This window comes from Prionailurus bengalensis, chromosome D1 (assembly GCF_016509475.1).
Source record: "Prionailurus bengalensis isolate Pbe53 chromosome D1, Fcat_Pben_1.1_paternal_pri, whole genome shotgun sequence".
In the NCBI taxonomy this organism is placed as follows: domain Eukaryota; kingdom Metazoa; phylum Chordata; class Mammalia; order Carnivora; family Felidae; genus Prionailurus; species Prionailurus bengalensis.
In genome coordinates, this window is record NC_057346.1 from 17060102 (window position 1) to 17199696 (window position 139595).

The 139595-nt window shown below is 57.1% G+C and overlaps 2 protein-coding genes and 1 long non-coding RNA gene across 4 annotated transcripts; 2 read left to right on the top strand and 1 right to left on the bottom strand.

Annotated features, from left to right (window-relative positions):
* Nucleotides 1-1542: 1542 nt before the first annotated feature.
* Nucleotides 1543-94789, bottom strand: NECTIN1 (nectin cell adhesion molecule 1). 2 transcript variants are annotated; one of them, XM_043579632.1, is made up of 9 exons: nt 94256-94789; nt 48419-48769; nt 47585-47887; nt 47053-47170; nt 45469-45620; nt 12461-12608; nt 11391-11466; nt 10809-10925; nt 1543-2926 (listed from the first exon to the last, which is right to left on the bottom strand). In XM_043579632.1, the coding sequence occupies exons 1-9, from the start codon at nt 94332-94334 to the stop codon at nt 2786-2788; spliced, it is 1485 nt and encodes a 494-aa protein (XP_043435567.1). In that variant the 5' UTR covers nt 94335-94789; the 3' UTR covers nt 1543-2785. The 2 variants fall into 2 exon arrangements, with proteins under 2 accessions (XP_043435567.1, XP_043435566.1); XM_043579631.1 differs by lacking the exons at nt 1543-2926; nt 10809-10925; nt 11391-11466; nt 12461-12608 and adding an exon at nt 32740-37052 and having other exon boundaries at nt 94256-94729.
* Nucleotides 12941-33075, top strand: LOC122483069. Its single transcript, XR_006297291.1, has 4 exons — nt 12941-14281; nt 15233-15333; nt 16346-16546; nt 32829-33075. It is a non-coding gene; the product is annotated as an uncharacterized LOC122483069 (long non-coding RNA).
* LOC122483920 (translation initiation factor IF-2-like) lies at nt 94581-95282 on the top strand. Its single transcript, XM_043581470.1, has one exon. The coding sequence runs from the start codon at nt 94581-94583 to the stop codon at nt 95280-95282; it is 702 nt and encodes a 233-aa protein (XP_043437405.1).
* Nucleotides 95283-139595: the final 44313 nt, after the last annotated feature.

A 139595-nucleotide genomic window follows, 5' to 3' on the forward strand; every position in this document is an offset into this window, starting at 1 on the left:
TTTTTTGAATCCCAAGTGCTGGGAACTTTCCAACAAACACAGCAGCCTTTCCAGCATGGGGCTCTGGCCGAGAATGTGCTTCCTGGGGTGCTGGGATGTGGGACTCTGGCCTGTCAGGGAGAGTTATGGTCTAAGGGGGGGTGCTCCTGGCAGAGCCTGGTCTTTGATGGGGGAACCCAGCTTTGATCTCCTTTTGAAGTCCTGGCCTCTGGAGCCGGCAGCTTTAGTGGGGTGAGCTCCAGGAAGGGGGAGATGAAAGGGCGGGAGAAGCTGGGGTGGGAGAGAGGAGGGAAGGTTGGGGGAGGGGGCAGTGAGGAACAGATGTGTGAATGAGAACCGGGAAGAGAGGAGCTGGTGGACGGGACAGTGAAAGGCTGGTGGGGAAGAGACACTGGGGGGGAGCCCAAACCAGAGACGCTGGGGGCAGACAGAGACTGGCCAGGCCCGGGGCCGGAGAAAGGGCAAAAAGGCTGAGTTTGCCTGAGGACCGGGGAGGGAGGCCTGGGAAGGGGGTGCGGGCCGTGGGGCCCCAGGTTTTGGCCTCTTCTGCCCACTGCCCCTCACCCGCCGTGCCCCCTTCTTCCAGGGGAGGCACCTCTCTCTGGGTACTTCTGTCACTGGCTGATTGTTGGTTTAATGATCCAGAGGTTCCAACACGTTTCTGGCCTCGTGGAGGGCATCAAATGGTCCAAGGGGATGGGGTGAGGGGGAGGTGAGGTGCTCACCCCTGGGCTTCTGGGGTTCATGGCCCAGGCCTGCTGGGAGGGGGAGGGTCTGCCCGAGTGGCTGTGCACCTGTTCCTGTCTGACATCCCAGTTCCTCCTTCGGGGCTGCTCAAGCTGGCAAGTGAGAACACGTGGTGGGAAGGGGCCAGGCGCCGGGGGCTGGGGGTTGGGAGCCGGCTAATTCCCCAGCTGAACAGCCTCCTTCTCCCCCCAGACCCGCAGCTTAGAGCCCGGCCCTGCCCTGTGCCTTCTGTTTCCCAGAACCTGGCCCGGCACCTTTCAGACCCAAACAGGGTCCCCTCCCACAGTGGGATCCAGGCGACACCCCTTAGCTCTGCTGGCAGTGGGAATGTTGGCGGGGGGGGGGGGGGTGAGGGGGGAAGGGGTGGCAAGTGAGAGCTGATGAGGGAGGTGGCACAACCTCTCCCTGTCCTGGGTTTCTGCCAGGAGCACCCAGGATTATAACCGCCCCAATTCCCTGTGCTTCAGAGGGGCTGGGACGGCTTCCAAATTAGGATTTATGGGATTAATGCCTTTTTTTTTTCCTGCCCCCTCCCCACCCAAGCCGGTCTCTCTCTCACTACGCCCTCCTCCTCCCTGTGGGCCTCCCGGGGCCCAGACCTCACAGGAAGGCTCTGAAGTAGCCCTCTCATTATGCCCGCAGCACCCCTTCCTCGGTGGGGTGGACAAGTCAGAGGAGGGAGATGGCCAATTCCAATGCCAGGATCTCCAAGGACGGCTGTGTGGGGGCCTTTGGGAAGACTCTGCGTCCCTTTGGGTCCTTGTCCTTCCCACACTAATGCGGGGTTTGGGGCCAGGCGAAATTCTGTCTGTAGAGGTGGCTGGGGGATGGCTGATGTCTTGCAGGAGTGCACGGGGGTGTTGAGAGGCAGGGGGGTGGAGGACAACGGGGTTGGCTAGGGAGCAGAGTCCTGGCCCTTCTGGGTCCCGAGACGCAGTGGAGTAAATGTGCCGCGGGGGCCACCAGTGAGTCCCTCCTGGGTCCTACCCCCTCCAGTGTCAGCCCTCAGCGGCCTTGTGGGACTTTTCTCACACTCAGCACTGCCATCTCTCCCGGCTAATCCTGACCTTCTCCATCATGTCTCTTTCTCTGTCCTCCCTGACCCTGTGCATCCCCACACCAGCCCGTAGCACAGGGCCTCGAGCTCAGGTTTCCTCACCTGCTGCTGGAGCAGTGAACCCTTGGACCTGAGTCTCCAGCCCTGGGATTCTAGCTTCTTAGTTTGAGGGGTCCTGAGCTTCCTTTAACTTCTCAGGGAGGCTCATGTGTTTGGTGACTTTCCTTATTGTCTCTCTGATTATCTGCTCTGTGACCTCCATGTAACTCCAGGATCCAGGCTGTAGAGAGAGCCCTGCTCACCACCCCCTGCAGAGCCCAGCAGTTCCTCTTTCAGTCCAGGAGCTCAGGACCCTCCCCTCTGCCGGGAGCCCCCTGGCAGGACCTTGCTTTGGGCGGGAATCTCTGAACCCTGAGCCCTTAGCACAGTGCCTGGCACAGAGCAGATGTTCAGTAAAGGTTGGTTGAATCCAGCTGCTCAACTGAGCCGAGAGAGGTCAAGAGGAGATGTGAGCATGCAGCCCTGACCTTGGGGGCCCCGTGATTAGAAAATAAAGTGGAGCACCCAGGTGCCGGGTGAGGGCTAAGAGGTCACCCGTGATGTCGGCAGTGAGGCAGCCGCTGGGAGAAATGTATCCCTATTGGAGTCACAGAAGGATAATTGGGGACCGTTGGAGCAGGAAGGAGCCCTAACGATTCTTGGTTCCAACCGCCTTGTTTCACAGACGGGGGAAACTGAGTCTCCAAGGGGGGAAATTATACGCACGAGGTAACACAGTAAACTCACGGCAGAAATGAGACTACATTGCAGACCTCCCAGCCCCTGGTGCAGGTGCCTTCTGCACCTGTCTGGCCCACCTCCCCTCCCCTTTTTGTCACAGTTTCTCTCCAGCCCTCCATGCGTTTGTCTCACTGGGAAGAGTGAGGAGGGCTGAATGTACCTGTTGTCCAGAGGCAGGGCTGGGTGGCTAGGGGTCATGTGCTAGGGTGGGCTCAGCTGGATGGTGGCATATTCCACAACCTCTCCAGGCCCTGGCACGGTGGTCCATGACCCTGGCACCAGTTCCAGGGCTGAGGTGTCCAGTTCTGCATAGCGGAGATCAGGGTCCTTTAGGCCAGAGCCCTAGAGATGAGGCAGAGGTGCAGGAGGGGGCGAGGTGGGTGAGGACAGGGACAGAGTGCCTCAGGGCCAGGCATCGGGATGAGATGGGGAGGTGTGGGGGGTGAGGTGGGTGCATGGGGGAGAAGAAGGGGCCGTGGAAAATTGTGAGGTATGGAGGGAGAGAGAGAACCAGAAAAGCAGTCTATCAGTGGCAAGAGAGAAAACAGGGGCTGGCAAAAGCGTTTACAAAATTGGTCACAAAGCATTTATGTGCTGCTCTGCGAAGCTGTCTCTACCACCTGTAGATCACTGGAGGGCTCTGGGGTGAGTGGAGGCAGAGTGGGTCCTGCCCCCAGCCCCCCGTGCTTGGCTCCGGGAGATTATTTTGGCCAACCATCTCATTTTGCGGAGGGCGGAGACCGAGGCCCACAGAGGGGAAGCGATGTGCCTGAGGTTACAGGGAGGATGCTGGCAGAGCTGTGGGGGCATCAAATGAAACCTGAAGTCAGAAGACCTGGCTTTGAACTTCAGCTGGGCTTCTTGCGGCGGCCGGTCAAGCAGGCGAGCCAACTGAGCCTAGTTTTTCATTTGTAAAGCGGGGGACGAAAATTTTACGTGAATTAGCACTATCATGGAAACCTAGGGCTCCAGCTCGTACCTGAGCTCTGCAAGGGGCCACTGCATTACTTCTGACTCTTACTTGGATTGGGGGCTTATTAGAACAAGAGTCACCTGAGGGCAGGGGCTGCTGCTCTACTGTTTACTCCCGCTGTGGCTGGGCCGAGCCCCTCCCTCTCTCTCTCACCTGGCCTTGGTTTCCCCTTCAGCAAGATCAAAGGGTCTCTCAGTGACTTCTGAGGCCCGGCCAGCTCTTAGCCCTGGAGCTTGCCTCACCAGCGCCTCCTCCTAAGCTCAGTGCCAGTGTTCAAGCAGACAGACAGATGGTCCCGTCAGCGGAACAGGGGTGGAGGAAGAGGTGACTTTCCCAGGGCCTGCAGGGCAGGAGCCTGGGGGCAAGGTGGAGGGCTCCGCGCCATGGGAGGCCGACCCCCTGTGACCTAGGCTGGTGCCCGTTTTCTTTTCCTTGGCTGGGCTGCTTGCATGGCAGGAAGGCTGAGTGTCCTGATTTCATCTGCCTTTCAGCAACGCCCATCCCGTGCCCATCAGTGACCATCGTCAGGGACACATGGCAGGGCTAAGATTAGAGCAATTAGCTCCTGATTTCCCAGAAGTGAAACTGACACCCTAGCGCCTTTCCTTCTGCAGCCCCCAGTGTTTCCAGAGCCTGCCTGGAGGTGAGGGAGGAGGTTGAGGGCACAGGAGGCTAGAGGCAGAAGGAAGGGGGGCGAGGCTGAAGAGACAGGAGGTCTGGCTCCCAAGCCCTGAGCTGGAGGGCCGGGAAGGTGGGCTCGAGGCAAGCAGGGCAGTGTGTGAGCAGCAGCTGCTGAGAGGAAGGGGTCTCCTGGAGGCAGCGCAGACTCGCTTCATCCCCGAGAGCCCCTGAGGCCAGAGGAGCTGGGACTCCACAAGTGGGGACTCCCCCAGATGGGAGGGGTGGCCGCCTCCCCGGATGGTGTGAACGCCATCCTGCGGAGGCAGGCGATGGACACATCGATGGGTGTCCTCATTCCACACGCCAGCGGTGCCACGGGATGAATGGACCCTGCCTCCTGTCCTTCCCGTCATCATGAAGATGCCTAGGGATGGGTGCTTCAGGTGGGTGGGAGCCCGGGCGCGTTCCCACCGAGGCCGTCTGCTCAGAGACCAGCATGTCCACAAAACTTCTCTATGTGGACCCTTCCCGACCGAGTGCCGTCTGTTTGGGGCAGCCTTGGCTCTGATCCCCACCGAGGCCTGGGAGATTGGGGGTGATGGTGAGAAGTGGTTCCGGGCGGTCTCACCCAGGGGAGTTCTCCAGTTCATTCTCTGGGTTCCGGGGGGCGGGGAGAGGTTCCCCGGACACCCTGGATGCTTCGCCTTCAGCCTTGATAGAACTTTCTCAAAGATGCAAAGAGCAGTGACCTGAGCCCTGCTTGGCACGAGCACCTCGTAGGCCTGGCCCTGGCCACCAGCCCGTCCCGGAAGGCACACGCCTCCCGGGGTGAGTTCGGAGAACTGGTAGCTGTCACACCCTGAGATGGCCCCTGGGAAACCTGACCACCGGCTCCATCCCGAGGTCACCCCAAGGTCATTCATGCCCGGGACGTCCCATACTCCGTTTGGGCTGAAACTGTAGCAGCCCTGGAAATACGCTACTTGGGTCCACCGTGGGGAACACTGCTGGGTGACCTGTCAGCTGTCAGCTGTCACCTGCCGGATCCACCATGGCATTTGTGGTGAGCGCGCTTCCCCTGCTGTTCCTGTCCCTGAGCAGCAGGGCCAGGTGCTGGCGTAGGCCGTTCTGGCAGGACTTCTCCGACTCCGGCTGGAGGGTTCCCCACGGGCCCAGCGGCAGCTTTCACAGAGCTGTGCCGCAGCCTGAGATTTGTCCCACGTGCTCCGCCCTTCTTCCCCACTCCTTCTTCAGGGCCGGACCTGTGTTGAGGCCAGACCTGCCTTCTGTCCCCTCTGCTTTGGCCTCCACAGGCCTTCCCTCCCAGGGAAGCTCTCGTCCATCACATCTTGTCATCTCTTCCAGGAGGCCTCGAACTAGCACCAGCGACACCGGGAATGGTCTGAGAAGGATAGGTGGCAACAGGTAACCTGGGCATTGGGGCCTGGCAGCAAGGAGGACCCACCGCGTGTGGAAAGTAGGCCACAGAGCCCGGTGGTAACGCTCTCACCCGTGAGGACCTGGGAGAAGCGCCCTGGCGGAGGGGATGCTCTGTCAGGCTCGGTGATTCAGCCTCTGGAGACGTGCAGGAAGCAGTGTCAGGGAAGTGACGGACTTGGCTGGTTATTTGGTGATGTTGGCACTTAGGGATAATGAGAAGCTGGGAGTCACCGACAGCGAGGGGCTCAATGTGAGAGCCGGAGGCCCTTGTCGGGGGTGATAGAGAGGTCCCACCTCCACCTGCAGCCGACCCAGCAGAGGGGCAGACCCAGGATTTGAGAATAAGCATCACAGAGCTCCAGAGATGCTTGGCTAAGCCAGGTGTACTATGCTAGGGCTCCGGCTGGGAGAATCTGGAACTCGGGAACTGAGGTGACAGTAAATGGATGTGTCCCCTCAGAGCACGCAGGTGGCCCACCCATCCCCGGCAAGAGTGAGCACCATCCCAGGCCGGAAGACGCTGCGGGGGTCTTCCCCCTGCAAGGCAACAGGTGCCTCCCTCGGGAGCTGCCCCACCTCTGTTCTGGGCTGCCAGGCTGATAACTGAAGATAAAGTCTGGAGTGACCCAGCTGGGGACAGCTGGCCTGACGAAAGAGGAGAGATGCCACCCAGGGGGAATGCGGTGGCAGGAATTAACTGGCATGTCCCGGCAGAAACCAGGCTAGCGCTCCTGGGTTGGATTTGGAAGGTTCTGGATCAAAGGGGCCAGAACCATGGCTGGATAGGCAAGAATGCTTTTACTTGGGGGTGTCTTCGCAGGACATGGGATTCAACACCCTGGCAAGGACCTCAGAGAACAGGGCAAATTCATTGCTAGGGGGCATGGCATTTGACTTGCTCATACCTCATTGGACCCTTGGTCTGTGGGACAAGAGCCAGGTGGAAACCTCTGGAAATGCCCCCACCAGCCAAGAGGGCAAGTCAAAAGTGATGTCATTGCTGAGGTCGGGGAGAGACTAATGCTGTCATGACAGCCCAGAAGGATACAGGGGTGGTCTCTGTCTTAGTTCCGTTTAACCCATAGTCTCTGCCCTACAGAAACTGGATGGAGCCCAGAGAAGGATTGTTGACTACCAGAGGCTTAATTGAATGGCAGCCCCATTTGTAGCTGCTGGACCATCCAAATGCCAGCAGAAGTGCTAGCTCGGTGGCAATACTTTGAAAGCCTCCATAGGGTGCCGTGTCCCCAGCAGGGAAATACACGGGTCCGAAGACCCAAGGGAAAACAGGGGTGGCCCCACTGACCATCACTCCCAGTGGCTCAGCGGGGGAAGCTGTGTTTCCCAGCCTCACAACCGTGGGCCCTGGAGGGCAGAGGGCCCCACTGCACATTGAGCTCAGGCTACTACCGGGGCACTTGCCTGCTGGTGTTCAGGCACCCTTCTTGGTGGAGCCCTTCTTGGTGGAGCTAATTGGCTCTGATCGGCAGGAGGAGGCGGGGCTGCTGTCACACAGGGAGGGATAGGTGCAGGGCACAGGTGACTACTGGGACTTCTACTTTAATGGTGAATGGACACATGCAATGGCCTGGGCTGAGCAGGGTGTGCTGGCCAAGGGCTCAGACCCGTCAGGAATGAAGATTTGGGTCGTAGCACTGGGAAAGCCACCGAGACCTGCTGAGGTGGTAGCTGAGGGAGAGGAATCTAGAAGGGGTATGGAAAGGACAGATGCGTACCAGCTGTGACCCTGAGATCTTCTGGAGCAACAGGGGTTACGTCCCTCAGGAAGAGGGGCCCGCGTGGCATGGAGCAGACCTCCGTGGTGCCAGGGTGGACCATGGTGGCCGTGGACATGCGCCACTCAGGGCTGCTGTGGGCAGTGTGGCTGACGCAGCTGGAGCTGGATCCCTCGCCGTGTCTGTGCTGAGGTCACAGCCCTCCGGCTGCTCCCACCAAGGACTGAGCATGGCGGGGATCCCGTGTGGGACCGTTCCTGCGGGGGCAGGACTTTGCTAGCAGTGAATGAGTGACTGTGGCTCCAGGACTCTGTGGCCTGCCCCAAACTTTTGTAGAACGTGAGGCAACCCGAGACTCTTCCCACCCAAACCTCCTTTCTTCCCCACCCCCTTCCCAGGTGTCAGGCCTGAAGCAGGGGCTGACAACTCTCCCTGCCTGCTCCCTCCTTGGTCCCTCACAGCTGCCCCCCCCCCCATCTAATCCCATCTGGGTGGCTCCTTCTTGAGAGACCCGAACCGACACAGTAGTTTCAGAACTCCGTCCCTCCAAAGGTCGTTGTGTCCAGTCTTCTGCTCCGAGCCTGGGCTTTGTCTCTCCTTCGAGACAAGGCAATGTCTCCTCCTCGTGGCTCTCCTAGAGTTCGTGGCTCTGCTCTGGAGCCTCTGGGAGTCCTTCCTGAGTTCTAGCCTCCGGAGCCACCAAGCTCTTCAAATGGTACCTGCCAGGTGAGTAGACTCCTAGCCCAGGAACCTTGATAGAAATTGAGGGCTGTGCTGCCATCTTGGTCAGTGCCCTTGGGTGTGTGTGCAGCACGGGGACTGGGCCGCCCAGGCTCTAGTTGCTGGGCCCCTAGACCCCCTGCAGCCCTCTCACTCTCCTCCCCAGCCCCTGCTTCTGCGAACAGTGCATGCTCTCTGCCTGGCTCCCTCTCACCACTTGTTGGGAAGGAGAATTGATGACGACATCAATAATGTGACTTGTATACAAGCTGCACTGCCAACAGACCAGAGCGCCGGGGATAAATCCTCTCCCGGCCCGGTAATTGCTCTGTGAGCCAAAAGGAATTACACTTCTTTTGGCGACAACACCACTGCCTCCCCAGGACACCAGAGTTGACCTCCCTACGCCACCCTACAGGCCATTTTCATGCGCACGCATCCACCCCAGTGCCCTCGTCGCGTGGCCTCTGGGTTCGGGACCGTAGATGTCCCCATCATCTGGCCCCGTCTGCGCCGTGGCTGATGGGTAGAGGTTGGCTCGCTCTGTTCTGTGTCCCAAGTGGTCTTGTTGTGTTTCTTGAATGCACAAGCTCAGTCGGGGTTTCCTTCAATCCGATATGAGCAGAGGCCGGGGAGGGAGGGCTAGAAGGGAGGGGACAGGGTCGGAGCCACGTGCCGAGGCCTGGAGCTTATAGGAGAGAGGTTGCAGGGGGAGTGTGATTGGGGGTGCGGGGCCGAGGCGGGCTGTCCTGGGGTGAGGGGCTTGTACGAGAGAGGGCGTGTGTGTGTGTAAGTGTGTAAGTGTGTGTGTAAGTGTGCTTTGCGGGGGGCTGAGGTGGTGGGGCTGTCCTTGAGCTGTCCGGCCCCTCCTGTGCCCCCAGGGAGGGCTCTGCGTGCCAGGCTGAGGGGGCAGCAGTCAGAGCGCAGGACTGGGAAGTCGTTAGTGGGGACTGGGGCCAGCCAGCTGCAGCTGTCCCGTTACATCACAGCGATTTTTATGCCGAGCCTGGGCCCCTCTTCAGGGGATCCCGTTGGAGGCTTCCGTGACTTTCTAAATCACTAGCCTCTCCCCCCCTGTGCCTCAGCCCTCCCCCCACCCCCATTTCTGCTTATTTCCCTCCCTCCCCCCTTCTCTGTCCACCCAGGGCTCTGACAAGTTTACGGATTCTTGGCTAGGGCCTGAGCTGAGGAGCGAGGCTGATTTGGAGAATCCTAAACAGGGCATGGCTTTCTCCTTTCTGGAAATATCAGGGTCCCTGCACTCCCTCCTACCTTAACCATGCTCAGTCCTGGGAAGAATGTCCTTTCTCACCGTCTGGAGGAAGGGGTGGGTGAGCTGAATCTCTGTGTTTGTGTGGCCCAAAGTGACACCCAGTAATGAACTCAGAACGCCAGACCCAAGCTCTCAGGGGCTGGCTTGTGTGCTCTCTGGGTCCCGGGAGCTGAGGGACAGCCAGGCAGTAGAGCTGGGCATTCTGTTTCAGACAGGAAGCCTGGGGCTGAAGGATGCTCTGCATCAGCTGGTTCCCACCCGGAGGCTCTGCAAGTCTTGAGGCTCCTGTTTTTAGGTGAACTCCCCACCGGTCTGCTCATCCTAGTGGCTGCTGCGTCGTTAGGGCCTGGACTTGGGAGCCAGAGGACCAGGGGTTTGAATAATGCTTTTCCCAGTGCTCTCTGGGTGATGTTGGACAAACCTCGCAACTCCACTGAGCCTCAGTTTCCTCCTCTAGAAAATGGGGCGATAACAGGATTTAACAACGTAGGTTGTCGTGAGGGTTGAACAGAATAGTGTTTGGAACCTCTCCACATAGCAACTGCTCACGCCGCCATTATGATCCCTTCTGTTGGAACTGACAGGACCACGCAATGCAGCCTGGGACACAGGGTTGGGCGTGCACCCTCACTTGGGAAGGGGCTGTCTAGCTGCTGTCTAAGGAGCGGACTTTGTGTCCCCAGTGTGTCCTAGCTCGCTTCCAAATCTCTAGGCTGGTTGAGGAACAATAAATGGCTGGGGGTCTCCTTACCCCCTGCATAGAATCAGAGGGTAGGGGCTAGGTTGGTCCTCTGGGCTTGGCACCCTGGGAACGCTACCCCCACCAGGGGCTGGATTTGGCATCTCAAGATGGGCTCACTTTGGCTCTCCCAGCCGAGAGGGAGGATGGCTGTGCCCTGAAGACAAAGGCCTGGTTCTCCCACCAGTGCCAGGAGAGAATGTGTTATCTTTGGGCCCAGGTGGTCTGGCCTGGGTCTCTGGGCTGGTGCCGTCTAGGTGCCGCCCCAGCCCCCATGTCCGCTGAAAGGCAGAAGCTGTGGGCAGAGATGGCAGCCATTCAAGTGGACGCTGGCCCTCTGAGCGGCTGGGAGTGGGGCCAGGAGGAGGGGCCGCTGCTGGCTTTTGGGTGGTCGTTGGCAGGACGGAGGACTGGGGTGCAGGACGCAGAGATGGAGGGCGGGGCTTGGGGGAGAGAGAGTTGGGCTTCAGGTTGGGGTTCCACCCCACTGGAAGCCCCACTCTCCTGCCCTGGTCTGTCAGCATCCGAGACCCCGCTTTGCCCAGGGAACCCGCTGCCACCATGAAGGGCCACCCCTCCCCTCCCTAGTGGGCTGACCTGTGCCCTCCCTGCCCTATCTCCTGGGCTTCCTCTGCCCTCTTTCCCTCTAGGCAGCTGGGCTCGTGGCCAGGCTGAATGGAGCTGGGTTTGGGGAACCCTCCCGGAGGTTCGGTGGTCCTTACCGAGGGGCAGTAGGAGGGGGAGGTTCCCAGGTCATAGTAGGGGGTCTGCAGGACCAGCTGTTGCATTTCTTTTTTTTCCGGCTGCACCTGCTGCTTCCCTGGCTCCAGGTGGAGAATCTGGAAGGGAAGGAGGCCAGCGGCTGGCTACCCGGCCTATTCCCTGCACCTTGCTCCCTGCAGCCGTCTTGGACCCCCCCAGTCTGGTTCCCATGCATCCCCATCCTGGCACTCACCACGCTCGTGGCTGTCTGGGAGGCACAAGTGATCAGCACAGGGTCAGGCATCTGCTGGGTACTTGATTTTTTTTTTTTTTTTTAATGAATGAATGCACCGAGCAGTGGAGGAAGAGCTTCCCCTGTGGGCCGTGGGCAGGGAGGGAGGATCCTAGTTTGTCATTTCTGTAGGGGGAGGGGAAAGCCTGGGCCACGGCCTCTCACCCAGGCCTGGCCTTTTGGGAACTGGCCAGGGCTAGCACCGTGCTGGGGACTGGTTAGAGGCCCATGCATGTGGGAGGGCTCTGCCTTCAGGTGGCCATCTCCCAGTTTTCCTCCCCAGCCCCCCATTCCAGGGCCTCAGGCCCACCTGGATGTCCTCAGGTGCAAGGTGGCTCTGCCTGTGGTGGGGAGGCTCCAGCTTCTGGGAGGAGGGCATTGAAGTCCTGGGGGAACAGAATAAGGCTCACATAGGGGGTTCTGTTCCAGGCAGGCCATCTGACAGTCCTGGTCCCTGACGGCCCCCCAGTGCTCTGCTCCCAGGCAGCTTTCCAGATGGTCTGAGCTTGGGGTGCGGTTACTCAGCATAGCTGGGTAGAGGCTGAGAGTGCCCCTCCTATCTCCCTGGGCATCTCTGCCCCCAGCCCAGCCTGTCCCTCCCTCCAGCCCGGGTATGGGAACCGTGTGAGACTCCGGTGTCCTGGCTTGGAGGACAGTGGGAAATCCCGAGGATGCATGTGGGCTACGACCAGGGTGACGGGAGCAAGACCTCAAGTGCAAAGCTTATGGGGGCCCCCGAAGTCTTGGTCATCATGATAAATAATAGTTGAGTACAATATATTTAAAAATAAAATTAATGCAAAAAAGTCCAAGACGAACAAAATACCAGCATTTTAAAATAAGGTAGGAGAGGGGCGCCTGGGTGGTTTAGCTGGTTAAGTGTCTGCTTTCGGCTCAGGTCACCATCTCATGGTTGGTGAGTTCAAGCCCCACCTTGGACTCTGTGCTGTCAGCACAGAACCTGCTTTGGATCCTCTGTCCCCCACTTCTCTCTGCCCTTCCCCCTCTCACGCGCGTGCGTGCGCGTGCACGCTCTCTCTCTCAAAAATAAAAATACTTAAAAAAAAATAACATAAAAGTTTAAAAAGTAGGATTAGAATTACTGATTTTTCCTTTCACCTCATGCTCCAAAATAGCTTGCATGATACTATTTCTGATCCTGTCTTTACTTAACATGTTGACGTTCCGTTCATCATGGACTTTTGCCTTCACCCTTTGTCAACGGCTGGGGTAAACGTGTGTAAAGCCTCTAACCTTGTGTGCCTCGTTTCCTCATCTGTGAACCGTGGATTAGAATCGCACACCTACTTCTCAGAAAGGGCAGCGGCAGCTGAAAGGGGGCGTCCGCGTGGGCCGATGGGTGGGCTTGCCAACACTCACCCGCCACAGTCCGGCTCCATTTGGTTCTTCTGCTGTCGGTGATGCAGTGTGAAGATGGCAAGAGCCACGCCAAGGATGAGGACAATGGTCACGGTACCCCCTAGAAGCCTGGCCACATTTCCAGGGTCTTCCTGGGGGAGGGGCTTTTCTAGAGCCGAGAGAGGAAGGTGGAGAGAGAGGTTGAGAGAGAGAGAGAGAAAGAGAGGGAGAGGACTCTCGGAGTCGGAGAGGTGGGCACAAAGCAAGAGAACCAGACCCTGAGGCAATGCCCCAGCCTGGTCCCCCTCCCCCTCCCCGGTCGTGCCCCTCCTCCATCCCGCTCCAGTTCTGGGAGGGGCTGGCCCAGTTAGGGTGGGGTAGACCTCCTACTCTGGCTCCCCAGGGCCCCATAATCTCAGACTCTGATCTGGGGATCTGGGGCATGGAGATGGGGGTGGGGGTGGGGGAGCCAGGGCAGGAAGAGGGGTGCTCAGAGATGGGGGTCCCCACCCCCTAATTCTATCTCTGGCCCTGCAGGGAAGATTCCTGTTGAGGAGTTTAATTTTCTTCCCCTCCCGACCCAATTAAACAAGCAAATGAACTAATTGGTGCTTTGCCCTCCCAGCTCTGGAGAGGGAGGGAGGACCGGAGGGAAGGCAGAAACACCGAGATTGCAGGGGGACCCTGGGTTGGTGGCAAACCAAGTTTGTCCAGCGTGGAAGCTGAAGAACTCAGAGGGCCTCCGTCTAAGCCCTGGGGGCTGTCTGGACATACCTGGCTGTTCTCCCAGGAGCATTAGCCCCACGGTCAGGAGTGGGGCTGGGGTGCAGGAGCTCCTCGCCACCTGCTCTGTGGTGGGTGGGGCAAATCACTCAATCTCTCTGGGCCTCGGAAAGCAAGGCGTCCTGGGGGCTTGTGAAGGTTTGTTGACTGATTTCTCAGCCTGAGCCAGAGCCACTGGCTGTCCCTGAGGGCGAAGACGCCACGGGGCTGCTGGAAAGGCGTCTATGGCAGGAAAGTGGGGAGCACACGCTGCTTTCTGGCCCGGCCCTGCTGCCCCAGGTTGGCATGCAAGGCCACGGCCACGCCAGGCTTTCTTTTCCCTCCCTCTGCTGGGCTCCATTTCTCACCTCTGACCCTTACATCATGCAGGGAGGAAGGGACTGGTGGGAAAATCATAAATGCTTCCTCCCCTCTTTCCTCCCCGCACTGTATTATATATAATTAAACACAAGAGCACCTGAATAGGGATGCTAAATTGCAGTTTGCAATAAACATCACGGAGCCAATTTTCCCGAAGCGGGATTGACAAGCACCCGCCTCTCTCTGCTCCATCCCAGTGCCCTGACTGAGGCGGTGCCCGGGGGAGACCTCAGCACCAGCCTGGCTCCCAGCGAGTCCGCAGCCCCTCTCTGGCTGGGCTCCTGTCCATCCCCAGCCGGTGGGCTGTGGCCCCATTGGGAGGGCGGTGTCTGTGTGTATCATGGGGACTCCAGACACCCTGGACCCTGTGCCAGCACCGTCTCTTCTTGACTGTCACAGCCCCCTGGGTGGGGACAACTGCCATCAGTTAAACAAACCTGCCCCCTTTGCTCCAAACCGTAGCATCTTAGTACCCACCCCACCCTCCTTCCTGGCCTTTCTTCTTTATCCTCAAACCTTCCTGCTTCCTCCCCTGCCGTCTTCCAACTCTGCTTCTCCTTTGGTTTTGCAGGCACTTCTTTGCTCCTCTGCTGCGTTCCAGGCACTGTTCTGGTGCCGGGCAACAGAGAGGCACAGGCCCTGCCTCTGAACGCCGCTGGGTCCCATTCATCTTCCTTCTGCCTCGTGGACAGTTCGCAAGTACGGCTGCGCCTCCCTGGCTCCGGTGCCTCCACGCCGGTCCACACCGCCAGCATCCGGACCTAGCCTCCCTGCTCCCAGTCTTGTCCCCTCTGAGCCCTTCACACCGAGCCTGAGTGATCTTTCTAAAATCAAAACTCATCAGGCTACATCCCTGCTTAAAAATTTCCAAGAGGCCCTCGTGGCCCCAGCAAAGTGTTTGAGCTTCAAGGCTTTGACCTGGACCCTGCTCATTCTGGAGGAAGTGACTCAGTGCTTCCCATGGCTCGGCTTGTGCAGCCCACCCAGGCTACTTGCAGTTCCCAGTGGCGGTGGCGAGGCGGGGGTGGGGGTGGGGTGGGGGGCGCGTCCCCTGCTCCCTCTCTCCGCCAGGCTTTTTCTCTCATGCACCCTCCTTGCCAGGCCAACCAGTCCTCTGGGGGAACCCTCCCTTCTCCTTGGCTGGAATGGGCATCTTCCTTTTCTGATATGACCGTGAATGCGTGTCTGGTTAGTCTCTGTCCCCCTAGTCCTCTGCACAGCACCTAGTATGTGGGAAGTTCTCCGGAAGGGTTGACGAATCAGTCAATGCTCGCTTGAACAAAGGCAGCTGGCAGTTTCTGAGCCCGCCTGTCCCTTGGAATCTCCGCTCCCACCAGGGGGTACAGAGTCTTCAGCCCCTCTGCGCTGGACCTGGGAATTCTGTTTCTGGGGGCACAACCCAAACCTATCTCCCCGTTTCCTCTCCGCACAGCGGAGGCAGGCTGGCACTTCAAAGGACTGGGTGGGCAGAGCAGTGGGGGAAATGAACAAAGAGGCATTAGCACAGGTACCGGGTCTGGCTCACACGGTTCAGGTTTCTCTCCTCCCACAGCCCGCTCACCATGGGGCTTGGGGGCAACCCCATGGGGGAATCCGGGCAGGAGGGAGAGACAGTTTCACATCGGCCCTGCCTCGGCTCCCTGCTTCCAGGTGACCTCCCCCTGGAACTCTGGAGCCACTTTAGCAGAAGAGGGAGGCAGCTGTCCTTCTAAGGGGCCTTCTGTCGTGCTTACAGTACAGACAATAACATGGTAAGTGAGATTGTGAATGCGCCAGTGTGGGCATCGGGGAAAGGATCATAATGGGTGGGATGCTGTGGGCAAGGCCTCAAAGGTGCCAGGACCAGAGTGGATAACTCTGGTTTTGTTCCCTCCCAGCTGCCCTCTCTGCATGTCCCACCCTCACAAAATAGGAGTGCAAGATCCCAAGAGCCCCTGGGCCCTGTCTGATCCCCCTGGAGGGTGCCCTCCTGGTGGAAGAAATAATAGCAGAGGAAGAATGAGAAATGGAGACTAAGGAAAGACAAGGAGAAGAGATTGGCCTGAAGTCTGGGCCAGGCACCTGGGCTGATGTGGGGTTGGTTTGATCCTCACATCAAGCCTGTAAAATTCGATAAATGTTACTCTCAAAGAGGAAAACAAGACTCAGAGAGGTTAAGTAATTTGCTCAAGGTCACCCAGCCAGTCAGTGGCAGGGTGGGCACCGGAACCTGCATCTGTGTGACATTCTCTGATGAGGCTGCGGGTCTTCTTAGTAATCCTGGTCCCTCGTATGGCAAGAAGCGGTTCCCCCACCCCCCTCGGCAGACACATCCCTACCGACCCCCTCGCCTTGGGTTGCTTTGTGTCTGAGCCTCCCCTTGACAGCTGTGAGGTGGGGGCCCAGCGCTGGCCCCAGCTGGAGCCCTGGCACTGAGCCCTCAGACATTCTCTGGTTACACCGGGACGAATCCGCTCCCCCAGCCCCAGCTCCAGCTCCACAGGCTTGAGGGCAGGGCTGGTCACCTACAGGCAGCCGGGCCTGGCTGGGGCTGGAGTGCAGGGCCTGGGAGAGCGGGGATCAGTGTTCGAGGGAGGAGGATCCGGAGAGCATCTCCTGGGAGGCGGGCTGGGTGCTGGGCTGAGGCTGGTTGTGTTGGCCTTATCCTACCGAGAAAGCTCACAGAGGTCAAGTTGGTTGTCCAGAGTCCCACAGCCAGGAACACCACAGCTGGAATCGGACAAGGTCGACTTCTGAAATCCCTCTTTCTCCTTTTGTCCGCAGGGGCTGGTGTCTCTGTGACCCAGGAGCCCCTCCCCAGGCAGCGCCTTCTCTCGCCCTGGCTCAGGCCCCAAGGACCACCTGCCTCTGGCCTGTATCTAGGGCCACGCCAGTGACATCTCCAAGCCTCCGTGTTCTCACCTGTCACATGGTGACATCACACCTGGCTTTCCTGCCCTCTGACTGAGCAAGTGAAATCCCCAGGTAGGACATAAACACAGACCTAGTTTCCAGTCTGGGGGGCTGCAGGCCAGGGACGGTCAGGGGCTTCTTGGCTCTTCTTCAAACCAGATCTGCCCTCCGCCCTGAGGCCCCAGGGTGGGGAGTGTGAGGAGCTCGGATCCCACCCAATGTTCAATAATCCCAGCCTGCTTCTCCCCACCACGCTGACTCTCAGCCAGATCTCGGCGGTCCTGAACACCCGCCCTAGGTCAGTGACTTCACAGCGTGCTCGCTTGCTCCGCCCCCTGCCCCTCCTTCAGTTCAATAAACTTGTCCCGAGCACCTTCTATGGTGCCAAGCGCTGCGACAGGTGCTGGGGGGCTTGCCCCTGGCTCGGGGGGGGGGGGGAGGAGTCAGAAATGTACACAGATAAGCACCCCCGTCTTTTGTGATTCCTCAAAACAAGTCTGTCCAAGGCCCAGGACAGGTGTAGAGAAGAGAACGATTAGCTCCGGGAGTTCATGGCTTCACACAGGAGGGGCCTTTTGAGCAGGGTTTTGAAAGCGAACGAGGAGTTTACCAGGAGAAAAGGAGACGAGCATTGAAGGCAGCGCGAGGAGCGGTGCAGGGACGCGTGTGTGAAACGTGGGCCGTCTGAGGGAAATTCCAAGGACTGGATCTGCTGGGAAATGGGATGCAAGGGGAGACGGGCAGGACAGGAATCTGGGGCAGGGGAGGAGGCAGACCCCACTCAGAGGTTTAGATTTTACCCGGAAGTGATGTAGCACCTTCTCTCCTGCTCCCCCTGCCTGGGGACAGAAACACTGCCTTCTCAGGAGCTGGACTGACCAGGGCTCCCTTGTGGTTGCCTCTTAATGAGCCCCTCGGGGCAGCACCCGGCCCTTCTGCTCACAGAGCTGTCCTGGGGGGGGGGGGCCACCCTCAGCATCCTGTGACGCAGGCACAACAGGTGTTTCTGGGGGACCAGGAGTTTAGAGGAGGCTGGTGTCTGGATTTGGCCCCAGTGCCCCAAGGTAGGACAGGCCGGTGGAGGAGGGGCTGTTTATACTGCCTAGGGCCTGCCTGGTGGGTCAGAGTCCATCTGGCTATTTCCCCAGCCCAGGTGTGCAGGAGTGGCTCCTTCCCGATGGCCAGAGGCAGGTGGCAAGGGCTTGAGCGAGGGCGCTCCGGACCACTCTCCCCTCTCGGGAAGGTCTGAAGGCCCCCCAGCAGTCTCATGGGTACCCCGCATTTCTAAGTGCCAGACGGAGGCAGGGCTCCCAAGATCCGTTTTAATCTTGTCGCCGTATAGAATATCAACTGTGAGAATACAGGTCCTGATCCACAGGCGATAGGGGGCTTCTGACCGCACAGGCCAGGGCACCACTGAGCCTGGGACAGTGAGGGGCAGGGAGCTTCTGGCACAGCCCTCTACACTAGGGAACCAGCACTGGTATCCCTGTAGCCCTGTGGCCTTGGCATCGAGACCAAGCTCCCAGCCTGCCCTCCAGGGCCCCGCATGAACTCCCTGCCGGGCCGCACATCCCTTCCGCACAGCCCGGTTGTGCGTTCCGGCTTGCTCCAGCTCTCTGCGTCTCTCTTTCAATTCTTCCTTCCCGGGACTCCTGGGTGGTTGCTGTAGTGCCCCACTTAGAGACTGTGGAAATCTCTTCCCCTTTGCCCGGGAGCAGACGTATCCCTCTCTTCTCCAGTTCGGCCCCTACGGGAGGCACTTTCCTCTGACCCAGGGAGGTGAGGGAACCCACCCAGAGGCCTGGAACTGATGTAGCCAGCCAGTGGTTACCTTGGACTCAGCCAGGCCTCTGCCTTGGCCTTCCCTTGGGCTATAGAGGCAGGAGGCCTGGCCCGTTAGCTTATAGCCTGAGGTGGCCCTGGGCTGGCGCTGGGGTTGAAGCTGGGGGAGTCCCCCACCTGCCTCTTCCCTGGGGTGGGCTCCGGGTCGCTCCCTCTGCCTTCAGCCCCGTATCTGCCCTGGTGTGTATCAGGATTAGCGCAAATAGCCTCTTCTCTTCGGCCACAGAATTTGCTAGGTTCTGAACCCAGGTGGCGGTCCCTTTGCGGTCACCTTCTTCAGACCTCCTAGTTGGAGCCTGGAGGCTCCAGGTTGTTGTAGCCCTCCCTCTCGTCTCCCTCACCCCTGACTTCCGTTCCGCCTGTCTCGAGCAGACGCGGATTATGGAAGGTGCTCGGCACAGTGATTGGCACATAGTCGGCACGTAATACGTGGTCAGTAGTTTTGTTATTACTATTCAATAAATGTAAATTGATGGTGATGATGTGGTTGCTGACGGTGATGTTGGTGCTGATAATGACAGTGATGATGTTGGTCCCTGGAAGCTTGGCGTCTTTACCCAAACCCCATGGGCCCCGTTACCCCCGAGGCCACACTGGCATATCACTTTTATCGTACGCATGCACTTCCACCCCTTTGCCTCTGTTGCCAGGTGGATAAGTGGAGGCTCAGAGAAATTTAGGAAAATGCTCAGGGTCACGCAGCTCACTGGTGATGGATATGGGACAGGAACCCAGGCATCCCCTTCCTCAGGGCAGTGCTCTGACCCGCCCCCTCGAGGACCCTGACTGGGGCCTTTTTCCTGCCCTCTGCTGCCTCCATTTCTAGGTCTATCTGTGGAGGAAGACAGGCCAGCTGTCTTGAGTTTGCCGCTTACGTAGCTGTATAATCTTGGGCAATTATGAAACCTTCTGAGCCTCAGTGTCTTCACCTGTTAAATGGGAATAACAGGGTTGCTGTCAGGTGGAAGTGAGGTAATAGATGTTCAGGCCGTTAGCCGGTGCCTGGGCCTACTTACTGCTAGGAAGCTTTGTTTCTAGGAGGGCAGGGACATGTCTGCTCCTTGGGCAAATCCCAGGCAGCCGGGGCTCCGACCTCTGCTCTAATCCTGTCTGTTGGCCTCCTAGCCTTGCCCTCAGCTTTCCCTATACTTTGCCAGTCGTGACCCACAGACCCCAACTTGCGTAGGGCCGTGCGCGGGCTCTAGGACAAGGGGTCAGGGCCTCCCACTCCGGGTGAGCATGTGCAGTGTGAGAGACTATGGCACTCGGCACACCATGTTCGGCCATCTGGAATGTTCTCCCCCGTGTCACCAGGCCTCCCAGCCCCTCCCACCGGCTCTTCACACCTTGAGTTGTCATTAGGAGAAAAAAGGATCCCGAAGAGGCTCACTTTCCCAGAAGCTCACCCCCACCACAGGGTTTGTCAGAGCCGCCTCCAAGGTCAGGACCAGCTGGAGAGAGTTACTGAGATTTCACGCACATTCCTAGGGGGAGGAGGACTATCTCTCTGATGGGGATCCTGCCAGGCAGGGACCTGACCCCCATCCCTCTCTGAGGGAGGGGATGAGTGAGGGGTATGCAGCCAGGGGGTAGGGCTGGGGGCACAGGGAAGCCATTTATCTGCCTCCTCCCCACAGGGCACGGTTGGTCTGCGGTGTAAGTGGTGGTGGGGAGGGCGGGGGGTAAGAAACAGTCTGACTGCCCCTCCCCCACTCCAAAATACACACTACCCCAGGTCTCAGAAACAGCCTGTCCTCTGAGCCCCCTGCTGCCCGTTCAAGGGGGCCCATCACTCCCTCCCAGTCTTGGTGGTACCCAAGGAATCCCTCACCCACCCCACGAGGCCCAGGGCTTCCCCCGTGTGGATTGAGGACGGCCTGTGAGGGGCTGTACCTCTTACAGGCTCTTCTCTTCCTGATGCCCCTCTCAACAGGCCCTGACTCTGGGGTGGGGGTGGGGGTCCTCGACCCCCTCCCCCCACGCCACGTGGCCCTGCCAGCCTGAACTTCTTGCCACGCCAATTACTACCCGTAGGGCCAGGTCATTCTGTCGCTTTATTCCACTGGGACAAGCTGAGCATTTTTCAAAAGGAACGTTACTAGGAAAATAAGAACACGCAGGCAATAGGGGCCCCTGGGTGGCTCAGTCGGTTAGGCGCCTGACTTCTGACTGCGGCTCAGGTCATGATCTCACCCTTCTTGAGAGTTGGAGCCCCGCATCGGGCTCTGTGCTGACAACTCAGAGCCTGGAGCCTGCTTCAGATTCTGTCTCGCTCCCTCTCTCTGCCCCTCCCCGCTTGCACTCTGTCACTCTGTCTCTCTTTCTCAAAAATAAATAAACATTAAAAAAAAAAAAAAAGAACAGGCAATATAAGAACACAGGAGTGGCCAAGTTCACGGAGAAGCTATTTCTTCTCCTAATGTAATTTGTCATCCAGCCACAGACTCACTAGGAATCTCCGAAGGTCAAGTGCTGCTGGCAGAAAGCTTGGGCTTCCCTGGAAGGAAGTGAGGTCCCTGTCATTGGAGGTGTTCTAGCAGGGCCCTGATGGCGCCTTGGTGGGAGGTGATTTTGAAAGGTCAGTACATAAGGAGGATTCTTTACATCCACACTGAACTTCAGGGTTTACGTAGGGCTTTCAGCTGTTTTCTGATGTCTTTGGTATAATCCTAGAAAATAGAATATGGATCACTGTCACTCTTTTACAGGTAAGAAAACTGAGGCATAAGGGAAAAGTGGCTTTTTCAAAGGTGCCTCGAGGTAGTGACCATCCTGGCTGGGATTCACATGGGGAGGCCCCTGGGGTACAACTGCTTCAGCTTCGGCCCCCCCCCACTCTTGTTCTGCCCCCATCAAACTGGAGGTAAGGGTGGCCCACATTTGCAAGATACTTAGGAGGTGGCCAGAGGTGATTCTGGAATTAATGGCCTTCAGCAGGGACAGTGCAGGCATCACTTCCCCCAAAGGGCATATTAGCATGACAGACTGGGGTGGGGATGGGGGTCTCAAGGCTCCTAGGAGGGGCTAGGAGGGCAGGGGACCAGAAAGGGTAGAACTCCCAAAACAAAGGCAGGAAGCCGAGGGGCAGTCTCCCTGGGGGTGATGAGTGTTGATGGTCTAGCAGTCTGTCCATCCCAGGCAGGGGGCCCTCCATCATCTCAGGACCCCACATCACAGCCTCTCCTTGTAGAAAATCTCCCACATCAAATGTAGAATGAGAGTAACCACAGCACCCTGTGGAGTTATTGAAACGAGAGGGGATTTAGATGTGAAAATGCTCATGCTAAAATGTAATGACCCTTAATGGCTTTTCTCTGGGCCTTGCCAAGGTGGCAGGCACAGAACCCCTACACTCAGGAGGGGCTCTGGTTCTTAGAGGGGGTGTGTTGGGGCAGGTTGGCGATGAGCTTCGAAACCCTAGGGGGCGCAGAAGACTCCAGAATTCTGGAGGACTCAAGACCTGGACACATCCAGGAAGGCGAGGAGGAGCAGGCCAGCTTAGTTCCAGCAAGTTCTATGAGCGACACCATGGGACGCCTCAGAGAGATGATTTGAGTCATCTGTTTTCCCCAGGGGAAAACAAGCTGAAAGAGAGAAGTGGGGACACCTGGGCTCCAGGTCCTTCCTGGAAGAGACGCTGGAGGACGTCTGATGGGGACTGGGCTGTGAGACTTGGGTGGGGGCGTGGGGCTGGGTGGGGGTGGCACGGAGAGGGTATTTCCTGTGCATAGGTTCCTCAGTTTTTCCCTACATACCTCTCACGGTGGCCCTTGAAATAGGGGTTCTCATCTCCGTTTTATACTCCTGGTCTCAAATCGCCAAGCTAACACGACACAGATTTGGTGGCTGCACCCGGGCCTGTGTAACCCCAGAAGCAGGCCTGCCCACCAGTGTTCGCAGGTGTCTGGGCTGTGCTCTAAGGCCCTGGAGCACGACCTCGGATGGGACTGTGTGTGTGTTCAATGTGTTTTGCAAGTTACAAACCATTGCGAAATCGTGAGGCACGGTGGCATTTTGGTTCTTTTTAATGTGAAGTTCGGTACGTTGCAAAGAGCACTTGGCTTGGCGTCAGAAGGCCTGGGTCCAAGTTATGAGTCGCCTCCTCACCACCTGTGTGACTTTGGGCAAGACACTGAACTTCCTGAGCCTCTGGTTAATCATCAGCTAAATGGGGCCGGGAGGACCTGCCTCCTGCTTGCCTCCCCAGCTGGCCGTGAGAATCCTGGGGCACAGAGCTTCCCTTCCTGCAGCCCAAGGGGCCTGGCCTCGTCTGGTCGATTCCTGCTGCACACGTTTGCACGGAGGTCCTCCCGGTGCTGGGTGTTTGACGGCTTTTGCAGATCATTTCCGCTTTGCAACGTCATCTTTGGAACTATCTTTTTCCAGGAAACCTTTTCCCGGGAGCCCCGCCTGCCTCGGATGACTCCATCTGATAGCAAACATGGTTCCCACAAGCCTGGTTGTACCCGCCTGGGGCACTTGCTGCTTTGTGGGCGTCCTGAAACTTGTGTCAGGCCCAGGACCCCCCCGTGCGTTAGGCTGGTGTGGCCCCTTCTCCTGGCCCTCCTCCTACCCCGTCGTCAGGACGTGGCTCTGATCTTCAGGGTCTTGATGGTGGCAGGCAGTGCGCACGCTGTAAAGCGGTTAGAGACACAGCTTCTGCGGCCAGGCCGCCCCCTTCCCGTGCCAGCCGGCTCTGTCACTCAGCAGCTCCCTTCATGTCTTCGTTTCTGTGTCTTGGGATGATGGCATGAATACTACCTTACCTCCCGAGGCTGAGGTAAGGACTTCTTATCATAAAGTCCTTTGAACAGTGCCAGGCACTTAGTGAGCGATATTGTAAGTCTTAGCTAATCAGTAGAAGCCCTTGGGTCATTCTGTAATTTCCAAACATTACGTAACGGTAAGGAATTCTTACGGTTATTAGCCTTCTAGGACTCAACTTCCCCATTTGAGGGTTGGGGCAAATAATCTTTGAGGTTCCTCTGGTGTTAGTGACTTACAATTCTAAAACAGGTAGGTGAATGTCTTGCTTGGGACCCGCATGTGTTGCGCTGTAGGGACCGAAGCACAGGGCACGGGGGTGACACCCAAACGCCCAGGCTTCGGGACAGAGAATCCGGTAGCTGGAAGGTGATGGCAGAAAACACGCAGGAGGAGGGGCAGACGTTAGATGGTGAGCCTTCCCAACCAGGGCGGCCCTGTGTGCTGTCTTTATCTGGAGACTGTAGGAAGGCCAGGACCAGCCAGCTGGGGGCCCCAGTTCCCAATGGGAGGCTGGGATGCCTCCTGAAAGAGCTGTTTGTAAGGGACCAGCACTTCTCACTGATCAAACCCCCCAACTTTTTCCTTCTCTGGAGGAAAACCCTGGAGACAGACAGACAGCAGCCACAGTCTTTCCTGGGGTTCTGGCCTTCCCCCGACCCTGGTACTCCCTAAGTGGGTTGTCAGAAGAGACATTCTCACCCATTCTCATTGTGATCTTCTCTGTTGGGGACCCCTTCTCTGCTCTGCTCAGGTAGGTCTTTGCTCTGTTAGCAAGGCAGATTCTTCACTTCTGTGCAGAGGAGGGCAGAGCAGGGAGGCTCAGCAGCAAGCGGGGTGAGAATGGCCCAACGGGCTGCTGTCCGCCCTCCCACACGCTCCCACTGCTGCAGCAGGCCGGACTCTTCTGGAAGCTTCCCTGGCCACTATCACCCTGGACACCTGGTCTCAGGATCACTTGCAGTAGATAGAGGTGATGGATGGGGTGTGGTGACTCATCACTGTCCTGCCGGGGGGCTCTGGGGGACCTGCTACCCCAGCCCCACTTGGTGTCCGGGAGAGGCTGCCAAGCTCCCGTCCTCCAGGCTCTTGGTTCTCCATGCAGGTAGGCATGGGCTCAGGTGAAGAGCCTCGCTGGGGAAGTGGCCATGATGGAAGGAGAGCCCCAGTCCCAGTCCAAGGCTCTTCCCAGTGTCTACCTGCCTCTTGCCCGTCCTCGGGCTCTGACATCCCTCCAACCCATCACAGCCATCAGTGAAAACTACATCTGGGTGTGGCTCACCGTCCCCTGCCCTTCTTGTGAAACCCCAGGAAGCCCGCATTGCTTAGGAGTCAATCCAGGCAGCAGAGGAAGGTTTCCCAGCTGGCCTCACCCAGCGTGGCCATTATGGCACCTCAACACCTCATCGTGGCCACAGGGCATCACCCTGTTTTGTGTCAGGATTGGCATTTCCTGATCGCTGGCCCTTCCTTCCCGCTACTCGGGGGCTTCTCCAGAGACACACCATCCTCCCTCCACTTCTGGCTCTCCCCATCCTGTCCTGCCTCCCCAGTGCCTCCTGGGCCCCCCAGAACAGGGACCTGAGGCGGATCACAGCGTAGCTGGATGGACACCAACCCCTCCTCCTGGGAATGCATGACAATGCATCTTCAAGCTTTTTTTTTTTTTTAAGTCCTTTCAAAACCCCAACTATCAGATAGTCATCCGAAAATGTGCTTGACATTCTTAGTCATCAGAGAAAGGCAAATAAGAATCACAATGGGATGCCACTACGCCCTTGCCAGAATTGCTACAACAGAAAGACCAGATGGTATCATGCCTAGGCAAGGAAGTTGAGTAACTAGACCCCCTCATATTCTCCTGATGGGGGCATATATTGGCACAACCACTTTGGAAGACTGTTTGGTTGTATCTGCTAATCCTCTTTCTACTCCCAAGTATATACCAAAACAGCAATGAACGTCGTGTGCCCGAAAGTTACATATAAGAATGCTGTAGCAACTTTATTCATAATTGGCCCAAACCGGAAACAACACACACGTATCTGTTGATGACAGCATAGAAGTAATACATTGCAACATATTCACACAATGCGATATCACACAGCACGCAAAAACACTCCACGTGGATATATCTCACAGATATCATATGGAGCGAAAGAAGCCAGACAGACAAGTAATTGTATACTTTGTACGATTCCATTCATGCAAATTTCCAAAATAGGGGTATCGTCTGGGAGGGAGCTTGAGTGACCGTCTGTGTCTTGTCTGAGGGGGTAGTGACGTGGGTGTATATGGGTGCAGCTGTACCCTTAAGACGGGTACACTCTAGGGTCACCTGGGTGGCTCAGTCAGTTAAGCGTCTGACTGTTGGTTTCAGTTCAGCTCATGATCTCACGGTTTCCTGAGTTCGAGCCCTACGTCGGGCTCCCCGCCGACAGTGTGGAACATGTTTGGGATTCTCTACCTCTCTCTCTGTCCCTCTCCCACTCACGCTGTCTCTGTCTCTCTCAAAATTAAAAAAAAAAAAAAATTAAGATTGGTATACTCTATTGTTGGTATGGTATCCCTCACCTTAAAAAAAAATACAAAAAGTTAAAAACAACAAAGAACTAAAACCTTACATGGAGCCTTGGTGGGTAAAACAGGTGGAAGCCAATACCCATCCTCTTGCTTCCCACATCGGGAGCCTCCTGGGGCATTTCTGCAGATACCACTCTGGAGGACACACTGGAAGCTTTTGCCCCGGAGTAAACATGGCCTCAGGGGCCTCAGTCAGGGTCCTGCCTCTGAGGGACACATCCTAGCTTCTCCATGCCCTTGTCCCTCCCACAAGATGGCAGGTATTATGGGACGATGCCAATAATGTCACCACCGAGCCAGGAAGCCCCAGAGCTGGGCAACTAGCTGGGACTTGGCAAGTGTCCTAAAACCTGATGTCATTTCCATGACAGGTTCCGTTTCCCTGCTGTAGTTTGCTGCTTAGGGCAGATAGGCAGGGGTGGAAAGAATAGTAAGAGATAATTCTATCCCCACTTAACTTGGCTGAGCACTCACTCTGTTCCAGGCATTGTGTCAAGTGCTTTACAAAGGGATGATTCTCCTTTAATCCCTGCAGCAGCCTTCTGTGGTAGGTGCCACTATTATCTGCTTTACAAATAACTTTCTCTATATACAACTGTTTTTATTCATCTCAGCAGTCAATTCATGTAGCTTGAGTTATAAAGCTCAGGGAAGGCAAGCAACTTGCCTTAGGTCCTCACAGCTGACAAATGGTACAACTAGGGATGGAATCAAGGTCAGTTGGACCCTGAAGCCTTCCTCTTTCCTTTCACCAGGGTTTCAACAAATGTCTGCTGTGAACTGAACTGATGATAGAATCGTCTAAAAGGACCACAATGGGCTGAAATACTGACCCAGATCATTAAGATAAATGGATAGCAGAGAAATCACCACATTTAGAGGGAAAAATAGACAGTACAAGTACTGAATAAGAGAGATCTGCTTAGAAATAGAACACATGAAAAAGATTCAAAGGTTTACTCATCCATCCATCCATCCATCCATCCATCCACTCACCCATCCATCCACTCACCTATCCATCCACTCAGCCATCCATCCATCCACCCATTCATCCATCTGTCCGTTCATCCAAACCATCCATCCATCCACTCACCCATCCACCCACCCATCCACCCACCCATCCACCCACCCACTCACCCATCCATCCATCCACCCATCCACCCACCCACCCACCCACCCAGAAACTTAACCACCAGGATGGAGCCCATGCCACCAGGTGTTTCATGTCACCACTATTATTGAGGTCAGCTGGGTTGGGTATATCCACGGTGTAAGAGGAATAGGCCAGGTTCAGGGAGGACACTCAGACAATCCTTCCACCCCTCCATCTCCCATCCCCTGCTGGTCAGATCAGTTCCAGAGAAGACTATTTTATCCCTGGTCCTCAGAATGAGAGGGAGCTGGTTATGTGTTGTTTTTCCAAAGAGCTGGAGTATCAGATTATGTTTTTTTTTTTAAAGACAATTTTTTAGGAGCAGTTTTAGGTTCACAGCAAAATTGAGTGGAAGATATAGATATTTCCCATATACCCTGTGACCCCATTATGCACAGCCTCCCCTACTACCAAAATCCTGCACAAGAGTGGTACATTTGTTATGATCCATTTTGTTACAATCAATAAACTTCTGATACATTATGACCACCCAAAGTCCATAGGTAGAGGCAGGTGGGGGGATGGGTTAAATAGGTGATGGGGATTAAGGAGTGCACTTGTGATGAGGACAAAAGTCCATAGAGTCCAAAGTCCATAGGTAACTGGGATTTTTAAAATTTATTTATTTTTATTGTTTTTTTAAACATTTATTTTATCTTTGAGAGAGAGAGAGAGAGCGTGAGCAGGGGAGGGGCAGAGAGAGAGAGAGAGACACAGAATCTGAAGCAGGCTCCAGGCTCTGAGCTGTCGGCACAGAGCCGGATGCGGGTCTTGAACTCACAAACCATGAGATTATGACCTGAGAAGAACTCGGATGCTTAATTGACTGAGCCACCCAGGCGCCCTGGTACCTGGGATTTTTGATGTGGCTTTGAGAGCTTGCTCTATGCTGGGCATTGTGATAATGCTTTTCTACAGCTACTGGTCACCTGAGCCAAGACTTGAACCCAGGTTTGCCTGACTCAAGTCCAGGCTCCTAACAGATGTGTTGCTAAGTGGCCTGATGTTTCGAGCAGAGGGATAAACACATGGGGAAGAAGTTTGGCCAGGACTAACCATCTCCAAATATTTGAAGGACTGTCCTAAGAAGGCCAGGCCAGCTTCTCAGGGAAATACTTGGACCAGTGGGTAGAACTTAGTGGAGGGGAATTTTGTCTGAGTAGAGGAGTTGCCATATGATGGTGGGGCTTAATTCGAGAGGTAGTGAGCTGCCCGTCCCCAGAGGTACCTGGGACGCTTGAAGCAAAACCCTGCCTTAAGGGAGGTTGGGTCATTCCACCTACAAGGTCTTTTTGACTCTCGCTTTGATAACATTTAGTTGTGTTCAACCTTTATTGAGCACTCACTGTGTGCCTGCCCCGGGCTAGGTGCTGTGGATGAATAAGCCCTGATTCTAGCCTTCAAGGGGCTTCCAGCCTATGGGCAAGGCAGCTCGTATGGTTCAAGTACTTGCTGACTCTTGCTGACCATGGAGGCTCTCTCAGGCCTGAGGATCCTGGGAGCATGGCACAGCAGAAAGGAGCTGGGCACTAAGTGAGGGGAGAGTGGGTGTGAGGAGTTCAGGCTGAGGGGACCCCAGCTTGCTGGGCTCTGAGTCAGCCATCCCCCAAAAGGCCTGCTTCCTGGGGAATAGTATACCCTGTTCAGAGAGGGCCTCCAGGGGTCCTCGGGGCCAGTCCTCAGGCAGCGGGAGTAAAGGGCTTGCAGGGCACAGGCCTGCCATCCTCCCCTCTGCCTCTCTCAGCGTGTCCCCCTTCATCTAAGGGGGCTGTTACTGTCCTTCATGAAGCACACCCACTGCTTCCAAGGTGGTCACACTGTGGAGCAAGAATCTCCATTCAAGGAGGGCCTGTTGGACCTCCTGTCTGGGCTTTTAACTCAGAAGCCCGCTTGGCCTTCTGGCATGTGCCCAGAGACCGGGTGCCCAGGAAGGGTCTGAAACCAGAAAGCCTGCCTCATGAGGACTACAGGTATGGCTCCCTCCTGGCTCTGTACTTGCCTCCAGGTACTGGCCTCCACTACAGTCACTAGCGTCCAGGGTCCCAGGTCTCAGAGGTGATGATGATGGCGATGATCTTGTCATGACAATAAATAGCGTATTTGGCACCCCAAGCTCTTAAGTGCTTATCCACTGCATCGCCCACCTAGCCACCCCTGGATCCAGTCTCCTATCTCAGGACCTGCTTCTTCCTCATGATTGACACCTGGGGTGGCCTCTGCCTCCACACCATTAGAATCTCCTGGGTAGCTTGTTGAGAATACACCTGTCTGGGTCCAACCCCCAGAGGCTCTGACCTTCTTCATCTGGGGTGGGGCCTGGATATTTGCGTTTTTAACCCTCCAGTGATTTGGGTCTGTTCCCTGGCCCGATGGAGCCAGTGATGTGTGCGGATGGTGCCCTGGAGCTGGTTCTCGAGCCAAACAAGGCTATCCCTGTGCCCTTCCTAGCGGAGTTCAAGATGAGCTTGGATGCACCAGGCCGGAGGGGCCAGCTTGGATGAGGCCCCAGGCAGTGGAGTGTGTGTGCGGAGGGGAGGGAAGAGGGCAGGGCCTGCAGCTTCTCATCTGGAGGTTGAGTGTGGAGCTAGAGTGAGGATTGGCCTGGCTCTCCCATCAAGCCTGCAGACCAGGGGAGAAAATAGGGCTTGGGGGGCCACAGAAGCCAGTACCAAGGTGGTGCCCAAGGATTGCTCCCCAAAAGTATCTGGCCCTGGGGGCAGGGCAGAGGTGCCTCCAGGAGCCGGGGCTCCCCTCCAGCTTGCACAGGAGGCCTTGCCCCTGACCCACCTACCTCCCATTCTTCAAAAGCATGGCAGATATCACCCGTGATATTGATTTATAATAAGAAGCACGCATTTGGTCTTTGTCCTGGTTCCTGGCACAAAGCTCCTACAACCCTTGGAATTTCCTAAGCGATAAGCGCCATAAAAGGTGTCTTGATGCTCAGAAGAAATCCTTTCAGCCACACCTGGGTTTAAGTTAACGAAGTTCGGAAAACACCTAAGAATGGGGGCTGGCTGCCAGGGGAGCCAACCACGTGATTAGAAGTTTGGAACTTTCCGCCCCACCTCTGACCTCCAGGGAGAAGGGAGGGGCTGGAGACTGAGTTCAGTTGCCAGTGGCCCATAAGTCAGTCAATCAGGCCTGTGTAACGAGGCCTCCATAAATACCCGAAGGGATGGGATTCGAGAGCGTTCCGGGTTGGTGAACACCCGCAGGTGAGGGAAGAGAAGCTCCCAGCCCCTTCCCATGAACCTTGCCCTAGGAGGCTCTTCCATGAGTTACAGCCGTTTATAATAAACAGGTGGTCTACTGAGTTAACTGGCTTCCTACGTTCTGTGGGCCACTCTCGCAAATTATTGGAACCCAAGGAACCTCTCTGATTTATAGCCAGTCGGTCAGAGGCACAGGTGGCATCCTGCAGTTGACCCTGGCGTTGGAGTCGGGGACAGTCAGTCTTATGGGACTGAGCCCCTGGCCTGTGGGATCCGATGCTCCTTCTGGGTCCGTAGTGTCAGAATTGAGTTTATTGCTTGGTGGCGTGGAAGAAAATGCACACGGGAACTGGAGCCAGAATTGTACCATCTTTTCCACTGAACACACCAAATGTGGCGCCCACGAGCCCAGCTGATCACCCGCGGGGGTTCGCTCTGCTCCGTGGGTGAATCGAAAGTGGTGTCAGCTCTAGCATTCTCCAGTCAGGGGGGTGCCACCCCCTTCCCTGGCTTCCTCCCCCCCCACCCCCCACTGCTCTCAACACCTGGCTCTGGTTCTGGCCCAGAGCATGTTCAGCATGTGCTCTCTGCTGGTCTGGTCGCCAAGCCTTAGTTTCCTCCTCTAGGCTTCTGTTCTCACCGTGCTAAGTGTGTCGGACTGAATGATCTCTTTTAGAACAACTGATATAAGATGCTAAAGTCTCAAGTTAGCCTGGGATGCTCTTAACACACCTCTGGTCTGGAGAACTCCTGCACATCCTTCAGGCCCAGGGGGAAATCGTCACATCTTCCATCAAACCTTTCAGACCTTCCCAAGCAAAATGAGCCATTCCCGTTCTGTGCTATCATAGGGCTTCGCACACAGCTCTGCTCCAACCTGTGGCCAGCAGGCACTGGCTGTTTTGGAATTTGGGACCCCTAGAGCCTCTGAATTCTTCCAAAGCAGGGACTCTGGGTGGGACTATCACAGTATCTTACAGGGCCTGGCCCAGAGTGGCCAAACGAATGAATGCACGCGTGAGTGAAGGATGCAACCCTCAAGTTCTTCAAGTTCATGCTCTTAACCGTCGGCAAGCAGAGTGGTCAAGGTAAAGAGGAAGGGAAAGAGGCCTCCACGGTATCCAGAAAGCAGCTCTGGGTGCCCAGCTATCTTAGTCCTGTTCCACAGCTGAGGTAGGGCAATGGTGGGCACACCCAGGGGGACCTTAGCCACCCGGACAGGTCCTGTCCCCAGGACCCCAGGACCCCTGTCCCCAGCGTTTGGTCCTCTGCTGTGCTGAGGGTGGGGAAGCGGGGACAGGGCTGAGGGTTGAGGTTGGGGCAGAAGGACCCTAACGAGCCAAGTTCTTCCCGCACCCAGCTCAGCTAGCACCTAGAAAGCTAGGTGTTCCCTGGACTCCCGGGACCCTGGGGGATGGGGCCAGATTGGGCTCCTCCCGCCAGGAGAGGCTGTGCCTGGGACTAATTGGCTTGCCCTCCTTCCGATGCCGGAGAAAGTCTTGGCTAATTTGCCGGAACGCTCTAGTTAAATGCCAATTAGGACGTTCTGTCCACTGCTCTCTTCCAATATATTAATAATGTAATTAAGCATTTATTGCCTGCGCAAATTAAAAATTAACTTGAATGGACAGCCTGGAAAACTGAGGAAGTGACCACTTAAACAACCAATTTGCATCTCGTTCGCGAATTCGCATCTAAACACAGTCTAGGGTGCTGGGTTTGGCCTTCCAGTGAGGGGCCCAGCCAGCTGCCAACAGCTGCCGGCTGCTTCTCCTGGCCCGATTCCGCCTGATTCCTTCTGGCCCTGGCCTCCCCACCCCGATCCTAGGAAAGGAGGACGGGGCTTCCCCCCACATGTGCAGGAGGGCTTTCCGCTAAGTGGCCACCTCGGCTCTCAGCATCCCTACCCCCTTTTCTCAGAGGTGTATGGTGTGGATTTCAGGGAAAAGAGGCTACCGGGGGTGACTGGGGGAGGTGAAGCCCCTGCCACTCCCACCTAGGATCGATTTGTCCTGCATTCCAGCCCTGGAGATGGGAAGCAGATGGTGGTGGAACGGGGAGGGGAGGTAAGCAAGGAATGAGGACACCCTCCCCGCACCCAGCCCCGCTCCCCCCACCCCTGGAGATGTAGGGCTGGGTCTCTTGGAGAGACCTGGCAGGGGACAGAAGATAAAGCTCCCCATCTCTTCTCTGTCTGACACGGCAGGCGATAACTGTTGGCTTTCCTCTCCAAAAGACCACAGGAGGCGAACTGGCAGGAAGGAGCAGGGCAGCAGGGAGTGGGCGAGAAGGGGGAAGGGAAGAAGACTGAGCTGTGCTCGGCTGCTGGAGGGCAGCAGAGGCCTAAACTCAGGAAGGCAGGGACTCCCGGCCAGCCCGGGGAGGGCCCTGCCTCCTCCCTGCCTGTGCCTGTAGAGGCCCAGCCTTCCCGCCTCTGCTGCCCACCAGTCTTCCCGGGTGTGGGTGCTACTTCCTGGCAGAGCCTGGGAGCTGGGGTGACATTTCAGGCAGGACCCTGACCGCCCCCCACCCCGGGAGGCAGCCTCCTGCAGGGGTCGGTGTCACTGTCCCAGAACCATGGGACCTGGGCACCGGCCAGAGGCTCCCTCCCCTTCGCTACCGTGCTGGCCCATCTCTAGCTCTCCCCTGTCCCCGTGCCCCCAGCACGGCCACCGCAGGGAGACGAGCGACACAGGCAACCAACGTTGTTTTAAACACTTTATTTATAAAAAAGTACATTTTTTTTTCCCTCAGTACATTTTTCAACTCATCATTTTTTTTTTTTTTATACAAGTAAAAGGGGGTGATGCAAACACCCCCTGGGTCAGAACCAGGAGAATCTGCTGGGTCGTCCCGGGACCAAAGACGAACACGGTGACGAAGAAACTGATGCCAAGGTAGCGCATCGCACTCGGAGGTGAGGGGTGGCAGCTTCTCCTGGATTTTGCTTCCATTTGTACAAAAAGAGAAAACCGTTTTTTTTTTTTCTTTTTTCCGGCCAAGAATCCCGTTCCTCACAGCAGGAGTTAGAAGAACAGCACCGGCAGGCAGGGGGCTCGGCTGGGCCTTACGGTCGGGGCAGCAGCAGCAGCAGCAGCAGAGGCAAGGCCTCGGGAGCCCCTCACGGCACCCGTAGCCACAGCAGGTCTCTTTGTGGCCTGGGAGGGGCCCACGTGCTCCTTAGCAGGAGAGGGCTCCTGGTGGCTTCAGAGGTCTCTGTCTGGGCCCCTGTCCTCCCAGGCGGGTCACCCACATCCACCTAACACAGTTCCCGATTCCTCTGCTTGGAGGGTGGCAGAAAAATTATTGCACCAGTGACTTGGGCACATGGAGGGGGCTGATGAGGGGGGGGGGTTGTACGCCCGGGAAACGAGGCCCCCGTGAGTCTCTCTTACGGCCCGAGCACTGGGAAATCACGTCTCTGCTGCGGGGCTTTCGGCAGGACCAGCCCGTTCCTCTGCCGTGTCTGCGCGTCTGTGCGTGTGCACCTGTCGGAGGGGAGCGTGCCCCGTGTGCGCGCAGACTGGGCCCGAGGGGGCCGCGCTTGCCTGCTCGTGGTCACCGATTCCCTGCTGCTGCTTCTCGGCTCCTTCTGATGAAAGGGGACTCGGGATGGTTCGCTTACACGTTAGAACAATATCAAAATCTTAAAGAAATAAGGGGAGCAGGGGAGCAGGGTCGGGGGCAAGAAGAAGGAGGGTAACAAGAGGCAGGGTGACAACGGGGGAGGCCTTGGCACAAGGAATACCAAGTTTATTTCATCTCCAGCAAAGGCAGAAGGCTCAGCTCATGCTGGGGGCACAAAGGAGAAGCGAAAGATCCTCATCTCTCTGTCGGGCCAGACCTCCCCTTTGCCCGCTGGCTGTGTCTGTGGGCCCGGCGGCAGTGCCCACCTTCCCGCAAACTCGGGGCGCAGAAAGCCCCATCTCCGCAGGCCCAAGCGCCGACCCCTGCCTGCCCCCGGCCTACCCTGGGCCCCTGAGGAGCGACCGCCCTGCCGGGTGTGCTGCTGCTGGACAAGGTAGGCAGGAGCCTCCCACGCGGCCCACGCGTGTGGCATGGACCCCATACTTTGTGCTTTGCTTGGGGGGAGGGCATGGAGGTGTCTTAACGGGGACTCAGGGCTTTGGCTGGGCCCAGGGGCCCTCCTAAGTACATCACATAATGAGGAATAGGGGGTGGCAGGAGGGAGACTTTCGGTTTCATGGTTTCAAGGGGTCAGAGAATGCCTCTATCAGGGAGGCCCCTGGGATTTCCTCCTGCCAGGGGGTGCGGGGGGTGGGCAGGAGACCAAGCAGAGGGGCCAGAGTGCCGTGAGGTGGAATGGGGCAGTGATGTAATATGGAAAAGGTCCTCTGCCCTGGGGTGACACTAATACTGCTGGGAGAGGCAGCCCGGCTCCTCCACCCCTCTCTGCCCTGTGGCTTGAAAGACCCCAGAATTTTCTCCCCCATCTCCACCCAATGCCAAGAGGGGAGAGCTGCCCCAGGGCTGGCATGGCTTCAGACTTCTGCTACGTGGCTACTGGGCAGCCAGGGCTGGGGCTGGGGCAATGGGGGCCGGGTGAGGGTGGCCCAGCTGGTGGGCCCAGGGTCGCCAGGGCAGAGACGGGGCTGGTGGTGGGGGGGGGGTTAATAGCAGCACCAGGGAGGGGAGGGGAGGGAGAGGGCTGGGGCCTGGGGCTCCCTTGGGAAGCCTATGGCAGGGTAGGTCAGTGCCCGTGGGGCACAGAGTGGTCTGCTTCCCTCCCCCCGCAACACTTGCCATCCCACAGAGCCCCTGATGGCCTGGGTTAACCGGAACCCTACTGGGCAGGCTTGAGCCTGCTCTCCCATCCCAGGGTCTTTCCTATCTAGAGTGCCCGGGGGGGACCGGGGTGGGCAGATGAAGGAACTGAGGCACTTTGAGCTGGGGGAACTGAGAGAGCTGGGAGGGGCCTGTCCCCCACTGTACAGACAGGAAACCCTCGTCTTGGGTGACGGATGGGCCCCGGAGCCCCATTCAAGGAGGGAATCTGTAACTCAAAGGGAAAGCTTCCCCAAGGTCCCTCCCGCCCCATCCCAGAACGGAGACCAGGGACAGCTGAGCGGGGAGTGGAGAGCAGGGAGCAGGAGCTGCAGAATCGGGATTCCTGGCTCCCCCATGCCCCTTGCACTTTCTGGCAAGCCCAGAACATCTGCATTGGCCTTGGCGGGTGAGCCACCACCTACACTCTTCAGCATCTGTGTCTGCAAAGCTTCTACCCGGTGCACTCCCTTCCCCGTGCCCTCCATGGTGGTGCTCAGTCACCTGTGACTCCCGGACAGCCTAGGGACCCCCTGCCCTGACTCCCCCGGAGAATCCAGACAGAGTTGCTAGCACGTGATAGAGAAGGGAGAAATCTGAGAACCTCCCATGCTGAAAGAAGCAATTTAGGGCCAGCCTGAGCTCCTAGGGTGGAGGCTCCAGGGGGCCCTGGTCTCTGCCGTCCCTGGCGGCTTCCGAAGGCTGTCCCCATCCTCAGCTGGGAGGGAAGAGGTGGGGCAGGGAGCGGTGGGCCTCGGGCAGTGTCCGGCCGGGGAGGGCCTGTGACCCCAGGGGAACGAGGGGCAGACACGAGTGGTGAGTGTGCATGTGGGTGCGTGTATGCGTTGGTGGAGGCGTACGGGAAGTGTGGGCCACCTAAAGTCCCACTATGTGGGGAGCAGATAGGGGTCAAGAGGACAGACACACCAGAGCTGGGCCAACCTCACTCTCTGCTGGCCAATGAGGACAAAAAGTGTAAAACCAACCTCACCAGGAGAACATACTGCCCAAGGCCCCCCCCCCCCCCCCCCCCCCCCCCCCCCGGTAGGGACGTCGATTCGATTCGCTTAACAAACAAGACAACCCTGGGTGCTTTGGAGAAGCCTCTCCCTGTCTCCTGGGTGCAACGACTGTCTAGAGCGGGGTCCCCAGCTCCTGGCTGCTCGTGGCAAGGGGTGTGGGCTCCCCCTCCCTGGGAGAAGAAGAGCGGCATCCGGGGGTGGCTTGGGGCTTTTCCTCTCGGAGCCCCTCAGCCCTCCACCCCCAGTGGAAAGAACACAAATTCCAGTGTCGGGGGGCCGGGGAGGGCTGGCTCCCCAAACCCTGGAGGGACGCCCAGGTACACAAGACGCGAACAGGGCTCCCCACAGAGAGGGCAGGCAGGGTGGGGGCGGGGGGCGGGTGGTGGCGGTGGTCAGGGGAGGGAAGGTACAGCGACACCAAAGCCACAGTGAACACAACACCACGGGGAGGGCGGGGGACAGGGAGGAAATCAAAACAAAGCCAGGTCGTGTCTGCCCTGGGCTCCCCGCTCCCCGGCAGTGCGGGGCTGGCTTTGGGCAGCCGGGCGAGTCTCTGTCGAGCTCCTGGAGGAGTGGGCGAGTGGGGGAGGGCAGGGGGCGTGCGGGGGGGGGGGGGGGGGGGCGGGGAGAAAGGGGAGCCGACAGAGGCTCCGGAGAGGGAGGCTACACGTACCACTCCTTCTTGGAAATGAAAGACCCGTCGTTCTGAGAAACCATGTTCTCGGCCAAGTCCAGCTGCTCAGGGTCATACTGGTAGCCCAGAGTCCGGTCCCCGTAGCCGTCCTGACGGGCCTCTGCCTCATCCACCGTGAAGTAGGGCCGCTTGGCGTCCTCGTCGTATTTGGGGTGGGGGCCGCCCACCTTGCGCTCGCCCCCTCCGCCGCCCTCCTCCTCCTCTTCTTCCTCGTAGCTGCTCCCGCCCAGGGGGCCAGCCTTCTTCTCATCGTCCGAGTCATCAGGGTACTGCAGGTTCTGGGCCATAGGCGGGTGGTGCTGGGGGATGCCCGCCTTGCTGTAGCCGTTGCCATATACGTGTTTCTTGGTGCTGTAGTCGCCCTTGAAGGTGTGCCTGCGCCGGCGCAGGGCGACCACGATCCCGCCGACCACGATCACCACCAGCAGGATGCTCCCCGCCACGCCCCCAATGATGGCCGTGGGCACCGGCCCGGCGCGCCGCCCGTGCTCGGGAGGAGACGGGGTGTAGGGGAATTCTGGGGGAGGAAAAGACACGGAGGGGGACAGTGTCAGTGACTGCTCCTGGGGTTGGGGGCGTCAGCAGGGATGGCAGGGAGGGAGCGAGGCAGGGGGGAAAGGCCAGGAAGTGGGCCCAAGGCCCAAGGGAGGCTCCAGTTCCACAGGCCCCTCGGTGCCCCAGCCCTCCAGTGCGCCGCAGTATTGTGGCTGAAGCGGGCGAAGAGGCAGAGAGTCCCGGAGCCCCGGAGGCTCCATGCTGGCTTTCTCCTTGGCTGGGGTGCCAGCCTGGATCACCCCCATTAGTGGAGCCCACCGTGGACCCAGTGTCCCCTAGCTGCCAGTCACCATCACAGCACCTTGAGAAACAAGTATGCTGTTAATTTCTAGCCAATGCACCAGGCAACAAGTCTTAGGTTAAATAGCTTGCCTGTGGCCACCAGCCAGTGATTGACATTGGTTCTCTTGCACGGAAACCCTGTGCAAACGTCCCCAAAAGTGTCCGACGCCTGCTGCTCACTGGGTACCCCACGCCTGATTTCACCTGCTCCCAGGGCACAGGGAAGAGGGCGGGTTCCCAGGCTGGCCCCATAGATGCCCGGTGAGTGCCAGAAACCAGGGCTGTGGCTCTCGGCTGCGGTCCGGCCCTGAAGGGCAAGGTGGGTGCCAGGGGTGCTGCCAGCCTGGGCTGTGAGCAAAAGACACTCAGCATGGCTGTGTAGAGAGGGGGCACGAGCGCACGTGAGTTCACGGCCACGATGACGAGTGGCGTTACCAGGGAGCGCGTGCCCGGGCACACCCTGGCCCGTCACGGCGAGCCTGCATACCTGTGCTGATGCGATGAACGTATGTGTACGACCATGGGCGCGCTGAGGACAGGGTGGAAACAAGAAAGCAGGAAAGGTGGAAAGGAGGGAAAGGAAGTAGGTGGGAGGGAGGGAAGGCTGGGCGGGTGACTGCCCGCGCTGTGGTCAATGCTGCCCGGAGGGGAGACTGAGGGAGGCGGTTCCCAGCACCACCACAGGGTGGCACCGGAGACCACGGTTGGCCCCGGTCAGGAGGCACAGGTGGGCAGGTTTTCCAGGGAACCTGGGAGGGCTGCTGGGCTATTCTAGGCCCTCCTCTCTTTAGGCCAGGGTAAAGGTGTATGGTTTGGGCATTTGTTCCGGTCCCTGGGAATCGGTTTCTGCCAGCTCACTCCCTGATTGAGCATCACTCATTCCACGGGAATCCTGTTCCTCCTATGGGCCCACTCCCTCCTCCCAGAGGTAAAGCCGGCCCACTCCGGCCATGTGTGTGAGTGGGTGGGGTGCTGGCAGCAGCAGGCAAGAGCAGGGCAGAGGCTCTAGAAGAGAAGAGGAAAGGACTTCCGGGAGTCCAGGCTGGAAGGGCTGATGAAATCACGGGGGCCCCGACAAGGGGAGGCGATTTGCCTGTAGTCACATGGCTGAGCAGGGACCACCCAGATGCTCCCGTTCCCGGCCTCTCCACATGCAGGAGTTGGCAGAGAAACACAACCACTTGTCACCACTGTGTCCTCAGTGTAGGTCACCGAGTGGCTGCCCAATAAATATTTATTGAATATTTGTCCTCACCGCTCACTTCCAGAACGGTTTCCGTGGAACCTCAAGCTTCTCCTGCTTCACCAGGTCTGTTTACTGCCTTTAAAAGGGCTGCACACCTGCTCCCCAGGAAGTGGGAGCTGCCTCCACAAGGCACACCCAAAAGGCAGCTAATAGGAACCTGGCCTCTTCCATACTTTCTACTCGTCTGCTCCCTCTTCAGTTCTCACCCCATATCTGAGTGCTCTCTCCTCTGTACAACTGCCTCATTGCTTCACCCATATACCCACCCATCCACTAATCTGTCCATCCATCTATCCACCCACCCACCCACCCACCTGTCCACTTATCCATCCATCCATCCATCCATCCACTCACTCATCTATCCATCCATCCACGATCCATCCATCCACCCACCCACCCATCTATCCATCCACCCATCCATCTACCCAACCATCCACCCATCCATCCATCCATCCACCCATCCATCCATCCATCCATCCACCCATCCATCCATCCACCCATCCATCCATCCATCCATACATACATCCACCCATCCACCCACACACCTACCCATACATCTATCCCCCCACCCATCTACCCATCTGTCCATCCATCCATCTATCCACCCATGTACCCATCTACCAATCCACTCATCCACCCACCTATCCAATCAATTTGCTAGTCACAGGATACAAAAAACTCACAGCCTATCTGGGGAACCAAATGACACCCTTAGGGATAAAGCCGCCCGCAGACAATCAAGGACAGTGGCAGAGAAGTGCCTCAGGAATGCAGGGGAAAGAGGGCACTGTGGCCTGGAGTTAGAAAATGTTTCTCAGAAAGACTTAAGCCAAGCCTTGAAGGATGGCAAGGACTTGGAGAGGCCAAGAGAATAAGAAAGCTATCCAAATGGAGGGAACTACGTTTCAAGTCTTTCCATCAAATCTTGTTGACTTCTCCTATTCAATTGCTTACCACTTCATGCCAGGTTTTACTGTAGATTCCTGAATCTCCCACCTTCATTTGGTCTCTGTTCTCTTTCAGTCACCATCCACAGTCACCAGGTTAATTTCCATTGCATACACACTGCCACTCCCTTTCTCAAAGACTAGCAATAACGTCCCTCCCCACTGCCTGCTGGACCACGCCAGTCTGGGCTTCAGAGCTTTCATCACGCCACTTGATCTTGGCCTTGGCTAACTCACCATCCTTGCTGTCCAAGTTGATTCTTTCCTTCAAGCCTTTGCTCATGCTGTTCACTCTGCCAGGAATGCCCTTCCTCATCCCCTTGTGCCCATTTCCATTCTTCAGTCCTGTCTTTGTGCGGCCTGGCCTTCTCCAGCTCACACTTCCCTGTTCTCTGTTGAACTTTCATGTATTAATGGTCTACACATCTCATTCTAGTAGAAACAATACCCAATTCCATTCCATTTGTCATATACTGATATATGATGGTAAAGCCTCTGATGAAACACCCTGTAGTAAATGCAAATCAGGATCCACCACAATTGGCTCTGGTCCTTCCGCCAGTTTTCAAATGGCTAAAGTTCTCTCCCGAAGGAGCGAGGAGAAGAGCTGGGGAGATGGCGGACTCGTGACAATTTGGGACTGCTTCCATTCAGTGTGTTACAGTTGTGTGCAGCACACGTTCCATTATATTTATTCTTACGCTTTTTGCGCCAGCAGAGACCCAATGAAAATAAAGCTCTCCTACGTTTTATTTGACTAGACTGAAGTTTTTGGCCCCCACTACTCACAGTATGGTAGTTTACTTCCCGTTTCATGGGCGTGGCTTGTGTCCCAAATTAGTGTGTAAGTTTGAATTTAAACTAAATCTAGAATCTGACCATTTCCCACCATCACCACCTCTCTAATCCATGCTACCATCATCGGTCACCTGGATTATTGTAGTAATTGCCTAACCGGCTTCCCCGATTCTACCTTTTGCCTCTAGAGATGATCTTGAACACAGGAGCCACAGAGATCCTGTTACGTCTGAAGAGCTTCAAATGCTCTACATGACCCGTGCCTCTGCTCTCCACCTCTGATTCCATCTCTTGCTTTCCTCCTGGCTCACTCTGCTCCAAACTTCCTCAGGGCCTTTGCACTGGCTGCTCTCCACCCAGGAAGACTCTGCTCCCATGTCTCAGGTTACTCCTTCACCTCCTTCAGGGCCTGGATCAAACTTCTCATTGACATCACCTTCTCACCAACGCCTCCCCTGACTGCCCTGTCTAAAACCACAGCTCACAAACCCCACCCCTGTACTTGGGACCCCTTGACCTTGCTCTTTTCTCCAAGTCACCTTCAAAATGACTGTAATTTTTCAAATGTATTCTATCTGTTTGCTGTCTGTCCTCCTTCTGTGCTAAAACACAGACTCCAGAGGGACAGGGACAGGCCACTGCCTGGCATGTGGCCGGAGTTCAAGAACACCTGTTGAATGAATTGTGTCAAGGCAAAGCTTGTCTTAGAGCTGAGCCTCTGGGTTTTCCTCTAGGTCCTTCTGTTTCACTTTTCTTCCCCGAGTCCTAAGGGAGTTTACTCTTCCCTGGGGTTCTTTTGGGACCAGAGGGGACCCTGGTTATCTGCTTTAGGGCCAGGTCTGCCTAGAGGTAGACAAATGGCTGAGATGACTGTCCAGCATTGCAGACTTCCGTGTGAAGATGCCATATGGGGACCTCATTCATCTGCAAGGAGAGGCGGCTGCTTGGTGTGGAATGAAGCACCCGCCCGCCCCCTCCGTCCTTCCAGCTGTCACGGTCAGCTAGTAGTTCCTGGGGCGCCAGAAGCAGAGCCTCAAGGGCCTCTGCTGGCCGGGGAGAGAAGAGCTGGGTGGTGGGGTCTCACAGGCCTCCCTTACATCGTCTTACAAAGCGGGCAGCTCAGCCCCCTTTCCTGCAGCCTCCACTCCGGGATGGCAGGCTGGCCGGGACCCTGGGGGCAGTGGGAGCTCTGCATTCCTTTGGGGCCAAGGTTTCCTGACTGGGACGGGTGGGCTGGTACAGGGGCTTTGGGTGGATCTGAGGTGGAGGGCAGGTTAGGGTTTATGGTCTGGTTCTGGGATCTGGAGGAGTTTTAGCGTCAAAGAGGATGTTTGGGCTTGCTTCTAGAACCAACGCCTGGTGCTTCCTCAGGCAGGCGGGAAATGCTCTAGCATCACGGGATGAGGCCGGGAAGCTGCTGGAACCACAGCTCCCAGTGTGCAGGGCAGGGGCCGCAGGGAGAGTGGGAAGGCCCGGGGTCAGACAGCTGCAGCAGCTGTGTAGGCCACGGGGCAGGGCTTCGTCACGCTGGAGCAGGACCGAATCCTCCCAGGGGCGCAGACACAGCTGTCTGTTCAGGGGCTCCCCGACACACCCTGCCATCTGCCCGCCTGCAGAAAGGCACGTTTGCCCATGGCACAGCCAGGGTTCCCGTGTGCCCACTCGGCCTGCACATAGGCGCTCGTCTGCTTGCGTTTACACGCTCAGAGGCATGCGCCCTCCGTCCCAAAAGGACCCCGAAGCCCCACCAACACGCGGTCACAGGAACACCCGGTCTAAGAGGGAGGAGCCCTGTTACCTTCACCTTCAAGTGGTTGTCCCCAGTGGATGAACCTGGGGCTTCCCGGAAATGGGATCTGGGCCAGACGCTTGCACCACAGTGGCCTCCCTGCTCTGCTCCTAGAGCAGCCTGGATACTCTTTTCCCAATAGCCCCCGTCCCAGGGATAGATGCTGCCCCATTTGGCCTTTTTCATCTGGTCAAGGCCGTACCCTGAGCGCCCATCCCCACCTTTCACATTACCCCTGGAGGGAGAAGGGAAGGAAGCTCACTGGGTTGTTTTGTGACTGTTGGGCTAACCCCATGAAATTGCTCTCAGTACTCAGATCTCAAAAATGGGCCTGTGTGAGGGCCCCGGGCCCCATGGACACGTCCACGCCAATTCTGGGGAGTCTGTCTCTTCGTCCTCATGACCACAGCCGAGGCCTGTTGCTTCCTCACTGTACAGCCCCTCCCAAACGCTTGGTCTAAACCACCTGCCTCTCTGCTGAGAACCCTCGAGAGGCTCCCCTTTGGCGACACAGAGAAAGCCCCACTCCTTCCAGTGCTCCCACTATTCTCCTCCCACAAGCTTCCCCTGCCTGGGGACCCCCACCCTCCATCACTGCCCACTCATCCTTGTAGGAACAACTCAAATGCCACCTTCTCCAGGGTCCGGGGCCCTGAGAAGCCTGTGCAGGTGCAGTGCCCCGCACACGTGTGCCCTGCACACGCACGTGTCTCTGGCACACACCCTGCGGCCCGCCTCCTCCCACCCCTGCCCTGGCTTCTCTTCATTTTCCTCTCCAGATGCGCCCAGGGCAAAGCTATTACCCGAACGGATGGCCAGAATGAAAAATTAAATTTCCACTTATCCGTCTCGCTGATGCATTCCCTCCTGACCAGTGGGGCTTGGAGCACAGGGCATGGCTGCGCCCCCACAGTGGGCCCCCAGAGAACGTGATAGGCACCAGCTGATGTGGGACAAGGGCCGGTGGTGTCAGCGGCTGCTCGGAGATTGGCCATGAGTGCCAGAACACATGGCTGTGAAAAGGCTCAGGCTTCCCGGCTGAGCCGTCTTGCGGGCCCGAGAGGTCCTCCCTCGGGAGGGCGGGCTAAACGGCTCCCGGGCCCATCAGTGATTCAGTGGGCACCACGCGTCCCTGGCCTCTGCCTAACTGGGCTGTCAACAAGAGTGTCCTCATGCAAGTCACCTGCGTGTGACTTTGCTTACCAGCCCTGTCTCTCTCTGTGCCTCCGGGGAGCACGGGAGGCTATGCCGCATGCGTCTTCCAGCTGGAGCCCTGGGCAGCTTGGCCCGCCTGCCCACAGGCCAGCTAGGCCTGACCACAGATCCCACGCGGGGCATCCCACTGCTGCCATCAGCCCCAAGGAGACGGCCCGCCTCCACGGCTGGCTTCGCGTCCTCCCTTTCCTCTCTTTTCTTTAGCCTGGGCCTGGGAAGTGCCCCCTTCCCTTCCTCCTTGCTCCTGGATGCCATTGAGTCCCTGATGAGCCGCGTGCATTCACAGCCATCCTGCCGCCTCTCGAGCTTTGGGAGAAGGGAGGCCCCGACTTAGCTGGGTAGCGCCACCTGGCCCCATTAGCCTAGAAGGGCCTCTGGCTGGTCCACTCATGCCAGGGGTAGGATCACGGGAGATCACTGCTCCCGTTTCTTGGCCCCCTCCCCTGACTTCCCAGTCAGCAGTGTCTCCAGCCAGCAGAGTATGCATCTGGCCTGAGATAAATATATGATCTCTGTCACGCAGACTGGGAAGCTGAGACTCTGAGACGTGAAAGCGACACAGCCAGGAAGAACCGCTACGTGACCACACTCAGGCCAAGTCTGACATGGCCCCCGTACGACACGCCTCCCTGTGGCGTGGTTATGCTCCCTTATGAATACTCCTCATCCCTGTCTGTCCCATGGCCCCACGGCCAGAGCTCGGGCACCCGTGAGGCTCTTACTGAGCTTTGCCCAAATTCTCTCCAGGAGGGGACAAGTCTGTGCTTCTGGCCCTCCCCCTCCCCACCGCCCCCAACCCTAGCCTGGAGGACGGGCTGCCGTAGCTTTTCCCAGGCTCCACCTCGGACGCTTCTATTACTTCTGGTTCACGGGCAGGGAGTTGACCAGTGTGAGCGCCACGGGCAGGGAGTTGAAGAAAACAGCAATCGACAAGTGACTCCACCTCCCCCTGGTGAGAGTGGGACGGAACGGCCCCGAGTGTGACTGGACAGCTCCTTTTGCCGCTGTGCCTCGGATGGACCCACACATGAGGTCTCCTACTTCTGGGACGCGGACCCGGAGCCGATGTGTCTGTAGGGCTTGCCCAAGTCCTGTGCCTGGAGTCCAGCAACCACTTCCCAACTTCCCAGACTCCGGAGCCCGGCTCAACATCTCCCTGAGGTCACTTCCTGTCCATCCCCCCAGCCGCATGACACCCCTGCCCGTCCCAGGTGTTTCTTTCTGTCACTTTCTTTTCCTGCAACTGCCTCAGCCACAATGTTAAAGACACTCCCTCTTCTGGCTGTGAAGCTGTGATGGCAAGTTTACCCCTCTCTTGGCTTGTTTTGATCCTCCCATTAATAATGATAATGACAGGGGCCAAGATAATGATCATAGAGCAGGGGCCATTTATTGACAGGCTCGTCTGCACTAGGTCCTTGGCCCACATTACGTATATTCCGACAAGAAGCTTTCAAGGCACCTCGAATTATGCCCATTTTCCGAGGAGCACTTGTCCACATCCCTGCTGTCTGACATTAAAACCCATGCTCCCTTCATGGCCCACATGAAGGCTCCCCCAGGACATCCTAGCTCTTTGCTCCCTTTGCCCTGAGAGGGTCAGGCGGCCGAATCTCTTCATCTGCACCGACACAGAGAAAAATGCAGGGAAGACAGCAATTCAGGGCACACGACCACCATGGCTCTGGGCTGTCTCCTTGTGTCTCCTCCAGTGTCCCTGCTTGAGGACAGCCTCACCCTCCCGCCTGTCTGTGCGGGTTTCCTGAACTGCAGGAGCAAATGAGCTCCACCTCCAAGCCCAGCCCCACCAAGCCGGCATCACAGGACCTGGGCAGGCTCTAACACCTGTCCCCGCACCGTTCCCCCACCCGCAACAGCACCCACTTCCTCTCTGCTGGAACCTCTCTCTGATCCCTCTCTGATCGGGGGTCACCCTGTTTCACACACAGCCTCAACAGAGGAAAGAGAAAAGCAAAGCAAGGCCAGTGGCCAGAGCTCAGGAGAGAACCAGAGGAAGGGGAGATAGAAACTTCCTGCAGTGACCTAGCCCCAAAGGCAGAGCAGTGGGTGGGGAGAGGCAGGACAGGGGACAGCTTCCTACCTGTGATATTGACCTCCACCTGGCCCGAGCGGGTGCCGATGGGGTTGGTGGCCTCACACACGTAGGTCCCTGCCAGGCTGTAGTTGATAGGCCCCCTGAAGAAGAGGGTTCGGTTCTGGGCCTCCACGCCCTTGGGGAGAGAGCCATTCAGCCTGCAGGGATGGGGAGACATGGCAGTGGGTTATGACCCTCCAGCCCAGAAGCTTCCCCGGGTGTCACCCAGCCTCCAAGACTCCCAGCCCTCTTGCTGAGTTGATAGGTAGGGTCTGTCTTGGACGGAGTACCAACAATAACCACGACAATAATCTCTTGCGTTTGGCAGATTCCCATTATTCGGCATCTCACGCTCACGTCCCAGCACTGAGATGTAGACAGGCCGGAAAGGGACTGGTCCCACTGAACAGACGAGAAGCTCTTTGAGTTCAGGGTCAAAGAACACAGCTAGTAAGTGACAGAACTGGGGCTCTAGCCAGGTCTTTGGCTCCTGGCACAGTGCTCTCCCAACTACGCCAGGTTCCTGGTGGTTGGTCGTTGGTTTCCTGGGTTGCTAGTTGATAATATAGATGTTCGGGTTCTCACCCCAGATCTACTGAGGTTGAACCGCTTGGGCCACGGCTTGGAGATCTGTATCTTAACAAGCTGCTCAGGTGATGAGATGTGACCCATGTGGAGGAATCGTGCTCCGGTACACTATCTCATTTTCTTGCTGGGCATATCCTAGGCCATTTTCCTGGGGGAGACACAGGGGAGCCTCCTCCTGATTTTCGATGTCACAAAGCTATTATTCTGTTGGACCTAGCAGCTCCCTGGTACACAGAGCCGAAACTGGTCACTTGTACCTTCAGATAACACTTCTGGCTCCAGAAAGTGGAGGGTGAGAACTAGCTAGGGCAGGCCAATGCCTTCTACTTCCAGGAAACAGAGTGTAGACAATGTGGGCAGCCATCTCCTGGCCATCCACGTCAACCCGCTTCCTGGCTTCCCCCATATCCTCCTTTCTATGCGTCCCATCCAGCTTTTCTCTGGGAAGAACCTTGGCTCAGGCCATCAGAGCCGGCTGGAGGGGCAGACAGGACCCTTCAAGAGCCAGGCTCAAAGACTGTGAAGCCAAGAATGGCACGGCAGGGTACGGGGCAAGCACTCCACGGACGCAGGCATTCTGGGGTGACGGCTGCCCCCTCCTTGAGAATCTGGGGGTGCTGGAGAGAAGGAACGGGAACAAAGAAAGATCTGGGATGCTCCAGAAAGCCAGCTTCCCTGGGGACACCTCGATAAAAATAAATACCGGGGGCTGGGGTGGGAGTGACTCAGACTGAATCACCAAAGGAGAACGACTAGATTCTTTATTAGGGGGAAGAAGGCAGGCGGTTGATGAGGGGATCCCCCTCTGGCAGAATGGTTTGTCCCACTGACCCTGATGTTGTCGTGGCTGGGGTCTCTCGCAGCCCCTCCCCTTCTCACTGAGAATCCTGAACCAAGACCCTAACTTTCTCCCCACGTAATGCTCCTGGAGGTGGGGTGGTGTGCCTCCCTGTGACCAGCTAGGCACCCTCCAAGGCGACCAGCCAGCCCCAGAGCACTTACGTGGTCCAGTGGTAGTCGGTGGCAGGGGGGTTAGCATCGGCTTTGCACGTGAGCTTCACATCCGTCCGCTGCAGGTACCAGTTCCCATCAAACCCCTCGATGGTCACCTCGGGCTCGTCTGTGGGGCAAGGGACGATGTTTGAGAAGGGTGAGGTCAGGAGAGCAGAGCTTGGGGCGAGGGAGTGAGCCTCAGATGGGGCTGGGGTGGAAGGGGCAGTGACATGGAAAGAGCTGGAAGATGGGGAGAGAGGGGGGAGGACCCTCGGAGCAGAAGCAGCAAGGGAATGGAGGAAGGAGGAGGACAGATGGGCACAGGAAGGAGATGGGGAAAAGAGAGGGGGGAGGACAACGCACCCCCGAAAAGAGAAAGGGAGGGGAAGGCTGGGGGGCGGGCAGGAGCAGAAAGGGGGCAAAGGAAGCAAAGGAAGAGAGATCGGAGCAAAGGAGGAGGGAGGGCTGGCCAGAGTGGGGCGGTAGGAGGGGACAGCAGCACCCCCCACCCCGAAACCCGCCTGCGCTGCGCCCTGCTCACATTGCACGTTGAGGGTGAGGCTTTCCCGGAAGCGGTCCATGTGGTAGTTGACGATGCAGGCCAGGGTCTGCTGGTGGGCTTCCCGGCTGGGCACCAGGCGGTAGCGGCTAATGACGGTCACCGTGCCGTTGGGGTTCCGGATCTCTTGGTACTCCGCCTCGCCCTTCAGGCGCGTTTCCCAGGACACCACGCTGGGAGGCTTCCCGTTGGCCGAGGTACAGGTGGCCACCAGGACCTTGTCATCCTGCCCCTTCTTGGCTCGAAGCACCGTCTGGGTGCCCTCTACCCAGTTGGTGGGTTTGGCTGCGGGGAAGCAGAGGGAGCCGTGGGGCTAGCGCTACGGCTTCATCCAAGGTGTGCTGGCCCAGGAGGTCACCCTGGCCATCCCTGCCTCTGAGCTGTGCCCAAAGCCCCTCCCAGCCCTTCTCATGGGGACTGCTTCCTGTCTAACCTGTGTCCTTCCTGCCCTCCCTGGCACCCCCTTTGGTCAAGCGGAGGCCTTCCTGGAGTCTTGGCGTGCTCAAGGCCGGCGGCTCACGTGGCCCTTTTCCTTACCGTGGTGTCGGAAGCTTCTGCCTGCTTCCCGGTCACCCACGAAGTACCCTGTGGTGGGGCTTCCAACCCGAACCGTGACCCTCAGCTCTGTGCACAGCTAAGGCCTTGCACCCAATCCCGAGTGAGCTGTGGGACAGCCTGGCCGGAAGGGACCGGAAGCTTTGGGAGCATGCCAACCAAGGAGACTGTCTGGGGCCACCGAGGCACACGACGAGGGTGGCCAAGCGCCAGGCCACGGGCCTCTGCACGAGCAGGGAGGGAGGGGTGAGGCCAGCTTACCCATTACAGTGAGGTTGAGCTGGCTCTCTCGATTGCCGGCAGGGAAGGTGGCGAACTCGCAGATGTAGACGCCCTCGTCCTCCAGCTCAAGGCGGGAGAGGCGGATGGTGCCGTCGGTGAAAGAGGGCCGCAGGAATTCTACGCGCTCACGGTAGGGAGCCAGCACGGAGACGCCCATGGCGGGGTTGTAGATGGCCACATTCTGCTTGGAGCCGTTGGTGGCCTTCTGCCACGTGACCTGGGTGATCTTCACGCCGGGCAGCGGGTTGGCGAAGCTACAGTGCAGGACCACGTCCGTGCCGATGAAACCGTACATGGAGTCGTTCACCTGGACCACCTGGGCGTGGGCGCCTGGTCAAAGGAGCCGGCGGGGGACTGGTCAGTGACAGGCACGGCCGCCCGCACCCCCCGCCCCCGACTCCCTGTGCACTGTTCTTTTCTTTCTACCTCTTGTCACTCTTGATTCTGATCAAAGGAATAAATAATCGCTTGTTACTAAAGCACTCTGGAGGATGCTGAAAAAGACCGTGATCCCCACCACTCAGAAGGACCACTGATCGTCTTGTAGGAAATCCCTTCTCTTATTTTTTTCTCGCTATATTAATTTCTCGATCTCCAGGTTTCTCTGCATAACCATCTTTTTTTTTTTTTTTAAGACGAAATCAGAATGATACTGTACGTATTGTTCCATAGCTGCCTTTTCGTCTAGCGATGCATTACCCATAGTGCTCCACTGGGCAGTAAATATATACCTGCACCCTTATTTTTAATAAGGGGCGGGAGTCGAATGCACTGCTTTCCCTAGGGGCTATCAACTGCCTCACCTTCCCGGGCCTCAGTTCCCTTCTGGCAAATGGGGCATAGAATCCAGTCCTCCACCTCACGGGGTTGCTGGGAGAACCAAGTAAGACTAACGAGAAAGTGTCAGGAGGCAGGAGGCGCTGACCACGCGGGCTCACGGTGGCCACCATTATGCTCCCCGCCGTGGTCTTCTCCCTCAAGGCGGAGTGCCCGTGCCCTGGGGTGCGCTGGCTCCGTCCCTCTCACGGGGCCCGGGCCGCTTCTCAGAACATGCCATGTTTCCATGTTCCCTTCCTCTCTCTCTCCCTCCTCCTATCACTCCTAGACTCTTGCTCGTGCAGCTCCCTAGAAAGCCCTAGAAGGCTCTTCCCCCTCCTTCCCCTATGGATCTCCCACTCAGGCCACCTCCTTTGGGAAGCTTCCCAGATCTTCCCTGCACGTGTGAATCCAGCCACTTCTATCACAGATCTTTTCTGCCTCCGGATGTGGTTGTTCACGCCTGTGACTTCTCCGCCAGCACAGGGTCTGTGTCTTTCCCAGTCGCCCCAGCCCCAGTGCCCAGCCCAGCATCTGGCACACAGTAGGTACTCAGTAGATAGCTCTGGCCAGGCAGACTGCAACGGAACCCATGGGAATAGAGATTTGCAAGAAGGAGGGAGTGATCAGTGGCGTTGGATGAATGAATAAATTCCCCCCAGTCTCCTTACTGATTGCTTTGTTTCACTAGAATGGCTTGTTTGAGCTTTTCCCTGATCCTGAACGCAGGGCAGAGACCCTCCAGCGGGTCTCTCTGGCCCAGGCTCTTTCTTGAGCTCTGTTATTGGCCACGCATCTGTACCCTTCATATTGTCGTATCCTTACTTCACTCAGTTTATTGAGCACCATCGATAATATCAATGCCAGGTCCCGTACTGACCTAGAGGCGGGGGGATGGCCTCAGTGGCTCCCCAAGGGAGTGGAAACTCGGGGCTCACCTTAGCCTCTGCATGGCGGAGGCACAAGAGCAGGGCACACTCCTCTGAGGGCTTGGAAGCCCATGATAGGTGACGGCTGTCCCCCCCCACCCCTCCCCTAAGGAGGGCACGGGCTGTGTCCCCAGGGTCACTGCGGTGTCCTCTGTGTGTACCATACAGCAGATACTCAAAAATTTGCTGAATAAATAGATCTTTGGCCCCTTGTCATGCCCTGAAAACTTCCCCAGTGCTCCCTCCTTCTTTATGCCTATTCACATCCGTGCAGCCCTTCAAGGCCCACCTGGGAGTGCCCCCATTCCTACCCCTCCAGTTGTCCCCCTGGCCGGTGTGTGGGGTTCTGACATGTCCTTGGGCAGAGAGCACTGTGGGCTGGTGGGAGTACAGGAGGAAGCACCCACCAGGGAGGCAGGAGGGTTGGGTTCTGCTCAGCCCTATTTTGAGCTGAGACCTTGGCCGGTCACTTCCCCCTCCCGAGCCCTATCTTCCTCCTCTATAAGAGAGCGGGCTGGACTCCCCAGTCTTAGTGGTCCCTTCTGGGCCTGAGTCTGATCCCCTGAACCGCAGCCCAGCCTCACTGAGGCCCCACCCCAGATAGAGTCCCATGGTGAGGTCAGCGGGCCAGACAGCCCAGTGCTCCTGCTGACTGGCCAGCTGGCAAGCGGCTAAGCCCCAGGCCCTCCCAGGAGGATAAGTGGGTGCTCCCCCCCCCCCCCCCCCCCCGCCTCCACTCACCAACCTGCTGGAGGTTGCCCAGCAGCTGAGATAATGTGGGTATAATTGGGGAACTTTCACCACACAAAGCCAGAAACAGGAAAAGCCAGTTGGGAGGGCTTGGGCCATAGGTTGTGTGTGTGTGTGTGTGTGTGTGTGGTGGGGGGGGGGGGTTGGCGTGTGGGCACTAGGAACCATCTTGAGATTGGTGCCAGGGCATGGGGGGGCCTATAGCCGGACATAGCCCACCAAGCCTGCCGCGACCCCCTCCGCCTCCCCACCCCCCGCTCCCCGCAGGTGTGGGGACAGGCAGGCTTCAGCGGCCGGCACACACACACTGCCATTCATTTGCTGCGTCTTCAGCAGTGACCTCACCCTTCAGAGCTGTGAATGCCAGGAGCGAAGATCGCTGATAGTGGCCTGGGCGTGGGGGTGGGGCGGCCGCTGCCAGGGGCTCGGGCACCCTAGCGGCCCCGTCTCATGCATCGGTGCCTCACCAGGCCAAGGAGGCCTTCCCCACCCTAATGTCTGTTTTGGGCTTAAGGCCCCTCTCTCCTCTCCAGTGTGGCTCTCCCAGAAGCAACCCCACAGGGAGCAGTAAGGAGAGTGCCTGGGGTGTCCACCCACTGCGCACAAAGTGGGTTCTCCTGGCCCTTGCCCCTTTTGTGCTAGTGAAGAGTGGGCAGGCCAGAGTGGAAGAGGACCTCTAAGGTGCAGGCAGACTTATTCTGGTGTTCACCTCTCCATCCACAGCCTAGTGGGCACAAGGGAGCTTTTGGAGCATAGGGTTTGGGGCCACTCCCTGACCCCAGAGGAAGTGGGAGGGGCTGGGGCCACCGGCAAGGTCTGAAGACCCTCCCTTAGCCCTCCACCCCACTCTGGGCTAAGGGACCCAGAGCTCTTGCTTCTGGCTTGGGGCTTCCCGTCTTTTTTTTTTTTTTTTTTTTTTTTTTTAATGAGAGAGAAAGAGAGAGAGAGCGCGCTTACGCGTGTGTAAGCACAAGCACGAATGGGGGAGGGACAGACAGAGAGGGACAGAGAGGATCTCCACGCTGTCAGCTCAGAGTCTAACTAGGGGCTCGAACTCACCAACCGGCCGATCATGACCTGAGCCGAAATCAAGAGTCGGACGCTCAACCGGCTGAGCCACCCAGGTTCCCCGGGGCTGCCAGTCTTGGACCGAGGGTGCAGGGTTGGGGAGAATGTCCCTCATTCTTTAGACTGGTCAGGTTGGGAAACTTTCAGAGAAGGGGGGCAGACCTCCAGGGTCTGGGTGCGGCAATGAATGGGAGAGTGGGGATCCCCACTGAAAAGGCAGAGAAAGGGCTGGATCAGGGCAGGAACCCAGGAGGAGGCCCCTCCTCTGTGCAGGAAGAGGTGGAACCATAGGCCTCGTCTGGAAGGCCCGGGGCCAAGGGGCAGAAGCAGGAGGGCAGGCTGGTCCAAGTTGGGTCCAAGGTCCCAACCCCTTGGGCCCAGATGACCTGGAAGTTGAGCTCGCTGCCCGAGCTCCTCCCACCCTCTGAGGGGCTGCCCCCCCCCGCCCCCCCCCAGTATGCATGGGCTTGTGAAGAGCCAGACGGTGTGGCTTTGCAGACTCCCTCTGTCACTTACGGGCCGAGAAACGTTGGGCCAATGACTCGACCGCTCTGTGCCTCAGTTTGCACTGAGATTTCTCGTCTGTGAAGCGGGGATCACAACACCACCTATCCCCTGCAGTGGTCCTAAGGATCAAATGACCACACGGGAAGCTAGAGAGCAGCACTTAGCACAGAGCGAGACGGTCAGTAAGTGCTGGCTGCCATCATCATCCTCCTCCTCCTCACCACCACCTTCGTCGTCGTCTGTATCCCTTTATTTTCTGTTTTCCTGGCATGCACGTCTAGCGTGTTTCTTATTGTGTGTCCCCCGGCTCCCAACAGATCGCGACTCCCTGTGTGCAAGGGAAGGCACCGGCGACACCTCGGGTTTTGTTGGCCACATCGCGGCTCCCTGGCAGGGTCTAGGGCCTGGAGACTACCCTGCTAACTTTCTGTGGTTCCCCGGGCACTTAGGGTGGTCCACACAAGGCATCGTCTCTCCTTCCTCACAGGCCCCCTCTTCCATGAGAGGCAGGGGCTGTCCCAGATGTGGAAACCAGGACCACTCAAATGGTACCGTACTGGGCCTCAGTGGAACACGTGATCCATGGTTTTACAAAGGAGGAGTCCGGAGTCCACGAGGGGCTGGGTCACTTGCTTGGCGACAAGGAAGGGCAGATCCAACCCAGTGCGCTTCCCACCCTGCCTTTTTATAAGGGACTCACGTTCTCAACCTAACCCCCCAGGGCCTCCCTCCCTCTGGGCGGTGTCCCTCCTGGAATAAAGCTCAGAGCCTCTCTTGCTCCTTTTGATAAGTGGCAGGAATACCAGTTACATTACCGTAGCCACAGTGCCCGCGGGCTGCCCTGCAACTGGGCTTGGTTGGGGGGTTGGGGGGTTGGGGGCCAGGGGTAAAGCGCAGTGCAAGCCAGGTGGGGGCACCTCCAGGAGGCTATGTACAGAGGAGGGAGGAGCCGGAGAGGTGGGGAGTGAAAGGTAGAGAAATCCATGGGAACCTCTGCCCTCAGTAGAGAGGTTCTTGCATCCTAGGGATATCAAGAAATGTTTTTCTTTTTGACCTCGAGCACTGCCTGTATTCTCCCTGACCACCCTATGGGCTCCACGGTCTGGGACTCAGGCCCCTGGGGCCTGTGTGCCAGTGCCTCAGTTTCCCCATTGGAGCTCCGGTTGGGCAGTTTGGGCTGCCTTCGTGGCTGCCCAGAAGTGCTGAGCCAACAAGGCAGGCGTCGGGCCGGCCCCCCGAGACGTCACAGACGTGCAAAAGCCCGAGCTCAGCAACAAAACACAAAGGCTCCTCAGTTGTGGCCGACAAACCTGCTCCCCAGGGCCCTGCCCGCCTGCCCTGCCCGCCATGGAGCTAATCTGAGGCTGGGGCCATGGGTTCCCACGCAGCGGGGTGTGGCCCAGAATGGGGGGGGCACTCTGCTCCCCGTACCCACCTCAAGCAGTTTCTCTTCCCGCCCTTTGAAACTTCAGACCCTTCTCGCCCTGGCCAGGCAGGCTGGGACTGGGCCCATGTGGGTGAAAGTGGCGGGGGGGGGGGGGAGGGGACACGGACACAGGCAAGGGGGGAGGGGTTCTGGGATTTCTGGCACAGACCACCTCTTTTTGTGTCCCCCATCCCCGCCGGGGTGCCCTCAGTTGGGTCGTCAGCAGTGGCAGACCTGGCCTGGAGGCAACCGGGGACACCCTGGGCGGGGGGAGCGCTGGGGACCTCACCGGGGGCCTCTCTGAGACCAGAATCCTTTGGGGTCCATCTCTAGAGCTTCCCAGGGATCCCCCTCCCTCCCACCACCCCAGAACTGGCAGAAAGGAAGAGGACCATCCGGTCAGAAACCAGCTAAGTGGTAAGTGGGGATGACTCACCTATGGGGGCGGGGGGAGGGGAGGGCCTCCAGCCGAAACCCTGCTGAGTCAGCACAGCGACCTGAAGGCTACAGGGCCCCTCCTCCCAGTGCAGCTACTTCCCCAAATGTCAACTCCCAGGCTGGCCAGCTCCTCACTTTCGGATGCCAAGGCTGATCCACCCGGGGGAGAGGCTGGCAAGGAGACGGTGTGATCAGGAGGGAATCCCCTCTCTAGGGCCCCCTCCTCTGGGCAAGGTTTGGGCAGTCAGTGTTGCCCAGACCCAATCGCTCTGCCCCCAAGGACCCACACGAGCAGGCTTCTCACTGAGGTCCTCTGAACTTGTCCTGTCCCGTATCTATGTCTCTTCATTATTCAGGAGCCCCCTAGGGCCCAGGCTGCATCTCTACCCTCGGACTCCCCCGCCATGCCCGGGACGGGGTCCAGGGTGTCCCCAGGTCAGAGGGCGCAGAAGCATCAACTGACCCGGTCCTTGTCCCCACACCCCTAGCCATCCCTCGCTGGGGCTCAGTGCCCCTGCCTCCTGCACGCAGGCGCTCTGCCTGGTGGGTGTGGGCCCTGGGGGACCCTCTCTGGGAGCAATGCCTGCTGGGATGGCTCCAGGTGTCCTGGGGCCTTGAGTCCCTGCTGCATCCACCTTGCCAGCAGAGGTGATAACATCCCATGATCCCACAGTCAGGGCTAATTGCTACTGTCCAAACCCAGGCGCCTCCGCCCCTTCATTTGGGGTCACAGAAATTGCCGATGTTTTCTTCTTCTTGGCTGATGCCCCCCTCTCACCCCAACCCCCGACTCCCCGACGCAGGGCTGGTTAATGATGGGCTGTGGGGCTGGCGCCGGAGCCTTGGGCGGGTGAGTGCAGTGCGTGGGAGAGGAGGGGGCGCGGCAGCCTGGGAAAAGCAGGAGAAGGAGCCCAGGATCTTCCAGACGGGCTGGGCCAGCCCAATCCCCAGCAGCATGAAAGCCGGGAAGCCCCGGGGTTGTGGTGACTGGTGACGGCGCTGGGGGCTGCTCTGGCAAGTCCCGTCTCTCCGAAACCTAGCAGGACAGGTTGGGGGACAGGGATGAATCAGGGAACTGCGTTTTGTCTTTTCCCACCGAGGAGCAAGTGGCCAGGGACATCTGGATCTCTCCGACAGGCCGGTTTCACATTGGCTACCCCTTCCCCAAGGCCCAGGGCAAGGCCAGTCCCGAGCAGCACCTCTTGGCTCTGCCCCTCTCCATCTCTAGCCTTCTGGTTCCACCTTTTGGTCCCCTCTGTACCACTCACCCTTTACCTGTCGCACTCCCTCTGGCCAGGCGGTGGGGAGGAAGGGTACATGCCGGAGATCAGGAGAGAAGTCTCTGGTCCCCACTAGTTGGTTACGGTTTTCTAGATGGCCTTAGGTAGGTAGGCCAGTTCCCCTCCCTGGCCTCAGTGTCCCTTTCTTTAAAATGAGAGTGTTGGGACCCCATGACCCCGGAAGACTATACTTTGGACATAACCTATCTGGCCCTCTCTCTGCCCTACCTCTGTACCTTCCCTGGACCAGACTCTGGACTGTTTCTACCAAGTGGCTGCTCCACCTCTGTATACTGCCCAGCTCCTCCAGGAAGGCCTCCCAGATCGACTGGGATGCCAGGCAAACCCAGGCTACACGCACAGGGTTCTTCCGCGTCCACGCAAGCACAGCGGGAATTCATCTTTGTTCTCCATCCCCACTGGCCCCGATCCAGATTCCCCCTGAGCCCCCTCCTGCCAGCGCAGCCCCTTCCCTGCCCCCCACCTCCAGCAGAGTCTCACTTCCTCATTTTCTCAACACTCCTGGGCCACGACTGTAGCCCAGCTAAGCAAATCCCAAACCCTTCCCTTTGCCCCTTAGCACCCACCATCTCGCTCCTCCTGCCTTGTCCCCTCCCTCTTCCCAAGACCTGCCCCGGTGCAGGCCACAGTCACCGCTTACCCGGCCGCTGCAGCATGACACCAAGCCTACGTAACTGCCTCCAGGCCTTCCCCCAACCCACTGGCCACTTTTTTTGTTTTAATGTTTTTATTTATTTTTGTGAGAGACGGCTTGGGCAGGGGAGGGGCAGAGAGAGAGAGAGAGAATCCCGAGCGGGCTCTGTGTTGCCAGCATGGAGCCCGATGCGGGGCTTGAAGCCACAAACCGTGAGATCATGACCTGAGCAGAAACCCAGAAAGAGCTGGATGCTTAACCAACTGAGCCACCCAGGTGACCCCGCTGGCCACTTTCTAAATCCGGAATCCTTTTCTGTTTAAAATCCTTCCATGGTTTCCTGCAGCCCCTGGGATCAAGTCCAAAGCCCTTTTGGGCTCTGGACCTCATCTTGGGCATCAGAGCCTGCAGCCCTCTCTCTCTCCCTCCTCTCTCCCTCCCTCTCTCCTGCCATATGGAACAATACCATCCATTCCCTGCCCTGTTACTCCCTCTGCTGAAAGCACATACCCCATTTCCCTGCCTCAGTCCTCTTCCTCCGTACTCAATGAGCTGAGCCTTGATTTTGAGGAGGTGGCTTCCTGGGGCACACCCCCTGCCCCCGAGTGAGGTAGTCCAGCAGCCCGAGGGCCCAGTACCTGCGCACACATCCATTACAGCATCTCCCCTGCTGAGGGCAAAGGCCGGGGCTTCAGCCAGTGCCTGGCATACAATAGGGTAAGGGGGCCCAGAGCAGCTGGTGAAGGCTGCAAGCCAGATGGGGCTCCAGACCAGGCTCGGCAGGTAGGGCAGGAGGAAAGAGCTGGAAGGTGAGGCCTCCCGTCTGCACCGAGGGCCAGCAGGTCAGGGCCGGAATCTTCTCCCTGACTGGAGCCGGGAAGCTGCACCCAAAAGGTAGAGGTCTGCCTGACCTCTTGCCTCCCCACGGCATCGCATCCTCTGCTGGCTTCCCAGTTGTCACTTCTTGGTTCCTTCCCTCTCTCCTCTGTCCCACTTCCTAGCACCCAGCCCCACTTCCTTCCTCACTCTAGACCAGAGGTGAAAAATATTCTTCTCACCCAAGCAAGCTGCAGCCGGAGGCCCTGCTCCCAAGGTCTTCGCCCTGCGAGGCCTACACCACCCGCCCCCCGCCTCCCCCCCTCCCCGCGGTGCCATTCCCTTCCCAACACACGGCCTGGGTTTCTCCCGGCCTGGCCTTTTGAGGCCTCGAAGGCCTGGCTCTAAGTCTGGGGTTTCCACGGGTCCCATCTCCGCAGCCCACGCCAACCTCGTCCACCCCACCTGCGCAGACGACACGTCTCACAACAGACGCCCACGGCAGCCAGGGCTCCCCTCAGCAAGGGTGCGTCTTTAATGCCATATTTTGGGGAGCGTAGGCAGCAGCCTCTTCAGAAGGCTAGTGTGGGGGTGGGAGAGGCTGGGGGCTGCCTGAAAACAGAGGGAGAATTCCCTGGGCCTCCCCAGAAGAACCTCTTAAAATCTCAGTATCAACATATGCATTGTCTCAGTCCTGCGGGTTCTGTGCCGATGTTCACCACCTGTTTGGAAGTGGAAATCTCTAGATGTGCCTCTTGCCAGGAGGGACCTGTCTGACCACCCCAGTGCCCAGCTCTGCCCACGCCCCGTCCGGCTCCAGTCAGCTGTCTGCACCCGAGGCTGGGGGCTCGGCCGGTGCCGAGAGGGGAGGCATGGCCTGCCTGCCTCTGTGCGGGTACATTCTGAGAGGGAAGGGTTGGGTGGGAGACTGACAGGGAAGGGGTTAAGAGGACGGTGGCGGGGGCGTAGAAAGTCAGTCATCCATGAGCTCCGAGCTGGAGTTCAGATGGGCCTGGGCTTGTACATGCGACTCACGGGCTGGGTGACTGAGCAAGCGTCAACCTCTCTGTGCCTCAGTTTTCTCATGCAAGAAGTGGGAACAATAGTGCCGTTGCCTAGGGTTGACGTGACGATTAAGTGAGATAGTTCATACACGCTCTCAGTGCGGCGCTCGGCGCGTAGTTATGCTGCATAAAGGGCCATGTTATTGTTATTACAGTCTCAGGGGAAGAAGCTGCCCAGAAATCAGGTAGGCTGGCTTCCATTCTGGTTCCGCTAACCGCCGCGAGATCTTGCGCAAGTCCTTGCTATGGCGAGGCCACTGCCCCCGAGCAGAGGTCCTCGACCTCCGCACTGTTGACGTTTGGGGCCTGATGATTCTCTGTTGCAGGGCTGACCTGTGGGGCTAAGGGTGTTTGGTGCCACCGCTGGCCTCTGCCTACCCTTCCTTCGTTGTGACAACCAAAAGTATCTCTAGAAGGTGCCAAATGTTCCCTACGGGGCAAAAGGACTGTCCTAGAGGAGAGGGCATGCAGCTCGGGCAGGGGTGCTGGCGTGAGTGAGGGATGTGCAGGGCAGACCCACGCCAGCCAGGGCAGGAGGGTAGGGGCGGGGGGGCTCTCTGGAGGGGAAGTATCCTGCGTCCTGGGACAGAGGGCCCAGAGGTGGATCAGAGCAGGGGTGCAGGCCTTCCGGTGTGGAGAGCCTGCCGTCAGCTCTGTAGGAGGAGGAGTGTGAGGTGTGTGTTTGGGGAAGACAGGTGGAGAGGACAGGAGGCCCCGGGGAGCCTCGGAGCTGACTGCCCCGTGCTGTCAGAACATGGGTTACAGAATGGCACGTTCTCCGAGGACAGATCAGGAGAGACGCAGACAGTGGAAGTGTGGCTGGAAGCCTTGGGTAGGGAGGCGGGGAGGCTGCGGAGACCAGGGCGTGTGTTTCTGAGAGCAGAAACGAGGTCAGGCAGCGTCTTCCTCCAGCTGGTAAACCGCTATCATTTCGGAAGGTTTGCACCTCATTTGGTTCCTGCTTAAGTGAAATCCACAACATGTGTTCCCTGCATTAGTGGAGTGTTTGTGCTTAATTAGTGGCAAATTCTTTCATATTAAAGTCATTAAGTTTTGCCGTTTGCTCTTCTCACCCCGGGCCTGGCTCTCTTCTGTCTTTCCTTTTAATGCAGGCGGCCTGACTACAGGTTGTTCAGTTTCTCGGCCTCGGGAGGCGTGCACGCGCATGTGCACATCCTTTCCCCGGTCCCCGCCCCCCCCCACCCCCCCACCGCGGGCATTCGGACCCTCCAGCATCAGCCCTTGTGCCCGTCCCACCCTGGGCTGGCATTTGTAGCTCCCGGCACCTCCGTCCCGTGCCAGGTTCCTCCATGTGGGCCGCCAGCTCTGCCTCCTGCCCCTGGGGGCTCCTCCTAGGGCTGGACTGGCAGGGGCCTTCCAGACTTCTGGGTACGGGCCGGGGCACAGCAGCTGGTGGGGAAATGAGCCCAAGCCCACAGCAAGGCCTTGGTCTCAGCGGTCCCTCGTGCTGAAACGCGGGACCTCCGTGAAGATGCCCGTAGCCACCGCATGGTGGTGATGCCATTCGGGCCCAAGACAACCTCCTCACCTGCTTCTGAGGCAGCCCTAAGAAGAAGGTGCCTGCTACAGGTCCTGAACCCGTTTCATTTCTGGGCAGGACTCACTGGTCTGGACAGTGGAGTTTCTGTCTCAGAAACCCAGGTTACGTCTGGGGAGCACCCCAGTGGGGCCTGGGGCTGACTGGATCCCAACACGGGTGAGCGGAACTTCGGGAAGAGGGAAGGGAGTGTCTTTTAATGGCCCTTCTGTCACATTCACAGCCTCCCTACTGCTCTGGCTCAGATACGCCTCTAATTCCGGTCCTCTCCCCAGTCTGAGGCTCAAGTGAAAATGAACATTTCTCTTCCAAATATAAGCCACAGGTGCTGAATCCCTCGAGCCCTTCCAACCTCTCTGATGACACCAGCTTTAGCTGAAATGCCCCCCGCTCACTGTACCCACCCCGCCGCTAGCCCTGAGAAGCAGCCTCCCCAGCCGCAACGTAAACCCCAACACCAGCCCCGGCCCCATCCCAAAGTCAACACCAAACCGGACCCTGAGACCTGGGTTATCATATCACCCTACCCCTGGTGGTAAGCTCTTACTGGTTTCAACCACAGGAAGAAGTGGAACGCGACGTGTGGCCGCCATTTCAACCCTAATCTCAATTCACCCCTGGTCTGGACTCAGCCTCAGCTTGGGGGCACCCCAGGAGGAAGGAAGTCTGGCTCAGAGTTTTGTTTTCTTTTCCCATCTGACAGTCTTCCCTTTTGGCGCAGCCAGAGGAAGTGGGGTCTTCAAAGGGTCCTGACGTCACAATGAAGGGAGAGGCTGGCTGAGGTTGAAGGCCTCCCCTGGGTGGGTGGGTCTGCTTGACCGGGGGGGGGGGGGGCACTGGGCTTCCCATGCCATCTTGCTCTCCCACCATGCCACCTGCAGCTGGGCCATGTAGACACGGGCAGTCCCTGGAGAAAAGCCTGCCCTGGGCTGTCCCTTCCCCAGCGCCCAGGAGGCTGAAAGGGTGGTGGGTGGGCACGCACTTTCTAGTTTGTCCTGATCATTTCAGCCTCAGCTCTTACTCTAGCAGTAGGACCCAACGCCTCCCCGAGGCCCAGCCTTCTCACCCACGAAACAGGCCCAAAGCAAGGCCACCTTGTTTGGCTGAGGAAGGAGGGAGGGCATCTGTATAAAAGGACTTCCTTGGTCCTGGGGCCTCCGGGGACACCGCCTGCCTGGCCTCCCTGTGCTGCCGGCCTCAGGCTGTCACCTTGCCTCCTTCCTCAGCATTGAAATCATCACCCTCTTCTTGGCACAATGCTGAGGGGAGCAGGTCCCTACCGTTGCCACGGCCTGTCCTCTTCCTGCCCCATGGGGCAGGGCTACAGGGGATGAGGGGACCCATGAGGCAGGAGGTGAAAACCCCGAGACCCAGCCATTGCCCTCAGCACCCCTGTCACTGGGAGTGTCAGAGCTTTTAACGGAGGGGGGTTGTCTCGCCCATACTCTTCCCCCCCCGCCCCCCCCCCCCCCGGCCCCGCCATCCCTTTGCCGAACATAAATCTATCAGGAGCCGCGCCCAGTCCCACTTCGAGCTCAGACTTGTTGGGGTTTCAGGAGTCACTGGGTAGGGGCCCGGCATGCCAAGACCTGTTTCCTGCCCTGCCTTGCAGAAAGAGTGAGCACGTAGGCAGTGGGGCATGGCGCCCAGCTGGAGGGGTGCAGCCCAGCCTCCTGGCCCCCCGCTTCCCCTCACTCCCCTCCTTCCCCCTCCTGCCCATTCTCATGCCCTCTTTGCCATGCCCACCACACTGCTCAGAATGGTCCCCGGAAGCCCAGGGGCGGCTGGCGGCAGAGGTGGGTGTGGGGGGGGGGGGAGGGGGCTCACATTCTGCCATGTCTGAGAAGGGTACTGCCTGCCACCTTCAGCTGCCCCAAGACTGGGTGCTTAGCAGCACAAGCCAGGGGTCTCACATGCTCCCGTCCCTCCCCAGAAGAGAAAGTACAGAAGGACGATGTTCCCTGCCAGGCCCTTGCCAATGGATGGCAACAACAGTTAACACATGTGTATGACTTGTCTGTGCCAGGCGCAGGCCTGAGTGTTTACGTGTATTAACTCACTTAATCCTCATAACCACTCCGGAGCTGGGTAGCCTTATTGTCTCCATTTCAGAGATGAGGAAACAGAGAGGTCAAGTAACCTGCCTAAGGTCACACTGTCTATGAAGCCGATTCCACGCACGCGGTCTCCACGAGGCTCGGTTCAGGGAGAGGCTACGCTCTTCACCACGACGCGGGCTGCCCTTGGCCTTCCTTTCTTCCCTTCCCGGGGAGACGAGTGGCCCGCACACACCCGCAAGCCCCAGAATCACGGGTAAGGGCGGGACTTGATGCACGGGACCCTTGCCGATTGGGAGCCGAGGTGATGGGGTTCTTTGTTGGGAGGGCAGACGGCACCCCCTCTATTCCCACCCGTCAGGACCACAGGGCTGGCTGGGACCGGGGCCTTCCTAGCCAATGAGATGTTACTGGAAGCCCGAAACACATAAAACTGTCATTCTCCCCTTGTTCCCTTTCCCTTCCGGCTCGGGAGCTACAAAACTTGACCCCTAGTCTAAACTCTGCCAATCTCTGGCTATGGGTCTTCCTCCTTCCGTTCCTGGGATTCTCCACCTGGGAGATGGAAGGGTCACATCCTCCCTCATTGCCTCTGGGGCCTTGGGGCTTGGGACGACCAGGTGTGGATGCCGAAGCTCTGGAAATTCGAATGATGGCCACCGCTGATGATGTGTCAGGCGTTTACATATATAATCTCACTTGGTCTTCAGAGCCAGCCCACGAGAGGAGTCCCCTCAGCCCCGGGGTCAAAGAGGAGAGTGACTGCCAACTTCTGTCCTTTCCCCAAACCCCAGAAATGTGGGGTTCTGCTACTCTTCTCATTTTTCATCCCTGCTCCTCCTGCCTGGCATGCGTTGCCCACCTACTCTGGGTAGTTAACTACCCTGAAGCCCAGGAAGTGGTCAGCAGGTGCTCAGGAAAAATCGGCAGAGATTCTTCACCCCCCTCCCTGAGCAGGGGACTGGCGGCCTGGAGGGGGTACTGTGGGGTCCACTCGGTGCCCAAGGTGAGCGCAGAGCGCGGACAGAGAGCTCCCAGCCAGCTCCACTGGCGGGCTTCCCACCAGAGGCTGCCGGGATAGCATGTCAAATTAGCTTAATGAGCGAGGCCCCAGCTTTAATTGGGGCCCTCTGCTTTGCTGTGCTGTCTCCTGCTTTCATTTTTAATGCTGGGAAAGGGTGGGTTTTCTTTCTCGCGCCTGTGCGTTTTCACCCTGGCTAATGGCTCCTCGCTCAGAAAGGCCCCTACAATGCTAATTGGGTTTAATTACTGGGGTAATTAATGATTCTATTGGAAAACTGAAATGTCGTGGGTGAATTCTGTGTATAAACAGACAGGAAAGTCAAAGGGACAGAGGGATGCGGAATGAGACCCCCGGGAGAGACTGGGGGTGACGGGAGAGGCCAGGCGGAGAATCCTTCGGCTGGTGGTGGGGACCACCTAGCCCAAGAGCTCCCCCGTTCGTGGATGAGGAAACAGAGGTGCAGAGAAGAGCAACGCAACCGAGATCGCCAAGGGGTTGGTGGGGATGGAGGCAGGAGGAGCTGGCGGAGCTGGGCCCTGGAAGAACAGGGGCGGGAACGTGTGACTTTGGCCTCCGAAGGTTCAATAATGTGATAATGGACGTGAGCGCGCCTGGGGAACAGCTATGAGCCCGATGCCGGCCCACGGAAACATACTGTGGTTGTGTCTGGTTGCAGTGACAAAGGCCCTGCCTCTGGGTCAGTAGGGAAGCAAAGAGCTCGTCAAGCCCGGAGGCAGCCACGCGTAGAAAGGAGTAGTGGTGGGCGGGTCGTGGAAGGCCCTGGAAGGCCACCGCCTCTACACCACTTCTAGATGTGCATCTTTCCCCCTCTCTGTTCCTTAGAGACAGAACCGGGTGGGGCGTCTCTTGAGGTATCTCCTGTATCTTTCCTGCTTGGCTCGGACCCACGAGCCTGATCCCAAAGGGTTGGGGAGGAGGGACAGATAGAGAAGACATCTGCCCCTTGAACTTCATGGTGGCCTGTAGGTTTGGCACCTTGCTGGGGAGGGAGGGGACTGGGGTTGGAATAGGAGACGAGAAGCGGGTGGGAGAGGACCGGATGCCTGGGGGGTGGCTACCCGGCCCCCACCCTAGGGTGAGCTCACGTGCCCCACGGCCTGGAAGACGCCTGTATGTCGAGGGCCCTGAATCCAAGCTGTCCAGCAGCCAAGTGGGCACCTCACCCTCCCAGGGCCCCACTACATCAGTCACCTCTTTGCATCCCGTGGACCCCGTCCTCTGAGTTTCCAGAACACAGTCCTTGACCTCCCGATCCTTACGGGATCCTTACGGCTTGGCTGGGAGGTCAGGCCCCCACCTTTTCCTATCTGGAATCCAGGCACTAATAGCACTGAAAGGAGCCAACCTTGAATGAGCACTCACTATCTACGCGGTATTGTGAGGCACTGAACCTCCTCTCATCCTCACGAAAATCCTCCAAGAGAGGTCTTCCTGTTACTGCCAGGAAACTTGGGACTCAGGCTGGTGAAGGGTCCAACCACAGCCACACTGTTAAAGGGGTCTGAATACAGACCTGATCTTGTCGCACAGGTCCTAGCTCTCCGCACAGGTCTTAGCTCTCCGCTGCCCTGGGGGGACGTCTGAGATGGATGGGAGCTACTGATCAGCCTTCACAGTCTGTCTCTGCCTGTGCTCCCAGCTTCTCTCCTGTCCTTCCCACGTCCCCACCCTCCACATTGGCCGCCATAGAAAACTTGCACCCACACTGCCACCAGCTCTGTGCCCAGGTTCCCACACAGCAGCTCTTGGGCGCACAGTGCTGGGCTTCGCCAGAGACGGGTCATCTCTGAAGCCCCAGCATCCCTGCTCGGGATGGGGCCTCAACCTGTGTTTGTTCAACGACCTGAGCCAGGCTGGTCAAATCTCAGAGAGCACACTCGGGGGACGTGGGTGGGGCTCGGTCGACTTCTCCAGTCCTTGGGATTCTTTAATCAAGACTTCTTAGGAAGCTCGCGATCAAAGGAGGAGCAGACTCCCTGGAGAATGCCATGATTATTTGTGAAAAGGAAGGCTTCTCTGTAAGAGACGGGCTGAGAGGCCCACGTGTGGGAGAAGCATCCAACTCCTTCTCCCCCAGTGGGAGGTGGGAGGCCCCCTTCCTCTGCTCTCCAGTCTGGTCCGCCAGGGCCAAATCCCATCGCCCTGCTCTTCTAGCCCCCTTTACCCTGATGATCCTGGCTTCTGGAATGATTCAAGGAAGGGGGGGGGGCACCCATTTCACAGATGTCGAAGTGAGGTGACTTACTGAGGCTATGCAGTCAATTAGCTGAAAAGCCAAGGACAGAATCTGAGTCTCTTCCCCTTCTTTTATTTTCCTGGTCCCAAAGGGATGAGGAAGACAGGAGGAATTGCCCCTGGCCGAGTGAGGGCTTCTGGGTAGCAGTCTTTGGAAGGCAGGTTGGCCTGAGAGAAGGTGAGATGGGCGCCCCCCCTTGCCCCCCCCCCCCACTAGGCCTCAGCAGCCCCAGGCTGGGTCCTGGCTGGGTGCAATCAGGAGGTGCTCTGGAGTTCACCCCAGCCTGCTCCCTTGCGGAGGGGGTGGAGGAGGGAGGGAAGCCTAAAGAAGCAGGTCAAAGCAAATCCTCCCCACATGCCCCACCCCCACTGAGGGCGGGCAGAGCGGAGCCTGTAGGACCAGAATCCAGGCGCCCTGTCCTGACACGTCCCAGGGAGCAGCTTGACTGGGAAGTGAGGGAGTGAGTCCAGGGGTTGGGGGGCTGAGAAAGTGACGGGGAAGGACACAGAGGGGCAGGCAGGGGACTGGGGTGGTCTGTCCCACCTCAGGGGACACGGGGACCCAGGCTGGCAGGAGGTAGGGAAAGGGTGGGCTTGGTGGGGGTGGGTGGGGGAAATGAAGAATGTTGGCTCAGCGGGTCTTTGGCCCAAGGCCCCTGCCTCCGGTCGGTCGGTCGCAGGCTCAGACAGGTCCGGAAGGCAGGGCTGCTGGCTGCAGAGAGGGGCAAGGTGGGAAGCAGTATCTAGTCTCATTGTCTGGGGAAGAATCAGGACAATGAGCTACAATCAACCTCTGGCAGGCAGAGGTGGGGGGCTGCCTGCTCTCCTATCTCCCTCCCTGCCTCCCACCAGGCCTGCCGACTCTGGGTGGGCAGTGGGCAGAGGGGCCCCCGGAGGGCCGGCGCCCACAGTGGATGTGGGACGTGGGGGCGGGATTAGGGCGGGGAGACACTTTGAACTCAAGACAGGCTGGTGGGAACTGGTTCTTGACTCAAGGCAGAGAAAGGGGGCGGTGGGGGGGCGGGAATGGCCAGGCTTGTGCTTTTTTTTTTTCTTTTCTTTTATGAGATGTGGACTCAAGCAATTAAAAATCTGCATTTTGTTCTACACGACCTGCCTTGCTGTGTCTCTCCGTCTTTGCTCTATCTAGCTCTGGCCCTCTCAGAATGGCCGCAGTCGCCGTTGGCCATCAAAGTGATGAGACCAACTGAGTGCGTCCCCAAGTTTTTACAAGGCTCAGCTCCCCCTCCTTGTAGGTTCCCTCATCCCTAAAAAGAAATACTGGTGGGCAAAATTTGTGCTTTCTGCCTCTCAGAATTCTAGCAGCAAGTTATATTTTTTCCACCGATGTTGACTGAACACCTCTTATGTTCCAGGCATTGGGAAGTGTTTCCTGCTTAGGGTCTCATAGTATTTCACTTCCATCCTTTGGAGCAAGTATTGATATTTCCACTTTACAGAGGAGAAAACTGAGGCCCAGTGGTGGAGAGATTTGCCAAGTCGCAAAGCCAGAAAGTGGTCCATCCGGACTTGAGCCGCAGCCTTCTGGCTTCTGTGCACTGTACTTCCTTTCGGAATGAGAACGCCCTCTGTTTTTCTGTCTGCTCAGTTACAGCCTCTCCTAAGCAGATTCCAGCTTTCTAGGCATGCAGTGCCTAACTCAGAGCCCAAACTGGCTGACATTCACAGGTCCTCTGTGGACTTGCTTAAGAGAACAGGGTGAGTTTCCCCCGAGGACAGGGTGGGCATCAGAGGTTGAAGACCCGCCCGGTCTGGGTTTCCTCCCAGCCCCTTCTGGAAGCAGGGAAGGGAAAGGGAGTAAGACTGGGGTTCTGGAGTAGCTGAGCTCTCACGGTGGAGTCGACGAGTGCCTGGACAGGTAGCTGGGGACCACACCTGCCCAGGCCCTGCCCTACCCTGCCCAACATGCTGCCCCAGGCACCACCAGCTGGCAAGGGCTACCAAATGGACTTGGGCAAGAAAGCGTGTCCTTGGAAAGGCGACACTGTGCTTGACCCCCTGGGCCAGGCGGTAGTAGCAGAGGCATGTCCAGCCAGAGCTGGGGGCCTGAGCCTCTGAACTGCCCAAGCAGAGGTTAGAGAGAGGGGCTGTCATAGACTACTCTCTGCCCCTGGCAAGGTTTTACCCTAAAAACCTTCACCCAGGTGACTAAATAAATCTTTCCCCCTTCTTTTAAGGTCTTCATAGTAGGAGATCCTACCCTTTCCTACTGGGGAAACTGCTAAAATGTTCTACACCCTTCACTGATGGAGAAGTTCTTCCTGATGTCTGTCTTCAATTGCTTTTGTTGCAATGGAAGCAGACTCTGTCCTGTGGTGTTCTTGGGCCTCTTGAACCCGGTACCAGAGCTAGAGATCAAGCAGGCCCTCCTCTTAAGGAGAGAAGAGGAAGAGTAGGGAGGGGACGTATGCGGCAGACAGACCTGGGCTGGGCTCTTCCAAGCACTGGTAATGAGCCTCAGTGAGCCTATTTCCTCATCTGTAAAATGGACTTAATATTTAAAAAAATGACTATAAGCAGTCAATGAAATAACGTATATACATGGTGGGTGCGACAGAGAGTAATTGATCAGGACGTGGCAGCTGGTATGCAGATACTTTGAGGTCATGGACAGAGCCCATAGACTGAGATCCTTACTGAAGACTGGAGCAGACTGTTTCCAGCACCCCAAAGGCCAAGGCTACCCCCACATATCTGGATCCTGGAAGCTACCTGTGTCCTCGTGCAGAAGAATGAGCAGCCTCAGAGCTCCACACCAAGTCTCAGCACAATTGCTTCCCCCCCCCCCCCGCCCCCAATCAGCATCCTTACTCTGGCCTATCGTGCCTGGCCTGGCCCTGGGGTCCTATGGCAAGGGGGGACCCAGAAATGCTCTGCAGGGCGCCCCAGTATGTTCCTGCAGAGGGTGAGTGGCAGTGCCCCTGTGTCTCTGCCAGCTGGCCTCCTGAGCGGGTACCAGCACAGACCCGTATTCACATCTCGGGCCCTGAGGATGCAGAAGAAAGAAGGACTAGAGGTTCTAGACGTTTGACGAGGGTGGAGGGCCTTCCCCCAACCCCCTCCCCCAGTTCTGGGAGTCTAAGAGCGTTCTGAGTGTCCTTATGGGAATTCTGGGACTCCTTCACCCGTCCGGCCAGCAGATGCCAACTCTGCCAGCCCCTCCCTACCACCCCAAGCCAGCCACACCCAGCTGAGTCCTGGAGAGCAGAGGCCCCCGTCCGAGCTGCCCGCCCTCTGGGCCTGGCTAGAGTAGTCACAGGATGGCTGGGAGGGCCCCATTCCGCCAGCTCGCCCTGCTTCCTCATTACCCACAAATGTGCGAGGGAACGTGGCAGGAGCCTGGGGTAGGGCCTTTTGAGAGACACTGGGCGGACTCACTGGGCACTGGCTCGCCCGGCTCAGGAGCTGCTTAGCGTGACCTTCCGGAGCAAGCGCTAGGAGACAGCTGAGGAAGAGGAGGCTCGGCGGCACTCGGGCACTCAGGCACGGTCAGTCAGTGGTGGAGTGGTGGAGTCAGGATGAAAACCCAGGTCTGCCCCCTGGCTTGCCCCTCCCCCACAAGGCTTCCAGAATGAGGAGACCTCAAGACCAAACCCAGAGTGGCCACCCCCAGTACCCCTGCTCTTCCCTAGCACCTCTGCTCTTATAGGCTTGTTGAAGACATCGAAAAAGACCAACTCTGCAGAGAGGGCTGAGTGGCCAGACCAGAGGTGCCCAGCTACTACCGGTCCATGATGTGGGGACACGGGACGGGACTCTGTCCCCCGTGGGGGTGGGCCGCCCCCCGAGAGCTTTGCCAGGGGCCCTGGAGGGGGTGGGGGCAGTGACTCGCCCCCAGACCGGCGCCCTGCGGTCCGGCCACATTGGCGAATGTCCTATCCCGCAGGGACACTGCACCGTCTGGCCGCCGCCAGGTCCTCAGCCTGTTTTTGGCTCTGAGGGTCCCTGATGTGACAAATTCATTTTGTTTTGATGTCATATCCCAAGCACTAACACCTAGTTCCTGAAAGGCGCCTGGGCTGGGAGTCAGGAGTCCTGGGTTCTAATCCCGGGGCTGCCATGGGCCAGTGAAGCACGCGACTTGCTCCGTGTGGGCCTCAGTTTCCTCATTTAAATGTAGGAGCTAGTCAGTTCAGGCTTCCTGCAGGTTCCCTCGGGCGTGGGTGGCCTGGGAGTCTCTGCTCCGTAGCCAGCCCCCAGCGGGCTGCAGGTGCAGAAAGCAACAGGCTCAGGGGCCTCAGGGGGACGCTGCTGGGTGGGGGTGTTCACCTCTGTGTGTTCCCAGGGGCCCCGGGAGGGAGGGGGCTGCAGGTTGGCAGCAGTGGAACCTTTGGGACGCTATCGCTGCACAACAGGACAGAGAACAGACTGGATTTTGCAATTCTCCGAGGCGTTGCAAACAAGGTGTGGCTGGTCCTCAAGGGCTTCTCATGCGCCTGGTGTGGAGGGGTGTTTCTGGGAGCTGGTTACTCGCTGAAATGGCAGGGCTGGGCCCTGTTCTGGGACAGGGGTGGGTGTCTAAGGGAAGCCACCAACTCCACAGAATGAATGCAGGCTCTTGCCCAAGCCGAGGGGCAGCCTGCAGAAGTGCCCGAGCTTTGGTAGCTGGGGAGGCCCCTGGGCTGGAGACCTTGAACTCACACCCAGGAAATGAGGCATCTGTTAGTAAGTGAGACTCCGGCAGTGAGTCAGGTGTTGGGTCCCTGCAGAGCCCAGGGACAGGGGTGGGTGGCTCAGGCCTGGAAACGGAGCTCTTGCCCAGCTGGGCTCTGATCCCATCTCCGCAGTGATTTGCTGCGTGGTCTCAGTAAGGTACCTAACCACTCTGTGCTTCCTTTCTGTCACCCGTGAAACAGGAATACTGGTGACCGCTCTTAACACCTCCTGAGATTATCGTTAGGTGGCCTTTGAATACGAAGGAACTCGGAGACCTTGCAGTGCCCGAGCTCTGTCTCTCAAAGCAGCATCGAAGGCCGACCGCACCGGGCACTTACTGCCTCCCACTCTCCTGACACCCGGGGTCAGGGGGGTGGGGGGAGGCAGGCCCTGACTCGGCTTCACCGATAAGGTACTGGAAGCTCAGAGGGGTGAAGTCACGAGACCTGGCGCTGGGGTTTCTGGGGCTCCAGCCCTCACTGGTGCCATCTCTGATGGGACCCAGGGAAATGGACGAGATGACTTTGTGGACCTTGAGGCCCAAAGTCTGGCCTCTCACAGACTCCTCCCTTCCTCCTGCTCAGGGGGGCATCTGGAGAGGAGACGAATCTGGGGGAGATGTTAATTAGTTCTGACAAATTAATAAAGAAAGCCTAATTTATTCTCCGGATCTAATTTCCTTCCCCGTGCTTTATTTTCCTGCCCAACAAGCTGCTGCTCGGGAAATGGAGGGGAAAGGTGGCGGCGGCGGGGTCATCTGAAGACGGGTCCGGCCCAAATCAACCTGCCTCCTCCTCGCTGGCCACCCCGCGCCACCCCGCCCCTCCCCGGACATTAAGCTGTCAAGCCACTCCCAATTATCTCCCTCCATGCCCGCCGGCTCCAGGGGCGACAGTGGTAGCAAGCTGGCGTTGACTCATTCTGTCACCGGCCTGCCCTGCTTCGGGAAAATGCAATTTAATGAAGTCCGATGGCAGGGCTGGGGCAGACAGGGTCCCAGGAAGAGGGTGGCGCTAGCTTGGGGACGGTGGATAGCCTCCTCTCTCCGTGGGGCGGGGTCTTCGATCCGCCTGACATTATGTCGTTTTCAGCGCCCAGCCAAATACCAGCGGGAGGGGTCATTCCTCTAGGTTCCTCTGCCTCCACTCACCCCTTCTGCGGCTCTGAGCAGCCAAGGCATTGACCTTCTCCACGAGGGCCTCCACCTCCCCCGGCTGCCTGTTTTAATAGCGTATGGTCATGACAGCTCGGAAATTCTTCCCGCTGTTTAATCTTGATCCCTTTCGCTGAAAGGCAAGTGCATTTCCCCATGCCTTTTGATACGGAATCTGGGAGAGGGTCAGCCACTGCCAGAAACCACCAGGCCAGTCCAGGGTTGGGGAAAGAGGCCGTGCGTGAACTGGCAGGCCAGCTCTGGTGCCGGAAGGAAGCGGGTCTTCCCTTTGGATTTGGGTTCGCTTGGGCTCGGCCCTGCCTTTTGCAAGCCCCCGGTCCTGCCTCGTCAGTGGCATTTGCTCCTCCTGAGCAGGAGGAAGGGAGGAGTCTGTGAGAGGCCAGACTTTGGGCCTCAAGGTCCACAGAGTCATCTCGTCCGCTTCCCTGGGTCCCGTCGGGGATGGCACACAGACTGGTGTGTTTTCTGGTGGGGTAGCAGAGAGGCCCCAGCTCCAGGCTCCTGGGTTCAAAGCCCGGCTCTGCCGCTGGCTTGCTGTGTGACTTTAGACTTTCTGTTCCGGTTTCCTCACGTGTACAAATGGAATGGTAGTAGTAACTTCCCCTTGGTTGTTGGGAAGATTAGCGCCCTCACCCCTTAAGACCCCTTTGTGGCGCGTTCCTGCCGGCCCATCATCGTCTTTGGCCATCGCTACACCCGGAAGACCTTGTTCACTGTCCGCCCCCTACTGGGCCGGGGCTCCGGGAGAACCCTGTTGGCACCCGCCTGCTCAAGCTGGACCCCAGCGCCCCGCCAGGGCCTGCACTCAGCCCCTCAGTCTCTAGAAGTCGATTGATATAGGGCGTGACTGGGAGGCCACGGTGTCTGGGACTGAGACAGTTTCGAGAAGTTCTCCTCGGAGGGATAGAGGGGGCCGGCTCGGATCATAAGCCTCTCCTGCCTGGCTCCATTCTGGGTCCCACATGCAGGAGGCCCAAAAGTAGTTGGGAAGGACTTTCCCACTGGTGGCCAAAGGGACAGAGAAATGTCTTACGGTAAAGGCAGTTAGACATCTCTAGACGTCAGAGACCGGCCGGCCCCTGGGAAGTCACAGCACCCCATTCTTTTGTGCCCTTCCTGGCCTCGGAGGGCCTTGGGCTTGACCACGTGGTGGAGGACAGCTATGGGCCCTGCTTGCATCCACTGTGCGCCAAGGATGGGCCAGAAGAGCCTGGACAGGACCGACTGATCCGACCCTCTTGCTGTACAGACAAGGATACAGGGGCTGGACAGTGCCAGGGTGACCTGGCCGGCAGGTGGCTGAGGCAGGACTCCTAACTCTGAGGCTCTTTCCCCTGCTCACAAACAGAAAGCAAACCTGCTTTCTGTCTGATTCCCACATTTGATTCCCGTCACCCTGGATTACTGTGAAAGTAACTCCCCCGTCCAGTGCTCCAAGTGAGGTCCCAAAAGGATCGATCACGTACGGTGCAAGACGTTCACAATGCCAGGTTAAAGAAATGTGCACTTGGCTCTTCCAGACTGTCCACTCCACTGCGTCCGTGCCTCTTCTCCAATACCAGTCGCTGCCTCCCCCGACCCCCCCCCCCGGACGCTACTCCTTCAGGAAGCCTGCCCCTATGAGTGCCACCAGCTCCTGGCTCGGGGACCCTGCCTTAGCACCCAGTGGAAGAAGCACCTCTGGTGGCTCACCCAAGGCCACACGGCTGGCATTTTTGGTTGCCATCTTGTTTCTGCACGCGCACTGGCGGGCAGGGCTGTCTCCCTCCTCCCTCTGGATCTTTCCCGGGACCACCCCAGTTGTTTCTGGAGATGGAGAGGGCCCAGGGCTGTGAGAGAAGGGCTTCCGGGGACAAGAGGGCTGTCCTCAGTGTAAAAATAGGTCCCTTGGGCCCTCCCAGCTTCCACCTCCCCATCTATAATTTGGTTTACTAAGCACCGTGAGGGCTCACTGCAGGTCTGACTCTCCTCCTTGGGGTAAGGGCAGGCCCCGGAGGTGCTGAGAATACCCTTGCCACACGCCCAGCCAGGTGGACGGACGCAGGGACAGGGCTGAAGATTCAGCTGTGTCTGTGTGCAGGGAGGGAGGGGAGAGGGGCGGGAGGGGACCCAGCTGAGCTGGGACACGGGCAGCCGGCGGTCAGCAGGAGCCAGGCCAAGACCCAGCCTGCCCTTGGCTGTGAACGGAGAGCTACTCCCAGGACAAGTCAGTGTGCATCCCTGGCCCGGTGTCAGACCCGAGGCTGGGGCAGGGCTCGGACATTCTCCCACTCACAGCCTGGTGGGAGCTGCTGTGGCAAATGTGGACAGCACCGTCTAAGAGCCTGCTGCTCAAGGTGGGGTTCTCCCGGAACTTTCCGCAAATGTAAAACAGGGGTGACCACCCTGACCTCTGGAGGCTGCAAGGGGATGAGGTTGTGAGCACTCGGTGGATGCTACAAAGCAGGAAGAGTGGCCCTGGCAGGGGACAGGGCGGCATGGCTGGTCAGGGTCAGCTCCCGGAGCAGGCTGTGGAGAGCGGGATTTTCAAGCAGAATGTGTGTGTGTGTGTGTGTGTGTGTGTGTGTGTGTGTGTACACAGAGGACTATTGAAGATGAAGGGTGGCCAGGAAGGCCTCATTGCGAGAGGCGACATTTGAGCCAAGAGCCAAGTACCAACCATGTGTCTGCCTTGGAGAACATTCCAGGTGCAGAGGCCTGAGGTGGGAGTGCGCCTGGGAAGTCATCTGGCCCGTGTGGCTGGAAGGGAGGGAGGCAGGGAGGCTACCGCAATCACCTGGGACAGCTCAGCAGCCCCTGCAGAGTTGGGGAGGGACAGCCAAGGCCCCAGGGGGTGTGGCAGGGCGGGCACCCGGGTCTCAGGGGCCCACCTCTCCCACCTCTCCAGGTGGGGCAGCTGGCGGCTCACCCCTACCTGCAGACAAGCTGGCCTCCCATCCAGGGCCTGAAAGGGAGGTGGGAGGGGCAGGGGTGAGGAGAAAGCCCTCCACAAAACAATGGCCTTGAGCCAGGACAACAGAGATGCTTGTTCTCCTTTATTTATGATAGTTGTTGGGAGAAATAAAGCCAGCACCCTCCCCTTCCACCTTTCCCTTCCGTCCCACCTCTTCTCTGGGCACAGGCTTTCCTCTGACACACAGAGATCAAATAACTTTTCACTCAAAGGGAAAGATATTATCTCCCCTTACAATTCAGCACCAACACGAGCACACCGACATCCCCAGATTAAAAGGCAATTAGGCAGCTTTGTTTTTGCAGGGGCAGAAGGTGTGCTTGGCACCCTCCTTGGGAACTGGATGCCACCGTGGGGAGGGCCAGCGGCTCCGGTGACTCCCCGTGGAGAAGGCTGCTGGCCTCGGCTGGGTCCTACCCCTGGCCCGGCCCCCAGCCCCTCACGGGCCCCCCCGGGGGAGCACCACTGTAGCTTTTCTCTGCACACCCTTGCCCTTGGAGAGTGAACGCTGTGTTTGTGATCCACCGGCCACCCCCAATATGATGGCTTTCGAGCCCATTTCACACGGCCGGGACCTGCCCCCATCAGCGTTTCCAGTCTTTTGGCCTCGGCTCCTTCACTTGGTTGGCTGTGCTGATAAGCGCACGTGGGGGTTAAGGCCCACACGGCCCCTTCAGAGCATCTGTGTCCCAGCTCATCGAAACCTTGGAGTCGGTGGTGTTAACCCCGCTTTCGTGCTCAGGTGGTCAACATTCAGAGGGGCGGAAACTGATGGTCAGAGAAGCCGACTAGGATGTCCAAGGCACAAAGCTAGGATGTGGCAGGCAACCCCAGTCCACCCCTGCCCTTCAACTCCTCCCCGTGGGGCTGGCTGAGGAAGGGGAGGCTTTTAAAACCCATCGTTCGCCTTCCAGTAGTTTCCATGTGCGGAGGACAGCCACCCTTGCCAGCTGGGGTGGTCAGGGAAAGTCCGTCCGTCCTTAAGTGGCCCTTGAAGGACGGGGAGGTTTTCATCAGAGACAGGTGTATAGGTCACCATGCTCAGCTCGTCGTAAAGCTCCCTGGGCAACTGGGGTCCCGTTCATCCCACCAGCCTGAGCTTCACCCAGCCCTCCCCCTCCCCCATGCCAGGCTCTCTCCTCCAGGATATTTTAGGCTCTGCCTTGCCTCTGGGCCTTTGCACAAGCTGTTGCGTCTGCTGGGGCACCTTCCTCTCCTGTACCCACCGTTCTCCTTTTCTAGCTAAGGGTCACCCTCTGCTCTCTTTTGCTGCCCCTCCCCCACTCGGCCTCCACCCTTTTGCCAAGGAGACCCTTTTGCCAAACTTTCCACCCCATCTCCCATGCTAGTGACCACCCAGGCGCCCCGCTCCGCAAAGGCTTTCTAACTCAGGGAAGGACGCCTCCCCGCCTTCTGCCACCTTGAGCATCCACATGAAGGCAGCTCTCAGACCCAGCCACACCCAGCCAGTCTTTGCTACGTCAGGATGCCGAAACCTCCCCTCCTTCCGGGTCCTTCTCCGGGGTCACCTCTCCAGATGAACTCTACCGGCTCTGGCTTTCCTAGTTCCCTCGCCTTTATCTCTCAAGTGTTACCGAGTGTATACTCGGAGTCAAGCACCGGGCCAGCTTCCCTTGGGTGGAGGTGACAGCCATGGGGGAGGTGGGAGGATGGATAGAGGGATGAGAAAGGATAAGGCATTTTCTTTTTCTCTAGAGGCTCCGTCTAGCAGGGAACCCAGGCGTGCAAACAAATAATTCTCGAGTTAAGTGCTATGTTTCGTTTGTTTTTTGAAGTATGAACCAAAAGCGATGGGAGTCCAAGAGGAAAAGCGATTCTGAGGGGGATGCAGGGATCGGAGGAGAGGGAGGTTTTTAGCTGGGTCTTGCAGGGTAAGCAGGAGCCCCTCGGAGAGAGAAGAGGGAGCAGGAACAGGACAGCGTCTTTTACAGCCTGAATGTCGCTGAGCATTGGCTCCTGGTGCAGAGGTGAATGGGGCGGGAGATGGGCGCTGGTTTAAAGAGGGCTCTGTAGGCGACAAGGGTCTGCACGTCACCCTGCAGCAACCGGGGGGCCGCCGACACTCTCTAAGCAGGGTGGTGACACAGAAGCAGGCACGTGGAATGTACAGTGAAAGGCATCGGCCACCAAAAGGCCACACGGTGTGATTCCATTTATAGGAAATGTCCAGAACAGGAAAATCCATAGGCGCAGAAGTAGATTAGTGGTTGCCAGGGGTTGGAAGAATGGATGGTGGGGGGCTGGATACCACCACTGCCCTGACGGACCCAGGCTGGCCACTAGGAGACCCTCGGCAAGGCTGCAGCACCCTCAAATGTAGAGGTCCCCGCTCAGCACAGCTGCTCCGAGCAATGACCTTCTGCAGGGTGCAGGCCACTGGAGAGATCCCGGGACCACCTCCCCATCTGGGGCAGGCTCCCCGTCTCTCTATGCTCAAGAGGTGTGGCTGGCACCTTTCGCCTGGGACCTGAGCGACAGACAGGTCACCTGACAAGCCACAGCACTTAATTTTGAAGACAGGCAGGTCCCCCGGTAATAGAGCAGGCAGGGAAGCGGCTTTGCCATAGACGGAGAAATTAGGGCAGAAAATAACACCGTGAAAACGGAACTGTCCAGAAATAGGAGAGAGGGAGCCTTACTCACATCCCAGTGTGTCAGGGCCTGTCTGAGCTCCTGGGAGCCCAGGGACAACCAGTTTCTCTGCTGGGCTCTGAGCTCTTTTATGTGCCACGTACTTGGTGGGGCCCACTCTGCACCAGGGGTAGAGGGAGACCCCTGGGGAGCAAGGTGCTCTGACAGAGTCCTTTGTGTGTGGTCCTGAGCGACTATAACGGGGCTGTGAGGGAGCACTCACCCCCGAGGTTGGGAAGCAAAGGACCCCATTCTCAAAGCCCTGTCACCTGGAAGGTCTGGGGACTCGGGTTCCCTGGACATCGGCATTGGGGGAGGGGGGAGACGGATCAGCCATCACAAGTGGGTTGAAATTTCTGATGCTTGTACAGTGGTGTGTGTGTGTGTGTGTGTGTGTGTGTGTGTGGTCCTTGGTTGAAGATTTTGACACTCGGATGGGGTGAGGAAGAGGCCTGGAGGCAGGGGTGGCTGAGGCTTGAAACTATAGGAAAACCTGCAGGCTTTCACGTCTCCAGGTTTTCCTTCTGGTCCCAGGGCGGGCAGAGGGCAGGACCAGCCCCCCTCCCACCCCCCACCCCGGTCTGCACGGGGGCGAGTGCTTATGAATGGAAGCCGGAGGAAGCCCAAAGCAGCCTGGGAAAGGAAGGTGATGCCCTCCCGACTCCCTGGTGGGCAGTAGCTTTATTCTTACTCTGGGCTTGGGGGCGAGGGCAGGGCAGAGAGGAGAAGGCGAGGCGGAGCAGGTGTGAGGGGGAGGGCCTCAATGATTTTTCCCAGCATCCCCTAGGCCACTTCTCTCACTACAAACCTCAGTCTCAAGCCACTTGGTTGTCATGGAAACAGGCGGAATAGAACAGATGGTCTCCACTAGCCAAATTCCAATTAAACAGGGCAGAGATGGATGGAGAAAGGGGTGTATGCGACTAGGCCACAGAGGGCTCTGCCCCCCAACCCAGCCTGCCCGCCCTGGGCTCCCCGAGGATGCACAGGAAGCCCCCGATCCCTTCCGGCAGACCAGGGACTGGGGTCAGAAGGACGTTCTGGGAGGTGGGTGGAGAAAGCTGGCCGGAGGAGGGTCCCCACTCAGTCCCCTCTAGCCTCACCCCTTGGCAATGGTTGAGGGAATGCCACCTTGGAGAGGGGCACTACCGGGGGGTGGGGGTGGGGACACACATTTAAATCTACAGAAACGCTGGAACAGAGATGCACGCACACATGTACACCCAAACATCCACGTGCAACGAAATGGTGCTGCACACGTATATATGCGCATGTCCGTGCACACGCACACGCACAGAAACTCATGAGGGCACGCGCAGGAAGGTTACGCAAAGCCATTAATCAGAGACACGCTTAGAATAGTACAAAGAAAATGCTCTGGGAAATAAAGTAAGCGATTTATTTCAATTTATTTAATAAGCATGTATTAAGAAAGTAGGAATTGCAAACACACACACACACACACACACACACACACACACACGTGCATGCACGACATGGTCCCAGGCCCAAGGACACAGGAAATATTAACCACTGACGTGATCAATGTACTATGGCAAGAATGCTCGAAAGTGCCATGACGATACTGGGGGGGAAATGATGAATTGGGGGCAGGGGATTCTTGCCACGCCACGAAGCAAGGCCCGCCAAGCAGAGGGACAGCAAGAGCAAAGGCCTGGTGGGGTGAAAGGTGAGAAACAGCGAGCAGAGGGCACCAGCTCAGCGTGAGCGGGGTCTGGACGCCACACACGGACACACCTGCCAGCACGCACCTGCCTGCGGAAGCACGCAGCCACGCCCGACTTCACACACGCAGCCACAGCGCCCTCCGGTCCCCCCAGGGCTCGATGCCCAGGAGATACTTAGCAAGTGTGAACGGCATGAGAAAAGATGCTTTTGTGTGCTGCAAACAACAGGAGGTGGGTATGGGGGGTGTCAGGAAGGAGAAAGGGAAGCGTCGGAAGTTTGCACATCTTGGCTACGGGGGTTACGCAAAGTGCCAACAACATGGAGAGGTGCGCAGAAGAAGGAAACCTCATCGTCGCCTACTAGGGGCTGAGAAGGAGGGAAGCCAGCCAGCTCCCATCGGTTTACTGTACGTTTACGGAGCATCTACTGTGTACAAGGCACCGAGCTCAGGCCTGCAGAGATCTTAAGGCTGAGCCCTCTCCTTCAAAGGGCTCAGTGTCTGGGGCGAGGGGAGGAGAGAAAAGTACGAGACCATGCAGGAGGTTCTGGCCACAGTGAGACCCTAGACCAGTGGTTCTCACCTGGGGTGCCTCTGCCTCCCAGGGGACGTTTAGCAATGTCTAAAGGCATTTTTTAAGTGTCACGCAGTGGAGGGTGAGGGAGGACCCTGCTGGCTTCTACTGGGTAGAGACCGAACATCCTACAGTGCACAGGAGAGTCCCACATAAAAAGGAATTATCTGGCCCCAAACGTCCAGAGAGTGCTGGCTGGGGCTGAGAAACCCCGACGTGGACCATGGGGTCTGTACTTAAGTCACTAGCACTGGGGAGCTTGAGAGAGCTTCAGACAGAGCAGGGCTGTGACACATCACACTTCTTGCTGTGACAGGGGTGTGCGGGCTCCCCAGGAATGGGGAGAGGCCCCCAGGATGTCTCAGAGGGTGGTGGTTGTGGGCGGGGGAGGGGCTGCTTCAGCCACTCCCACTCAGACTCCAGGTCTCAGCCTCAAGGTCGCTGCTCCAGGGCCCAGATTAGGGCCCCACCCCCACCCCATGTCCCCTTCAGAGCCCCGTGCCTAGTTTACTCACTCGGGAAATTCTCTGCACCGCTCTGTCCATCTCTGTGCCCAGAGAACAGGAATGACACCTGTTTGGAGCGCCGGACCTCCCTACCAGCTCCCCGCAAAGGATTGAAACAGGTGGGAGAGGTTCCTCTTTCCCGCCTCCCCATCCCCTGACCACATGCCTTATAAAAACAGGTCTCAAGGAACTGTTCTGGCACCCATTGGGTGGGATAGCACCAAGGATCCGGATGGAGGAAGAGGCCTGGAAACCCACACGGCCCATCAGCAAGTTTTCTAGCAGTTGGAGATGAAAATGTCGCCCCAAAGCCCGAGCTCAAGGACGCGTGGCCCCCTCTCCTCCTCACCCTGAACCTCCAATCCTGTTTCCACTTGGGGAGTCACCTGGCCTTCAAGTGCCCCCTGAGGCACATTAGCCTTTCAATAAAGCCTTTAACCTCTGTTTGAGCTGCTGAAAGTACTTTTTCTTGACACAAGGGACCTGGCACCTATAGATAAACATCTGTTGACTAACTGACCTCAGCTAAAGAATTGGGGAAGCATTACCCACAGGGTCACCCCAGGACCTTACCTGGCCAGCGACAAGGTCAGCCAAGTGAGTCAACAGAGGCCAGGGGCCCTGCTAAGGAGACGCCTTCTGGGGTGGTCGTGGGGCCCGCCCTCCCAGCAGGAAATATCTAGGGGCATCCAAAGAGCCTGTGGGGGGAGGCTGGCTAAAACAGGCCACTAATCTCTCTTGAAGATTAAATACCACACTGGCTCCAGGGACCAGAAACCAGCTGGGGGGGAGGGGACAGGGGGGAGGTGGCCAACCGGGGCAGGGGCGGAGGTGGGGGCTTCTTTTCCAGAGGCCTGGGCAGAGCCTAGAAGGTGGGGGTGGGGGAGCTGAAATTGGGGGAAAAACACCAATGATTAACCAGAGCTACTAATTATTAACCAGCTAGACTCTTGGACTTGAGCGCCCCATTTCTGGCTTCACCCCTTCACCGGTGTTGAATCCCAAGCATCCCTAGATCTCCCTGCCCCTCCTCCTCTTGTGGAGACTATCTCCAGGCCTGGCCTTGCATTTTATCTTGCGGTGCCCTTCCCAGAGGTGGCGGCTGCTATTGAATATCCACCCCTATTCCCAGCCCTGGGAGGGTGTCGGGAGAGACTAGGATGACAAGTGATTGCAACTATTATTTGGGGCAGGTCCCATGCTTAGTCTGGATGACCCGAAGGCAGCGGTCCTTGGGATCCATCCCCTCTTGGCTTCCAACCCCCACCCTCACCCTCTGGAGGGTAGCTCAGCCCCTTATCTCTCCCTGCTCAGCCTCAGGGTTTGGCAGGGGGGGGAGGCAGGAGGAGTAGGGAAAAGGAGGGAGGGGAGCTCCCAAATGTGTTGCTAGGGAGGGGTCTGGTGACAGGGAGGGTGGCAGGGATCGGGAAGCCTCGGGGACGTGGGAGAAGGGGTTCCAAGCTGAGCCTCCTGGGCTTTGGGCAGGGGCACTGGAGCTGAGAAGGGCAGAGGCATGCTGGGGTTCAGGAGGGAGACTGCTTGCTGGGTTGCCTTCAGGACAGAGGGAAGCCCAGATTCTCCAGGGGCGAGAGCCTCATCTAGCAACTGGCCACAGGAAGCCATGGTTAATTCAGTCTCAACTGAGAAACAAAGTGGGTCACAAGGGTCTGCCTACGGGTTATGTAGTGCCTGGATGGTACCGATGAACCGCCTGCAGGGTGGTGGACCACATCACAGCCTCCGTATCACAGTGTCAGACAGCGGGGTGGGGTGCCTCACCCGGCCGCATGCCCCAGCTCGCCCTTAGCGCCACGACATGCCACGGAGCCGCTGCCCCATGTCGTGAGGCACTAATGGGCGACAGGAGAGGCGGCCAGGAGATCACCCCATGTGGGCGTCCCTGTGGTGCACTGCCTCCCACGGGGACCACACCCATTCCGACCGGCCCCCACCCGTCCCCATCAGGGCACAGGCTGCTGGGAGAATTAGGGGCTGCTCCTGCTGTCTCCGGGGCGAAGCGACAGTGACGGCGGGCGGCCCCTCCCCACTGCCCTCTCCGCTGTCCTCCCTATGCCCTGAATCTGTGCAATATGCTCCCTTTCTCAGGCCCTTCTCTCCCCATCACCAACTTAATTCCTTAATTCCCGCTGGAGATAAGCGGATCTTTCACTGCAATTTATTGTTAATCCAAAGGAAAACAGGGTTCGGAAGGGGTGAGGTGGAGGTGGGGAGGCGTGAAGGCAGCCGGCCCACTGTGCCAACTCCCGGATCCTAGGGTGGTTGTAGTGGCTGGGGAATCCTAGGCCAAAGTCCTCGGGCAGGTCAGCCCGTATTTGGGGCATCACACCGGCCACCGGGGATCGAGAGAGCCTGGTTCCATGGAGCGCACCTAAGATGGGAAAGCGTGTCAGACCTGGTCAAAAGCACTCGTGGGAGAGAAAACTGAGAGCTGGAGACCCTCTTTAATGCCTGGAGTATATCACGTGCAAGATCAGACGTGCTCCACACGATTCCAAGTGGGCAGAAGCAGGATTAATGGGTGGGAGCTTCAGGCATGCAGACTTCAGCTCCGTGCGAGGAAGAATCTGGGGCAGTGAGAGCTGTAGGGGCATCCATGTCGGGTGGTGAGTTCCCCATCGTTGGAGGTATTCATGCTGAAGCTGGATGTTCAACCAGCTGGTGGGGATGCAGTTGAGGGGTTTTAAGAAGGATCATTCGACTCTCCTTCCAATGCCGGGTTTCTCCTGACTTACCCAGTCTATCCTCCACAGGGAAGGGAGTTATCTTCCCCTGCAGGGAAGGGAGGTACCCTCAGCTGATAGCTGGGAGGCTCTTTTTGGACCCGAGGATGGGAGGGGAGGGGAACGAACGCATAGGCTCAGAAATTTCACCCGCCTGCAAGGGGGTAGGAGATCGCACTCCTGTTCCTAGCCCCTTCACAGCCCAGCAGGGAAGGCTTAGGAGGAGTGATAGGTTTACTTGGGCCGACCCTACAAGGCCCCAGCTCCTTTTCTCCATCTCCCAGCCAGGCCACTGTCCTGTGGCCACTAAGAGAGGGCACCCTCAGCTGTCACCTGCTGTGTGTCAGGTCAGAGGGCAGGTGCCGTCCCCTGTTAGGCCAAGTTGAGGAGTGACAGGAACCCAGCCGAGGGACCCCTGCGGTGTGCTGGGCCAGGCTGCCCCTCCCCTCGATGGAGGCTCCCCGGGCCAGCAGCAGCTAACAATAACCGAGTGGTGTGCAGGCTCACTCTGGAGCAGGCACTGTGTTCGTCACACCACATGCATTATTTACCTTTTCTAAACCTCTCATCATCACATCCCTGCTTTCCAGGGAAGGGAACTCAAGTTTAGAGGAGACGGGACCCAGATACGCGTGAGGGCGCACGTAAGTGGTAAGAGAGGGGGACCACGTGGTTCCAATGCAGCCGGTGGGTTCAATTTGCTGGGGAGGAAACAGTCAAACCAGTTGTTTGCGATCCTATAGACAAAACAATTATCCAAGATTGACCTTCTGCATTCTCTAACTGGCGGCTGGGGGGCAGTGCAGACCCTGCCTCTGACGGTTATGGTCTTTGATTGCCTGCCTCTTCCCCCCACTTCCTGCCCCTGCCCCCCAGTATCCAGGCTCTGCCCATTCCCCTCCCCCAGCCGGGGGAGAGCCCCCTGCCTCCGTGGGGGAGAAGATGGCAATCAGAGTCTAATAGGGAGCGCACACACACACACACACACACACACACCATAAACCTCTCTCATACACACACAGAGGACATAAAAACACTTGTAAAGAAACACATAAAGCAGCACAAATTATCATTACAGCTCGAGCTGTATACACAAGTGCCGAGGGGGTAGGAGTGATGGAGTGAGAAGGTGGGAGAGGAGAATCGAGCCATTTCCTGGGCAGGATGTTTCTGAGTCGGGGGGGGGGGGGGGGCAGGGGGCGCTGGTCCCCAGAAAAGTGCCCTGGTGGCTCTGTCTGCCCCTCCTCCAGGCTCTCTGGGAGGAAGGGGGAGCCACAGAGACCCTTCCCGATTATCGCTGCCACAGTGCCAAGAGGTGGGTCCTACGGATGTTGCGGCCTCCCTCCCCCATTGCCACCCCCTTGGTAGGGGCAGGGAGGCCCATCATCTGACTCTGGGGAGGTGACTCAGGTTGGGAAGGGTGCCGGGCGGGCTGGGGCAGGCACGGGGAGCAGGGGGCTGTTGCCTAAGTTCCCCAAAGGCCCATCCATCAGCCGAATGGAGATAATCAGAGTGCTCAGCCGGCCCAGGACACTGATTACTCTCCGGGCACCATAAACACAGGGAATAAATCTGGGAAGGGGCTGGGTAGGAGGGCGGCTCGGTAGCAGGGCTGGCCACCCTGCCTGGGAAGGGGGAGGCAGCCCATCCATCATTCTGAGAGATGTAGCTATCTAGGCCAATGAGATGGAGGACAGTTCGGGGGGCGGGGGAGGTGGGCAATCATAATAAAATAATCCGGTGCAGTGTGGCTGCTGTGCTCTGATCTTATATACACTCAGGAGGAGGCTGTCCCTGCCCCTGCTTCAATTTTTACCCAGTAGCCACCGCAGGAAGCTTCTGCCACTGATACCAAACTCTCGGAGGACATCTGGCCCACAGGGGAGGGCCAGAAGAGGGGCACGGAGGTGGTGTGGCTCGAGAGTGCGGCTGGGCATCCGCGGGCCCAGGGCAACGCGGGTCCCTTGGTGCCGACAAAGGGCGCTCCTTAGGTTTGGATGGGGGCCAGGTGGGTCCGGAGCCCTCCATCCTACTATTCCTTCCAAGCACTTCCTGGGCGCCGGGCAGATTCCGGGCCCAGGAACCAATCGCATCGCGCTGGCCTGTGTCTGGGCCACAGAGGCCTCGCCGTAATTCAAGCTAACGGAGCATGGATAATCTAGAACAGCAGAGGGTCTAGGAGGAATTTCTCTTTGGCGTCGAAACCTATCAGATGACTGTTTTGCAGCCCAGTTACCCTCCTAATTAAGCAAGTTTGTGAGGCCTGAGTCCACGTGGTGATGTGCGGGGTCAGGGTGTGCCGAGCGGAGCATCGGCCCGGGGTCACCCTCCAGAGGACAATCTGCACGTGAGCGATCTGGAGGTCGCTTAGTCCTCAGCCACAACGTCCAGAGAGCGTTTTGATTTTTCTGCTCCCACGACCCTCTTCCCTGGGATAGTTCTCTAAGCCGGCTCCGTGGCTGCCAGGCCTCTGTCCTCAGCTCCCTGCTCTGAACCTGCCTGGGGCAGAGGAAGCACCGGCCCTTTCATCCCAGGGGATCAAAGCAGCCAGCACAAGTGAACACCCTAAATCCTCCCCACCTCCCCAGGTCGGGGCCCCTCCCTTGCCATCTTTTGGGATCGCTGGGTGAGGGCCTGCGAGACCAGAACCTTCCAGAAGCTTTGGATAGGCACTGGCATAGGATCAGCTTGCTGAGCTGCGGACCCACCCAGGACCAGGGGCTTGCCTGGGAACACCCGCTGCGGATGGTTCCAGGCGGCTTCTTTGGGGGAAGCTGTTACACCTGGCCCTAGTCTCCTCAGTGAAGCATGGGAGGAGCCCCCCCTCCCCCGCAGGTGGCATCAGTGATACCCAGAAGCTCAGGGGATGAAACAGTGATGACATTGAGACATTTCTTTCTAGCAGAGCCACATTCACACTCCCAAGAGAAAACAGGGACTGCAGTGGAATCTACCGGCAGTGCAATGGTTGTTACTTCCAGCACCTGTAAGGTATCCAAGGACACAGTAATGACCACCGAGACTCTGATGATGGGCACTAATAACCTCACCCGCTCCAGGGCCGCGCCAGGTTATTCCTGCGCCATCAAAGGGAGCAGGGGGCGCCGAGCGATATACGAGGGTGGTGGGCATCCCGGACGCAGGGTCTTGTGTCAGTCCAGGGGTGGTAAGCCGTCTTTCTCCGTCACCCATCCACCCAGGAGAGAGGCAGCTTAGCTAAGCGGTATGATCATGGACACTGGGCCCGACTTCCTGGATCTGAATCCCGGCTCTGCCACCTAGGAGCTGTGGGACCACGGGCGGGTGGCCTAACCTTTGCCTGGGCCTCATCTTTCCACGTGTGAAAAAAGGGAGAAGAGAAGGACCCTCTACATGAGTGGTAATGAAGATTAAGTCAGTGATTACACGTGAGGTGTTTATAACAGTGTCGGGTACCCAAGAAGTCTCAATATAAAGTTTGTTATCAGCACCATCGTCATCAGCTGCCCAAACAACCAACCATGTATCCACCTGGCCCACGATGTGGCCAAGCCTGTACTAGGCCCCGGGGACACCGAGATCCATCAGCAGTGGACTTGTCCTTTTGGAGCTCTTGGTCTTGGGGAGAAGAAAAACCCCAGGCTCAAATAACTACACAGCAAGATGCAGAGTGGTTAATGCCATAGGGGGGCATGGAGGAGGCGCCAGGGGGCTTTGAGATGGGAGAGGTTATCCCCAGCTGGGAGAGGGGGTGGGTCACGAGGTTCATGACAGAAGTGGCTCTTGATCTCAGTATTTAGATATGGGAAGGAAGGGAGAACTTTAGGTGGTGGGGGGGGAATGGGGGGTGCTGGCATGTGCAAAGGCACTGAGGTGGGAAAACGTGGGACATGGATAGGGGGGTGTGTGGCTGGGTGGGCCTGGTGTGCAGGTGAGGGCAGTGAGAGAGGAGCTAGGGAGGGGGTAGCCATCGGATGCTTCTGGGCCTGTGAGCGTCTTTCTCACGTGCACTTTAGGTGTATCCATCCAAGAAGCAGTGTGAGCAGACGGGAGCCAGAGAGCCAGGAGGCAGGGGCTGTGGCAACAGTCCCGCGAACAAGGGCGCTACTAACAGCCCCTCCCGAGGTGGGGCCCATATCAAGTGGTGGCAAGGCTGGCTTGGCTCTGAGGCACCTTCTCTAACTTTCTTTGTCCTAGCAGCTGGCAGCATTTGCCCACAAGATACCAGGACTGAGGGAGGGCGTGTTGGGGGCGCTGCTCGGGCCCCAGGCACCAGAGCGCATGGAGGCAGCCTCACCGATCCCCCTTGGGGCCTGCACTCCAGACCGGCTCGAGACTAGGGCCCTACAGGGGAGCCCCAGGAGCTAGTATAGGTCTCTAGTCCCCTTTTCTCCAGAGCGAGGCGGACTCGCGTCTGCCCAAACAGATCGGCCCTCCCAGCTCCGCTGACTCATTTGGCGGGCAAACCAGCTCATGCGCCAAAGCGTGGGCTGGCCTGTGTGACCCTCCATGGAAGCGTACCAAGTGAGCTCGTGTGCGCTAAGAACAAGTTATTTGCGCCTGTCGCTTACTTTTCCTCCACAAGACGGAGGTACCAGGAAGGGGCGAGCTTTCCTTTGCTCTGGTCTTGTTTTTTATGGTGATGACCACTGAGCCCCGGTGGTATTCTGGTGACCAGCAGGTATATGCGGAGGAGCATAGGAAAAGAGAGATCAAGATAAAGCGGAGAGGGGAAGGTTGAGGCAGAGAGGAGCAGGGCTGTCGACAGGCACTCGACTCTGCTGAGCAAGAAATAATCCCGGCTCTGGTGGGGAGAACCCCATGACGGCACCCAAGCCTCCGTCACAGCAACTGTGGACAAGTTACCCCACCTCAGGGAGCGGTGTGAGACCGGTGAGACCCTGTCCTGGCTGTCAGGTGACAAGAGTGCATCTTCAGGGAGGAAAAATGTTTCCACCGTGGGGTCCCCAGGCCTCTACCCCCACGGGGCAGGAGGATGGGCCAGGATTCTCAAGCCAGGGTGGCCGTGAGGAAGCCAAACTCATCTCTACTGCTGGGATGTGACTCTCAGACCTACGGGTGAGGGTGGGGAGCCGTCCCCTGACCCCAAGGCCCCCCTCCGCAGGATGGTGTTTTGCTAAGCTTCTCAGCCAGCTCGTGCCAGACAAGGCGGGCTCCTATGAACAGCCCTGGAGGGAGCGTGTGCTTCTCCCCTTCAGGCAGGGGACGGAACTGGGGATTCGAGTGGGCAGGAGGGAACCTGTGTTTCCAGCTTTGGGGAGCACACATTCCAGGACAGGGAACGGGGAGGCAAAGAACTCCATTTAAGCCCACAGATCGAACTCCAACTCCCAATGGGACCTTCGCATGCCCATGGCCACTGGCCTGCTTTGCTTCCTGGGCCACGCCTGCAGCTGTGTCCCAGTGGAGCTACCAGCCAGTGGAACTAATGTCCTCTAATGAGATCCGGGCCAGAGTGGCCGGGCGGGTTTTATTGTCTGTGGCTTGGTAATGAGACTCCTCATAAACTGGGAATGACATTGGGGTCTGTGCAGGCCAGAGCGGGGCGGGGAGTGGCCCAGGAGAGGCAGTCCGCTCTGCCTGCCAAATCTCACCCCTTCCCCTCTCTGTGGCTCTGTCCGTCCGCGTGCTCTCGGAGCACCACTGTCTGCCCCAGTGCCTGCCTGTGCCCTGGGGCTCTGTGCTCACACCTCAGGGCCCTGCCCATGTCTCAGGCTAGATCTCCAGGGGGTGATGCTCTAGCTTCCAGAGGGACACTGTTCTCCCTGGCTTCCATAGCTGTTCTTGCTGGGCGTGCCGACCTGGGCTCCACGGTCAGCTCCCTCCGGCTGGGCCACCCTCCAACCTATGTCCTCCCCGTTTCCCTCCATTCCCCAGGGAGCTCTGGCTTGTTGCAGGGGGAGAATGGTGGTGGCTGGTGCAGTGAATGACCGTCTCACCGGACACGTTCTGTGGTGGCCCGGCTCAGCCTCTTCTGTATCTGTCCATCTCAGCCTGTGTCAGTCATCTCCCTCATCTACTGGATCTGAAGTCACAAGTTCTGGCACCTGATCTGGCCTCCCTGGCCTGAGATGGTCAGCAAATTACTAAGCCTGACTCACTTTCCCCATCTGTAAAATGGAAGGGCCAGGAACACCATTCTCACGGGGCTACTGGGAGGATCAGCTGGAGCCACGAGCCGTAAAGAGCGCCACAGACATTTTTATTATTGGTGGCAAAGGATTCCATCTGCAACCGGAGAAACTGGAAGAGGGCTTCCTGCCAGTGAGAAGGGGGTGACGCCAGGAGGGATGCTCTATCTGGCTGTACCGTCTTGCCAGATGAGTGGGCTGCTGGAGAGAGGGTCGTGCTGCCCACCCTTCCCCTAAACGTGGAATTTTGAAGGAAGGCAGGGGCTGAGCCCCAGGCCCTCCCTGCCGGCCCCGGCTTCTACCACAGCCAGTACTCCAGATGTAGCCAGGGAGTGAGGAGGGTGCTGGGGAGAGCCCCTGGTGACACGCTGCAGAGCAAAGACCACACAGCACCTGCTGCTTGTGAGTACATGACCACCGGGGTCGGGCGCGCAGGTGCCTGGAGCCCACCAGGCCACCTGAGCCCCCAGGGGCTGCTGCAGCCCCTGCCCTCATTTCCAGGCGGGGCTCAATGAGCAGCTCCCGGTTGGCGACAAGGGAAGAGAGGTCAGCACTGGGCAGGCAGCTGAGTGGCTCTTTCTCAAGGGAGTACAAAGTGGCCACTGCCCAGCGGGCAGCTGAGAGGGCGCCGGGACCACTCAGAGGACGGGCGTGGAGAATAGGAGTAGCTGCCACTTTACTGCATGTTTATCACAGGCCGGGCGACGAGCTAAGCACTTTTCATACCTTATTGTCCATCTACACTTCGCAACCTCCTCTGGAATCTGTATTAACAGAAACCCATTTTACAGATGGGAAAAACTGAGGCCTACAAAGTAACTTAACCAAGCCCACTCAGCCAGCAAGTAGGAGAGCTGGGATTCAAACCCAGTCCACCTGGCTGCACTCTGCTGTCTCACTATGCTGGGTGGCCACGATGGGGTCCTTCCTAGGCTGCAGGGAGAGGAACCAAGCCGTCTGCCGCTCTCTCTCAGAACTAGGGCTCGAGACCACTGTTGCCTTGCCCTAGAAGACTGTGAAAGGCACAGATCCCATGAGCCCGGGGCGGGGGGGAGGTGGGGGGGGTGGAATACATACCATTGCTCCCCTCCCCCATTCAAGGATAAACCTTGGGATTATCCACTGCCCTAAAGTAAAGAGTCTGTCATCTGCCACCAGGAAGACTTCCTCTGTGTCCTTGTCGGGTCTCTCCTATTGCAGTGTGTTCATCTGTCCTTTGGGAGCGGGTCAGGGTTCAGGTGCTAGGCTTGATGTGTTTTCTTCCCACCTCTTCCCTCTCCCCACCTCCCAGATCAGCACAATCCAGAGTTTCAAGGGTTAACTGGACTAAGGGGTGTTATCTCCAACTCAGGGCATTCCCTCTGCAAAGTGATCCCTGCTCAGATCTTAAGTTACCTCCTGCCCCCGCCAGCACATCTGCTGCTGGCTCGGCAGACCTGGTCTCTATGGAGAGGGGCGGGCATCGTGGGGGAGAAACACCTGCCAGCCGGTCTTGGGCACGGGGTCCTGGGTTCCCAGGACAGGCAAAGTTCTTCCCTGCCTCTCGCCCCTCATTCCCTCTAAGGGGGCTCTCCCGTTCTGCTGCGCGGAGCCCAGGGTGGTTCCAGGCACATGTATGTTGCCGACCTGAGTACGCCCTGTGGCTGGTTCCATGGGGCTATTTTCGTGGAGGACCCAAAGACCCAAACCCACATTCCTGCCCCTTTCAAAATGCCCAGAGTAGGCTACCTTTCTCCTCAGATGATCCCCTTTCCCCCAAGTGTTCACGCAGAAAGTAAAGATGCCAATCAGTAGCTGCAAACCTATCTCCCGGGGCCCCTCCCAGCCTTCTAGGGATCTCGAGAAGCCGCGGGGCAAGCCGGGCCCCAGTCAACACCAGGATCCAGATACCATGTGCCAGGGAGACAAGACAGGAAAGCCTCCTTCCTCACCAGGTGAGCATGCAGAGGCCCAGTGTAACGCCAAGGGCAAGAACAGAAAAAGAAACCAGTGTAAAGGCTTCCCGCTCTCAAAGGACCCAGCAGCCCACCTGGGAAGTCCTAGGTCTCTTCCCAAAATCACCTCTCTGACCCTGTGACATCAACACAGGTCTTATCAAGGCTCAGAACCACTCACAAAATCCTAGTGGGAAAGACAGAAGAGATCAGTTACATGTGAATATACACCTGATATACCGTTATAGCCCTAGTCCCATGCCGACCCACAGCCACCAGGGCCCAAGACCTCCTTGCCCTCGTGCCCGTGGGTCTGCCCGTGCACAGGGGATTGCAGGTCACCGACGCAAGCACGCAAAGCCTGGCACGAGTGTGTGCCAATCCACACGGGCTGAGACGATATGCAGGCTGTCAGAAATGTCACCGCCGGAGCGCCACAGCTGGCCGGTGTCCAGTCTAGTCCGGCACGCGGGCTAACGGTCAGAGTCAAAACAACAACAACGGCGACGACGGTAAAACAGGCGAATACACAGGTACCCCGTCGGTCTGTCTCTCCCCCAGGTGGGAGCCATTCAAGTCACCAGGTTAACCAGGAAAAGATACAATCAGGAAAATCGAAGGTATGTTCACACCTCCCTCGGGTGTTTTCTGTTTGTGCCGAACAATGAACGTTAGTCAGCTGCTAAACAATGGCAGTATCGTAAGACGCAGCAACGGGGGCAGACCCTCTGCCCGTGCCCCCGCCCCGCGCCACCCCCTGCCCCCCCAAGCCTGGCCCACTTGCTCGCTTGCTGAGCCATCGGCACCAGGGTTCTGCTGGCTGGTATGACCGTCCTGGCAGCATTCAACGGGGTCCTGGGTCAGGAAGTGGCTAATGAGTAGGTGGGTTCATTGTGCAAAGCTGAGTGGCTGAGACGGGAACTGGTATCATCATCTTGGCCGGCATCGGGCAACAAGGGACCACCTGTCCCCCTGAGCCACAGATATTCAGGCTCAGAGATGCCTTACGGGCTGCTCGGCCAGGGCTGCGGGGCCCAGGCTCTGCAAGATCTTCTCCTCCCCTCCAGCTCGGACTGTCAGGCCTTGAATCTGATTCTGAGACACTCTCTACAGCGCAGCCTCCAAAGCGGGCACTGAGATTGTTGTTCGCACACGCTGTAATCCCCAGGCCGGCAGAATTGGTTTTGCCATAATGTCCTGCCCAGCAAGCCTGAGCACATCACTGTCTGTGAGAAATGGGGAGAGAGGAAAATAGCCCAGCAGCTCCGACACTCGGAGTTTTGAAGGAAACCACCTTCTGCAGGCTCTGTACAGACTGCAGAGAAGGGATGTGCCGCGGGCCCGACAGGTCTTCCGAGGGTGTGCACGACACCTGGGGTGTGTGTTCTCTTTCCAGACAAAAGGTTTGGGGAAGCCAATTAGGGAGGGTGTGGTGTAGGTGGGACACCGGCTCGGTGCACCTGCTTCTAAGGCAGGTTCTCTGCCTCCTTTCCAGGGCTCCTCCTGTCCCTCTTCGGGGGTGTAGTCCCTATGCTCCCCTGGCCATCTCCTCTGAGTTGACCTGTAGGAACCACAGACTGTTACCTCTGAAGCTTGAGGGCTTTACCACCCAGCCTGGTAAAGGCTGTGTTGTTGAAAACATACTTCTGTGTTTACACGCCAATAGCCAGATTGAGCGTCTTTATTTTATTTTTTTTAGTCAGGGGGCCATCGCACACACTGGGGGCTGCCCCCACCTGCTTCGCCCCAGAGAGACGACCTCTCTTTGCCCTCCATGCTCCCTGACACAGCCCAGGAGAACCCAGAAAAGAGCATCCGGCTGGCAAGTCTCCAGAGAGGAGCAACAGAAAGCACTCAGGAGGGAGCTGGCGAGTGGTGGAAAGTGGGGTGTGGGCAGGCAACTTCTGAGCCCCCCAGCCTCCATCCAGTGTCAGAGGGGCACAACCACACCCGCCCACCTCCCTTTGCAGGGGCACAGGGCACACAGGCGGGTGTGCGAGGGAGCTTGGCCAGCGGGGGGATGAATTCTGGCTGCCCCTGATGCCACCCCGGCCATAACAATGACAGTCGACAGAGGAGGGCTTAAGTGCCTGAGTGGTAGTTCTCTGTCTGCCTCCCACCCCTCAATCTGCAGTTTTGGGGACAGGGGAGTGTCTACACTGAGCCAGGTGAGACTGCCATCTCCCTGACCCCACTTCCTGAGTGGGGTGGAGCAGGGCAGGCTTCCAGCCCCCCAGAGGATGTTAACCACTATGTACCTCAAAGCTGGGGGAAGAGAACAACGAAAGGAGTGGAAAAGGGGGTGAGTCCATTCTTTGCCCCCAAGCCTTTCCACTCTTTGTCCGTTGGGAATGAGGTTAACCCCTGGTGTGCCAGACCAGCTAGAGCTCCCCAAAAGCTCTCCCTTCCCTAGCATCTGGGTGTGGACACTATGCGATTGAAGGGTTCCCAGAAGCTCACCGCACCCCCCTTCCCGTGCTCAGAGAAGTCCTAGGGCCTAAGCTCTGGCTGGCTTCCCAGGAGGTCCGGTGTGAGAGAAAGACCTCTCACTCACCACGACCACCCTGTGGGGGAAGAGGGGGGGGGGTCGACTCAGGCCCCTAGAAATGGATAATGCTGCTTGTGTGCCCTAGAACTCCCACCCCCCACCTAGCAGGGCAGCACCCCACAGGCTGCAGGGGTGGGGGCACCGTGGTCCCGGCCTCCACAAAGTGCTTTTGCTACCATAGGCCATTCAGCCAGATCGGTGGAGCCCTGGCAGTGAGCTGGCGGCAGAAGGGGCATAGAATTGAATGAGGCCAGGTTCCTGCCTTCCAGGGGTACACCCCAGCCCCGGACCTCGGCAGCCAGGCTCGCCCCGGGGTAACAAACTAGCCCGCGAGTCTGCGGCACCGCTGGCGTCTCCAACCGGCCGCTGCCAGCGGCGATCCAGATGTGATATTCTTGCCCCATGCGGAGCTGGTCTCTCCCTACTCCGACCCCTTATCCTAAGGCCAGACCACGTGCTCCAGCCAACCCCCTCCCTCCCCCACAAAATCCCCCATCTAGCCCGGGCGGGAGGTCCTCTCAGGTTTCCTCCTGGAGGGCTGGAGGCACCCCCACCCCCACCCCGACCCCCGCTGGTGTCACCAGCTACCGTGGGAGCCTAGCAGCTTCCCCAGGGACACAAAGGGTTAAACCCAGGCGAGGGGACTCGGTCGGATTTGCCTCCTAAACGCATTTTCCAGTTCATTCCCCAGCACAATACGCCGGGGCCGGTCCCAGCCTCCGCCCCCACCCCACCCGTCAGATGGGCCACCGCGGGCCACCCCAGGGTCGGGCATCGGGTTAACCCCTCGGCCGCCGGCCGCCTCGGGGAAGGACACGCGGGGCAGCCTCGGGAAAGTGGGTCATGCAGCCACCTGGCTGGCACCGAGCCCGCGGCGCTTCCTCCGGGGAGAGCCCCCAAACCCGGCGCGGAGTTCCGAGGCGAAGTCCGGCTCGCGCAAGGCGGGGAGGTTGCGAGCCCGCGCGGCCCGGGCCTCACCCACCGGGATAGGAACCGCAGGTGAGCGAGAAGCTGTCTCTGACGCAGGAGCCGGCTCTCCGCGCCCGCGTGTGGCTGCGTGGGGAGGGAGGGGGCCCGAGCGCGCGGAGCCGTCTGGCGAAGGGGCCGGCGACAGAGACGAAGCCCCCCTGCCATCCTCCAAACCCGCAGCCCACCAGCTCCGAGACTGACGCCCTCCCCCTGGGGCTGTTGTCTCATACCCCGAGACGGCGATTACGGCGATTATTTTGCATTTATGTAACATGCAGTGTTTCCAAACTGCTTCCCGAGCTGAGAGCTGGTTATTAAATAAATAGAACGCGATTACATATTATTATTTTTGTGAAAAACAGAGCGGAGAAAGTGCTTTCTTGCTACACAGAGACGTGCATCCGACTGCCTCCCTGCAGGGCAGGCTGTGAGGCTTCTCATCCTCTCTTTCTCCGCCGTGCCACCCGCACCCCCCTTACCTAAGCCGTGACCCAACTTTTCTGCCTCCTTCTGCTGCCTGTAACCCAGACGTGCCCGCCATCCAGCTCCCAGCCTCGGGAAGGCATTGGATGGTGGCGGGGAAGGGGGTGGGGGGAGAGTGGAAGGCAGAGGAGGAACGCGCTTACCTGGGAGGAAGAATGCGGTCAAGCCGAGAGCGAGTCCCCACCAGCGTCCAGCGGCGCCCGCAAGCCCCATCCGAGCCATCGGGGTCCGGGGGTCCGGCGGTCCGGCGAGAGGCGCCGCGAGGAGAGCGCTCCCCGCGCTCCAGAAACCAGCCCGGAAGACGAAGGCCGATCGCTGCCGGCCGCCGGGCGCTCCGAGGATCCAGGTCAGCCGCAGCCGTCGGCCGGGGCGGGGTGGGCTGGGTGGGATCCGCGCGGCCGCAATCCGGGCCCCGGGCCGCCGGCGGCTCAGAGGCTCGGTGGATGCCCGCCGCAAGTTGCACGAGTCATGCCCCCTTCTCCTCCTCCGCTCTCCTCCCCGTGCCGGTCCCCGCCCTCTTCTTCCACGCAGAGCCGGGCTGGGGAGAGGGACCCACCCCCGGCGCGCCCGGCTGCCCGGCTGCGCGGCGCGGGCTCCCGGCCCCCGGCGCGCTCACACCCTCCCGCTCGGCTCCAACTTGCAGGCGTCCATGGCCGGCCGTCCTCCGAGGGCGGCGGGACGAGCCCAGGCGGCGGGCGGGCGGCGCGGTGGGCTCGGGGCCCAGGCGGCGGGCGGGCGGGCGCGCGGCTCGGCTGCTCGGGCGGTGCGGCTCCGCGCGCGGAGGGCGAGCCGGGTGCGCCGCGCGTCCCCCCCCTCCCCGCGCCGCCGCCGCTCGCGCTGCCGGGTCCCGGCCGATCCGCAACAATGTGGAGCTGCCCGGGCGCCGAGTCGCGCCGCGCTCGCCGCTCTCGCTCTTTCTCTCACTCGCCGAGCTCCAGCCTCTCAGCCGCTCTGCCCGTGATGTCAGACCGAGGGGGAGGGGTTAGCGTTAACTCCCTCCTGGCTCCGACGCGCGGCCCGCCCCCGCCCGGCCCCGGCCCGGCCGCGCGCACCTTCCGGCCCCCGGCGGAGGCGGGTCCCGGGCGAGGGCCGTGGGGTCGGCCGCGGCCCACTGGCTCGGGAGGTGCCCCTTCGGTCGCCTTCCCGCCCGGGCGAGGGCCGGAGGGCTAGCCGCCCTCCTCCTCGCTGACAAAGGGAGGCAGTGACCCCTAGCGGCCGGCGTGGGGGGGAGAAGCCGCTCGGTGGGGGTGGAGTTAAGATGGGGCGGGGGTGGGGGCTGTGGAGGAGCGAGCGTGCAGTATGGAGCCTACTGGATCTGGCGAAGTCCAGCTGAAAGGGCGTCTGCAGGCCCTCTACGCCAGCCTTGGCCCCATTTTACAGATGCGGAAACAAAGGCCCAGAGGAAGGGAAGGCGACTCGCCCAGAGGCACGAGCTTGGACTAGAACCCGAGAGCCAGAGCTCCCCCCACCTCTCCTCTGCATCTCCTGACCGCTGAAGGGAGAGGCAGCTCTGCGGGGACGACCGGAAGCTGCCAGAGAAGTCGGTGGTGGGCATCCGTGGGTGAGATGGGGCCACGGAGGTTTCTGGCCTTTTCTAATCTCCGCCGCTTTTCAGGGGTCTCCTCTCCCGAGACTGAAGCCCCCTCCTCTTCTGAAGTCAGCGGGAAACCGAGCTCTGCTTCCTTTGCCAGAACCTTGGTTTTGAGTGATTTGCAGAAATCCCGCGAAAGTGACCCATCCAGTCAGTGTCCGCGGCAGGGCAGGGACTCGCCAGTCCATCCCGTTCACCACCCACCGCACTGGGGTGTGTCTGGCTTCCTGCCAAGGGGGCTGGACCTTCAGGGCCCTTGGCAGCCAGAAGCCTGCCCTCTGTGCCTTCTCTGTGGACGTCCTACCCTCGTCCTCCACCCTGGGAGTAGGCAGACAGACAGACAGACAGACAGACGGTTTCCCACCAGAAGTTCTCCCCAGATGTTTGACCAGATAATGCTCCCTTTGCCCATTGCTGCCATTTGCCCAGCGGGTAGGGGCCAGAGGAAGCGCCAGTTTCTGATAACGTGTACATACCAGTTCCTGGGTGCAGGAGGGACAGAAGGAGGATGGGCAAGGAGGGCACCATTTTCTCACTTTTTGGGATCTGGCCCTGGAGTGTCTCTTGTTTTCCTGCCGAAGTGGTCTAGTTTGGCACTCACGTGGACGTTTGTGCCCTCGTGTGTATATCTTCTACATTTAACAAATGTAATCGAGCTGTCTTTGTGCCAAGCAGTGTGCCAGGCTTGGGGATATAGAGACCTTGTCATTGCCCTAAAGGCACAACATCTAGTTGGGGGGGGGGGTGGGGGGTGGGCAAAGGGAGAAGACAGATATAGAAACAGATATTGTATTTAAATAAGTATTTAACGTGTGTAGTGTGTCCCAGGGGTGCACACCCAGGATTTGGTGGGTTTTGGAGAAGGTGCTGAGTTCAGTCTGGGGTGGGATGGGGATCAGGAAAGGCTTCTGGGGAGCAGCGACAAGGGCTGGTGAGTCATCTGGTAGACATGTAGTGGAGTGGGGAGGCATTGAGGAGATTGGATTCAAGGTTGGGGGAGGTCCGTGTAAGGAAAGGCACGAAGACCAGCAATAATTGGGGGAGTAGGACCCACGAACTGGTTGTAGCCTGAGCCTAAGACTTGGGGGAGGCCTGTGGGTCTGTGAATGTCTGGGGGACCACCAGGAGGTGGTGGCCCAGTCCGATGGTAGCTACCTCCTCTCTGGCCCGGAAGTACTTTAAGGGCCAGGGCTCAGTTGGTTCATTGCTACGGTCTGAGACTCTGCCTGGCGTATTGTAGGAGACGAATGGATGGGTTTGAGAGGGTCATTCCAGATGCACCAGTACCCACCAGTGCCCTGCACATGTTCTCCCGCCTCTTCATCCTTGGCTAAGGCTTCTCTGATCTGCTCTTAAATGAGCTTCCAGAGAGGGTGTGTCTGGGGGTTGGCATGGCTGTCTGGGGATGGGGTTGGGTGGAAAAGAAGAAGACAAGTAAATGAGATAGTATGTTCATTCATTCATCACCTTTAAACAGACCCTGAAATATGCAAAGCACCAAATAGGTGCCTTGTGTGTGTGTGTGTGTGTGTGTGTGTGTGTGTGTACTGGGTTACAGGGGACAGATAAGAGAGCCAGGGGAGGCACAGAGGAAAATACGATAGAGATTGTTTACTCAGAGAGTAAACAGATGTCTTTTCGAGTGTCTACTGTGCTAGGGACTGACGGGACGAAAGTGCACAGCCAAGGCCTTAACTCAAATAAGTATATTATAGCATGGAAGCTGGTCACGGCCGAAGACCGCCCCCCAAACACGGCCACCTAGAGGGAGGAGTGAGTGCTTGTCATTGTGGAGAACAGGGAAGGCTTCTGGAAGAGGTGTCCTTTGGTTGAGGCTCCGAAAGGTGGATCAGATTTGGACCAAGGGGGACCGAGGAGAGAACTTTGGTGGAGGGAACAGCTTGTACGAGCACATGGAGGTGGGAGAGGTTGGGGCCCTGTGGGGGAACGACCGACAGTGCAGTTTTGTTTGTTTGTTTGGGGTTTTTTTTGTTTGTTTGTTTTTTTGTTGTTTTGCTTTTTATGTTTTCTTTTTTTTTTTTTTTTTTTGCATTCTGGGGATGTGTAAGAGAAAGGGACAGAAAATTGTAGCCAGATTTCAAAAGGTCTGAAAGGGCTCCTTCGGTGGCAGGAAGGAGCACAGGACCACGTGGTAGGAGGCTAGACTCTGGTCCCTCCTCTTAAGCTGGAAGCCCAGGAGTCATCGACTGCTGCTGCTTTGTCTTCAACCAGCATATTCTAATCCAAAAGCAAACACTGTTCATTCTACCTCCAGCATTATCTTAAGTCTAAGTGACTTTGCTCCATTTCTACTGTTAGCACACTATCCACGTGCTCGTCAGCAGTATAGACAGTGCACCCCGAGGGGAGGGAGTAAGATGGTCCAGCCCATGGGACGCTGGAGTTAGACTGCCTGGATTTGAGTCCTTAACCCCCTGCCCTGCCATGCAGTAGCTGTGTGCCCTTGGGCAAGTGACTTCACCTCTCTGGGCCCGGGTTCCTCCCCTGTAAAATGAGTTGGAAATACTAGCACCTACTTCCCGGACTTGTTGTGAGGATCAGACGGGTTGGACAACACGAAGTCCCTGGAACAGTGTCTGGGACACATAAAGAACAGTGTGTGTTAGCCGTGAGTGTAACCGGAATCTCTCTCCCCACACCAGTTTGGCTCTTCTCTGCCCTGGTGCTAGAGGGATACGTGAATTGTTAAAACGTTGATTTTCAAGTGATTTGGAATCTACGGAAGAGTGGCAAAGGTGGAACAGAGTTTCCGGGTGTCCTTCATCCAGCTTCCTTTCATGTTGATACCTGATGCGCCCATGGTGTGTTTGTTGAAACCAGGAAATTAGCATTGGCATAATACTATTAGCTACAGAATTTGTCTGGATTTCTCAGTTTTCTACTAATGTCTGCTCGGTGTGCCAGGCTCCAATCCACAGTTCTACACTGCATTTAGTTTTTGTTTTTTAGGTTTATTTATTTGGAGAGAGAGCAAGCGGGGGAGGGGCAGAGAGAGAGGGAGAGAGAGAGAGAGAGAGAGAGACAGAGAGAGAATCCCAAGCCAGTTCCACACCGTCAGGGCAGAGACCCACGTGGGGCTTGAAACGTGAGATCATGACCTGAGCCAAAGTCAGATGCTTAACCGACTGAGCCACCCAGGCGCCCCAATACGACATTGCATTTAGCAGTGGATTGTGTTCTAATGCAAATGAGCAGGACCCCACACGAGAGACCCCTTCCTTGGCCTGCCAGCCCCGGAGGCCTGTGTCAAATTCTCTTCAAGGCCTATGGGGCCTCATGTTTCCTCCGCCCAGTCTTACCCAGTTCCAGGGCTTTGAGTAGGAGACGCTGGGCTTTCCTAAAGTTTCTTGAGGCCATCTAGTTCGCCTCCTTGGCCTTCACTCATCTGCACCAATGCTCTTCGTCTTCCTTTCGGCCAGCCACTTATCTCACGGCTCAGTTTACATGTGTCATTTCCCCAGAATGGTCCACTCTACCCTTTAGACCAGGCGAGTCCCCTTCTATATGTTCTCACAGCTCCCTCGCATGCTTGTAACCCTTCAGCAAGTTGTTTATAATACGTGATTCTTTCCCCACTGGGCTCTCAGCCTCTCCAGGGCAGACCTTGTGGGTCTCGTCTGCTCTCTCCCTAGCATCCGGAATGTGCCCGCCACTTGGTCCGCACTCAGCGAAAACGTGTTGCTTGACGAACTCACACCCTGTGCCACTTGCTAGCAGTTGCTTCTCCTTTCTGGGCTTCCGTTGTCTTCTCTGCAGCCTGAGGAATAGAATTTGTTCAGTGGTTTTCCAACGGCGCTTTGAAAGCCCTACATTTTCCTGGGTTCCCCGCTCCCTGCTTCAGTTAGGAGCCATGTTTAAAGAGCGCGTTGTTTACGCTCTTTAAACATGGGGCTTTTTGAGGAAGTTTCTTCCTAATGGATTCTGCTGCTTAAAACGTTTGACCCCCCCAACCCGACATATTATTGCATTATGTATTCTGTATCACATAGACGGTTGACTCTTGAACAACGCAGAGGTTAGGGGCACCAGCTTCCCGCACAGTTGAAAATCTGCATATGACTTTTGACTTCCCTCAAACTTAACTACTAACAGCCTACTGCTAAGACCGGAAGGCTTATTAATAACATAAGCAGTCGGTTAACACATTTTGTATATTCTACGTATTATATACTGTATTCTTACGATAAAGTGAACTAGGGGAATGAAAGCGTTATTAAGAAAATCATGGGGCGCCTGGGTGGCTCCGTCGGTTAAGTGCCAGTCGGTTGGCTCAGGTCACGATCTCGCGGTTCGTGGGTTTGAGCCCCGCATTGGGATCTGTGCTGACACCTCGGAGCCTGGAATCTGCTTCGGATTCTGTGTCTCCCTCTCTCTCTGCCCCTCCCCTGCTCACGCTCTGTCTCTCTCTCTCTCAAAAAAAGAAAAAAGAAAAAGAAAAAAATCGTAAGGAAGAGGAAATACATTTGTAGCACTGGACTGTATTTACTGCAAAAAAAAAAAAAAAAAAAAAAGCCACGTGTAAGTGGACCCGTGTAGTTCAAACACGTATTTTTTCCAAGGGTTAACTGTAGTCGCATTATTTTAGAACTCCTTGATTTATTTTTTCTGCAGGCAGCAGTGAGCCATGGAAGGTCTCTGAGCAGAGAAGCACTTATTGGGGGCTGCCGGGACTGTGGTTCAGGAGATGAATCTGGCAATATCACGGGCACGATGGTCAGAGGCGGACTGGTCAGTGAGGGAGGAGGGGAGTGTGGAGACAGGGTTGTCATGGAAGCCAAGCGAGGAGAGAATTTATTGGAGGAGGAGGTGGCCAGTAGTGTCTGATGTTGCAGAAAGCAGGTAGGGCTCAGAAGGGGGTCTTTGGAAACAGGGGCAGAACACCAGTGGCCCGTTGGAGTCATGGTGATGGCAGAGTCGGGGCAGAAGCAAATGGAAGGTGAGCCAGCAGAAGCAGCAGGCGTCCACCCCGCTCCTGAGAAGTTTGGTAGTGGTCGGAATGAGCAAAATGGCTCAGAAGCTTGGAGAGACTTGGCGCGACAGAGACCAGGGGGCTTATGTTCCCCTCTTTGTTGGGGAATCAGAAGCTACTCTGAGCCACTCGCAGGCAGTGAGAAAAGAGCTAGTGAACAGCGAGATCTGGGAAACAGGTGTAAGTTGTGAAAAAGGGTGCACTTCATGGAGTGGGCCCTGGACGAGGCACGGGTGGTGGCGCCTGGGTGGAGGAGGGATCAGCCTTAGAAAAGAAGGGACTTCTCTTCTTCTGAGCCTGGAGGGAATGCGAAGAGGGCAGTGAAGACGGAAGTTTTGGGGTGGCGATCGGGGAAGTGAAGGATAAGGTCGTTGCAGTGGGGGAGGAGATGGAGCTACCTGCCCAGAGACGAGAGAGGTGGCTTCAGACCTCACAAAGGAGAAGGGCCAGAGGAGGGGGAAGGGAGGTGTGTGTGGTTAGCGATCTTCCAAAACCCGAAGGGAAAAGGAACAAGCGTGGTCTGCGTGCCTTCGTAGAGAAGAATCAGGACCAGTGGGCATATGTGGGGGGGGGGAGTAGATTTTGGTTTCGTCTGGGAAGACTGTTTAGGGAACTGAAAATGGAATGAATTCCCTGTCTCTTTTCCCACTCAGGCCTCAGGTCCCCCTTGCTGTATGCGGGATCCTTGCCCCGGGGTGGAGAGTGGCCCATATGAATTCCATGTTCTCTCCTGGCTCTGAGACTGATGGCCGCAGGAATAACACTCAAAGGACGGGCACGTGAATTCACCTGTCTCACCAACCCCGTGTCTGGGGCCAGTGATCACACAGAGATCAGCTCCGAGGAAGGTGCCATCACCAGGAAACTGTCCCAAGGTCCCCCGCCCACCCCCCCTCAGCCTCCACAGGCTCTTTCATAGAGACAGCTGTTGGGCTTGGAAAAGACCCAAAGTCAACACAATAATGACTTCCCCTCCCGGCCATATTCCAGGCCCCTCTGTGTCATTTAGTAATTGGCTAATAAAGCTCACTTTGATGTGAGGGGAGCCCTCTTAAGAAGTCCCCAAGATTCCCCAATACCCCAAAATCTGTTGACAGAAGATAAGCTTGAACATATATTAGAATGGTATGCCGAATGGGGCTCACCCTTTCCTGTGACCCTGGTCCCGGGTCTAGGGTCAATGGAGGCTGAGGGCAAGGGGAGAGGAGAGGAGGAGGGGAACCCCGTAGAGGAAGTATGGCTAAGCCCTAGCCAGCCCCAGAGAGGACCCACTGGTGTGGGTGCCCCCTTCCCTAACCTGACAGGCCAACCTCACCCCAGGCAGTGGGAAACCACAGCACCTAATTACTGTTATCACCACCTTGGTAGCTGTGGTGATTATGATGGTGCCTGTGTATCCCACAGTGCTTAGAAACGTTTAATTATTGTTATTCTCACAGAGATCGTTGCAGAGCCTCCCTATTGCCACGGCTGCCATTGCTCTTGGGGACGACGGATCAGCTGAACACAGCTCTGCCCCAGGTACAATGACGACCAGGTCAGAGCAGTACCAAGATGGCTGACAGGCAGCCAGCCTCTCCCTTGTGGGCCATGCTGTCCCAGGGATCTCCACGCCTTGGGGAGCGAGAGCTCTGAGCGATGATAGAAGGCCCCAGTTTCACCTCGAACCACCCAATTCTCCAGAAGGAAAGGGCCCAGAAGGCAAATTGGTCTACACCCTGGCTCTGGTTAGAAGGCCCTCAGTGCATTGCTGTGAATCACCATGTCCAAAGTCCTAGGGGATTCTATTTATTTTGAGACAGAAAGAGAGAGAGAGAGAGAGAGAGAGAGAGAGAGAGAGACCCCAAAGGATTCTAGATGTGAGTGGAGGCACCATTTCTGATTTGGGAATACCTAAAACTCAACAGCGGTACGAAGAAGAAGCTTCTGCTGAGGACCTGCATGGGTCAGGGAGCTTCGACCAAGACACGGGAAGGGGCTGAGAAGGTTTCCACCTGCAGCATAGGGGTGGATGGGGAAGGCCAGAGGGAGGAGAGCAAGGACGAAGACCCTCGGCCTCCCACCCACACTCCCTTTTCTTCGCTGGTGCCTTCAGATGGGGGGCGGGTGGGGGTTGTGGTCAGGATAATGATCAGGATGTACTAGTTGTCTAGAGGAACCAGATTTTTTTATTTTTTATTTTTTTGAGAGCCATGTGGAAGTCAAGAAGTGGACTTGATCTTAAGGGAGGAACAGAGATCCTGGGTCAACCCAAGCCTCGTAGAGAAAGCGCGTGGTGGACATTCGCCCTGGGAGCCGGGGGATGAGACTGTTTGTTCTTCTCCGGAGCACTGTGGAGTGTGGCTCTTGACCTCTTTGGGCCTCAGACCTCTTCAGGATCCGGCAGAAGCTGTCTCCCTCTGCCCTGCCGGCCGCACACATGCACAGGACAGCGTTTACGCGGCAGCCCCTCAGAAGCCCAGCCGGGCCCTGCGTTAGGAAGGAGTCCTTCAGGAAGGGGACAGCCCTGAGCCCAGGCTCCCTGGTATCTGGGCTAATGAGGGATGTTAATGACACGGAGGGTCCAGAATGAGGAAAATCGAAACCAGATTTCTATCGCGTGAGCTAAAAAGAAGCACGACACACGTCCCGCGTTGCAATTTTGTAAAAAAGATACACCGGTAAAGAGAGAACGGTGAAGGCCGCGTGGAGAAATGAAAACGATTTGCAGGTAAAGTGGTGTTTTTTTTTTTTTAATTTTAAAATTTACTTTAACGTCATTATAAAGTTATTTTATGCTAGATTTACTTTTTTTTTTTTCTTTCTGTATCAGGTACAGTGCTTTTCCTCCAGAAATGAGGTTCTGAATTATATTTGATTTAGGTTAATATTAATGCCCTGTATTCCTTGAGTACATGCTTCTGGGCACAGCTCCTCCAGGAGCGTGTCAAGTGGCCTGGATGTGACATCCGAAGGGAAGACAATGCCCACGCGAAGTCACTGAACTTGGAGGAGGCCTGGGAGGCAGCTGAGCAGGGAGGGGTGTGTGTATGATTCAGAGTCAGGAGTCCCAGGTTTGCGTCCTGGATCTGCCACTTGAGGACCGTGGACAAGAAGGGGGACGAACTGTCCCAGTTTTCCCGGGACCGAAGGGGTTTCCCAGGACATGGGGCTCTCGGTGCTACCACGGGGAAAGTTCTGGGCAAACCGGAGGATGGTCATCCTGTTCACGAGCCCTTTACCTCTCTGCGTCTCAGTTTGCGCATTCGTAAGATCGTGTCGTTGACTTCCATTTGTAGAAGTCGGGGATGGGGATTATTGCCGTTAAGATGGGATGAAGGAGAGGGAGTGGGGAGAGGGCGCAGTTCTCCTCAGCCCGGAGATCTGAGACACCCACAGCCGTACAGATGCACGCTGTGATGTAACATGGGGAACTCAAGGGAGCCACTCCCTCACAAAAGGCTTTAGCAGCGATTCGTTGACAAGTATTTATGGACCACCTATGACCGGGAACCACGCTAAGCGTTGGAATAAAGCCATGAACCACTAAGGCATGCTCTGCCCCTTCCCGGGGCCCGAGTCGATGGGAGAAGAGAGGGCGAATAAGGAAGCGGGATACTAGGGGAATCTAGGGGCCTACAGGAATGTCGGGGGTGTGGGGACTCTTCCCTAATCCGGGGGGGGGGGTCAGAAAGGGCGAGGGAAGCATTCCTGTGGAGGTGAGCTGAACCTCGTGGGAGCCAGGACTGGCCAGCCAGGGATGTTGCATGGAGAAATCAGACAGGGGAAAGGCAGCGAAAAGACCCACGGGTCCCAGCGCATCTTAGGACCGCGAGTAGTCCAGTCTGCCTGGTGCGGTGCAAGGAGGGGTGGGGGGAGAAGGGGCTGGGAGGTATGTGCCAGGTGTGGGCCTTGTGCGCTGCCTGAGGGAGTTTGGACTTAACCCCGAGAGCAGCGATGAGCCACGGTGGGGGTGCAGCAGAGCAAGGATGTTTCACTCCTGGCCACTGGGCAGCCACGACCGGTATTATGCTAAGGTGGTAGTCTCGGGCCGGGCCCTGGGTTCAGCTTGTTAGAGCCAGGTCGTCTGGACCTAAAGGTGCCAGCTCTGTCTGTCCTGCTCCCAGGGCCCCTGAGCCCGACCCATCTGCTGAGCACTCCGGCGGCTCCAAGTCTGGTGTCGTCAATCTGTGCCGTTCCCCGGCAGGGGCCCTGCTGCCTGGCACAGAGTGTGGCTCCAGAGAGCAGAGTGGCGCCCCCCTCCCAAGCAGGCTGCTGTCACCACAATGTGTGTGTGGGCTTGACGGCTGCGTGGCAGCGAGCTCGGGGCAAGCAGGGGGCTCACGTAGCCCAGGCAGCTGATAAATAACGAACAATTACACCAATCCGTCCGGGAACAGGGAGGTGGGTGTGCACCCGTGTGCACGCGCGTGCAGACACGTGCATGCGCACATACGCTCAGATTCACTGACATTTAGGCCCACACCATCACTGACCCCCGGGCAAGCACACGGAGGGATTCCCCGCTGCCGGTATGACACGAATAGTCACACGTTCCATTGCATTCCTCCAGCACTGACACGCGTATGTTGCAAATGCTCTGCACACCTATGCGGACGCACACCCCTGTATCAAGTGCTTAGCACAATGCCCGGCACTCAAGATTATTATGTTATTATGTATCAACGTGGTATTCTATGAAGATACTGGAATGTGTGCACATGTCCCCATATTCTCATAGACACCTATGCCTTGCCCCATACATTCCTGTATTTTTAAAAAAATGTTCTTAAAGTTTGTTTATTTAATTTGAGACAGAGACAGAGCATGGTGAGCAGGGGAGGGGTGAGAGAGAATCCCAAGCAGGCAGATGAGGGGCTCGAACCCACAAACCGCAAGATCATGACCTTAGCCGAAACCAAGAGTCAGACGCTTAACCAACTGAGCCACCCAGGCGTCCCTGCCCCATACGCTCCTTTAAATGCAGGTGCAGGGGCGCCTGGGTGGCTCAGTCGGTTAAGCGTCCCACTTCGGCTCAGGTCATGATCTCGCGGTTCGTGAGTTGGAGCCCCTGCATCTGGCTCTGTGTTAACAGCTCAGAGCCTAGGGCCCCTTCAGATTCTGTGTCTCCCTCTCTCTCTCTCTGCCCGGCTCCCACTCATGCTCTGTCTCTCTCCTTCAAAAATAAATAAACATTAAAAAAAAAAAAGGCAGGTGCAAACACTAGAACTCCATCCTTCCACAACACAGGTACATACACTCCCGTGTGCAAAAACAGGCTTTACTCTCAAAGATGTACAGGTTGCTATCATTTGCTCTCCCAGCCGCACCTACACAAAATCACAACAGCAATAATAATAATAGCAAAACCGGCTTGGGTGATTGCTTTATATTTTTCAAAGGGTTTTCAAGCCTATAATCTCATTTGATTCTCACAGTGGCCTGGTGAGGCGGGTGGGTGGAGCAGGCTTTATTACCCCAGGTTTATGGTTGAAGAAGCAGAAGCCAGGAGAGGTGAAATACACCATCTGGGAGGCGGCCTGGAACCCAGATCTGACTTCTCCGCGGCGAGCTTCCACGGGGGGGCCCCCAGGCCTGTTTGACAACTTCCAGCTCGCACTGTGGAAAGCAGCGAGCGGGGCACTGGCTTGCTGCTGGATTCTGGATTCCTGGTCAAAACATTTCCCCGAGTCAACCCTGGCTGAGAAGTGGGAATTGGAGGCTGATAAAGGGAAACCGCCATCATTAGGAATCCCATAAAGTCTCATTTACAACTCCAGTCAGATGAAAGGAGCAATTGACTGCGTTGGAGGGAAAAGCAAATACCGAGCTCCTCGAGGACGAGGACGGTGGCCTCAGACAGCTGATCCTGGGGAGGGCACGGAGGTCCTGGGGTGGGCGGAGCCTGTCCCATCTGGGCGCTCCCCTACTCTGTGCACTTCCTCTCCCCTCTGTCTGGGCTGGCCTCGGGGGTCCTTGAGCTCTGGTTCTTGGAGAAGGGGACAAAAGGACAATAAAAGGTCTCTCCCTCCCCCAGAGCCCCTCTCCCCCACGCCACTGGAGAAGCCTCCCTCTTTTGCTCAGTCTTGAGCCTTCGGGGCATCCAGCACCGTGCCTTCTATTGGCTGGGGCAGAAAGGCGGAACAGGCTGCCAGTCCCCTTACACCTGGCCTGCCACAGCCACGGGGGCCAGGCCCTTAGGCTTGAGATCCAATTACTTGGAAAGGTGACAAAGACAGTTTTCTTCAAAGGCCTGGGCTCTGTGGGGAGGTGGCCTGATGGTAAAAGGACAACCAGTGTGATCATCCTTCTTTGCTTCTGCCGCTGTCGCTTCACTCTGGTTTCATCATCACTGGCGCCTCAGTTTCTGCGTCTGCAAAATGGGGATATTAAGACCACCCTTACACTGCTGTGGTGAGGGCCAGATGAGATGGGGTGCATAAAGCCCCCCGCACGGTGCCTGGTGCGCCGCTGGGCTCCATGGTGTCAGTCTCCCGGGGAGGGCCTCCGCGGCCAGGACTGGAGGGGTGGTGTGGCAAGAGGCGCTCCCCCAGCCTCCTGGGTGTGCCGGCTCTGGCTGGGAGGGAGGGAGGGAGGGGCAGGGAGGGGACATCTGTTTGACACTCTTGTCAGCATCCGTTACCTGGTGTGTATTTTCCCAGGAGCTGATTACATTACAGCATGTGTTGATAAACATTGGGAGTCGGAGCGGAGTGGAAACTGAGCGGAATGTTAAGCGGGTGGAGGTTTGGTCAGGAGATGCTGAGAAAGGGCTGGCTGTGAAGAATGGGAGGTGGTGATGGGGGGGGGGGCGGCAATCTGGTGACTTTTTAGCCTGCCCCGCCCCTTTCTCGTTCTCTCGCTCCCCTTCTGTGTTCCCTGCCTCGGCTTCCAGCAGGGCATCCAGACAGGGTCCCAGAGGCAGTGCTTTATAGAAGAGGTGTGGGATTTGGACCCAGGCAGTTGTGGGTTCGAAGCCCAGCTCTGCCACAGGCTGGCTCTTGGCACCCCGGGCTAGTCCCTTAACTTCCCCAAGCTCAATCTTTTCCTCTGTAAAGTGGGCTTAACCTACACTCCACAGAGTGAAGATTGAGAAGTGAGGACAAGAGACACCCCAGCCCTGAGTTTGCTTCGGATGTTAGGCAACTTTTTCTTAAGTCTACTTTGGACCAAGGGGAAGGGGGCCCGTGTCTTCCATAGGACAACTTCCCCACCTCTGACCCTGGTTAGGACTGGTCAGGTGACCCGGGGTGACTGGAAGATTCCACCCTAAATCTTTATATACCTGTGTACTTAACAACAGCTGCAGTTAGTTAATTATTTGTTTAGTTATCTCCCTGATGTCTTTCTCCCTCACTGGTCCACAAACTCTCTGAGGGCAGGGATTGTCACCTGGTCACAAGTGAATGCTCAGAGCCTCGGTGGGTGCCTGGCACCAGAAGGAATGGGCGATTCTCATCCGTCCCATTGGTTCGTAGCAGAATGTCAAGGTAACCCCTCTCAGAGGTCTGTGGTGCCTTATTCTGTGGTTGTTTCTAGACGGAAAGCACTGGCTGTACTTCTCACTTGGCCTTTGTAATAACTTTTCCCGTGGGTATCTCTTGTCGCTGAGGCTGTGTGAGCTTCCCCAGGACTGGGGTGTTTAGACTTTTAAGATTCAAGAGGACAGGCAACTGAGTGCGGCAGAAATCCCACAGACGCGTCTCAATGGAGGATGCTGCTCCTATCCCCCTCCCCCACCCCTGCGGGTCCCTGCCTCGACACCTGCCACTCCAGCCCACTTCCAGGTGCCCCACGCCGCCTGGCGCCTCCGAGGCTGCTGGGGCTGCCTCCGACGCGGGTCGGAGGAGCACGACTGCCCAGCGCCACCTAGCGGGCGCGGGGCCGGGGGAGAGCGCGTCCGGGTCTTCCCAGGCCTGCGGGAGAGCGACCGCCCCCCAGCGCAGAGGAGGGAGGCCAGGGCCACCGCCCCACTAGACCCCTTTCTCTACGTCCAGAGAGTGCAGGCCCTCCGGGGAAGCGCGCTCGTCCCAGGTTCCGGGGAGCCCTGGCCCCGACGGCAGCAGTTGGGGTCCTGCGCGTCCTGCCGTCCTCAGGACGGCCTTCCACCCCTCCCCCCGCACTTCGCGTCGTCGTTCCCGTCTTTCCGCAGCCACAAAGAGGCCATTGATTGGGAAGAGTAGCCGGGTTGTGGTAGAAAAGCTGGAGGGGACGCGCGCGCGGACACACACACACACACACACACACACACACACGCGCGCGCGCGCGCGCCCTGGCTCCTGCAGCGCCCAGCACTCTTGCTGGGGGCGGGGGTGGGGGCCGCGGCGGCATGGGGCTGGACGACAGGGCCCGGGGAGAGCTCTGCGCCTCGCCCACTTCTCCTTCTCTGCCCTCTGTGGTCCTCCCCCCCCCTCCCCCCCCCATCGCACCTCATTTCTGCACCCACGATCCACCTCTGGACGAATCCGCAGCGAATGGTTCATCCCCAGAGGCTGGCCTAGCTCTCCATCCTCCCCATCGGCCCCCCAGATGTGGTCTCCTCTCCCAGCAAAGATGTTCGGGGCACTTAGGGGCCCTTTTTAATACCAGGCGAAGCCAGTATTGTTAGGAACCAGGAACCGCTGTCGCTGCTGCTGCGAAGACAAATAACATGCAGTAATGCATCCCGGGCTGATAGGAAGGTTTGACCATGCTGCCGCTCTGGTTTATCAGCACTCGGTCCTCTCTGTAGAATGGCTAATAGAGGGCACGCAGCACCTAGAGGAAGTGTTGGGGGCGGGGGGGGGGGGGGGACGGGGGATGTGCCAGGCGGGGTGGGAGACCGGAGAGGGCAGGGGCAGGAATAGTTCTGGAGCAAGGATTCCCTGAGTCTCCCTTCTTATCCTACTCCTCGAGGGCGGAACTACGTTTGAGCCTTGGCGTGAGGCAGGACTTCTGACCCTTCTACAAACTCCTGCTTTATCAACGTCTGTGAAAAGGAAACCGCCTCCGAATTCTGGGCGCCTTGACCCTTTAGAGGCCAGGGCTGTCCCAGGTTCCCTACCTTGCGAGGCTCCTGGTCCCTGCCCCCATCCTGTCTTAGAGCTGGGTGCAGTGGAGATGGGGAGGGGGGGGGATGCTGGCAGTTGGTGCCTGGAAATACAGAACTGGGAGTGGCAGGAAACAGGCTCCTTGAAATCCCACTTGGTGCCTCCCTCAAAGCTTCTGCTTGCCACCTGGATACCTGTGTGCACACAGGAATTGGCTGGGTGCTGGGGGAGGGGCTGGCTGGGGGTGCTGGCTTGCCTGCTTTGAAACACTCCTTCCTAGTCCTCAAAGCTGATGTGGAGGCTGTGCCCTTGTATGTGTGCCCCCATTTGTTGGCGAGGCTGTGCCCACACGGGTGCCTAGAGATGTGGGTTTTTTTCACATATTCACAGTCTATCTGGGTTTGAAGGGACTTTGGAAGAGCTCACTCTCTGCCCCACCCCCTGCCCCATTCTGCCCCAACTATGCCGAGTGCTCATCTGTATTCTGCTTGATTGCTCCCACTGACAGGGAGCTCACTACTCTCCAAGGCAGTCCATCCCTGCTCTGGCAGTTGGAATACTGAGATGGAGACTCTGCCAGGCAGCCTAGACAATGTCCTTTCCCACCCCCACCCCTGACTGCAGGAAAACAGGACCAGGACAAGGTGTCAAGAGACAGCAACCCAATATATTTACAGCCAGTGTTTACTGAGTGCTGGCTATCAGCCAGGCCCTGTGCTAAGTATTGCACATATATTGACTCTCCTAATCTTCATGAAAATCTATGAAGTTACGTCTGTTGTTACCTAATTGTATGGAAGAGGAACCTGAGGCCCAGAGTAGTTAAGGCACTTGCCTGAAATCTCATAGCCAAGAAGTCGGAAAACCAGGTCTCAAAACCAGAAAGTCTGGTTCTGCCTGAGCTTAATCACCATATTATAATGGTAGGCACCACCCAGAGAGAGAGAGAGAGAGAGAGAGAGAGAGAGAGAGAGAGAAAATGTGTGTGTGTGTGTGTGTGTGTGTGTGTGTGTGTGTATGTATCTTCACCTTCATTTCAGGTTTAGCAGTATTAGAGGTTCGAGGTAATCCTGGACAAGAAATTAAGGCATCAAGAATTGCCTCTTTCTTTCTTTCTTTCTTTCTTTCTTTCTTTCTTTCTTTCTTTCTTTCTTTCTTTCTCTCTCTCTCTCTCTCTCAATGGTTATTCGTCTTAGAGAGAGAGAGAGGGGGGGGGAGGGGCAGAGAGAGAGGGAGACAGAAGATCTGAAACAGGCTCTACATTGAGAGCAGAGAGCCTGATGTGGGGCTCGAACCCACGAGCTGCAAGATCATGACCTGGGCTGATGTCAGCGGTTTAACTGAGTGAGCCGCCCAGATGCCCCAAATGGTCCTTCTTTCCTTTCCTCTCCTTCCCTCTCGCCCTTCCCCACCCCCCTTCTTCTTCATCACCATCTCCCTCCCCTTTGTCTAAATTAAAAGTCATCTTCTGAGCACTTGTGTGTTCAGGGGTTCTCCTGAGGCAGTAAGCACGGTCTGAGAGTCTCCAGGCCAAGACAGATGTACGGGCCTAGAGAGACATAGGGGACATACTCACAGTGAAGAGGTGTGGGATAAATGCGGTTGGTGGACAGGAAACAAACGGGGGCAATCTGTATTTAGGTTCCACACCAGCCAAGGGTTAGGTGGTACTCAGTTCAGAGAGTTTTATGTTCAATTTTATGTCTAGACAGAGTTTGGGATGAGGTTATCACTTTTCTTCTAATTAGTGCAGGAAGGCTTCCCCAGGCACCGCTTTCAGGAGCTCTCTGGCTGTCTTGGCTTTGCCATCTGTCCCCAAGAGCGAGGCATGGGTAGAGTAGCCGAGGGAATAAGCAGCAGATTGGGAGTCAGGGCACCTGGATCTTTGGCCTTGGGTCTGCCCCCAGCTTGGTGTATGACCTTGGATAAATTACCCTGCCCTTCTCCCCTTTCTCATTTCTAAAATGAGGGGTCTATCAGACCCCTAAAATGTGGGTCTATCAGACCCCTACAGTGGGTATATTCTGCAGCTGTTCAAACGGGGCTGCTGTGCACAGGTGGGCAGGTTGTGCATCGTGCAAGGACACTTGGCCAAGGGGTGGATGGGGGCTGAAATCTGCCCTAGGCTGTTCTCACCAGGCTGTGCATGGGTGGGGCCTACGTCCACCTGGGGAAAGAGGCCCTTTTCCTAATTTGCACAGAGGTACCACACGGGTCCTCGGTAGTGACCCTGCAAGGTCCCCACGCAGATTGGGCCCCTGTGGTTGGTCAGAGTTGGGGTGGTGGTGGTAAAGGGAATTTCTGTATCAGAAGGTGAGGTTGTGGGCTGGGGGGCTGGAGAGAGGAACAAAGAGTGGTTCCGTGGCCCATGAACTGCCCGCCCGGAAGGGGTGGGCAAGTGTCTGTGGGAAGCTAATCTTTAGACAGAAAGGGAGTTTGAGGGGCTGGGGGTGTAGGGAAGCAGGTCTCAGCCGGCAGTAGGTGACCACATGGGATGGGCTCCTTGGCGAAGGGAACGGGTGTCCCTGGGAGCAGTGGCTCTCCCTGTCCCCTCAGCCTGGCTCACTCCCGTCTCCAGTTACCTCCAAAGCAGCTGGTCTCTTTGAGGTGGCTCTTTGTGCTGAGTTCCCCTGGTGAGCGAGATGGGAAGGGGTAAGGCTTTTTTCCAGGGCCTTCTGAGAGGGCTCTAGATTTTTAGAGGTGTCCCCTTACCCAACAAATGGAGGTCCACTCCGGGCCAGGCCCTGTGGCAGATTGACAGCGTGAACCCTGTCCTCGGGGAACTTCCAGTCTCACGGTGACTTGCCCATGAGTCTAAGAGGAAATGGCCTTTGTCCCGAGAGGCCTGTCGACATCATTGGGCAGTCTGGTACCTGCCCTGGGCTTAGTCTGGTCGGAGGCTGAAGGCTCTGAGAGGGATCACAGACCAGGCCTCTGGAGACCATCCGTCTCCCTCCCCCATCCTGCCTCCATCCCACAGCTGCTCGGAAGGATCCCGGCAGATGCTGCGGTACGTGGCGTTGTTTCACGGGAGAAAGTCCCCCCTTCCGTCTGGCGAAGTCGTTCCTATTGTGGGTCCTGCCATATTCCCACGCGCACAGCAGGTGCAAGTTTTGGGTGCCAAGCCGCTGGAGTGGCCAGGCCTCTCCCGCTGTGCGTGGTTGGAACGGGGAGCAGTTAAGCCCCGGAGCTGTCATCTCTCCAGTGACAATGCCGGGGTCAGGCAGGCCCACCCCCCTCTCCCAGGGGCCCCCCCCACGGCTCTTCTTTAAAAGAAAGGGATCACAGGGAGGCCAGTCATCTGCCTCTGGCTCACCGGGAGTGCGCCAAGGGACGTTGTTTTGAGGATGTTCCCTACTCCCTGACTGCCTTGTACGTACTCTCCAGTGCTTAGCTGAGTGTGATTCCGGCTTGGAGACGCTCACACTGGACAGGCGGCTGCCGGGGGCGGGGTGGAGGCAGCAGGGTGTCTCTGCCCTGGGCCATAACAATGGTGGTGGTGATGACAGACAGAGCCGACATCGAGTTCTGACTGTGTGCTTACACACCAGTATGTGAGTTTCCTGTTGAAGCTGTGACAAGTGACCACAAACGTAGTGGTTTAAGGCAACGTGAATTAATCTTGTGGTTCTCTGTGGGTTAGAGGTCTGACGCAGGTCTCACGGGGCTGAAGGTCAAGGTGCAGGGAGGGTCGTGTTCCTTTCTGGTGATTCTAGGGGTGCTTCCATTTTCTTACCTTTTGTAGCTTCCATAAGCCTGCATTCCTTGGCTTGTGGCCCCTTCCTCCGTCTTCAAAGCCAGCAATGCTGCCTCTCTCTGGTGCTTCCTCCAGTCGCACGTCTCTCCCTAACCCAGCCAGGAGAGATTCTCTGTTCTTAAGGACGCATGTGATTAGGCTGGGCCCACCTGGATAATCCAGGATCATCTCTCCATCTCAAGGGCCGTACTTTAAACGCCTCCACAAAGCCCCTTGGCCGTGTAAGGTGACATTTTCACAGGTCCCAGGGATTAGGGCGTGGGCATCTCTGGGATCCATTATTCTGCTATCTTGGCGTACTTGTGCTTTTTCATATAATGGACCCGTGAGGTAGGTAGTGCCGTTACCCCCATTTTAAAGATAAGGAAACGGAGGCACAGAGAAGCTCAGTAGTTGCCCAAGATTACCTTGCCGGTACTAATCTATTTGGGATTCAAACCAAGGCAGCCTGACTCCAGAGTTGTACTTTAGTTACTGTGACAAAAGCAGAACCACAGAGCAGGAGGCAGAAGATGTCCAAGCTTCCGATGGCATAAGGCCAGGTCTCCTTAGCTCGGCCGAGCCGTGGAGCAACATGTGTTTATTGAGCATCTACTACGGGCCGGGCCCCGGGAGGGGCTCCTAGGAGGATGCCACAGGTCTCTAGTCTGAGCCCTGGTTTAAGCCCCTCCTCTTTCCACTTCCTATTGCCGTGTGAAGGGATGGGCCCTGTCCTGCAGAGGTTAACTGGGAGAAAGGATGGTGTTCTAATGGGCTCGGGCCCCAGGGGCTCTGGGTGAGCCCCGGTGGGGGACTAGGTTGCCCTGCACCCCACAGGACCCTGCTGGATCACGGGAGCTGGCTCACCAGGCCCACTATTCCTGCCCATCCATCACGAGGGAGACCGGGCCCTCGGTGAGCCTGGGACCTGCAAATCATGGAAATTAAGACCAATTAGAGGGGGAACCAGCAGCCCCTTGGCAGGCCTTCCGGCCTCAGAGGCGGCTCGGGAACTTTATGGATGTTTCCTTCTATTTTGTGGTCCAGCTGGGAGGCAGAAACATGCCAGCTCAGCACAAGGCCTTGTCTAGATGCTTCTGAGCAACTGGGAGGGAGGGCGCCACCTCGCCAGGGTCCGTGGCTCCCTCTCCAGCAACCCGAGGGTTGTGCTCTGCCAGCCCCAGGGAGGCGAGAGCCGGCGTCTAGTTTGTGGGGCCTTCTTCGCTGCGCACCAGGCTCCTTTCTCTACTCGGCTCTGTCCTCCACACAGGGCCTCTGGAGAATCAAGCCCCGGGAGCTGGAGGAGGGAGAGCGACAACGACAGGTCACCTGCTGGGCAAGCGGTGTGCTGCCGGGCCTGCCCCTGCTCCCCCCTCCCCTCCCTCCGTGCTCCCACGTCTCCCAGCTAGAGGCAAGGACTTCCCCTCCCCTGCCACGGGCCCCTCCTGAACAAACCCTTCCCCTTGGTTTTTTCCCCAGCAAAAAGGAGACTGAGCTCTTGGCAGGTGTGCAGACCGAAGTAGCAGGGACCTCATGGTCCCCAGGGGCAGCGGCAGGATGGCGCTATAGGCACGGAGACACAAGCAAAATTAATTCTCCAGCTTCCCCGGTCCTTTTTGGGCTTTAACTCCTGCCCCCTTGCCCTGGCCCCTCACCCCGTGCCCTGTGATGAAGGCAGAGACGGACCTGTGCACTGTGGGGAGGGCCGGCCCTGAAGGGGCCCAAGGAAGGGGGGCAGGGTTGTCCGGTACAGAGGTGACACTGCGAGGGGCACCCCTTGTCCCCACCCTGCCCCGAGGTCTGTTTTATTAAAAAAATTTTTGTTTTTAATGTTTATTTAATTTTGAGAGAGAGAGAGAGACACAGGGTGCAAGTGGGGAGGGGCAGAGAGAGAGGGAGATAGAACCGGAAGCAGGCTCCAGGCTCTGAGCTGTCGGCACAGAGCCCCACACGGGGCTCGAACTCACGGACTGTGAGATCGTGACCTGAGCCGAAGTCGGACGCTTCACTGACTGAGCCACCCAGGTGTCCTGAGTCTGGGTTTTTAGGATAGGCCCATTGTGCTGGGTTGAGGCCATCTTCTGGAAGAAAACCCAAGCGGAGAGGAGGGGCCACCTTGCCCCAAGGCCTCTGAGCCGGCCGTCAGCTGACCCTCTTCCTTCATTGGCTCAGCTATAGAGGGAGCCTCGCGAGAGGGTCGGCAGGGCCTGGGGGTCACGGGGAGACAGAGCCGGACAAGGCAGATAAGGCGGTGCCCAGGCCGTGGCCAGCACGGCGAGCCAGAGGGGGTTGTGGAGGGCAAGTTCCCAAGGGGAGCGGAGGCCCCTGGATACCTGGAGACAGATGGGGGAGAGAGGCAGCACGGGGAGCGGCAGGGGATGTGGCCGGGCACGGAGTGGCTCCACTACGACGTCCGTCCCTCCCTCTGGGCCTCCAGCTGGGGGCTGCCGAGGTCATGCTCAGCCCCACCGTTCTGTGACTCTCATCTTGGTGACTGTCCCTCAGGACTCATCCAACTGGCCTTGGGCCCCTGGCTTCACTTAACCTCTCTGTGCCTCAGTTTCCTGACCCGTACCACGAGATTAACAATAGCATCTCCCTCAGAGGGTTATTTTTTTTATGGGGGTTGAGTGATTTCAAATCACAGTGGGACCGGCCCCATAGAAAGTGTTGTAAATATTAGCCATTACAGGGGTGCCTGGGTGGCTCAGTTGGTTAAGTGTCCGACTTTGGCTCGGGTCACGATCTCGCGGTCCATGGGTTCGAGCCCCGCATCGGGCTCTGTGCTAACAGCTCAGAGCCTGGATCCTGTTTCAGATTCTGTGTCTCCCTCTCTCTCTGACTCTCCCCTGTTCATGCTGTCTGTCTCAAAAATAAATAAATGTTAAAAAAAATATATTAGCCATTACACGAATTATCGTTCCTCGTGTTATTAAAAAGATCATACGATGTCGCTGCAGGGTCTGGAGTCGAGCAGGCCTAGGTTGGAGTCCTAGCTGTTCCACTACTCCTAATGTATGACTTTGGGAAAGTGGCTTAACCTTTCGGAGCCTCAGTTTCTTGATCTACAGAATAGGTACGAACAATCAGAGCGACACCGACTTCTCAGTGTTGCCGCGGTGATTAAACGAGACGGCTGAATAAATCTGCGATATAAACTGTAAAGTACCTAGCACAGTACGTTGCTTTGTCTTCCTGGCCGAAGACCAGATTTAGGACAGCCTGGAAGGGAGAAAGAAGGTAGGACTCCTGACAAGTGGCCGTGACCTTCAGAGTGGCCGGATCGTGCCGGCAAATTCCGCAGGAAGAGTGCCTCCTCTTGGTTGGACGGAATGAGGGATCAGAGCAGGACTTCTGGTTCTATTCCCAGGCCACCCCAGGTCCCGAAGTGGGGTGGCAGTGGCAGGCCAGGCGAGGGGGACTCGGCCCTGCCTGGGCTTCTCACACGGAGAGGGAGCAGATACTCTGCTGCCGCCAGACCCGTGAAGGGCACAGATGGGCTTTGTCCTTGGTGGGTGCCGGCTGCCGGGCATGGCGCACCCGGGGTGGTCAGACTCAGCAGGGAGGAGCGAGATAAGCATCGCACCTGAAAGAGCCTTCCCTGACCCAAGAATCTGTCGGGTCCCCTGTTGTATGCTCTGAGTTCTCTATTTTTTTTGCCTTTATTGTCTCTCATTACAATTTGTAAGTAGACTTTTTTTTTTTTTTAAGTGATTATTGACTGTCTCTCTCACTAAAATGTCAGCTCCCTGAGAGTAGAGACCACATCTGGACGGCTTGCCTGGGGTTTGAAAGAGCACCTACAATGTAGTCAGTGCTCGGTAACGTTTTGATGACTGAATAAGTAATAACGACAGCAAATACTTACCCGGTTTTTTAAAATGTGCCAGCCATTAGCCCAAGCACTTGCCACATATTAACCTATTTAAACCTCACAAGACTCTTAGGAGCTAGTTATTCACATCATCCCTATTTCACAGGTGAGGAAACTGAGATACAGAGAGGTTCAGTGACTTGCCCAAGGCCACACAGCCATCAGCTGGTGGAGCTAGGATTCAAGCCCTCCGGTTTGGCCCCAGAGTCCACGCTCTTAGTGACAGCGCTGTGCTGCCTTTCAGAAGGCGCGGGTGAGGGAGCCACGTTCCACGTTTATCATGTGTGCCGCATGTGGGCAAGAGGGTTTTCGGGGAGGGAGCGAACGGTGTGACTCCTCTAGACTGGGCCATGTGGTCCCGAGGAGCAGGACACAACCGGCCCCCGTTTATCTGCAGAGGGACAGGAGGTCCTGGGGGGGGCCTGTGGGCCCATCGTCCGCCCCCTCCCCAGTCACGTGCTGAGTGCACTCGGGGCCCCCTGACTTGCTGTAGTTCCGGGTTCCCTCTGCCTAGCATTACGGAAGTGCAGGGAGACCAGCACGGACGTGTGAACCCCTGAATTCCCTGTCCTGGTGTCTGCCTCCTCCCAGGCTTCCTGTGTCCCTGGAAGCCCCGTGGACAGAGTGGGGGTCAGGGGGCTGCTTCGTTCCTGTCTTCCAGGAGGGGATCTGTTTTGGCACAATCCCGCCAGCCCTAGCACTAGGTGATCCTGTTGGCCAGGACAGAGGTGTATTAAGGACACAGAGCCAGAATAAAGGGCCAGATTTCTAGGCTCCTTGGCACTGGTCTGTGCCACAGAAATATCATGGGATGGAGAGGCCTGTAATAACTTGAGATCCTTTCCTTTAGGGAGAGGGCGGCGTGTGGTTGGGGGAAATCCTTTGATCGCTTACAATCGGTGGGGGCTAACCCCCCCTAGGGACACATGAGAGGGGCCACAGATGGGCACTAACCTGCCTTCGAGTGACAGTGGGGTGGGGGTGGGGGTGCAGGGAGGATCTAGTTCTCTGCAGAGCTTTTGGTTTTGCTAAGTGGGAATGCAAGTCGGGGGCCAGAGCAGAATTGCACAGAACTCTGGAAGGAGTCATGGCTCTGTCCTGCTGTGTCCTCCTCCCCTGCCCTCTGCCCGGCCCACACCCCAGGACTCAGTCTTACCTCCAGACCAGTGGGAACAAACCTTCCAAGAAGGGCACGGTGAAATCCTCTGGCTCTGGCTGAAGGCAGAAAGCTGAAGGCTGATGGTAGTAAAGTGGGAGAAATGTATTCTGGTCTCGGTTCCAGTATTAACACAAGTTACACCTCTGTGAGCCTCACGTCTTCACCTACAACACGGGCATGCGGTGGCGCTTGGACCTCCTGACTTCTAAGGTCACTTCCAGCTTTAGGATTCTAAGGAGGTGGTGCAACTTGGGAAGCCCCTGGGGCTCTGAGACAAAAACCTACCCATGGGGGCTTGAAGCAGAGAGACTGGAAAATACTAGTAACTATTTTATGGTTGGCACAGTGCCAGGGGCTTCAAGAACTATCTTATTTATTTCTTAGAGGAACTCTATTCTTTTTTTTTTTTTTAAACGGAAGAAACTAGGGCTTAGAAAGGCCTGAGTAACTTGTCCAAGGTCACACAAATAGAAGAGGGAGAGACAAAATCTGAAGGTGGGTTGTGCAACTCGGGGCCTGTGTTTGGTGCTCTGTTCAGGACAGAAGCGGGTGTGGGGGCAGGCAGGTGTTTTGTGGCTTCTGGAGACTGTCACATGCCAGGGACATGCAACCCTGGGGAGGAAGGAGGAGACTCCTGGGCAGGGGGGCGGGGTGGCAAGTGTGGGAGGTGAAGGCAGGAGAGGGTCCAAGTGGCAGCAGAAGGAGGCTGTCCGAGGAAGGGGACCCTGGGGGGCAGCCTGGCCCCCAGAAGGGTGAGCGCACATCCACGAGTGGGCATCCGGGCCTGGGGGCTGCTGGCTGTGGGACGCCGTGGTCTGCCTTCCTCATTCTCCCCCCGGGCCCCTGCGGCAAGCCCCAGTTGCACACGTGCACCGACACGCTCTGTCGTCCTTTGTCACACGCCCATCAGACACAAACAGGCCTGCACCCTGGCTTGTTCTGACGGTGCTTCACTTCCTGGCACTCACCTTGGCTCTCCTGTTCCCAGCCTCGCCCACATCCGGGGTGTGTGTGTGTGTGTGTGTGTTCATCCGCAGTGGCTTCTCTTGGGTTTGTACAGACATACGCACAGCGTCATAATCCCTCTGTTGTGTCTCCTTCACACACACACACACACACACACACACACACACACACACTTCTGTGTATCCCCCTGCTTCTCCGCTGATCTTTGTTTCTCTCCAATCCGGGCACATCCCTGGGTCCCAGAGAACCCCATTAATCTTTAACGGGTCCGGGCTCTTCCTCCTCTTGTTTTTCTTCTCGCTGCTGTCTCTGCAGGCTCCTCCAGCAGGACTGCAGGGCCGGGCGGGCCCCCTCCTCGAAGTGGCATCCACAGGAACAGCTGGCCAAGGAATGGCTATGTGGGTGGGGGCAGGCAGGGCCGGGAAGGGATTTATTTGCCTTGGATGCTTTTCTGCGAACATTTTTGTCCATGTGCCACGATGTTTCATGGGTTTCAGCTGATGTCATTCTGGTGCGTGGGAGAGGCTTTGACACCCACATGGTGGAGGGTGAGCCCTGACACAGGAGTCGGGAAACCCTGGTTCTAGCTCCAGAGGAACCTCGGTTTTCTCATCAGATGGACGAGGGCTTTGGAACGGATGACCTTTAGTTTCATTCCAAAACGTTGACATTCTAGGAGACTTCTGCCCTATTTAGAACCTGTCTGCACCCTGATCATTTCAATTACAATCTCTCTTTCTCTTTCTCTTGAACTCATTTGTATGCACAGACATCATACATGCACACATGAAGACACACACACATGCACACATCCGAAGGAAGCTTTGCTACTGTATGTTTTCCAGGAACTTCTCCAACTCATCTGGGCTCCAGGCCCTTTTCCAGGGTGGGGGCTGCAAGCACAGGTGTGTGTGTGTGTGTGTGCGTGCACACAGGTCCCACGTCACCCAGAGGTGCATCTCTGAGTTGAAATGTACCTCCCGATGGCGATGACCCAGGAACTCATCTGCTTCTCCACCTAGTCTCACAGCCCCTCCTAAGAGTCGGGACCCGAATCCTCAGCCGTGTTCTTGCTGCCCCCATCCCTGACTGTGAAGGAGAAACGGGATGAGCAGGGGACCCTGCAACGTCTGAGCTGGAAGGGCTAATCTGGTTGACAGGTTTTCAAACACTTCACCTAAAGCATGGGACCTCGGTTCTGACCAACTCTTACCTGGGCACGAGAACAAACAGCCAACTGATGATGCCAAACTGCTGGGGGTAGGGTGGGTGGGGGCTGGGGGCCGGGGGCCAGCCAACTCAGCATCCCCCAGCCCCCATTACCACTCCCACATGCCCCTTGAGGGAGCGAGCTTGCTGCAACCCCTTGGAGCTTCGACAAATAGAGCCAGCCAGCCGTCGAGTTCTCCACTGTGGTCCCGGAAGCAGCAGCAGCACCTGCAGACTTATTAGAAATGCAGAGTCTCAGGAGGCCCCTCCCCAGTCCGGCTGAATCCGAAATCAGAGGATGGGGCTAGTGATCTGTGCTTAAGCCTTCCAGGTGATTCTGATGCGTGTGCCAGTTTGAGAAGCGCTGGGCCGGTCCAACCCCCGTGCTTTACAGATTTGGAACTGAGGCCCGGAGAGGGGCGTGTCTTACCCAAGATCTCAGCGAGTGGCATTCGGTTCAGGCTATGAGTCTAGGTGACCTGTCTGTAAACATCTATATGATGTTCCTGCCTCTTGCCTCTCCTTCCCCTGGGCTGGCATAAATACTCAGGGACAGATTAGTTTGGAGCACTTTTTCTTTAGGGAGGCTGCTCTGAGTGGTGGGCAGTGAGGGCAGCCCCCTGGGCCGGTATGAAGGAGGGGGGGTGCGTATTAGGGCCCCGCTGAGGACAAAGACTTAGGGCGTGTGGTTGGTCATCCCCCGCGTGGTGCATCTAGGAAGTCTTCTTGGAAGAGGCACACAAGACTTTAGGAACCAGAGGCGGTGGTTTTGCACAGGCCAGTGTGAGGGAGTGGGAGGGGTGGCAAGGTTGGCCCAGAGGATGAGACCCAGGACGGCCCCGGGCTGGGAGCGTGCTGGCAAGGGGAGGGGCTGGCACCGGATGGAGGGGGTAGGAGGAGTGGAAGAACTCAGTTTGCCAGCCCTGCTGCCAGTCCCCCAGAAGCCTGGGGACTTCACCGAGGAATTAGGGAGCGTTTAACATCTCTGGCTAATTAGCTGCCGCCTGCTACCGAGGAAGGAGGAGAGGGGAGTTGGAGCCAGGCAGCTTTGAAAGGCAATGCTGCTCCTTGACAAAGCCGGCCTGGGGAGGTTTCAAAGACAACTTCTGAGCAGCCCGCACGTTTCATGTTCATTAGATCCTCGCTTCCCAGGCTCCAAAGACAAACAGTGGGATTTAAGGGTTTTCTTCCCTTTTTGGAGACATTTCATTCTGAGCTCTGAGCTTTCAGCTGGGGAGGAGGCCGAGCCGGCTGAGCTCCTGCTCCTCCAAATCCACAGCCTAAGCAGAGCCCGGCTTCACCTACTCTGCACACTAGAAGCTTCCCAGGGGCCCCCCCAGAGCTCGACACCCACCCCCCTACCGAGGCTAGTTGAGCAGGTGCGGTGGGCACTGAGGGGTCCTGCTGGACTTCATGCTCAGTGAGGACAGGACCCAGAATTTTTGTTTGTCTTCATCTCCCCAGCACTTGGGTGCTCAGTCAATGTTGGCCGAAGGAGTGAGTGAGTGAACGAATGAATGAGTGTGCTGGTCCTTTGTTGCTCCCAGGTCCATTTCCTGCCTTGCTCGGTCTTGTTTGGTGGCACAGGGAACTACATTTCCCAGGCTCCCTTACCTATGGGCAGGCCCGGACAATCAGAGGCAGTGGAAGAAGGTGGAGGGTGGGAGGAGGGGAAAGGCCAGGGTATTTCTTGCCTCGCTCAGTTTCCAGCCAGGTCTCTGCAGAGTCTGTGTCTGCTCTTTGGCTCCTGCTGCGCAGCCGGCACGGCCCAGCTCCCTCTGGCAGGCCTGCAGTGGTTCCCACTTCTGTCTGGTGGCCTGAGCTCCCGGGCCCCTAGAACACAGCCTTCCCCTTGCAGCCCCAAGGAGGTGGTGGCTAATCTCTGGGTTGTCCCGCCTCTTCCGTTACCTTACAACCAAATCCCTGATGTAAATCCCTCCGGTTGAAAGGCCTAGAGTGGTTTCTGTTTTCTCCGTGGGCTTCATGAAATGAATGACTAAATTGCTGCTTATTCTGTTCAGAAAGAAGGCTCTGTGAGACCAGCCAGGTTTGGTGTGCCTGGGACCCGTTGGCCTACAGAGCTGGCAGCCTTTCTCCACTGCCAGGGCACATGTCTTGAGGACACAGGTGCAGCTCTAAGCCCAGGAGACGCCTCCCTCCTGTCCCCCCCGTTGTTCTTTCCCTCTGAACTTGGCTCTGCTGCGTGATGCCCTAGTGGAAACCTATGGCATAAAAGGACAGTAAGGTGCAGAGGAAAAAGCTGCCTACTGCCAGTGGGACCCTGTGCAGCCCTTTATAGTCTCTGACTCCTTGGAGGCTCACAGTGACGCTGCTGGGTAGACCATCTTGTCCCCATCTTAGGTGGGCAGAGCCCGAGACTCTTAAGAGCTTATGTGGCATCGCTCCTCTTTCACAACCACATGGCCACTTAGTTCTGTGCATTCAGGGTCACTTTTGTCCCTCTTCTCACCCACCTGCCCGTCCTTGCTGTTTCTGCTCCCCTTAAACACTCAGGGTCCGTCGCCAGCCTCCTAGCTGGTCTGCCTGCCCCAAGCTCACCATCTTCCATGCGACCTCCATAGCCCTGCCAGGGCCGTTTTCTACAACACAAAAAATACCCCCTTAAGCACCCCACTGTTTAAACCCTGTTATATGGCTCCTTATTGCTTAAGGAGTAAGGTCCAATCTCCTCAGGTGGTAGCAAGGCCCTCTGAGATGTGGTCCAGCCCCTCCCCAGCTGTGTCTCTGGGGTCACCTAGAGCTTTTCTAATAGAGCTGGTGGTTCACACCAGGGCCACGCTCTCAGCGCCGAGGACCCCCATCTTCCTGGGAAGCTCCTGCTCTTTCTCCAAGATCTGTCTGTGGCATCCCCCTCTCTGGGACACCGTGCCCAGCTCCCCTGCTCCGGGCGGATCCCTTCCCCTGTGACCCGCGTCTTCTTGTTCCTGTTGTGTTCATCACACTGAATTGCAACCATCTATCCGTGCCTCAATTCCCCCTCCTAGGCTGCAAGTTTCTGGAGGGTGGGACTATGTTTCATTGACTCACTTATTTAAAAATGCTTACCGAGGGGCGCCTGGGTGGCTCAGTCGGTCGAGCGCCCGACTTCAGCTCAGGTTGTGATCTCGCGGTCCGTGAGTTCGAGCCCCGCGTCGGGCTCTGTGCTGACAGCTCGGAGCCTGGAGCCCGCTTCGGATTCCGTGTCTTGCCCCTCCCCTGCTCATGCTCTGTCTCTGTCTCAAAAATAAATAAAAAAAAAAAAAAACATTAAAAAAAATTTTTTTAAAGCCTACCGAGCACGGACTTTACACCCAGCACTGTGGCAGATGCTGGGATACTTGGTTTGTATCTTGGAGTATATGGTCTAGCGTGGAGTAATCGCTCACGCCAGGGACACTAGCGATAGAGGGTCACACTAACATGTATGCGATTATAGGTCAGGAAGGAAAAGGAAGGAGTGTGGCAGCTTTGGTGTCTGGTACCGGGAGGTGTTCCCTAAAGGCTACTTTTCTTCCCCGGCCTCAGCCCCAGGCACCAGGATGTGCATTTATGGCTGTATTTATCGTGCTGTCCCCACAGTGGAATGGATACTAACCCCTGGTCTGTGAGCTCCCCGTGGGAGGGATTCGGTCCCTTCAACTCCTCTCTCCAAGGCCTGATGGCATGTAGTAGCCACATGACGAATGTGAGTTGAGTTAGAAATAGAGTTTCATCGCTGTATATGAGTCGGGATGGAGCCGAGGCCACCGGGCAGTGGGGTCAGCGCTCTGGACGTGATCGCCCTTCCTCTCCCTGAATATGGACCACAGGAAAAGGGGAGTCCTTCCACCTCTGTGACTCCCTAGCTGTGCGACCTCGGACAAGTCACGTAGCTTCTCGGAGCCTCATTTCCTTCACCTGTAAAATGGACGTGATGATAGTACCCGTCATGAGCTCACTATGAGGAAGCTTAAACACACAGAAAGTGTTAAGAGTCAGGCCGGGCACAGAGTAGGTGCTCTGTTAGACTGCGGCGTTATTATCACGATTATTATTGTTACTACCATTTCTACGGCCGGTTCCCGGTGAATGACCTGCCGTCTTCTGCACACGTCTCCCCAGCAATCCCACGCCCGGCCCAGCCCCCTCTGGGTCTGGCACGCGACTGGAGTCCCATCTTTCCTCTTGCTAGGAAGCTGTGGGTAACTGGGGCTTAATTAAGCATGCTTGACTGGGGTGCGATTAGCAGCTGCTGTGAGTCAGCAGAGGCCCGGGCTGGGGGGGGCGGGGGGAGGACAGAGGAGGGTGCAGAAAGCTTCTGGTGCGTGGGGCTGTGTTTCCAGGCCCAGTCAGCCCACGTTGTTCGACAAGTGAGGGGGACAGGGTGAGCAATCCTTCAGTCTCTCCAATTCCTCTGGTAGCTCTCACCAGCCAGCTGGCCCTCGCTAGAGCTCTGTGGTTGTTATCATTCATTCATTCATTCATTCATGCGTTCATTCAGCAAATACTGCTTGCTTCCTATCTGCCAGGCATTGTCGTAGGTGCTGAGTATGACACAGTGAAGATCATGGGCGTAGGTTATTGCCCCCATGTGACATACAGACAGGAATAGAGATTAAAATATGTTGGGGAAGGGGTGCCCGGATGGCCCAGTCGGTCAAGCGTCGACTTTGGTTCAGGTCATGATCTCGTGGTTCTTGAGTTCAAGCCCCCGCACTGGGCTCTGTGCTCTGAGCACAGCGCCAGCCTTGGATCCTCTGTCCCCCCCCCCCCTCTCTCTCTGCTCCTCCTCCACTTGTGCTCTCTCTCTCAAAAATAAATAAACATTAAAAAAAATAATAAAATAGGATGTGACATCTGCCTCCGTGGGGTGGGGAGGCAGCACACAGGAAACCCAGGAAGAGCTGGGTCTCCCTGCTCTGGATGCCCTGTCCCGCACAGCCTCCCATCTGGTGGCATTACTTCCTTATCTGACTATCTTGCCCACCTACTGTTGGCAATCTTAAGCCATGGCCTAGGTGACATTCTCGGTCCCTCAGTTCACAGCACAGTGCTTGGGACATAGCAGGTGTTCAAAGAATTGGCTGGTTTGTTGGCTGAATGAACCCCAGCTTAGGAAGCAACTTAGGATGTGTGACCCGCCCCCCCCCCCCAGAACAGGGGTTGGCAAACTGTAGCCTGCGGGCTCTATGCCCCCTGCAGCCAGCCTATTTTGTAGAGCCCTCGAGCTGAGAATGGTGCGCACATTTTCGAAGGGGTGGGTTGTAAAACATAAAAAAATTATCAAAGGATAATATGTTGCAGAGATGTATGTGGCCACAAGGTGTAAAATATTTACTCTTTGGTGTTTTACAGAAAATGTTTGCTGATCGCTGGTCTAGAAGCCCGGCTCTGCACCTTGCTCTGCTCGTCTGTGTAATGTGGAATCCGAGTTAAGTACCACGAAAGCTCCTTCCTGGCGTGTGGTGGAGTCATTCTGCATTCCACGGTTCTCGCTCTGCCCTTGAGGGCCCGCGTTGCACACATCTTTGTGTCACCAGCAGCCCCGTGATGCCTGCACCGAGCAGGTGCTCGGGCAGCATCAGCTGACTGGTGTTAATGGTGGCAGGAGAGGGAGCTCAGAGCCCGGCCCTGTTGCCGCACGGCTGTGTGAGCTTAGGCAGCACTTTGAGTCTCTGAGCCTCAGTTTCCTCACTTGAAAAATGGGCATAATGACTTAGCACCGACTTGCTAGGGTTGCGATGAGAATGAAGGAGATAAGTACCCGGGGAGGTGCCTTGGGAAGTCTTCGGTGCTGTCCAAATGCTAGCAGCTACTGTCACTGCTGTTCCTGGGCATGTCACACGTACTCGGCTTTGTTGCCTAGTTCCATTTGGCGTGCTTTAACTCATAGGATGGTTTCGCTAAGGATGGTTGGGTTCTTGAGGGTCAAGGTGATTCTAAAGCTGCCCATCAGAAAGGTCCCAGGTGAGTGGTCTCAGTGATGGGATGTGTGTGGCCCTGGGGCACCCCCTGCCTGATCACTGCTTGCCCCTTGAGTTGTGAGGGCAGAGAAGGACTGGGAAGGGATAGTTTATTAAGACTTGGGGAGGGTGGACCCCCCGAGTCTTGGTCCCTGACCATTCCCAGGGCCGGGGAGGGAGCCAGACCTGCACAGTGGGCTCAGTCCTGCCCCCACAGCTACCTCTGTTCATTGAGACAGAGGACTGGGCTCTCCCGCCCAGGCTGCCTGCCCCCTGCCCGGCGGATCGTCCTGCCACAGGATCTAGCTTCATTCTCTTGATAACCTTGACCGGCCTTTGTTTAGCATTTTCTTTTCAATGAGCTCTCGCACAGACATCATTTTGTCTTCCATAAGAATCCCATGTGGTAGGGATTCTATCTACCCCCCTTAGAAATGAAGATGCTGAGGTTCAGGGAGGTTAAGAGACTTGCCCACAGTGAGTGTCCCAGCTGGGATGGGATCTGCATCCCTTAATGCCAGGGCTCTTTCTATCACACCGAGTTGCCGCTCTTCACCTGCCTCAGTTGTACCAATGAACCTGTCTTCTCCCAGTCCCTCTCCCACTCCTGCGTGGCTTTGTCCCGGCTGACCCCCAGGCCTGGGAGAGTCCCCTTCACCCCCATGCTGGTATAGAGGCTGGCCCTCTCCTACAATGGAAACCTAGTGTGACAGCAGGGCTTCTGGAACTCCCCTCGCCTGGTCCTGACCCCTGGGTCCGGGGGGGGTGGGGTAGAGATGGCTTAGGGAAGGTGCACACTGGGGGTGCCAGGGAAGACATGTCAGGTTCAGTTACCATGACGTGGAATATTTATGCTGCCATGGGGCCCTGGGTGTCATACTGCATTAAGTGGGCACTCAGTGCCCACTCCCTCCAGCCACGAGATCAGCTGCCTGCCCCTCTCTCCCTTCTTCCTGCTGGATGCCATAGTCGGTGGCATTCCTGACCCCTGGGGATACAGTCAGGGCCTCCTGGGTGCCCAGCCTTTGGGAGGCGCCACTTCCTAGGGACTGAGGGTTTGACTGAGGGAAGGAAGCTTTGACCCCTTAACACATCATTCTGGTGTCTCCAGGGGGGCAGGCTCCTATTTCACGGTTTGGTGGGGAGAGTTCAGGCTCCGAGGACCCATCAGACCCTCTCTGTAAGCTCAGCGCAGAGGCGATGCCCAACGAAGCCTGGATACAAGGGGAAGGTGGATACAAGCCGGGATGTCACGGGGAAGAAACTCAGACCTTGCCTCCCGAAAGGAGAAGACCCTGTTAGTCCTGTAGGGACACCCAGCAGGCCCCCGCCATCAATGTGGTTTCCCTTCTGCTTTGCTCAACTTCAGCTTTGAGGGCTGGGCAGCAGAGGGAGAGCAGACAGGGCATGTAACCACACCCCTGAGGAAGAAAGTGGTTCGGGGGGTGGGTACAAGGCTCTGTGGGGTACCCAGAATAAGGAGCGAAGGGGGAAGGGGTAGAGAGCGTGAGCCTGGTGCAAGCCGAGCCCCAGGGTGCAGGGTGCATCCTCCCCTTCCCCCCAGGCCTTCCTAGCTACCCCCTCGGGGTCTGGCCTGAGCTGCCCTCTCCAGGTCCATTACCCCAGACCTTGTCACTGTTTATCCAGACTCGAGGCCACTCTACAGCCTTAACCGGCCGCCACTGCATCCACCAGGCTAATGCTGACCGTTTTCACCTTCCTACCCTCGATCCTGCAGTGACTTCCCATCGCTGACAGGACCACATCTAACTTTTGAGCCTGGCGCCTGTGGTCCATCCATGGTTTAGCCCTGCTTTGCCCTGCAGCCTGCTTCTCCCTACTCCGCACTCCAAGGCTGTCCTCTGGCCCCGGGAACGCGCACAGCCCCAGACACAGCGTGCTCGCTCCCATCTTGAACGCTGGGACGCGCCGACACTCTGCCAGGTTGGACCGTGACCCGACTTCATCCTCTAGAGAGATGCTCCCCACCCTTCGTGTCTCCTCTCAAGATCCACCTCCACCGTGAGGCTTCCCTTGGCCTCTCCTTCCACGGAAATGCCACCCAGTGAGGCACACGTCTCCGTTGTAACAACTATCTGCTTTTACTTTGGTTATTCACGGATGTTTCTCCCTGAGTCTTGACAGGGAGTAACTGAGGGTTGAGACAGTGTCTGAATCACCTTGGGGCCCTCGGCAATCGCTCTGCGTTTGACCTACGTTGCCGATGTGTAGTAAACGGAAAACGCACCAAAAAACGTTTGGAAAATGCTTAGATTAGTAAATTAATCCGTGCCACGAGGAGTCCTCCCCGCTCCCTGTTCCTTTAGCAATGTCCCTCACGCCTCCCCGTGGGACAGGGCGAGACGGGGCTCCGAGCCCATCGTGTTCCGTCCAAATTTGTGGCATGCAAAGCCGAAGCCGGCTTCAGAGCCCAACACGCTAAGCCCATCCGATGAGCTGCATGTATTGTGGCAAATGTCAGCCTCGGCCAGCTCCAAACTAGGTCAGGCCCGGCTGCCAGCCACCAGGAGTCGGCCAGCACTGACTGCCCAGTGGTCTGGCCACGTGGTTGCAGCTTCTGGGTAGAGAGAGCAGGCGGGGATGCTGCTGAAATAGGAGGGTGGTAGCTGGGGGCGCCCTTGACCTGGGGTGGAGGAGAGGATCCGACACTGAGGCCAAGGCAGATCGAAATGTTTCCCTTGCTCCGCATTCGTGATTTAATTAGTGAATTCGCCATTCGTTCCTTCACTTATTTACTCAACATACATTTACTGTACCTGCCTGGTGCCAGGTACTGTGCTGGGTGCTGGGGTAGGAGGAAGAAATCTTCGGGCAGAGAAGGGAGGCAGGTGTAACCAACCACAGTAAGTTGAGCTGGAGAGACACCAAGGTTTGTACTGGACACACTGGGCTGCCCAGGGGAGGGTCTGTGGAGATCCGAGAGCCACCGTGTCCCGAGGGCCAGCTGCTTGCACGGATGCAGGAGCCGGCCTTGACCTCGCACCCGGCCCGTGAGCATGCACTCTCCACCCCCGCCCCCTGCCTGGGTGGCCACTGCCCGGACTTGAGCCCGCTTTTGCCTTTCACCACGAAATAGGATGTCCGCTGCATTATTGTGATTATGCATTTTTGTAGGCTCCCTTCATCGGTTTGAGGAAGTTCTTTCCTTTTCTCTGGTTTGCGGAGAGTTTTTATCAAGAATGGGTGTTGGATTTGTGTCCAATGCCTTTTCTGAGTCTTTTGAGAGGAGCATTATGGCTTTTCTTTTGGAGTCTATTAACACGGTGAGTTACATCAATTGATTTTTGAATTTTAAACCGGCTCTGTATTCCTGAGATGCGCTCCCCTTAGTTGTGCTGTGTTGTCCTTTGACTATATTGTTGGGATACATTTCTTGAAAGTTGGTTCGGAATCTTTGCATCTATCTGCCAGCATGAAACATACTGGTCTGTAGTTTTCTTAAAAAAAATTTTTTTAAAAATGTTTATTTATTTTGAGAGAGACAGAACACTAGTGGGGGGGGAGGGGCAGAGAGAGAGGGAGACACAGAATCGGAAGCAGGTTCCAGGCTCTGAGCTGTCAGCACAGAACACAACATGGGGCTCGACCTCACGGACCGCGAGATCGTGACCTGAGCTGGAGTCGGACACAATCGACTGAGCCACCCAGGCACCCCCGTAGTTTTTTTAGAGTGTCTTTGTCTGGTTTTGGTATCAGAGTAATGCTGGCCTCATAAGGTGAGTTTCGAATGATTCCTCATTGTAATTTTCTGGAAGAGTTTTATTTTTTTTATTTTTTTTTATTTTATTTTTTTTTTAAAGGATGTTTTTTATTTTTTTTTAATTTATTTTTTTTTCAACGTTTATTTATTCTGGGGACAGAGAGAGACAGAGCATGAACGGGGGAGGGGCAGAGAGAGAGGGAGACACAGAATCGGAAACAGGCTCCAGGCTCTGAGCCATCAGCCCACAGCCCGACGCGGGGCTCGAACTCACGGGCCGCGAGATCGTGACCTGGCTGAAGTCGGACGCTTAACCGACTGCGCCACCCAGGCGCCCCATGGAAGAGTTTATATAGATCTGGTAATATTCGTTTCTCCAATGTTTGGTAGAATTTACCAGGGAAGCCTGCTGGGCCTGGAGTTTTCTTTGTGGGAAGACTTTTCACTGCAACTCCAATTTCTTTCGTAAATACAGGGGAATTCAGTTCGCTTCGTCTTAAGTGAGTTTTGGTAGTTTGCCATTGCTCTATTCTTTGCACAGCCCTTTACATTGTATGATACGTTCTTGTTTATTTCCTTGATTTTTATATGTTGTTTCTGCTTTTCCCCTATAAAACTGAGCTCTGGGAGGATAGAGACTATGATTTTGCTTTTGTACTGGGCAGAGGATAAGCTCAATGAATCCTTGTGGAATGAATGGAGGTTAATTTTAGCCTAAGAATACTGTAACCTGGGTATTCCCATTCTACTCCTGTGAAAGCTGAGGCTGAAAAGAGGTTAAGTAAATTGTCCTGTAGCCACCGCATCACCTAACAAGTGGATCAGACATCTGGTCTTGCCTCTAGATGGTTTTCTTTCTGGGTAAGTATTGACTTGGTCGCAAAGCGTGAGAGTAACATCCACAGAGAAACTAGACAGCGGGTCTCAAACTTCCGTGCATGAGAGTCACTTGAAGAACGTGCTAACCGGGCAGGGAATCCGTATCCTCACCAGCTTCCCATGTGACTCTGGTGTGCAGCACCAAGAGGCCACGCTTTGCGGGGCTCTGGCTCAGCCCGTGCGCGTGTGGGGGAAGTGTAAGGTCTGCTCTGCTCAGAGAAGGAGGAGATGCTTGGTGCGGAGCCCTAGAAGCACGGGGGGGTGGGGTGGGGTGGGGTGGGGAGGGTGGGTTGTGAATTCTGAGCGTCTGGGATCCCTGTCTCCGAGGGTGGGGCACTTGTAGCTGCTTACATACCAGCAGCGAAGGTGCTAAGTCAACTTCAGCAAGTCCTTTTGCAGAGCCGGTGGCTTGGGATCCAATTCCTTTCCACTCGTGTGTTTCTCCAGTGCCCAGAGATAGGACCAGTGCTATGTCTCTGCTTTTAATAAAAGAATAAACTCTAGGGGTCTTCCAGGCTCTTCTTGGATGAGGTCCCAGAAACCTCACTGCCCATCTAGCCCCATCTAGCCCATGGGGAAGTGAGGACCAGGATGGGAGGGGAGACAGGGAAACAGAGGAGTCCTGGGCTACTTACTAGGGAGAACTTAAGTGTCAGATGCCTCTCTCAGGGGCTTGGGGACAGCTGTCCTCTTGGCAGATTCAGGGGAGGGGCATGGGACGGATGAAAAGGTTCTAGGCCCTAGGAATGTCCCATAGGATTTGCCCATCACTGGAAGGTCTCCTGGCTCACTATCGACCTGTGTGAGTCAGGGAAGGAGTGGGGTACACGTGGGGATGTGAGAGGGTTGGGAGGGGTGCTGAGACAAGGGGGGATAGGGCCTGTCCTCCACGCTCATGCCTTCCTAGGGCACATTCCAAAACCTCAGCTGAGTTCCCTGTCCCCTTGCCCTCCGATGTCACATTGGATGAGGCTTCTGCTGCAGTAAGGCAGAAGTGGCAGGCAGAGGCACCAGGGGCTGGTGCCCCATGGGGCAGGCAGAGAGGAGGGCAGGAGGGAGAACACGGAAGGAGGAAGGGCAGAGGGCCGGCGACTGCACTAGGTGCCAAGGTGTTGTGTTATGGGGGGGTGGGAGTGGGCACCCTCCTGGAGGCAATTTATCTAACGCATGGCTTGGCTGTCAATTGGCCTGGAAGCTAATGGAGTCATTTGCATGCCATTACCAGATTGGCTGGGAGAAACAGAAGGGCACTTGTCCCCTGGGGTGGCTTCTGCCATCCCGTGTCGGCACTGGGCTGAACAGATGTCATCGCCTTCACGCGGGAGGAGGCAGCACCTCCCTGGGTAGAGTAGCCCTTTGTCTTTGCGGCCTAGTCTCAGTGACTGGGGCCAGAGGGAGGGCTCTCAGGCAATTCCAAAACAGCCGAGGGGGCAGGCCACTTGTGCTTGGCATTGGAGTGGCATCCAGGCAACACCCTGTTAGGAGATGCTGGTGTGATGTTTTACCATCTGGTTAGATATCTCTGTTCGCTTTCTATCGCTCGGTAACAGATGACCGCGAACCTGCCAGCTTCAAACGACATGCAATTTTATCATCTCGTGGTTTCTGCGAGGCAGGAGTCCAAGCCACCCTAGCTTGGTCCTTTGCTCAGGGTCTCACAGAGCTGAAAGCCAGCCGTGGGCTGGTCTGCGGTCCTTTCTGGAGCGCAGGATCCTCTTCCAAGCTCACATGTTGGAATTCGGTTCCTTGTGGCTGTAAGACTGAAGTCCCATTCTCTTGCTGGCTGTCATCCAAGGGACTCTCTTGACCTCCAGAAGCTGCTCACAGTTTTCCTGACCTGTAGCACTGACACAGGCTCACTCACTTCACAGTGGCTTACTTGCGCGAGGTCTCTCTCTTCCTGGAAAGGGCCCCTCCCTCTATTATGTGCTTTCACCTAATTAAGTCAGGCCCACCCAGGACAATCTTCCTTTTACGTAACTCAAAATCAACTTATTTGAAACCTCAGTTATCTCATGATAATCATGATACAGGAGGAGGCAGGAATCTCGGGGCCACCCTAGAATTCTACCCATGACAATATTTAATGGGAGGGGGCGCTGAGAGAGGGAGACAGAGAGGTATTTAGAGGTTTATAGATGAGAGGGAATGATGAATATAGAACACAGGAGTCCTAAAGAGCCCACCTGCAATTCTGTTCTGCTGTGCTCTGCCCTCCCCTTCCTTACTTATAATGAAAACAGTTGATAATTCAGAACTTTAATTATAAACAGTGGCTGTTGCATGGATAGGAACCAAAAAGAGCATTTGCTGTATGTGCTCACTTCTTACAGGGAATTGGTGGGAGCCAGCTCAACCAATGACTATTGCTATTGGCCATCTGCTGGGACGTGCGGATAGCTTATAGAACCTGAGAGTCACAGCCTACTGGAGCCAGAGGGGACTTTGGGGATCTTGTCATCCAACCTAGTCATCGTGCAGATGATGGAACCGAGGCCCAGAGAGGAGATGTGAGTTGCGTGCGGTCACACAGCTAGTTGGTCGCAAGGTTTGCCAGGAACCAGCTGATGCCCATTCATTCAGCAAGCAGGTCTTGGGGGAGGATCGGAGAAGGCAGATGGGTCCTCGGTCACCTCGTGCACTTTCCACTACACCAGTTTGCCTCATTACATAGTCCCTGCCCTTCTAATGCACCTGGCTTCATAGAATTCTTAATGTGTAAAATATTCAATAGCGGTTGCCTTCCTTGTCCTGGTTGGCCATGGGGAGTAGGCAGAGGGGGCTGCAGCCTGAGCACAGATGGGGTGGCAGCAGGAGGAGGGGGCTCTGCAGGCTGCAGAATGGCTGTGTGTGTGTGTGTGTGTGTGTGTGTGTGTGTATGTGTTTGTGTGTGTGACTCCAACTGAGATTAAACCCTGAGAGCAGGACTCAACCTTGCCTCTCCCTCCCCCATGCAATCACATCCCGCCTGTGACTTTGTCATCTCCATCCCTCCAGCCTTTATCAGTGTCACAGGTGCTGAGTCACCAGACACAGGTTACCAGGGAAGGTGATTAATGATGGCAGCTGTGGTCCTTCCTACTCTCCCAGCCTCCCTGACCTTGTCCTTCCCCTCTTCTTTCTAGTTTCTCTTACCCCCACCATCCTCTAAGAAAAGAGATACACATTCAGCATCTGAGAGGGGAAGGAAGGGACATTGGGCCCTTCTGGAACAGCCACTCTGGGTCAGGCACCGTGCCAGGCTCTTTCATTTGTTCTCACTGCACAGTGTACGTGGGGAGATGCTGCGGGGCGTCCTGGGATGCAGGGGAGGGCTGTGCTCTTCCCACGTCACCAGAGAAGGCAGTGCCAGGCTGATTTCCTGTAGACGCATTTGCCACCCTTTGGCACATATGTTGCTCATGTGGGCTCTGATGTGCATAGTTGTCAGCTTGCCAGGCTCCAGAGGACAAGCCCACGGAACCCCGGAGCCTTCAATGTCAAAGCCGTCAGGGACCTTAGCAATCGCTGACTTTCCTGGAAGGGTGAGACGGAGGCCCAGAGGAGAAATGACTCGCTCAAGGTCAAAGCCGGCCTTTCCCGATTCCCGTTCCAGAGTTTGGTCTTGCATCCAGCTTTCATTTCCCCTGCTGTACTTGTCTTCTCCTCCAGAAGCAGGGACACGGTCACTGAGAGGTTCAGAGCTGTAGGGTGAAGGGTGAGGAAGGGTAAAGGTCTCTAGTGAAGGATATTTAAGGCATGAGGATGGCCTCCTCCAACACCCAGCTCTGAGCAGCTTCACGCAGCTCCCTCCTTGAGTGATGGGTCCTGTTGTCACAGTGACTGGACCGGACGGCCTGCCCACTGACAGGGCCTGGGATGTGACGGAGCCTCTTACACTGAGGCCATCTCCATGCAATGTTCTCTGTCCTTAGTCCTTGCCATTGTGCCCGTGTATGTAAGTGTGTGTGTGGGGGTGCCTGGGGGGGGGCGTTGCAGGTAGAGGGCTGCAGACTGTATAGGGAGGGCTATAGTACTAATACACAGACAGAACCCCAAGTCCAATTTCTGATTTGTGGAATACGAGAGTGGGTCTTCACGTCCCCTTACGTTCTTGGGAGTCCTGAGGAGTCATGCAAGTGGCTGACAGAGTACAACTCAGGAGGGCCTGGGGTGGCTTTTCCTGCTTCTGTTGGCTTCCTCTGGGTCAGGCTGGGAGGGTCCGAGAGGGGGCTGGGCCCAGCCCCCATCTTTCTGCCCTCTGCAAGCTGGTCCTTCGGTGAACTTGGCTGAGGGAGAAATGAGATCGGAGGAGACAGGACTGGGAACTCAGGTCTGGCCGATCGGGGAACACGAGCTAAACTCCAAGGGCCCTGTTTTCTTGAGAAGTGTCTGGGTGGGTAGTTGAGTCAAGTGGTATCTCCCCCCTTTGGAGGAGCCAGGCCTCTCTGTGAATGCAGAACCTCGGACGGGATTCATGACGGGGCCTATGAAGGTAGGAAGGTCCTTCATACCTTTTGGTGCCCCTACTAGGCCTGTGGGCCTGGTGGTCATGGGTGTCAGACACCCTTGGCTGCTAGTAGATCAGGATCTGGGTCCCCAGGCTACTTACGGGGTAGGCTGGGCTTTCATGACTGGACCCTCAGAAGATTGGACTGCCTAGGAGTCACGGAGCTGGGGCTGTTCCTTCGGGTGGGGCGGGAGCGAGGGGGGTCGTGGACCCGCTGCCAGGATAGTAGTTGCTAGAACTGGATTTGGGGAGGTTAGTGCGCAAGCACTGGTAAATTTTTATCTCTTTGCCTTCTCAACGTTGTAAACTCAACGTTCTCCGTCGTTGTAAACTCAACGATAGGAACCGAGTAGGTCTTGTCCATTGCTGTGCCCCCAACTCACAGAGTGCCTGGCACATGGTAGGCGCTCTTCAGCGATTGGTTACTGAATGCGTTTTAAGGAAAGAGGCCACGGAAAGTGAAGTCTGGATTGGGAGCTCAACAGGAACAAAGACAGGACCTTGGGTGGGCCTCTGTGGGGAGACATCATCCCTGCCCTGATTCATTTTCGACTGCTGTCACCAGGAAACTCCTTCCTCAACCTCCCAGTCTCCCCAGTGCACCCCACTCCCCTACACCACGAATGCCTCTTTGCTCTCGATATTTGCCCACTTTGGACCTATCCTTCAGGGCTCTTCCCAAGGCCACCAGCCCTTCCTTCCTGACCCTTCCCTCACACTGCAGAGGGCTCTCTCACTCCTGAACTCCCAAGGTTCTGACTCTCTGGACCCCTAGCACTAATAGGGGATTTGCGTTCTGCCCATGTGTGCCTTCGTTCCGTGTTGGGATGCCGTGGTTTAAACAGTTGTTTTAAATTTAATCATATATTTTATATAACCCAATAGGATCATTTCAACGTGTGCTCAATATTACAAAATTATTAACGAGATGTTTTACACTCTTTTTTTTTAACTTTTTTTTTTTTTAATGTTTATTTATTTTTGAGACAGGGAGAGACAGAGCATGAATGGGGGAGGGTCAGAGAGAGGGAGACACAGAATCGGAAACAGGCTCCAGGCTCTGAGCCGTCAGCACAGAGCCCGACGCGGGGCTCGAACTCACGGACCGCGAGATCATGACCCGAGCCAAAGCCGGATGCCTAACCGACTGAGCCACCCAGGCGCCCCTACACTCTTCTTTTCAAATCCCATGGTGCGTTCTGTACCTGGAGCCCTTCTCATGTCCCCCGGCCGCATTTCCAGCGCTCCGTGGTCCCAGGTAGGGTGGACAGCACATCTAAACAACTTTTGGCGCTGGGAACGGGCCACCAGAGTGCATGGGGCATGAAGCACCAGCCGGGCCTCTTCCCTGGGGGCCAACAGGTCAGAGAGCCCCCCGCAAGCCAGGATCTTGGGTTCCCGCTCCATCCTTCCTGTTCTTTGCTCTGTAACTGTCAGCAGGGGCTGGTCCTCTGTGCTTCTGTCACCTGCTCCTGTAAACGTGGGGGATCATTTCTGCTTCCTCTCTGCAGCACCCGAAGGCTGTAACTTGTTATCTCAGGTTTCCCACAAATAGAAGGTGCTATATTTCCTTCCGCAGAAAAGATTTCAGCCTATATGGCCCTACATTCTACTTTGTATCACCTCTTCCTCCCCCTGCCCCCCCCCGCCCTCCCCAAGCTGTCCTAGAATATTGAGAAGCTCTCATTCGAATGGATTTGCCCACTTACCGCTGGCATAGGTGCCTTGACTGGTCCTGAGCTCCCCATCACTGAAGGCGGCCAAGACTGTATACTCTTCCCTTGGGCTGATGGGAATTCTGCAGGAGCTAGCAGTCAAGCAGGAGAACTTCAGGGAGCCACTTCTCACGTCGAGATGCCACGATTCTATCAAATACGTGGCACAGGTGCCCTAGAGGACTGGATAATGGGAGAGCAGAGGGGCCTGTGAATAGCATAGTGTGGAGGTGAGCGTGAGGGGTGAGGAGTAGTGTTGCCTCCACAACGCTCGCTGATGCCCGGGCTGCTGTCCGGGTCCCCCAGCGCTGACCCCGCACACTCCCTGCACGGTAGGCAGCCCCACCGCCTGCCACTCTAGAGCCTTCTCCTCTGTGGGTTAAGGATCCCTGCTCCTTCTCAGCTGTCTGTGTGCGGGAGGCAGCGGCGGTGGGGTTAGAGCACGATTCTGGAGCCAGATCTCCTGGGTTTGAGTCCTGACTGCACGAGGTGCCTGGGGGTTGACCTTGAGCAAGTTAATTAAGCTCTCTGCACTTCAGTTTCCTCATCCCTGCAAGGGGGCTGGAAATAGTGCCCGCCTCACACGGTCATCATGAGGATGCAGGGAGTTAGCAGTGTGCAGGGATACAGCATTATAGAAGCATTTGTAAAATTAACTACAGGACATGGCTCCCTCCACCCCTCCCTCTTATTGTCCCCCTGTGGAGGTGACTTGGTTGTCAGTGACCCTTCATGATGGGAGACCCAGGACTGAGCACAGAATGTCAAGAGCATGAGACCCTGACCTCCCTCCTCTGGCCACTGTTCTATCGGCGCAGCTCTGCCAAAGGTTCGCACGTTGAGATGGGTCAGCGGCCCCATCGTGTTCTGGTCTCATCTCAAGCTGGTTTTCAGCTACACCCGGAGTCTGTTTTCCACATTCTGCTGCAAAGTGGGTTCCACCCCATCTTGTACTTGTGCAGCCGGACTTTGCCTCTAAGACCAGAAACGTCCCTTTCCCCTCTATCTGCTATTGTCCCAGACTTTTCCAGGTCCTTTGGGGGGCTGAGTCCTCGTGCTGGACATATGCATGCTATCCCTCTGCTCAGGAGCACTTGAGGCCACTGCGCTCGCCATGGTCTCCAATAGGGAGAGGCCTCTGGGATGGGGGGGACACTGAGAAAACAGACCTGGGTCTTGTGCCTTCCCTTTGGCCTTGGCGGTCTGACTCTTTTCCTTTGCCTTTGACCTGAGCCCTTGCTGGAAGGCCGAATGTTCTTGTGAGTATGCCCGGTCCCCTCGAAGTCTTTATGGCAGGTGCTAACCCTCATCTGCTTGTCTGCCCTCCCTCTTCCCAGCTGCTGGGACTTATCTCTGGGCCCGATGCCAGTCTGAGCTTCCTCTTCGCTTTCTGGATGGTTCTTGTCTCTGCCATTAAAAAAAGGAGGTCCCTGAGGGCAGCAGGCACGTCGCCTTCTCATTTCTCACCATCACTCTTTGCGCACAGCACCAGTGACCAGCTTTGTCCTCTCTACCGAACAGACTACCAGTTCTTAGACAGTGTTTCAGAACTGTGGGTGCTCCCTTCCTTGGATCTATGAAGGGTGTCCCTACACAGGACCCTCAGTTGGAGTGATGCCACCAGAGAGAGGCAGATACAAGCAGGGAGATGCAGGGGAAGACAGAGAGAGACCGAGAAATACGCAGGGCCTCTCACCGTCGCTCAAACCAAAGAATGGAGCACGGGACAGAGAGGGCCAGGGGGAGAGGTCAGGGATAGAGTCACGGAGTAGTGTTCCTCCTTTCCAGATTCACGGAGTCCGAGCTGGGAGGGACCTCAGGGATCTCCTAGTCCCATCGCCTTGCTTTGTAGATGAAGAAACTGAGGCTTGGCGGGGAGTGGACTCCAGTCCATGCAGCTAAATTTTCCCCTTGTGTTGTCCTGAGCAAGATTGTGCATGGATGGAGCCCAGGATCGCCTCCCGCTGTCTTTCCTACAGACTTTCCAAGATGCCTTCACACCGAAGGCTAGCAGCCCAGGGCATTTCACCGCAGAGGACGGGCAGCAGAGGGGGCAATTCTTCACCCACAGAAACCACCTGAGAGCGCCTACCCCGCTGTCTGTGAGCCTGGCTGAGGGTGGTTGCCGTTCAGAGCTCTGGGGGAATACAGGGCATGAACTCAGGGCCTAGGGGGACTGATGGTTTCACATCCAAGTTAAGAAT

Coding starts and splice junctions, on each gene's coding strand:
- NECTIN1 (XM_043579631.1), bottom strand. CDS start 94,334: ATGGCTCGGATGGGGCTTGCGGGCGCCGCTGGACGCTGGTGGGGACTC. Junction 47,171..47,584: donor CCTCACCCTCAACGTGCAAT/GTGAGCAGGGCG, acceptor CTTGCCCCACAG/ACGAGCCCGAGGTGACCATC. Junction 37,053..45,468: donor GGTGGAGGTCAATATCACAG/GTAGGAAGCTGT, acceptor TTCCTCCCCCAG/AATTCCCCTACACCCCGTCT.
- LOC122483920 (XM_043581470.1), top strand. CDS start 94,581: ATGCCCCCTTCTCCTCCTCCGCTCTCCTCCCCGTGCCGGTCCCCGCCC.